Below are 101,327 nucleotides of genomic sequence, written 5' to 3' on the forward strand. Positions count from 1 at the left end.
AACAGTTAGAAGTGGAGCTGTGGCTATGGTAAATAATGCTGCAATAAACATAGTTGTGCTGGTAGCTTGTTTGTGATCATTTGGGTAAATGCCTAAAAGTGGGATTTCTGGGTCATAGGAGAGCTCTATGTGGAGTCTTTTGAGGAACCTCCATACTACTTTCCAAAGTGGTTGAAAAAGTTTACACTCCCACCAATAATGCAGTAGAGTTCCCTTCTATCCTTATCCCCTCCAGCATCTGTTGTTATTAGAGTTCTTAATTATAGCCATTCTGACTGGTGTGGGGTAGTATCTCAATGTTGTTTTGATTTGCATTTCTGTTATGGCTAGAGAGGTTGAGCATTTCTTCATGTGTCTATTGGCCATTCTTATTTCCTCTTGAGAGAAGTTTCTCTTTAAGTCTTTAGCCCACTTATTTATTGGGCAGTTGTTTCTTTGAGTATTTGTTGTTGGGGGATTTAATTTTTTGAGCTCCAGGTATATTTTAGATATGAGACCCTTGTCCGTTGTATGGTGAGTGAAGATCTTCTCCCAATCCGTGAGCTTTCTATTGATCTTGCTAGCTATGTCCGTTGCCTTGCAGAAGCTCTACAACTTCATGCAATCCCATTTGTCCAATCTTTCTTTGATTTGTTGTGTTTCTGGGTCTCTATTAAGAAAATTTCAGCCTGTGCCAAGGAGACCTAAGGTTTCCCCTATTCTGTCCTGTAATGTTTTCAGGGTGTCTGCTTTGTCTCCAAGGCCTTATGGAACCGATCCAGATGCCCCTCAGTAGATGAATGGATCAAGAAAATGTGGTATATATACATAATGGAATTCCATGCCTCCATCAGAAAGAATGACATTTCCCCATTTGTTAGGAAATGGAAAGACTTGGAAAAAAATGATATGAAGTGAAGTAAGCCAGGCCCAAAGAAACATAGGTCCTATGGTTTCCCTTATTTGCAATAACTAGTATATGTCTGAGACAAGCAGAAACAATCAGATAAGTTGATGTTAAATGACATGAACCCCAAGATAAGGACTCAAATGTTTTTTTCTTTCTTGCTATTGTTTCTAACATATTTATAAGATGATTTTTCTTTGTTGCTTTGTATGTCCCTCCCCCATAGTATAACCCCTGTTTTCACTGTATTTGATGTTGGTATAATGTTTGGAGGGGAAGGGAAAAAAACAAGTTGTTTAAACAGGGATAAAGATTAACCCATTGCAACAATGAGCTGTACAAGACACTATGTTGAAAAATGAACTTTACAATTTAGGATAGTTGTGGAGATGAGAGGGAAGGAATGGTAGGGGATAAACAAAGGAGGAGGCAACAATGCTTGATAAGAAATGTACTCATTATCTTGTTCATGTAATTGTAACCCCTCTGTACAGTATTTTCACGATAAAAAATTATTTAAAAATAAAAATAAAAATCTCCAATTAAAAAGAAAAGAAGTGGAGCTGTGGCTCAAGTGGTACCAGCTTTGAGCAAAAATGCTCAGGGACAGCACCTAGGCCCTCAGTTCAACCCCTAGTGCCAACGCACATACACACACACACACACACACACATTACTGCATATGGAAATAAAAAATGCTCTAAGCCATCAAAACACAACCAGAGAACCTCTAGGATATCTCATCAGAAGATCCATAAGCTAAATAAAAATAGCCATATTAATTTCACAATATTACTAAAACATTATTTGGAGAGCCTGCTCCTCCAACATACATGTTAATGTTTCTATTGACATCTCAAAGCCATTGCGGGTAAAACTACTGATATATAAGCATATACAAGAGAATGTGGCACCAAAATGTGTGAGTGCTCATTACATTTGTTAACAAAATGCACTTACGGTGAGGGAAATTTTCACTAATGCCCTTAATGCAGCACTAAATGCTTTCCATCTTGTTAAATCTGAACTGTTGAGTACATGTCTTTCCTGGAAAATTAGATGAAAAGAGCAGAACACATAACACAATTCTACTGCATATAAAATAAACAGCTATGTCTAAGAAGTGCATTTATGTATCCAGTCAATTTGGGAGCTGGGCTTCGCTGTTTTTCATTTAACATCATCATATTTGCGAGAAGAACTCCAGGTACGCTGTGTTTATTCTGACTGGATATTTGGCTGACATTTCACTGAAAATACCAGCCTTGACTGTCAAGGAGAGCCACTAACAACATTATTGTCCATCTGATAAAATGCAAGCTTTCAAGAGAAAATTAGGAATCTCATGTCCAACACTGTGAGTATAACAGTTTGTGAAATTAAACACGTGCTTGAAGAAATTAATAGTCATGTAAATACATATATATATATGGTTTTTTCATGGATAATAAAATCTGTCAATATTTGGGTGATCTGATAACTCAGTGAAGTACTAGTTTCCAAATGGCCAATGTATGACATTACAAAATTACAAACATGTTAAAAAAAAATTCAAAAGGCAAGATAGTCTAGTGGGTTTTAATTTAAAGTATGAAAAGATCATTGGGATGGTATTCAAATGCATTCTAGATTCTAACTTCTAAGAAACTACCACTTGTCAGTTTTATTGTAGTTTCAATGAAATCTACAATTGCCTGATGAGGCTTTGAAAATATTCCTCTATCATTTCGCTTTATATCTCAGTGAGATCAAATTTTCTTCATAATTCAACTAAACCACACATTACAATGCTTTGAATGTAGAAGAGAAATGAGAATGTCTCCTATTAAATCACATGCCAAAAGATTCAAGAAAATAAGCCAGTTGCCAGTGGCTCATGCTTGTCATCCTAGCTACTAAGGAGACAGATCTGAGGACCATAGTTTGAGGCCATCTGGGGTGAAAGTCCATTAAGACTTGAGCTGTAGTTCAAGTTCAATGCCCCAGGATTGGCACAAAACAACAACAATAGCAAAAAAAACAGTTATATTTCATTAAAGTGTACTATTTATATTATGTAATGGGCTTGTTGTTGCTATTTTAATTGAGTTAATTTTAAAAAGATTTAAATTTAGTTTGAATTTTAACACAATTAAATAAAGATATATGTTACCCATATAAACAAAAGTTCTTTAGGATCTGCAATCACTTTTTTTCGGGGAGGGGGGCGTTGTGGGGCTTTGAACTCTGGGCCTGGGTGCTGTCCCTGAGCTCTTTAGCTCAAGGCAAACACTCTACCACTTGAGCCACAGCACCACTTTTGGTTTTCTGGTGGCTAATTAGAGATAAGAGTCTCACAGACTGGCTGGCTTTGAAGCGTGACCCTCAGATCTCAGCCTCCTGAGTAGCTAGGATTACAGGCTTGCAATCACTTTTAAGGGCATAAAGAAGAGACAGGTGTGGTGATTCCTGTTATCTCAGTGTTTGGGAGGTTGATGCAAGAGGATTGTGAGTTACAGGCCAGCCGAGCTGCATAGTGAGACCCTGTCTCAAACAACCCAGGAGGCCTGGAACCCACTTTTTGTTTTGTTTTGTTTTGTTTTCCAGTGCTAATGATGGATCCCAGGGCCTCACAGCTGCTAGCGAAGGCTCTCTAAGTTACACACACATCCTTACTAACAGAAAGACAAGTTCTATATAATGTCACCTGCCTGAGGACTATAAAACAGTGGATCTTAGAAAACAGTAAATCAAGAGTAGAATGGTAGGGGCGGGGGGGGGGGGGGGGGAAGGATGGGAAGGGATGGGAAGGGGAAACAAAGGAGGAGGCAACAATGCTTGATAAGAAATGTACTCATTATCTTGCCCATGTAATTGTAACCCCTCTGTACAGTATTTTCACAATAAAAAAATCTACAAGTGAACATACTGAAAAATTAAAAATAATATACACACACATACATGCACTGGGGGACATGATGAATTATATAGATTCCTAGATTCACACATGAAGGCCAAAGGAGTATCTGCATAGGAGCAGATTACAAAGATTCAATAACTATGTGCATATGATCATATAAAAGCATATTTTATGAAATGAACTCTGAGAAAAGCAAACATGAGACTTTTTTTGGCAGGGGTGGGGGGGTCTGGTCGTGGGGCCTGAACTCTGGGCCTAGGCACTGTCCCTCAGTTCTTCAGCTTAAGGCTAGCATTCTACCACTTGAGCCACAGCGCCACTTTTGGCTTTTTTCTTTTTGCTTCTGTGGTGCTGAGGAATCGAACCCAGGGCCTCAGGCATGCAAGGCAAGCCCTCTACCACTGAGCCATCTTCCCAGCCCCGTGAGACTTTTTTAGTTACAAAAAAAAAAAAGGGTAGAATGGTGGTTTTCAAGGGAAGGGGGGATAGGGAAAGGTTAGTCAAATGTACCAAGTTAGTTAGACAGGAGTCAAAACTTCCTGTTATGCTGTTATAGCAGGATGACTCTAGCCAACAATGAAATACTGTATACAAAAAAAATGAAAAAAGAGGTTCTGAATGTGTGAAAAGATAGAAATATTTAATCTTTTTTTCATGATATGTAAGCACTCCACCACTGAGACACCTCTATAGGCCTGTTTAAACTTGATTTAGACATTACATAATGGGCATCTGTATTGAAACATCACAGAGTACCCCACAAATATATACAAATTGTTTATTTTTTTACTTCTCTGTTTAAAATTTTATTATTATTATATTTAAGAAGTTGTATAAAGGAGTTGTCATTCAAGAAAGCAGTTTATGAATACAGTGTGTCTTGATCAATGTCACCCCTCTCGAGATTCTCACAAACCCCTCCCAACCTATACCTTCCCTTACTTTTCTTAGTTTTTTAGGCTACCTATGGAAATCTTTCTGCCATTAAACAAAGCAGTATATGTATACAATAGATCTTGATTTGTGTTATCCCTTCAATAGTCTTCACCCCCTCACCCTGCAACCCCCCCCCTTTCTCTCGTTTAATTTTGTGGTTGTGGGGCTTGAACTCAGGGCCTGGGCAGTGTCCAGGCCTTTCCTCCTCCCCACCCCACCCCTACCCCATAAGTGCCAACTTCTTGGCACTTATTTTGTTGAGCTTTGACTTAGCCTTAGTCTTTCTGGAAAAAAAATCATACTATTTGAGCTCTCCATAAGTCTACTATACTATGCTTGCAATGTGTTTACTTACAGATGTATAGGCATATTCTAGCTACCACAAATGAGAGAAAACATGCATCCTGTGTTTCTCTGGGTCTGGCTTACCTCACTGGACTTAGTTTTTTTTCCAAGTCTTTCCATTTCCTTATGAATGATATAATATTCTTTCTGATGGGTGAGTAGAATTCCATTATATATATATATATATATATATATATATATATGTATGTATATATATGTACCACATTTCTTCATTCATTTGTCCAGTTATGGTAAATAATTCTGCAATGAACACAGTCATGCTGGTGGCTTTAGAGTAGCCTTGTCTGTGCTCTATTTGATAAATGTCCAGGAGTGGAATTTCTAGGTTATAGGGTATTGTATGTTCCATTTTTTGAGAAACTTCCATACTACTTTCCAGAGCGACTGAACAAGCTGAAATTCCCAGTAACAGTGTATTGGGGTTCCCTTTAGGCTAAATCCTATTAATCCTAGTAATCTTCATTTTTTTCTTTGTTTCTTTTGGTTGGTTGTGGGGCCTGAACTCTGGGCCTGGCGCTGTCCCTTAGCTCTTAAGCTCAAGGCTAGCACTCTACCACTTGAGCCACAGCGTCACTGCTGGCTCTTTTTTTTCTGTTTATGTGGTGCTGAAAAATCTAACCCAGGGCCTCATGCACGCAAGGTAAGCACTCTACCTCTGAGAATCTTTGTTATTGTTAGTTTTCTTGATAATAGGCATTCTAATTGGGGTGATATAGAACCACAATGTTGTTTTGATTTGCATTTCCTTTATAGCCAGAGATGTTTACCATTTCTTCATGTGTCTACTGGCCATTTTTACATCTTCTTCTAATTCTCTTTAAGTCATTAGCCCATTTATTAATTAGGCTGTTGTTTAAGGGTTTACTTTTCAGGGGTTTAATTTTTGAGCTTTAAGTATATTTTTGGATATTAGGTCCTTGTCTGATGTATAGCTGGTAAAATATTTCTCCCATTCTGTGGGATTTACAAATTCAATGCAATACACATAAAATCCCAATAACATTCTTCAGTAAGAAAGAAAACAATTCAAAAGATTACAAACAGCAAAAGTAATCTTTATCAGGAAGAACAGTGTTGGAGGAATAACAATATTAAACTTCAAACTCTATTCCAAAGCCATAATAATGAAAACAGCTTGGTACTAGCACAAAAATAGCCCCGAGGATCAGTGGATCAGAATAAAAGCCCCAATAATGAACTGAAAGATCGATATTCAGCTAATATTCAATAAGGGAGCCCAAAACATAGGCCTGGAAGAAAGATAGCCTCTTCAACAAATGATGCCGGCAAAATTAGCTATCCACATAGAGAAAACTAGATCCTTGTATATCTCCTTGCACTAGAATCAATTCAAAATAGGTCAAAGACTTCAATGTAAAACCAGAAACCATGAAACTATTACAGGAAGGAGTCGGGGGAACACTAGGGCTCCTAGGCACAGGTGGAAACCTTCTAGGTAGATCCAATACCGTAACAAATCAAAGAAAGACTTTATAAATAGGAATGCATCAAACTTAAAAGTTTCTGCATGGCAAAGGACGTAGATAACAAGCTAAATACAATTTTAATTTAATCATTTTTCAAAAAATATGCCTCATAGAAACTTCTTGACAAGAGACCCAGGGGCATAACAGATAGGGGAGAGTTGACAAGGGAGACTACATCAAATTAAATTTTTCTTCACAGCTAAGGTCACAGTTACTAAACTAGAAAGACAGTCAACGAACTGGCACTAGATCAGAAAAAAAGCCTAATATCTAATGTATACAAGGAGCTCAAGAAACTAACTCCTTTCAAACCTAATAAACCAATTACTAAATGGGTAAGGGATTTAAGAAAAGACTTCTCAGAAGAAGAGGTAAGAATGGGCAAACATATGAGGAAATTCTTATCATCCCTAGCCATAATGGAAATGCAAATCAAAGTAACTCTGAGATTCCATCTTACTCCAGTAAGATTGGTCAACATTGTGAATTCAATTCAACAAGAAATGTTGGCATGGAATGTGGAAAAAGGAACCCTACTGCACTATTAGTGAGAATATAAACTAGTACAACCACTCTGGACAGCAGTCTGGAGATTCCTATAAGAACAAAAGATAGTCTTTCCGGCCATCTCACTCCTGGGCATCTACCCTGAACACCATGAGCCAGGAAATGATATTGACACCTGCACATCTATGTTCATTGCCACACTATTCACAATAGCCAAGACATGGAAACAGCCCAGATGCCCTACAATAGATGAGTGGATCCAAAAAATGTAGTGCTTATGCACAATGGAATTTTATGCAGCCATTAGAATAAAATATCATTTGTAGGGAAATGGATGGAACTAGAAAAAAAAAAACATGTTAAGTGAGGTAAGCCAAGCTCAGAGAGACAAATGGCACCTGTTCTGTCTGATATGCAGAAATTAGCTCTAAAAGACACTGGGCTATTATGATAAATTATACAGGATTCTAGATACTTAAACACAGTGAGACCAAAAGAGGACACTCTTAGGCTAGAAACACAAAGGCACAATGACTACGTGCCTCTTCATATTGATATAAAATATACATACTGAAACAAACTCCAAGACATGGAAACAATAGGCCTCCTTTTTAATTTTTATCTTCCTTTCTTTGTTTTCTAGTTTTTACTTTATTATGATTCTGTCTACTTTACGTAGGTTGTATTCACATGTATATCTTTGGAAGAGTTGGGAGGAGGATACAGAACTCAAGGGAAAAAGGGTGAAAAGTAATCAGTGGAGCTCACTGGACACTGATGAAAGAAAACTATACAACTGATGGTTGGAGATGGGAGGGAGGGTCTGGGAGAGAGTGAGGGAACAGAATTACCTGACTCATGTAATTGTAATCCCTCTGTGCATCACTTTATAATAACAATGAAGTAAATTAATTTAAAAATTATACCCAACATCCATCACTGGTAAATGAATAAACAAAATGTGGTACATCCATAAATGGAATATTAAGGTCATAAAAATGGAAGGCAGATCTAGTCTGTGCTATCTTGTGGATGAATCGTGGACACACGAGGGCTGGGAATGTGGCTTAACAATAGAGTGCTTGGGTATCATGCATGAAGCCCTGGGTTCGATTCCTCAGGGCCACATAAACAGAAAAATCCAGAAGTGATGCTGTGGCTTAAATGGTAGAGCATTAGCCTTGAGCACAGAGAGGCTCAAGGACAGTGGCTAGGCCCTGAGTTCAAGCTCCAGGACCAGCAAAAAAGAAAAAAGAAAGAAAAAAAAGTATCTGAAAGGTACAGAGCAGGCAAAGACACAAAGTGGTAGCTGTGAAAGTAAGTAAGAGAGAATGAGAGTGACTGCTAAGGGATATGAAGCTTCTTTGGGGAAAAGCGAGAATGTTCTGAAATTAGCAGAAATGGTTGCACAACGAGACTTCACTAAAAATCACAATAATTATATGCTTTAGTAGAATAATTTATCTCGGTGGCTGCTGTAACACAAAAACCATAAATGTGGACTTCAAACAAAACTTATTCTCTCACAGTTCTGCAGGTCAAGGTCAAACCTTCAGGTCAAGGTGTCAGCAGGGCTCCACCACAAGCAAGGTGTCTGGGAGCTCGGCCTTCCAACCTGGAAAGTAACAGGCTGGCTGTGGTCTCAGCACTGCTTCCTCCGCCTCTGTCTACACCTCCCTTTCTCTCTTGTCTCTTTCTCTCTGTCTCTCTATATTCTCTCTGTGTCTCCTATGTGTTTCTCTCTGTCTCCATTTCTCTTCTACACCCCCCACTTCCTGCTCTCTCGCTGTCTCTGTCTCTGTCTGTCTCTCTGTCTCTGTCTCTGTCTCTGTCTGTCTCTGTCTGTCTCTCTCTCTGTCTGTCTCTGTCTCTCTCTCCGTCTCTGTTTCTGTTTCTGTCTCTGTCTCTGTCTCTGTCTCTCTCTCTTTCTCTCTCTCTCTCTCTCTCTCTCTCTCTCTCTCTCTCTCTCTCTCTCTCTCTCTCTCTCTCTCTCTCTCTCTCTCTCTCTCTCTCTCTCTCTCTCTCTCTCTCTCTCGGACACCATGGAGGCATTTAGATAATCTCATCTTGCTTTCCTTAATTTAATCATATCTGAAAAAGACCCATTTTCTGGAGAACTCACAGATTGTAGAAATTCACAGGTGGTCATATCCTTGAGGGTACACAATTACCACAGCCAGGGTTACATGCAAGTAACCGACATGGTACAACAGCTGTATCTGTGTGTGCTCAACCTTCCCTTCAGGAAAGAAAATACCAGTCAGCATGAAGATGTGAGATTAGCTGACAGCTTAAGCTACAATACCTTCAGAATATGCTACATCACTGGAGATGAAGCCACAGAACCACTCTACAAGCTCCCCAGTGGAGAGCTGAGATTTAGCTCCTCCCCTTTCTCCTCCCTTTTTCTCTCTGCCCAGTTCTCTTTTTTTCTCCTTCTACACAGAGTGAGTCCTATAACATCTGTTTTCCGGAGGATCCAAACTCAATCTATTGATATTGAGAGAGGTTGATGGCAGTCAGTATCAAATAGACTTTGCAAGTTAGGTTACTCACTTACCAGTAAGAAATGACCCTGGGCCCAAGTGACAAAGAGTCTCTCTGGCCCAAGGTAGAAGCCTACCTTCTCAACTTTTGCCAGTGGTGAGTTAGGAGAGTAGCTACTAGAGAAAGCTTCTCTGGACAGGGTAGAAGTTGTATGAGGGTGAACAATGTGTATAGGGGCAATGGAACTGGCTGAATATTATTAAACTGTATTGCTACCATACAAAGGAAAATGAAAGCAGTTGGCAAATATTTCAAAACTAAACATGAGAGCCAAAGTTAGCCTCTCTGGAAGCATCATATGCCTTTATCTCTTCCAGTGAGAAAACAGATGCTGGGTGCTGACAGCTCATGCCTATCATCTTAGATACACAGGAGGCTCAGATCTGAGGATCATGGCTCAAAGCCAGCCCAGACAGCAAAGTCATGAGACTCTTATCTCCAATTAAGCACCAAAAAAGCTGAAAGTGGAGCTGTGGCTCAAGTGGTAAAATGCTAGCCTTGAGTAAAACAAAAGCTCAGGGATAGAGCATAGGCCCTGAGTTCAAGCCTCAAGACCAGCACAAAAACCAAGAGAAGAGATAGAGCTCTGGAACAAATTCTGGGTTGTCAAACTTCAGAAACTATTGGATAGATAGCAAAGGCAAGTCTGGTACATAAAGAGCAAGGCGCTAGTTAAAAACATAACAAAAATGGTGGGACAAAAGTGAACAAATGCAGCAGTGGTACTCACTAGATACTATGTTATAAATGAACTATACAACTAGTGGGTAAAGATGGGAGGGAAAAACTGGGAGAGAGCAAGGGGAAAGGTCACATTGTCCAAAAAGAAATGTACTAATGGGCTGGGAAGGTGGCTCAGTGGTAGAGCGCTTGCCTTGCATGCATGAGGCCCTGGGTTCGATTCCTCAGCACCACATAAGCAGAAAAAGCCAGAAGTGGCACTGTGGCTTAAGTGGTAGAGTGTAGCCTTGAGCTGAAGAGCTGAGGGACAGCGCCCAGGTCCAGAGTTCAGGCCCCAGGACTGGCAAAAAATAAATAAAAAGAAAGAAAGAAAGAAATGTACTCATGGGGCTGGGAAAATGGCTCAGTGGTAGAGCGCTTGCCTTGCATGCCTGAGGCCCTGGGTTCAATTCCTCAGCACCACATAAGCAAAATGAAAAAAGCCGGAAGTGGCGCTGTGGCTTAAGTAGTAGAGCGCTAGCCTTGGGCTGAAGAGCTGAGGGATAGTGCCCAGGCCCAGAGTTCAAGCCCAATAACCGGACCCCCCCTCCCCCTAAAAAAAAGAAAGAAAAGAAATGTACTCATTACCTGGCTTATGTAACTGTAACTTCTTTGTATATCACCTTTATAATAACAATAAAAAAATAAAAATACAGTAGCCTAAAACATGGGTTTGGGATGGACTGTCAAAGACCCAAGATCTCAAAGGCAGAGAGGGACCTTTGGTGACCTACCCCTTTCAATTAATGGCCTGTCAAGGCCTATTATGAATTTGTACTCCCCCTAAGTAAAAGAATGGGACAGAGATCTCTCCCCCACAAACAACTGCTTCCTCCCTCAGAAGCTACTCCTGCTTCTCAAGTGGCTGCCAGATCACCAACTAGGGTTAAATCCCAGCCCAGCACAACTGTGAATACATGAGGAAGAGAGGGAGATTCTATCTAAATAGTGGTAGGGATCAACTAGGATGTACTGGCAGAGGGCGCATAGGATCAGATTTCAAGTATGCTTGATCTACTGTGCAGGCATGAGTTAATGACTTAGAAACACTCTCTTAGAACATAGGATTTAACACCCTGTCAAAGATTCATATAGATAGGATAAACTCTGTGGTAGGGTGGCTTGAGAACCTTGGGGGAATTGATAGCCTAAGCGAATTGGAAACGTGTATGTGTTGCCATAGGAAGCAATGGGGAAAATAATTAAGGACCAGGACCTGGGAATGTGGCTTAGTGGTAGAGTGCTTGCCTAACATGCATGGAGCCCTGGGCGTGATTCCTCAGTACCACATACTACACAGAAAAAGCCAGAAGTGGTGCTGTGGCTCAATTGGTAGAGTGCTAGCCTTGAGCAAATGAAGCTCAGGGACGATGCCCAGGCCCACAGTTCAAGCCCCAGGACTGGCAAGAATAAATAAATAATTAAGGACCAGTGGGAATTGGGCATGTAGGATGAGGATGTATTATATGAGTCAGAAAGACTAGAGAATTTATCCTCCACAAGAGAACTTAAAGGACATTTTACTCGTGAAGACTGTCAGAAGTAAAATGGTAAGAGGGGCCCCAGCATCCCCAAAGGAATTCAGTGGTGGGCCTCATCTGCAGACCAGGTTTATACTAGGAGAGTCAGTTACCAAGAATGACTCATGAATAGCAATACGGATAATGTCATGAAGTCACAGATCTCAGGTAGTGGTACTTAAGTACCCAGCAGAAGTCCCTCATATGATGAAGAGACCACATCTGGACTCAAGCCTATGTAGGGGCAGAGAGCATCTGTAATCTTCATGAGGAGATCACCCAAAGTCTTATTTCAGCACCTCCCTCTTCGTTTCCTACCTCATATTTGTACATCATCTTACATGACCAACTGAAACAAGAGGAGAAAACCAGGACTTCCTTTACAAATTAGTTGGCTCTGTATTTGGACAGATTTAAAAGCTGGAAAAAAATGGAGATTGCACTGTAGTCCCATTTGGAGATGACTTTGAAAGTCAAAGGTGAGAGAAAATAATTACAATGGTAGGAACTTCAACTGGTACCCTTGATGATTGCCTTTGTGTGCAAGTAGTGGTGCAAGGCGAGGTATTCTAATCATTACAATATAGTTACATTAGTATGGCCAGTAATAAATAAGCCTGTAAGCTGGGCAAGGGCCTAAAAGGAAAATTGGGGGAGACTGGCACAAAGAATTCTATAGTAGAAGCAAGTAGATGAATGCATGAGAATGGAAACAGAGTGTAAATACTTATGTCACATGGTAATGTCCACCAGAAAGCAGCCACTGTAGAATATACCATAAACAACTAAACAGATAAAAAAAAAATTCTGCCAGTCTGGCTGGGAAGGTGGCTCAGTGGTAGAGCATTTGCCTTGCATGCCTGAGGTCCTGGGTTAGATTCCTCAGCACCACATAAGCAAAAGGAAAAAAGCCGGAAGTGGTGCTGTGGCTCAAGTGGTAGAGCGCTAGCCTTGAGCTGAAGAGCTGAGGGACAGCGTCCAGGCCCATAGTTCAGGCCCCACGACCGGACCAAAAAAAAAAAAATTCTGCCAGTAGAAATTAGAAGAGGCTTCATAACCAATCACTTCAGGACCAGGAAGAGAAACACAGAAGTGGAGAACTTAGCATGTCAACACGGAGGCAATATGTGGCCCCCACAGCATGAATTTTTCTCCCCCTCCACTTATTTTTTTAATACATTTTATTGACATTAAGGGATTATATAAATTTCACACATTTCACAGTATTGTGAGATAGTGATAGTTAGTTAAAGTCATAAACACATTTTAACCTTCACAAGGCAAACTGTCATTGTCATGGTCTGTAAGATTTGTGCACTATGGATTTTTATTTAACCTGCCAACAATAGAGGTCAATTTGAACCCATGATATGACACTGCTCACTAACCACTCAGTGGTTAGTGGTCACTGAAGGGCCTATTATCCCAATAATTAATATTTATTCCAAGGAAGGGTCTGTTTTTCTTGCTTCTATCTTTCCTACCAGCACTACTATTGAAGGCTTAAAATGGCATGAAAGCACATACAACATAACCTCCAATCCATTTCCCAGTGAAGGGAGTATAATAGCGGGGCAAAGACCACCAGATTCTCAATAGCATCCAAAAAGCAACTAGCCTGCTATCACTAGCTGGTTGACTAGTGAAATGGACTGCCAAGCTTCGAGCTTCCAAGAAAAAACTCTGCAATGTGCTCTTCAGATGTAGACGGAGAAGTGAATGAATTGGCATGGCACAAGAAGACTGTGGTAACTACAAAGATGCATCTTTGGATCTACCTTCATGAATTCTATGTTCAGCACCCAGGAGTGTGGTTAAGCTGACAGTCACCAACTATAGCAACTTCAGGACAAAGCTGACAAAGCTGAGCTCATGATGCTCCTGGGAAGCCCCCGTGCAAGGACGGAGCCATCACTGCCTATGTGGAACTCTTCTATGGCACTATCGTTTGTGACTCTTCCTTCCCTTCTCCTGAGGTGTCAAGCTTGTACTTGAAGCTCTTCTCTGCCTATTCTCATACTCCTTTTCTCTTTGGAGTTCACAGGCAGTTTTGAGATATCTTTTGCAATACATCTCTTGCATATCTAACTCTGTCCCCTAAGATAACACAATACTTATATTTTTTCTTACCAATTCACATAACAAAATTAACTTATATTTCCTACCAAACCTCCATCCTTGCTATAGATCTTTACTTATATTATGCAACTAAAGTGCTTTATAAGCATCTCAATAGGGCTGGGAAGATGGCTCAGTGGTAGAGGGCTTGCCTTGCATGCATGAGGCCCTGGGTTCGATTCCTCAGCACCACATAAGCAAAAAGAAAAAAGCCGGAAGTGGCGCTGTGGCTCAAGTGGTAGAGCGCTAGCCTGGAGCTGAAGAGCTGAGGGACAGCGCCCAGGCCCAGAGTTCAGGCCCCATGACCGGACCCAAAAAAAAAAAAAAAGCATCTCAATAGGTAGCAACTAGCAATGAGCAATGAGGAAATGCAAGGGAAACTTAAAATACAGGATGAGAGTACAGGTCTTAGAGAAAACGTCCTTCCCAACTCACAAGTAACATCAGCTTTGTAAGACTGGACATAGGGATAGGAGTTTCTCATAGGCTATCTCAATTTAAGAACTTAAACTCGGAAAAAAAAAAAAAAAAAGAACTTAAACTCGGGGCTGAGAAGGTGATTCAATGGCAGAGTGCTTGCCTTGCATGCATGAGGCCCTGGGTTCAATTCTTCAGCACCACATAGGCAGAAAAAGCTGGAAGTGGCACTGTGACTCAAGTGGTAGAATGTTAGCCTTGAGCTGAAGAGCTGAGGGACAGCGCCCAGGCCTGGAGTTCAGACCATTGTGGGAACTGTTAAAAAAAAAAAGAAGAAGAAGAAGAAGAAGAAGAAGAAAAGGAGGAGGAAGAAGAGGAGGAGGAGGAGGAGGAGGAGGAGGAGGAGGAGGAGGAGGAGGAGGAGGAGGAGGAGGAGGAGGAGGAGGAGGAGGAGGAGGAGGAGGAGGAGGAGGAGGAGGAGAAGGAGGAGGAGAAGGAGGAGGAAGGAGAAGAAGAAGAAGAAGAAGAAGAAGAAGAAGAAGAAGAAGAAGAAGAAGAAGAAGAAGAAGAAGAAGAAGAAGAAGAAGAAGAAGAAGAAGAAGAAGAAGAAGAAAGAGGAGGAGGAGGAAGAGGAAGAGGAAGAGGAAGAAGAAGAAGAGGAAGAAGAAAAGGAAGAAGAAGAAAGAAGAAGGAGAAGAAGAAGAAGAAGAAGAAGAAGAAGAAGAAGAAGAAGAAGAAGAAGAAGAAGAAGAAGAAGAAGAGGAAGAACAAGAACTTCAACTCCAGTAATATTATTGTTCTCACCAGAGAGACAACCTATTTTCAGTATATCGAAAGCGTATTGTAACAGGCATTTAAAATTTTTTTAATTAAGTTTTTTATTGTGAAAATACTGTACAAAGGGGTTACAGTTACATGAGCAAGGTAATGAGTACATTTCTTATCCAGCATTGTTGCCTCCTCCTTTGTTTCCCCCCTACCATCTCTTCCCTCCCACCTCCTCAAGTATAACCTCCCCCCACTCCCCCCTCTCCCTGGCTAAATTGTAAAGTTTGTTTTTCGACATAGCGTCTTGTACATCTCATTGTTGCAATGGGTCAAGCTGTATCCCTATTTAAACAATTTGTTTTTTCCCTTTCCATCCCCAAATTATACCAACATCAAATACAGTGAAAACAGAGGTTATACTGTGGGGAAGGGACATATAAAGCAACAAAAAAAAATCACATGGTACCTTATAAATACATTAGAAACAATATCAAGGAAGAAAAAAACCGCTTGTGTAGTATGGAGGTTCCTCAAAAGATTCCACATAGAGCTCCCCTATTACCCAGAAATCCCACTTTTGGGCATTTACCCAAATGATCACAAATAAGAGCATACTAAAGCTACCAGCACAACTATGTTTATTGCAGCATTATTCACCAGAGCTAAGATATGGAACCAACCCAGATGCCCCTCAGTAGATGAATGGATCAAGAAAATATGTGGTATGTATGTATGTATGTATGTATAATTGAATTCTATGCCTCCATCAGAAAGAATGACATTTCCCCATTTGTTAGGAAATGGAAAAACTTGGAAAAAATTATAAAGTGAAGTAAGCCAGGCCCAAAGAAACATAGGTCCCATGGTTTCCCTTATTTGCAATAACTAGTATATGTCTGGGACAAGCAGAAAAGGTCAGATAAGATGATGTTAAGCATGCAAAGTTTTTACTGCCATGAATTACCTGAGAGCCAGAGAAAGCCTATCCTCGGTGCCTTCATTTTGTGTTTGTCATTGCTCTCAGCTGTTCTCTCAACAGTCATTTTATAATCTCCTTGGGGTCCAGGAAGACAGGGCTGATTGATAGCATCTTCTTGACAAGAAACTAAAACTACCCCTAAGGAACAGCAGAGCCTTGCAGAACAGAATTCCCCACCCCCATCCCCCAAAGGAGGATAATTACCTGCTTCCTGAAGCTGGAGAAATCATCTCATGGGAACCAGGCTCCTCCCCTCCAGTGTAGACAGGAATAACAACTTCTCCAGACCTGGAAGAACTAAAACTGAGATAATGACTACACCTGCCACACCTGCAACTAATAACAGGCCTTCTAAACTATATATATCTTTCTCACCTACTCCTAATTCTTCCTCTACTTAAACCTAATGTCCTGTCTATATCCTGAAGATGGCTGAAGATGAACTGAAGTGCCTATGTCTTCCCATGACATCATGTCACATAATTTCCTTTCTCTTCCATATGTCTTTCTCACTGTAGGATCAAGGCTCTGCACACAGGGCTGACTGACGTGTTTGATCAGGAAAGACACACAACCCTGTTGAGAAATATAGACAAAGGGCTTCACTACTAAGTTCCAACACCCTGATTTCTTGACTCACACAACCCAAAGGATAACTCAAAGCAAAAAGGGACTCATTGGTTGCAACATGACACATGGGACATCTCATTGCTGAAAAGTAAATTTTGTATTGTATTGTATTGTATTGTATATGCCAGACCTGGGACATTAACTCATGGCCTGAGTGCTCTCCTTTAGCTTTTTCTCTCGAAGCTGGCACTCTACCACTCTACCACTTCCAGATTTTTACTGGGTTTTATAATTAAACAGTCTCAAGAATGTGTCTGCCTGTCCTGGCTTTGGACCTCTGTTTTCAGGTCTCTGCCTCCTGAATAGCAAAGATTATAGGCATGAGCCTCCATGCCTGACTGTATGTTTACTTTCAAAGGGTAGAACAGCATTTATTCCACTAACCATACACAGTAAGGGCAACTAGAGAAGTCAAGAATTCATGGCCTTACAGTATGTTCACAAATAAAATTAAATTAAAAAAAAAAGAATTCATGGCCTACATCAGCTGCACTGGACATAAAAGGAACTAAGCAACCCAAAGACAGTGATGGGAAGGGAGAAATGAGAGGGAAAGTGGGAACAGCTTACACTAAGCAAAAGGAAAGAAATGTAATGATCACCTGATGTGGAAGAAATAACTTATATTGTCAAGGTTCATAGAATTCACAAACTTTATAGACCATGACAATGACAATTTGCCTTGTGAAGGTTAAAATGTGTTTGTGACTCTAAGTATCACTATTCCACAATACTCTGAAGCATGTGAAATTTATGTAATCATCTAATCTCAATTTTTTAGAAAAAAGCGAAAGAAGGGATGGTTTAGGAGGGATGGGTGACAATGTTGTCAGACACTTTGTATTCATATACTGTTTTGTAGAATGGGAACTTCTTTGTACAACTACTTAAAGATAATAATAAAAGAATTAATGGCCTGGATTTTGTCAACCCACAAATAATATGCTAGCCACACAAATGTAATAGTTTTTTCCTATCTCCAAAATAAAAAATTAATGTACAGATTATAGGAATAATGATAGCTAGTAATATCCTAGAATGGAAAAAACCTCCCCTGCTTTAAGGGGGCATGGTTGAGAAAAAAAGGAATGAATGGAATGCAAAAAACAATGAGTCAGGTACACAAAATGGACCAGGTGGAATGTGGACATAAAAATTGAACTCAAGCTGGGCATGGTGGCTCACTCAGAAGTCGGAAATTCTGAGGATCACAGCTCAATGCCAGCCTGGGTCTTATCTCAAAATAACCACTAGAAAACTGGAAGTGGAGCTGTGGCTCAATGTGGTAGAGCCTTGAGCAAAAGAGCTCAGGGACAGTGCCTGAGTTCAAGTTCCATGGCCAACAAAACAAAAAAAGCCCTAAGCTCATGAAATGTTCCCATGTGAACAAAATTCACACTATGATACAAGGAGATAAGATCAAACCAATTACTAAGGTTCTCAAAAAGGGAGACATTATTAGGCACTGGTGGCTCACACCTGTAATCCTTTCTACTGAGAGTCTTAGATAGGATCATGCTTTGTGAGGCAAAAAGGTTCATGAGACCTCTCCTTCTCATTGCTGGATGCAGTGGTGTGTACCTGTCACCTCAGCTTCATAGGAATGTAAATAGGTGGATTTCTGGGCAGAAAATGAGACCCTATCTCAGAAATAATCAATACAAAAAAGGGCTGGAGCCATGGCAGAGAACTTACCTAGCAAGCATGAGGCCCTGGATTCAGACCCCAGGACCACTAAAAAAGACAAAAGATGGGGAGAGAGCAGCCCAACCCATAGTGTAATACCTACTCACAACCCTGTTCATGTTGCATGCTACTTTGACTAGCAGACCACAGTGTCTCTCTTATAATGCTGTCCTGATAAATCTTGGCTTTCTCTTACCTTCTTGTCTTGGCAAATTCTTTTACCAACTTGTGTTACCCACAGCCCACAGGCCCCCAAAATCCACAACATAAGGAGATTAGAAGGAATGTCATTTTCATATCAGGACCTTTTGTAGGACTGCACATAACTTGGGAAGAACTGCAGGTCTCTAGCCAGGACAACACTCAGGGTGAGAACAAAAGGGCCCCTCCTTTTGCGTGTATGGAACCCATTTCCCTTAGGAATAAAAGATCCAAACCTGAGACTTACACAGACTCTTCAGTGGAATGACATACTTCCCCTAAAATTTATGGGTCTCTGGTAAGGACAATTCTCTGATGAAAGCAAAACTAGATCGAGGACAAAAAGAACTCTTTGCCTGCAGTCCATACGTGTGAAGAGCCTGCCTGTCGGCTCTATGTCAAATCCCTGTTTTTCATGCATTTTGCAACAGTGATGGAAACTCAGCAAAAGATCCATGTGTGCTGTTGTGGCCTCTCCTCTCCTCACACTTCAACTTTCACATCTCCTGTCAACCCCTCAGATGACATCACCTCTGCCCTATGGAAGGATTATTTCTGCCCAGTGGATGTAGTCTTGGTGCTGATGGTTGATTCCCCTTTGTCCCTCCCCTTCTCTGGTTAGGTATGGACAAGACAGTGTACCCCGATTTCACATATGGGACTCCTCCCAACTGGGAGAGTGGCACTGTTGGGATCCTCTCATCCTTGAGAGTTTCAGAGTCCATCTGATTAAAGTGATGCCCCATCAGAGGTAGAACCCCAATTCAGGTCTCCACAGCGTGTGGGTCTCTTTTTACCTGGTGGGAGGCTAAGGAGACATGGGTTCTGGAAATCCCTTCCCCAACATGAATTAGATTGCCTCCATCCCCTCAGATTCAACCCTGGGCTGCATTCTCCAATACTGGGTGAAATGTGATCCTTACATGGGTAAAAAAGAAACCCATAATTTTTCTTTGTGAGGTGGCAATGGCTGCTTACAAATCACCAGATCAAAAGTTGTCTGGCCTTAAAAGATCACGTACCTGTCACACCAGGTAACAACTCAATCTTCTCTGCTATCATTCCTCTATGTGATCTGTGATGGTCTATGTCCAGGCTTTCGTGTGTCCCTCAGGATTGGGATCTCTGAGAGGGATGTCATTATAGTAGACCCTATTTCCAGAAATGGAAGATTCATATGATATTCTAGATGACCTCCAGCTCTCCTATCTGCATGATCCAAACCCATTTCTACCCCTTCTCCTTCCTCCAGTCCCTCAGAACCATTCAGCCATCCATCTCTTCATGCAAATAACTACAGTTTTCATCCCTTTCATATACTATGTTGGCACTTTTTTTAAACCATGAACAGGCCCTCTAAGTCAAGCTAAAAAGAGCCTTTAGCCACTCTGCGAGATAGCAAATGGGAAATTGGGAACCATCTTGGGTGCACATCTCTTACTCATATTTCACCTAGAGCTCAGCCAAGACCTCTCCATCTTTATTAAGGAATTCAAAACCCTGACAGTTTCCTTTGATCTTACCTGACATGACAGTGCAGTTGTCTTAGCATTTGTAGCACCCATGAGGAAAGGTCTAAACTTTGGTTACTAGCTAAGACTTGGGTTGCTGAAGGTTGTATCTCTAGGGCAGGTCCCTAAATGGGATTAGCAAGGAAGGGTCAGGGCAGAAACCTAAAAAAAATACTTAGGATCACTTGTCTCTTGGAGGGTGTGCAAGAGGCTATGATTGAACCTACTAATTTCAATTAACTAAGAGAAATCACTCAAAGACCCACCTAATTTCCAGTCCTCACTCACTCCAGGCAAGAAGAGGTCATGTGCCTGTAGATCCAAGACACAGAAAGGGCTAAGTATTCTCACCATACATTCTATCACTCAATCCTTACTAAACATTAGAGAAAAATTCCAAAAATCTAGAATGGGGCTTTCAAACTATTTTCTGTCCCTACTAGAAATGGCATCATTTAAGATCTTTAATAATTGAGAAGGTAGAGTGGAAGATTGAAAAGAGGTAATAGGCTGAATATATGGCCACTGCAATTGCCAACTCTCATCCCATTCTGGGTGATCTCCAGCTTCGATATTCATTCAGGCTAATTGCAGGCCATCACAGGCTCTCCATAGTCCTCACTGGCCAGCTGTAATTGAGATCGGCTGGGACATTTCAGTGGCAACTGTCAAAACCCACATTTCCCCCGCAGGACCATTTCCATACGACAGGTAGAAAGGCTACTGGTAACAAGAGTGCCCTTCCCTTGTCTACAAGGAGAAGCTAACCCAAGTCCAAGACTCCCATGGATAGCCTATTCTTAATGGCCAGGAGATGACTTTGACTTGGTTTTTGGACTAGGAGGAACCAACAGATGGAAAAGATCTCTGCATCTTGACTGATATAGCCCAGGGACTACACTGGTTCCTGTATCCTCCATTTAAGAGCTCCAGCTGACCCCAAATCACTTTTTTGATAGATGCCAGGACTTCATGTTCTTCCCTAATTACCTTCTCTGGCACCACACTTCAGTCCCCTATTCTCTTCACAGGAATATATGGACAAACTCGATTGGGTTAGTTTATTCCCCAACTCATCTCCTCACTAGTGAACAGTGTCTTTACCCATTCTTTCCAGGCACTGTTACTCCTAGGCTGTGATATCCAAACTAGGACCAACCTTAGTGGCCAGAGTGCAGATAGTAGTGGGTTCATCCTTTCATTGGTCTTAAAGGTCCTTCTAAGGACTGGGACATAACATTCCCGAATATTCACTATCTGTAACTCTGGAAAAAACATTTTTTTTAATTTTTTTATTTTATTTTATGGAAAAAACATTTCTAAAAGACCTCAACTTTCCCCCCAGGGATCCCTAAGAGTCTCTGAAGCCAGAAGCCAAAAGAAGATTCCAAAGTGTCATTAATAAAGTTTATCAGCTGGCCTAAAATGCTCTTGCAATTCTGCCTCACCCCCTCCCCCCCCCATTCTGGCAGGAAACAAAGATGGTCCTTATAGGATGCTCTGGGGCTTTAATGAGTTAGAAATTCCTATTTGCCCAATTGCCCTTAACCTATATACACTGTTTAGTCAAATCTTCACAGGGGTAAAGATAAAGCCTCCACCCCTCCCTCTCTCCCTGTAAGGCCTAGATTTCTCTACAAAAATTCTAGTTGCTAGGACAGATCCTAACTCCTGGGATCACATCTAACTGGGAAGTGCAGGGACTTTATTTTAAACATGGGACTCATTTTCCAACAAGCAACGCACCAACTTAGGAGAATGGTGGGGTATTATTCATGTGGATCCCCCAGTTTGGGCTGACAGCCAAACCCTTCATTGGGGCTTTGGAATGTCCTAAATAGGAGCCTCTAGCACGTACCCCTAAAGTGAGCCTAAACCCTACAGGCCTTACAGAAACTTCTAACTGCCTTTGCTCTTGCCCTCCTTATCCTGAGAAAACTCTTTTCTCTATGTATTCATGAGAGAAGCGGGGCTGCGTTGTAGTCTTTACTGAACTATCAGGATCCACAAATTGACAGTAGCATATGTATCTAAGACTAGACCCCAGCAGCTGAGTGATGGCCCCTATACCTCAGGGTGTTGGATTCAGTAGTTCTGGCATGAGTTTTCCAAATTGACACAGAGGGCAGGATTGATGGTATTCACTCCCTACCAAATGACAGCTATTCACAATTTAGAGCCTTCATCTTCAAATTTGATCTTGTCAAACCCTAAACCCTGCTACATTATTGCAGGATCCAAATTCTGACCCCCACGCTTTAAACACTTTTCTGGTAGTTACTAATCTGATCTGCAATGCCCAATCACTGTACTCCACGACATCCCCTATCTTGACCCTGATGGCACCTGGCTCACAGATGACAACAGGAGTATGACTTTGCTGCTGTTGGAACTCTCAGAAGTCACTGAGGCTGGCTCCCTCCCCAGTAGCTCTACTTCAGCTCAAAAGGCTGAGCTTATTACACTCACTCAAGCTCTTTAGTGAGGGCCAAATAAAAGTCAGCATATATATTGACTGTCTCTTTCATGTGGTATGTGCACACCAGGCCATTTAGAAGGCTAAGGGATAGCCCCAATCACCTGCCTCTTTTTAAAGACCATCAAGCTCCCAGGAAGGAGGGCATTGCAGATCCCACCAAAGGGCTATAGACCAGGCATCATTGGCTAAATCAAGCTGACAAGCCAAGGAGGCAACCCAACAACCCTGCAGGCAGCCCTACTCCTCACCCCTCCCTACTTTATCCCCAATATACTCTAAGGAAATTAAGGAGGCCATGGCTAAGTTTTTCACACCTGAGGGTGAGTTACAGGGACCAAACTACTGTGTCCTTCCTTCTGCCTTCTCTTTATCAGTCTACTCCATATTGGAGTTTTAACTGTGGACCATCTGTCAAGCCTGTCCCATCTGTTGATATACCAACCCTGAAAGGACACAGAGCCCCCACCCTTCCTCCCACTTATTCAGAGGTGAGCACCCTTTCTAGGGCAGGACTTAGAACTTGACGTCTTTAGTGGATACGTTTATAGGATGAAGCTTTTCCTACCCACATAGAAAAGGGTTTGTTGATTCTTGCTCTCATTAAATATATAACACCTTATTTTGAACTCCATGTATCTCTAAATCTCTTATTAGCAAACAGTAATCATATGAGGGGGTTTCATTATGGTAATTCCATGTATAAATAGTGTACTTTGAACAAGTTCACCCCTTCCATTATATTCCTGTATTTTCATCCCATCTTAAATATTCTTTATGGTGAGAATATTTAAGTCTTAGCTGGTGTGTGTGTGTGTGTGTGTGTGTGTGTGTGTGTGTGTGTTCACACACATATGCATTCTGGTATTAGGGCTTCAACTCAGGGTCTTGTCTCCTTGACTTTTTCCACTCAAAGCTTTTTCCACTCTGCCACTTGAGCCACAGCTCCACCTCCAGCTTTTTGCTGGTTAGAGAGAAGTCTCACAGACCTTTCTGTCTGGTTTTGCTTCTAACTTTGATCCTTAGCTCTCAGCTTCCCAAGTATCTAGGATCCTGGTGGCTTATCAGCTTATCCAGGCTTAGCTATTTTTACACATATGCTAACTACATGACCTTGTTGTAGGATAGAAAAGAATTTACTCTTCCCAATTGCACCCTTGTATTTGTTGGCCAGTGCCCACCCCTTTCCAGTCCTCCCAACCAGGCCCTGGTAACCAATTCTACCCTCTACTTTGATGAACTGAAGACTTCCCCTACAAGTACTTTTCTTTCACTTACTATAGTGTTCTCTAAGTTGACCCATGTGGTCACAATGATAGTTTGCTATTTCGAGGGTAAGTATTCCATTGTGTAGATAATGCCATGCATTTACAATTCCATCCATCTGATGGATACATTTCAACATGAGAGAATTTTAAAGTAAATATTCAGTATAATCTTTATGTTTAGTTTGGAGGCTAGGGCAGAAGGGACTCAATTAAGGGACTTAGTAGTCTCCCTTAACTAAGGAGTTATGTCTCTACTTGCCAACATACACTGACATCTCAAGCAAGTGCTTCCTCAGTAATTTCCATACAGATTTACTGTGGTTCAGGAGAAAAAGCAATTACTTTGACATGAAATATTAGCCTTTAAATATTAGAGCCAATTTCAGAGAAAGGCTTCATTATTTAAGACTAAATCTGAGTTTTTCCACTGGACAGGAGGTGGTCATTCCAGAATGACCTCACAGAATCTGTCATAAAAATACTAAAGGCATTTAGGCTGCTGCCACTACTACATACCTACATTTATGTTTTTATTATTTTGTTTAAATACCTATATTTATATATGAAGGAATATATATATATATATATATATATATATATATATATCCAGAAGATTATATGCCACCATAGAGCCAGGAATGTAGTTATGGATTTGTTAAGTATGAGCATATGATTATTACAGCTTTTTGTTATCATTACTTGTGTTATTTGTGTGTGTGTGTGCTTTTTTGTTTTGTTTTTTGCTAGTCCTGGGACTGGACATTGTCCCTGAGCTTCTTTTGTTCAAGACTAGCATTCTACCACTTGAGCCACAGTGCCACTTCTGGCTATTTCTGTGTAAGTGGTACTGAGGAATCGAACTCAAGGCTTCATGCAGGCTAGGCAAGCACTCTACCACTAAGCCACATTCCCAGCCTGTTTTGTCTTTTTGGAGATAGGATCTCACTAAGTAGCCCAGGCTGGCCTTGAACTTGTGATCTTGTTTCTGCTCAAGAATGCTGGGATTATAGGTACAAGTATGTGTCACCATTTTCAGTTAAAACTACTACAAGTCAGTTGTTAAAAAAAAAAAGTGTAAACTACCTGTTGGTGACTTAACTTCTATGACAGCCCCCGTTTCTGAGAGCTGCAAAAAATGCTCATCCCCTCAAATAAGGACCAACACTAAATATTTGCTATCACCACATTTATTCAAACTGACATCACATGGCTTCTGTTAATATACACTGAGAAAAACACAGAATTCCCAAAAATGCATAGATTACAAAGAAACATCAGACAAACTCAAACTGAGAATATTTCACAAAGAAACCAGTTCATCTTCAAAATGCCATGCTATTAAACACAGAAAGAAGCTGAAGAACTGCTGCTGCTCCACACTGAAGGAAATGAACAAAACCATCATGAAGTCTATTATCTTCAATCAAATCCAGGACCCATAGACAGCTTTCTGGGACTATCTGCAAAATCTGAGTTATGGTCTGCAAATAGTTATCACTGCTGGTTTCCTAATTTTGAGGGTACATATTATGGGTATATAAAGGGGACTTTAAAAAAAAAAGAGAGAAAGACAGAGTGCTCATCAAAACCAGAATAGCATCAACACTTCCTGGTTCTGTGGGACTTGTGGATTCAAATGGGCAACTTAATCATGATTCCGTTACCTGTATGTAATCCTTCATGAAAGGATTGAGGACATGGGATAATGTCTTGTGCTAAAATGAAATTCTCTGAGCAAAAAAAAAAAAAAGAACAAGGTGAGTGGTAAATGGATTAAAAAAAATCAAAGATATAGGGAATATAGAGTATTCAACAAAAAGCACTCAAAAAAGAACAATTATCCTGCTGGTATTGGTTTGGGGCAGTAACCAAGGATAACATAAATGAGGGACATAAAAGAAAGTGCTAGCCCAGGTCTTTTTATTTCATTTGCTACTTGTTTCACTAAAAACAAACTGTAGGGCTGTGAGGATAGCATTGTGGAAGAGTGCTTGCCTAGCTCTAACATGAGCCGGGCGCTATTGGTTCATGCCTATAATCCCAGCTACTCAGGAGGCTGAGATCTGAGAATTACGGTTCAAAGCCATCCTGAGCAGGAAAATCCATGAGACTCTTTATCTCCCATAAATCACCAGAAAAACTGAAATGGTGCTGTGGCTCTTTGAGCTGAAGAGCTGAGGGACAGTGCTCAGGCCCAGAGTTCAAGCTCCACAACCAACCAAAAAAACAAAAACAAAAACAAAAAACTCTAACATGAGAAAAAGTAAAAAATTTAAAAATGTAACTCTAAATGCTATCCAGTAACAAAAAAGGAACAAAATACTCATATATGCTACAATACAGGTGACCCTCAAAAAAATATCGTGGTAAAGAAAGCAAGGCAGACACAGAAGACTTCATACTTTATGGTTCTATAAAGATGAAACCATAAATATAAATGTCCAGGGACCTAAACTATAAAGACAGAATTAGGGCTGGGAAGGTGGCTCAGTGTAGATCGCATGCCTTGCATGCATGAGGCCCGAGGTTCAATTCCTCAGCACCACATAAGCAAAAAGAAAAAAGCCGGAAGTGGCGCTGTGGCTCAAGTGGTAGAGCGCTAGCCTTGAGCTGAAGAGCTGAGGGACAGCGCCCAGGCCCAGAGCTCAGGCCCCACAACCAGATTCCAAAAAGAAAAAAAGACAGAATTAGAATAGTGATGGCCTATTACTGAGGGGTAAGAAGGGGGTTTAACTCTTAACTGTTCTATACCTCAATTTTCTCATCTGACAGTGATAAGTGTCTATTTTATAAGGCTTCTTTTAAAGATCAAATGAGATAATACAGATAAGAGTGATGTACTCTCTACAGAAAGGACTGGGGCTTTGTAATTTAGTACATGTGTGTTACAACACATTTCTTTCTAGTTTCACTCAGCCTAAAAATCGGGGAAATAAATTTCTTCCTAAGCTAATACAAAGGTTTTTTTAAATAAATAAAACTAGAATGTTACTGTAATATGAATGTACTAACTTACAAACAGAGGAATACATATGCATATAGTTAAAAGTTTTTGCAACAAACTATTTCACCCTAGACCTGTTTCTTAATCAACGCAGACAGCTTAAAATACTTGGGGAAGGGCTGGGAAGGTGGCTCAGTGGTAGAGCGCTTGCCTTGCATGCATAAGGCCCTGTGTTCGATTCCTCAGCACCACATAAGCAAAAAGAAAAAAAAGCCGGAAGTGGCGCTGTGGCTCAAGTGGTAGCTTTGAGCTAGCCTTGAGCTGAAGAGCTGAGGGACAGTGCCCAGGCCCAGAGTTCAGGCCCCACGACCGGACCCAAAAAAAAAAAAAAAAAAATACTTGGGGAAAAAATTCAAGATACACACATGAAGTGTAAGCCCCAAAGAAAATAAACTAAGTTAACCTTATTTCTCTAACATCTGGAGTCATAGGGACATGAAGAGATTCTTCTCTAGTCTCCTTACCTTGTTTCCATTTCTTTACAGAAAAGGAACTTCAATTGTCTAATTTTTTACTACATTATTTTTTATTATTATAAAGAGTAAGATGGTATTCTTGACAATATCCAAGACCAACGAATTCTCCAGGTAATTAGTACTGGGGACAAAAGCACCTATCTCACTGACAGCCTACATTTTCCCATATCCTTCTGTCTTTTGTAACATATGCTATGGTATTGGAGGATGTAGAGGGATGGGAATTTATTCTTCCCAGTAGGTGTCAAATAATGATAAAGACATTATCTCCTGAACTCAATCCTTTCGATACAGGTATACAGAGTGAAAAGTTGCTAATCCACCACTCTATCAGACAAATAATTTTTTTAATTTTTTGAAATAACTACTTCTTTGAATATAACCTGTATATCTTTGGTCAAACTTATTTTCTCACCAGCATCAGCATTTATATTCTCTTACGTATTTTCTCTCAGACCATTTATAAAAAGTACTTCTGTTTTCGTCATTCTCTGATTAAGTATTTCCAGAAAAAGTTTTCACATGAGGAGAGAGTAAACACAAATTCCAATACTTAATAAATTTTATCTTGGTTAACATCAAAACAAGTTTACACTTTAAATTGCATTATAAAAAATACATCAGTCTTCACATTAGTTTTACATGGAAATATATAATTATTTGAATATTTAAATATAGCTTTTCTTTAAGCAAAAAAAAAGTGTTACTCAGAGCCCTAGTTACATAAATAATTTAAATGCACAATGCAAAACACACACACACATTTTACACAATATTGTCCACATCAACTGTATATAACTCAGGACAAATACAGTAAAAATCTATGCAAAATACTCAAAAGGATAAGGTCAACAAAGTATTCATTATGGTTGTAATTTGACTTTTCACTATTGAAAGAATGCACTCTTGACTACACAAAATCACCAATTGTTTATCTAATCTGCAAATTAAGTCAACATTTATTTAGACAAAGGGGCACATTTTGTATCCTACCAAAGTCTGAATGTCATTCCAATTTAGTTTAAAATTATGTTTTTACAATTTCAAGTTTTCAAGCTTGCCTAAAATAACAATGGGCTAAGAATGTATAAGACAATCCAAAATGTTAATTTGGTAATGTAAATTGTAAATTGAACTTTTTTCTCTGTCCTCTCTTAAGATAGTACTTAGAAGAGCTTTCTAATGTGTAAAAGGTAATAACACTTTAAATCTGATCACTTGAATTTTAAGTCCTATCCTCTATATATGATGTAATCATGGGAGGTATGGTTCCTCACATTTATGTTGTATGTTACTTTTTCCATGAACTGAAAGAACATAGAATGTACCTTAGAATTATGTGTCTGTGCCTGACATCAATACCTATAAATAGAATGTATATACTAGCTGCTTGGTTGATTCCTAATCAGTAGGACAGAGCTTTCTTCCTAAATTAAAATTGGAAGATTGCTTGAAACTAGTGGCCCACAATGATATTTTTTAAGGAAAGAAACTGAAATAGGTTGGCATATAAATGAGGCAAGGTTGAAGGAATGCTATACATGTCACCTTTGTAACTAAGAACTACACATCTGCCCACTTTTTTCAATATAATCACTGTTCAATTTAGAAGAAATTACAACATTATCACCATCATAACGTACCCACAAGTTAAATAATGGCCCCTGAAACAAAACCACATTTAAATTTCATTAATTCTAAGATAACACATTTTTATCTCTGAAAACAAGACACACCTTAACACTGACTCTAATTTCAATAAAATATAGTACTTACGCAATATAGAGGAAATTCATGTTTCCCCTTAACATCAATGACAAAAAGATCAGGGATCTTGGCTGAACAGGATGCACCTGTACCAGCTCAACTGATGTCCCTAAATAAAGAGTTTGAATATGCTCAAGTTCTGTAGGCTTACACTGAATATCTTGCCACTTTTTAATCTGAACTGTAGAAATCAATTAGTTTAAGGTAAATTTTCATATTCATTTACTTTAAACTAACTAGTCTAGGATGATCAATTAGATAAAGGTAAATGAACATACAGGTACTGTTTTTCACTTGTAAGCTGGGCCTCCACTTAGGTTGGCTTTGTTCAATTGAGTGAAATGTTATGCCATTTAGTAATGACCATAACTTAATGGCCTGTCCAAATGACACACTACCAAGCCAATAATTTCAGTTTAAGCTATAATGTATAAGGTATTATTGAGATAAGGCCATAAAACTACCTGGATTCTTATAGTAAACTACTAAACCCTTTAGGTAAAAGGTAAAGATGTTTGTTTAAAAAAAAAAGCCTAATCAAATCAGTGAAATTGTTTTCCTCTTAAGATCTACTAATGCTAAAGAAGGGGTTTATGTATGCCTATATCCAAATAAGAAAAATTTTCAGACTTGCAGATCCAATTTCAATGAAGTAGAAAGAATTTGGTATGTCTATAAAATCACCAGGCACTTTTACAAAACTAAAGACTGTGGTTTCTCATTCTCTGAAATAATTTTAAAAGAAAAAAATTACATTTTGTTTGTGATCATCTAAGTCAATTATGCTAAAAAGTCAAGATTATTTAAGTTCATTTTTCTAGTTATCCAGTTCAAATACTATATTGACAATTCCGATTGAAACATGTAGACTCTTAAGTATATGTGTATTTGTCCCAATTCTTAAAGAGATGGCATCAGTAAGTTTGCTATGATCATTCTCGCAATGGTATAGCTTGCTGGCATAAAAGATTACCACTAAAAAAAAAAAAATAAGGACATGATTTAAGGGACAAAATTCTACATATTGTGCTAAATTATAAGACAACAAATTAAGATAAAGATCTACAGAAAATGGACAAAATTTGCTTTTTGAATCTTAAAAAAAAGGACTCTAAACACTAATTTTAAATGAATATAAAATTTCTGAAAAATAATATCTATAGCAAAATAGTTTAAGGTCAGTTTTCCCACTCAACTTAGGAAAACTATGAGCACTAAAGTTCAAAATGTGTTTCAATTTGAAGTGTTCAATTCTCAACTAGCTGTGACACACAGAAAAAATCCTATTTCACCTCATTACTTCTCAATTTGCTTGTGAGCCGGGTAACCATTCTAACCACATTTGGTACAGATCCTGAACTTCTCAAATCATATTCTCTAATCGGAGCAGACTTCTTTCTTCGGTGGTATTTTTTCTTATACTTCTTTCTTGCTGAAACAGTGGAAGGATGCCGCATGGATTTCTTTGGAGAAAGACCTGAAATAGCTCGTAAGCGCTTTCCAACAGCAATGGGCAGGAGTGAGGAGCTCAAAAACATTTCAGTTGCTCTCTTCACATCCTTTACCCTACTAGCAACAGTCAGTTTCTTTTTAAGATAGGTTCCAAGAGCATTGCCTCTGCGTTGAAAACGACGTCGGATAAACACGGAGTATTTCAAAAGATACTTTCGAATAACATAGTTGGCTTTCATCTGAACTCGAATGGACAGTTTTGCCGAAGCTAGCCTGAATTTTTGTCGGAGAATAACTGCTTCAGAAGCACTCTTGCCAAAGTGTGACTTATCATCAGTTATCATCTTCCCTTTTGGAACCTTCTTTTTACTTTTGCTGTCACAAAATTCATTTCTCACTGGTTTAGAAGCCATTTGGGGAACATCAGGACTTAAAGGAGTTGGCTGGCAATTACTGTCATTTAGAACACCACTAGCACTTGCATCTTCTGGATTTCCTTGAAGTGTTGCAGATTTAGTGGTGCGATAGCGTGACCTTAATTCATATCTTGCTGGTACTGTCGTTGAAGCAAGGTTTCGAGTCTTACCCCTCTTTCTTGTACTGGTGCTTACATCACGCTTCTTAAGTCCAGCATTAGCCCTCTTAGGCCTGCCAGAGTTTGGTACTGTTGTCTTCCGTGCAGTTTTCTTAAGTAACGGGTCATTCTGTTTATACGCAGTGTCATAACTGTACTGATTCGTTTTAGTTGAGTTGAAGGATTCATCTTCCATCCGCTTAGTATTTGCAGAAGAAACACAGATCAGGGAATTAGGCTCTACAACTTTAAATTCTAGTGTAGGAAACACAAAAGCTCTGCTTTTGGGTTTTTTTTCTTCGACATTGTCACTCTGTAAATGCATCCTTTTTGGTGATTCTTCCTCTGGTCTGTTTATTTTTCTTTTCTTCAATGGATAGTTTTTGTAATTGATTTCCATTCCATGGCTGACTTTCTCCGTTTGGCTCTGAGAAGCCACATTCTCACTTTGTTTATGAGGCTTCTCTGCTAGAGAACTATGATGGTGTGATTTATCTAAAGCCTCTGAAACACCATCATTCTCTGCAATTCTACCTTCAACATTTTCATGATCCAACTGAGCCTGAACTGGTACAGTGTCTTGATTAAACCCAGGCCAGGTATTTCTTTCCTCTTCATTTAAAAAAACTTCATTGGTCTCAGAGTTATCATCAAAATAGCAGCGGAAACGACCTTCCTTAAATTCCTTCACAAGTGTATTGATTTTTATGTCATCTTCTTTCATTATCTGAGACCATGTTTTCCCCACAAATGAAGGTGGGACGTGAGGCAAGGCTTCAAGAACTGGTTCATTTGGATTTTCTTCTACAACATCCCTTCCTACGTCCCTTACAGAATCAACCCCAGAAGAAGAGCAAGATGGGGAATCAGTTTCTCTCAGTTTAAAAGTTATTTTCTTCTGCCTTTTTCTAGGAGGAACACGGCTTGACTGGCAATCAATAGGAGCAGAGCCTGGATGGAAATAACGAGTTTTTTCTCTCAGGTCAAAAGTTACTTTCTTCCGGCTCTTTCCAGAACCAACCTTCGGAGCATAGCTTGGTTGGCAATCAATAGGCGTAGAGCCTGGATAGAAGTAATGAGTGTTTTCTCTCAGGTCAAGACTTACTGTCTTCTGGCTCTTTCTAGACTCAACCTGAGGAACACAGCTTGACTGGGAACCACAGCTATTTTCTCTCAGGTGAAAAGTTATTTTCTTCCGGCCCTTTCCAGAACCAACCTGAGGAACATAGCTTGATTGGTAATCAACAGAGGCAGATCTCGACTGAGACTCATGGGTATTTTCTCTCTGGTTAAAAGCTACCTTTTTACGGTTCTTTACAGGAAGCTTGGGAACACAGCTTGATTGGGAATCATTATCTGCTCTCCGGTCAAAAGCTGCTCTCTTACGACGGCGTGTTTTCTTGACAGATTCTTGATGCTTGCCGGGATTAGGCTGAAGAGAGAGATCACCTCGAAAATCCTTCTCAGAACCACTCACACTTTTTAGGTCAGAACGTTCTGACATTGAAGGGTCGTCGTTACTAACAGCATGTTGAACAACTGCCACAGTAGAGAGAGCATCGTCTGCTGCAGAATCACTATCTTTCATGCCAGCATTTATTTCATCCCCCCAAACATTGTCTTCCGTGTCAGTTTTCTGCAGTTGATTATTTACTGCCTGAGAACTATCTCCCAAATTAAAATCTCTTTTAGGATCATTAGATTCACGGCTCTTGTCTTCTGAGTCAACACGACTTTGATCAGGTCCTTGTGGCTGGAAAGTCACAGACTTGGAAGCAACATTAAAATTTAGTTCACAACCACAAGACTGACATGTGGAGTCCCCAAGAATAATATAGTCATTGTTCCGGTTAATTATTCTGAAACTCTTTTTGGACTGGTTTGTCGCTGATTGAAAAAAGGTAGCAGGATCATATTTTACTTCAAAACCACAAAAGTCACACTTCAGACTTCCTACAACAGGAGAATCTGTACTGCTAGTCTGACTGCTAGTCATCTGAGGTGGTTCATTCACTACCTCAAGAGGGGTATTAGCATCTGAAATTACTTCACGATCACAATCGCTGTCATTAGCTGCCACATCTACAATCACCACTTGTGGAGAATCTGTTTCACCATCTGACGTTTGACCTTGATTCACCACTATTTGAAAAGAGACATCAGAATCATACATCATTTCAGAGTCACTAGCTTCACTGGACTTTTCTTCCATGCCAAGCTCTTTCTTCTGAAGGCCTGTTTCTTGGCAAACCACTTGAGGTGGGTCAAGTTCTGTCTGCTGGTGAAGATCAGAATCATATCTTATTTCAGAAGAGTTCTCATTTTCTAGATCATTATGATCCTTCTTTTCCAAGTTTATTTCTTTGACAGACATATCCTCCACAGACTGATCCACCACAATCTGAACAGGTATATCAGAATCACAACTTGCTTCAACATCCACTAGTCTATAGCTCTTATCTTCCAGGTAAATATGGTCTTCCTTCAGATTTATTTCTTTGACAGCATTGTGAAGCTGCCCAACTTCTGAATGACAAGGATCACTGGAATCAAAACTTATTATAGGACAACAAGGATCACTGCTCTTATCTTCCAAACTGGAATGCTCCACTTGCAAACTCTGTGATGGTTGAATTGCTGAGTGAAGAGGGTTATTTGAAACATGAAATACTTCAGAACCTTCTGGTTCATAGCCCATATTATCACTCAGGATATTTACTTCCTCAATTGGCTCTTGAATTTCATTAGTCAGAGACAGAAGTTCATCAGAATCAGCACTCATTCCGGAGTCACTAGGTTGGACAGTCTTATCTTCCAAGTCAACATGTTCTTCCCAATGACTGGTCTCTTGAAATACTTCAATTTGTTCAGTCACTGAATGACAAGGATCAGTGGAATCAGAACTTACTTCAGGACCACAAGGATCATTGCTCCCAAGTTCCAAACTGGAATGCCCCTCTGGCAATATTTGTGATGGCTCAATTACTGAATGAATGGGGGTATCTGAAGCATAAATTGCTCCAGAAGCACATGGTTCACAGCCATTATCATCCAGATGACTATGTCCCTTTCTCAGGAGATTTAAGTCTTTAATAGGTGCTTGAATCTCATTAGTCACAGACTGAAGAAGTTCATCAGAATCAGAGTTACTAGGTTGGACAGTCTTATCTTCTTGGCTGGTTTTCTGAGCTAGTTCAGTTTGTTCAGCCAATGAGTAACAAGGATCACTGGAATCAGAACTTTCTTCTGGACCACAAGGATCATCACTTCCAATTTCCAAACTGGAATGCTCTTCTTGCAAAATTTGTGGTGGTTGAATAACTGAGCAAAAAGGGATATGTGAAACATGAATTATTCCAGAAGTACCTGGCTCACAGTCTTTATCATCCAGGGAAGCATATCCCTCCTTCAGATGATCTACTTCTGTAATAGGTTCTTGAATTTTATCAGTCGCAGGTTGAAGAGGCTTCTCAGAATCACTATTTATTTTTGAGCCACCTGGTTCAATAACATTATCTTTCAAGTCAGTACGTTCTTTCCAATGGTTGGCCTCAGGAACTGCTTCAGTTTGGCCAATCACTGAATGAAAAGCATGACTGGATTCAAAACTTATTTCAGGACCGCAAGGATCACTACTCTTAACTTCCAAACTGGAATTCTCCTCTTGCAAAATTTGTGGTGGTTGAATCACTAAGCAAGAAGGGGTATTCGAAAAATGAATTATCCCAGAACCACCTGGTTCAGAGCTATTATCATCCAGATAAACATGTCTCTCCTTCAGATGATTTCTTTCTTGAAGAGGCTCTTGCAGTTCATTAGTCACAGACTGAAGGTTATCAGAGTCAGTATTTATTTTTGAACCACCTGGTTCAATAATCTGATCTTCCAAGTCAACACATTCTTTCCAATGACTGTTGTCCTGAACTATTTCGGTTTGGCCTCCCACTGAATGACAAGGGTCACTGGAATCAGAACTTACTTCAGGACCACAAGAATCACTGCTCCCAACTTCCAAACTGGAATGGTCCCCTTGCAAAATTTGTGGTGGCTGAATCACTGAACAAAAAGGGATGTTTGAAATAAAAGTTATTCTAGAACCATGTTGTTCATAGCCCTTATCATCCAGACAAATAGATCTCTCCTTTATATTTCTTTCTTGAATAGGCTCTTGAATTGTATTAGTTACAGACTGAAGAGGTTCATCAGAATCAAGATTTGCTTCGGAGTCACTAGGTCGGACAGTCTTATCTTCCAAGTCACCATGTTCTTTCCAATTGCTGGTCTCCTGAAGCACTTCAGCTTGGCCAGCCATTGAATGACAAGGATCACTGGAATCAGGACCACAAGGATCACTGCTCTTAACTTCCAAACTGGAATGCTCCTTTTGCAAAATCTGTAGTGGTTGAATCACTGAGCAATAAAGGATTTTTGAAGCATAAATTGCTCCAGAACCGTGTGGTTCATAGCCCTTATCATCCAGATGAGCAGCAGGACCCTTCCTCAGGTGTACTTCTTTAATAGGCTCTTGGATTTTATTAGTCACAGACTGAAGAAGTTCATCAGAATCAGAATTTATTTTGGAGTCACTAGGTTGGACAGTCTTATCTTCCAAGTCAACATGTTCTTTACAATGGCTGTTTTCCTGAACGACTTCAGCTTGGCAAGTCACTGAACAACAAGGATCACTGGCATCAGAGCATATTTCAGGATCACGAGGATCACTGCTCCTAACTTCCAAACTGGAATGTTCCTCCTGCAAAATTTGTGGTGGTCGAATCACTGACCAAAAAGGGATGTGTGAAAGATTAATTGCTCCAGAACTACCTGGATCAAAGCTCTGATCACCCAGACGAATGTGTGTCTCCCTCAGAAGATTTGCTTCTTTAATAGTCTCTTCAATTTTATCAGTTACAGACTGAAGAATTCCATTAGGATCAAAATTTATTTTGGAGTCATTAGGTTGTACAACCTTATCTTCCAAGTCAACACGTTCTTGACGACAGTTGGTCTCCTGAACTACATCAGTTTGAGAAGCCACTGAACGAAGGACAAGAGAATCATATATAATTTTGAAACCCTTCGCTTCATCCCTCTTACTTTCCAAGTCAACATCTTCATCCATCCAAAAATCTGAATCTCTACTACCTTCACTAAGCTGGACAGCCATTGACTGAAGAGAGTCATCTGACTCAAAACTTGCTTCCGAACCAAAAGACTGACTGTCCTCACCTTGTAGCTCAATGTGCTTTGGCTCCAAAATAGTTACTTTAGGTTGATCCATCACTGACTGGCTTGGGATGTCAGAAGCCAAACTATATTGTCTGTTCTTAGTTTCTAAGTACACTTGATCTTTATTCTCAAGGTTTATTTGTTTAATAGTTATGTCAGGTTGACTAGATATAGACGGAAAAGAAACATCAGAAACATGTATTTCTTTCGAACCTTTAGGTTCATCAGTCTCATTTTCCAGGCCAGTGTCCTCCTGCCACAGTTTTATCTGGGTAGCCATTTTGCGATGTTCGCTGTTTGTGCTATGCTTTTTAACTTCTTCTTTTTCCTTTGAAAAGGTCTGCTGAGTTTGGTCTAGAACTGAATGGAGACAAGTATCAATATTTGAATTAATTTCAAAACCTCTAATATCAGTACTTTCATCTTCTGGGTCAACATGGCTCTCCTTCAAAACAGCTAGTTGAGGTTTTTCAGTCACTAACTGAGGAAGGACATTAGAATTCAAAGTTATTTCAGAAGCACCAAGTTTATCACTTTCTAGAATATGCTTCGTCTTTCTCTTAGCTTTTTTTCCAGCACCTTGAGATTCTGTCCGTGGATAATGAGGGACATCAGAATCTAAATTTATTTCAGAATGATATAAATCAGCACTATTATGTTGTAATTCAGCATGTTTTTCTTTTTGAAGCCAAGGATTTTCAACAAGTACTTGAGGTTTGCAAATAACTGTTGGATAAAGGGTATCAGAACCCAATCTTGTTTCAGAAACACATTCATTACTCTTAGTTCCTAAGTATATGTTTCTATTCTTCTGGAAGTTTATGTCTTTGATAGGATCTTCAGAATGTCCAGGCATTAAGTTAAAAAAATCATAATTCAAATTTAATGCAGAGTCAGCAGGCTCATTTTTCTTATTTTCTACATGGACCTGCTCTTCTTTATGAGAATTTAGTTTTTTAACATATAATTCGGGAGGATTAGTCACTGAATGAAGAGGGGCATGAGAATCCAAATTTATTTCACAATCAATGGGTGTATCATTCTTCCTCGCTAAGTGTACGTATTCTTCGTTCTGAATGATTACTCCAACAGCTACTTCAGGTAGATCATTTCCTGAATGAAGAGGAATACCAGAATCAAAAGTTATTTCAGAAATACAAGATTCATTACTCTTATTTTCCAGATCAACAGGTTCCTCCTCATCAAGTTGGTCAATTACTGAGCAATTAGGAATATCTGAATCAAAAGTTACGTCAGAACTACTTGACTCACAGCTCTCATCTTCCAGGTTAATGCCATCTTCTTTTAGTCTTTCAAAATCCAGCTGAGACCGCTCAGTAACTGACAGAAGAGGGGAATCGGAATCAAATGTCAACTCAGAACTGGAGCACCCATTGCTCTTAACTTCCATGTCGACATTTAACTCTTTAAGATTTACTTCACCCAAAGCCCCTTCAGGTTGATCATTAGCTGACTGATAGTTATTATCATGAGACTCAATACTTAGGTTAGCAATTCTATATTGAATACGCTTAATCTCTAGGCCAATATCTACTTTCTGAGGGTTTACTTCTTTAACTGCTACTTGAGATTGATCAGCCACTAATTGAGCATCAGCATGAAAACCCATTCCAGGACCATGAGACTCACAGTTCATATCCACAAGGCCAGCATTCTTCTTTTTCAGAAGATTTATCTCTTCAACATCTCTCTGGGGTTCATCATCCACTGTCTCAAGATGTGCGTTAGCACTAGTGGGTTTGCGTTTCTTATTTTTTAGGACGACAGGTTTGGCTTTCAGGTTTCTTCCTTTGACAGTCATTTCGAGATGGTCCTGAGAAGTATCACTATCAGAACTTTCAGAATTACTGGATCCATAGCTCTCATCAACCAAACTAATTCGAGCCTTCTTCCTACGTTTCACTTCTGTGGCAACCACTGGGGGTTTTTCAAGTGAGAGATCATTGCTTTCGTCAGAGCTAGTAGATCCATAGCTCAGATCAACCAATTGAATGCGTGCCTTGTTCGGAAGCCTTACTTCTGGTACAGAATTTTGGGAGTACTCATTAATTGTCTGAAGTGAGTTGCCACCACAATCAAAATTCATTTCGGAGCCACTAGAATCATAGCATTCGTCAACTAAGCTAACTCGCTTTTTATTCTGAGGACTTACTTCTTCAGCAGTCACTTGAGACTGGCTGGTAACTACCTGAACAGAATCAGCACGATCATCATCTGAAGCTGTTTCAGAAATGACAGATTTATTATTCTCATCCTGTAAATTAGCAGGTATTTTCTCTGAAAGGTTTACTTCTCTAGCAGTCACTTCAGATAGAGCAGTCAGTGAATGACAAGAGGAACCACAATCAAAACTCATCTGAGAACCTCTAGATTCTGAGTTCTCATCTTCTTGACCACTTTCTTCTTCCTTGGAAAGCTCCAAGCCTTTTTCAGCATCTTGGGATTGGTCAGAGATTGGCTGAAGAGAGCCGAGATCCACTTGGTCTTCAGAACTCACTGAGCACTCCTCTTTCAAAGCTTCTGGCTTGTTAAAAACCAACTTCCTTTCTTCCTGGTTGTAATTCATACTTGAAAGAGATTCCTCAAAATGCTCTGGAATGGCATCTTCAGAGATTTCTTCATCAGAAGGCATGTTAGGTTTATTCAGCCCTACTACTGAGCTGGCTGCAAATTCAGCTTCTGGTGAACTCTCATTATCAGTAAGTTCACGGAATTCATAAACAGGTGTGGAAGTTTCCCCCCTAGCTCTTACATTTCTCTGAGAAAGCAATTTATCTATATCTATACACACGGTTTGCTTATTTGTTTCTTTAGGGTTCTCCTGTGTATTTGAAGACATAGGACTGCTAGAGGCCCCATCTAGCTCTCCAAAGTATTGGTCAAATTTATTTGTGTCATCACTTTGGCCAAATGACTCTGAAGAGACTGCTAGCGCTAACCTAGTAGTCTTAGCTGAAAGTGGTCTGTCATAAGAACTTTTAGGTAAATAACTAGCAGACACATTACAAATCACTGGGGGACGTATTAACTTTTTTCCATTATTTGTAGGTTGACCAATTTCTACTGGATTAATTTTTCTCATACCACTCTCAATTTTATGAGCAAACGCCAAGGACTGCTGCTGTCCCATCTCCAGTTTTTGAATAACTGATGGACGAGCCGAAAACCCGTGTGCACATTCCTGTGACTGACTAGGTCCACACTGTAGGTCTTCAGCAGGATCAGACTCATCGGAGTACAGCTCTTCACTCTCAGTCTCCTCGTCCCTTTCTTCAGGACGAAACTCATCCACAACCACCACATCAGGCGACCCAGGATTTGCGGGAGCCTCATTTTGTGCTGATCTAAAAAGGAAAGAGGTGGGAGGGGGGAATCATAAAAAAAAACTCTAGAATCTATTAAAAAAATTTTTTATCTACCCTATTAGAAGACAAAGAATCAAAGCAATCACATCAAATTGTATCTTCTGTACTTCAGGAGGGTAATTATCAGTATAGAAGAAACTTAATGAACACAAATGCCTCCTAAACATAACAAAATGCAAATCAAATATTTACCATTTGTCAATATATCATAGTAAATAGCAAAAGTTTGACAAAAGTTATTTAACTTTGGATACCTCAAATTTCATCTCTGAAAACAATACTATTTTCAGTTATGAGACCATTTTGTAGAATAAATTAGCCATTGTACATAAAGAACATTAAAAAGGAAAGCATCACACATAGCATTACAAATGTAATTCTGGCAAGGTTGATAAGGGCATAAGCATTTTATGACATCACTAGTAGGTATACAGACTACTCCAAATTAATCTTTTCCCTTTTCCTTCCTTGCCAGCACCAGGGATTAAACCCAAGACATTGTGTTCTCACTCAGTTTTTTTTTTCACTCTCAGATGGTGCTCTAACCACCACTTATGCCAAATCACCAGCATTTTGCTAGTTAATTGGAGGTGAGAGTCATATCTTTCTTGTGTTGGCTTGAAACTGATCCTTAGGTCTCGGCATCCTAAGTAGTTAGGATTATAAATGTAAGCCACCAACTCCTGGATAGATTATTAATATTTGTGAGATTATTCATCTTTATAAAAACTGGTATCCTCTATGAAGAACAATTTGACAATGTCAATTAAAACTTAAAATATTCACTCCCAGCCGGGTGCTGGTGGCTCATGCCTGTGATCTTAGCTACTCAGGAGGCTGAGATCTGAGCATCTCAGTTCAAAGCCAGCCCGGGCAGGAGTCTGAGAAACTCTTATCTCCAGTAAACCACTCAGAAAACCAGAAGTGGCTCTCTGGCTCAAGTGGTAGAACACTAATCCTGGATCTGAAGAGCTCAGGGACAGCGCCCAGGCCCAGAGTTCAAGACCCAGGATCGACCAAAAAAAAAAAGGAATATATATATATATATATATATATATATATATTCACTCCTGTTTTATTAGTTACAATTCACTACTGGTTAAATAATTAAAGGTACTTAGAACACAAAATAAGTTACAAAATAATACAAGCAGCTCTATATGTACTAATAATGATCAGCCATTATAAACACTGTTAATGAAAAAGTAGAGAATATTAAATATTAAAATACTGCAACTAGAAGAGGATAACAGGCACAGGGATGAAGTTCAGTGACAAAAGCATTTTCCAACCAGGTATGGCATGGCCCATACCTGTAATCCTAGTACTTGAAAGGCAGAAGCAGAAGCAGTCTGGGCTACAAAGTCAGTTCTACATAGTCAGACAAACAGACAGACAGACAGACAGACAGACAAAGGGAAAGAAAAACAGAGGAAGGAGGAAGATAAAAAGGAGAGGAGAGAAAGGGAGGGAGGGAGGGAAGGAAGGATAGAGGGAGGAAGGCAGGTAGCCTGCTCAACCCTTCTGTAGACTATCTGTGGAAGTTCATGTGAGAAAATGTTCACACTTGTCACCAGCAGGAAAGTAAACAGAATGGCTAGAGCAGAAGACAAGAGTGATCTCTCTTTTTTGAGGGGGGAGAACAGGATGTACTGTGCTGCCCAAGTTGACCTTTTAATGATTATGCTCAAGCCATTGTTCTGCTTCTGCCTTTCAAATATTTGGAACTACAGGCATGTACCATTATACCTGCATTAAGACTCACTTTTGAATGGGCCTTCTGAATTATGCCAATATGTATATATTTCCAATTCAAAATTTTAAATGATGTCATTTTTTTAATTACTTGAAAGTTCATATTTAAAAATTAAACAATATCTCTCTTCTATTACAATCAAGAAAACATTTTGTTGTTATTGGTGGTGGTGGTCATGGGGCTTGAGCTCTGGGCCTGGGCACTATCCCTCAGCTCTTCAGCTCAAGACTAGCACTCTATCACTTGAGCCACAGCGCCACTTCCGGTTTTCTGATGGTTTATTGGAGGTAAGAGGCTCACGAACTTTTGTGGCCAGGCTGGCTTTGAACTGCGATCCTCAGATCTCAGTCTCCTGAGTAGCTAGGATTACAGAGGTAAGCCACCAACGCCCGACTAGGAAAACATTCTTGACTATACCTTATATAAGCAGCTGACCTGCAGATACAGACATGAACTACCATGCCTATCTTACTGTTGAAATGGGCTCTCACCTTTTGCTCTACCTGGCCCCAAACCATTATCCTCCTAACCTATACTTCCTGAGTTACTGGAATTACAGGTATGAGCCATCACACCCAGCCCTATGTTCTCAATTCATAGAGAAGCAAATATTCAGCCATACAGAAACTATCTACTAAGAACTTTCAACTATGCAATAGGTCCTATGGTAGGTTCAAAGGGTGATAATCTTCTCAAGAAGTAATCAAGTAGCAGCAGAAGGTAGAAAATAATTACAATTCAATGTGCTAAGTATCCTATCTGAAACTTTAGAAAAAGATTTGAGTATAATAGCAAAGAAGAATCTAAGAAAAGATGGTGTTTATGCAAGGTGTTATCCAGGATAAGATCCTAAAACAGAAAGAGACTCAACTTAGAAGATCAGCAAAGAACCTTCTGAGTTAAATGATACCATGACCCAAATGGACTTAACAGACATCTACAGAGTATTTCACCCAACAACCACACAATTCACATGCTTTTTAACAGCCTATAAAACATTCTCCAGGGCTGGGGTGTAGCTCAGTGGCAAAGTGCTTGCCTAGCAAGTGCAACGTCCTGGGTTTGAGCTCCAGTGCCAAAAAAATTTTTTTTCTCCAAAACTGATCATATCCTAGGACACCCAACAAGCCTAAGCAAACAAGAAAGGATCAAGAGAACTCCATGCACCCATTCTTATCACAATAGGATTAAACTAGATCTCAACAACAAACGATAGTATAGAAAACACTCAAAACACACAGTGACTGAACAACGTGCTGTTGAACAATACGTGGGTCACTGAAGAAATAAAGGAAGAAATCAGAAAGTTTTTACAATTCAATGAAAATGAAAACACATTATACCAGAACCTCTGGTATGATGAGATAAGTTCATAGCTCTAAGCATACACATAAAGAAAACAGAAACAGCTCAAGTAAATAACCTTATGATACAACTAAAGCTGCTAGGAAAATAGGAAGAAACAAAACCCCAAACTACCAGAGAGACAGAAGTTCATAGCTCTAAGCATACACATAAAGAAAACAGAAACAGCTCAAGTAAATAACCTTATGATACAACTAAAGCTGCTAGGAAAATAGGAAGAAACAAAACCCCAAACTACCAGAGAGACAGAAAAGATTAGAGCAGAATCAATGAACTAGACTAAAAATACTACATAAAATCAATGAAACAAAAAGCTGTTCTTTGAAAAAAAAAATGAATCAAATTGATAGAACACTAGATAAACTGACAAAGAAAAGATTCACATCAACAAAATTAGAGATGCCAAGGGAAACATTACAACAAACATCTAAGAAATCCAAAAGATTATTAAGGCCTACTTTCAAAGCCTTTATTACTTAAGTAAGATGGAAAATCTAGTAGATATGGGTGAATTCCTAGAGACAAACTATCTAAGTTGAACCAAGAAGATATAAATCACTTGAACAGGCACATAAAAACTTATGTTAAAACTAAGGAAATCTGAATAAATTAGAGAATTTCATGCATTAATATGCGTTTATTCATTTTATCAAGGTACTATATTAAGAACAAGATATTAACATTATTAAAAATGGAATGATGGCATACTCTAGGAATTCCCTATACAATATCTGAATTTTTCCCTACATCTAAAACTGTTTATAAAAAGGCTGAGAGTGGGGGCTGGGAAGGTGGCTCAGTGGTAGAGTGCTTGCCTTGCATGCATGAGGCCCTGGGTTCGATTCCTCAGCACCACATAAGCAAAAAGAAAAAAAGCTGGAAATGGTGTTGTGGCTCATGTGGTAGAGCGCTAGCCTTGAGCTGAAGAGCCGAGGGACAGTGCTGAAGAGCCGAGGGACAGTGCCCAGGCCCAGAACTCAGGCCCCACCACCGGAACCAAAAAAAAAAAAAAAAAAAAAAAAAAAAAGGCTGAGAGTTCCTGCCTCAAAAATAACCTGAGCATGGTGGTACATATCTATAACCTGAGCATGGTGGTACGTATCTATAATTCCAACTACTTGAGAGGCAAAAATAGGAGGAACACAGTCCAAAAGTGGCCCAAATAAACCCAGGAAGACATTATTTTTTTAAAAATACTATGAGTAAACTAGCAAGAGTTATATTATTTATAATTATTTCTTGAATAATAAATCATTTTGGTAGAAAACCAGTTAATGGTGGTAGTCCTACGAGGGTAATTAGGGGGAAATGAGTTTCATGTTATAGTAAAAGATGATGTATTTGTAATAGATAAATAGTTTAATAAATAATGTAAAGGGTAATATAAATAAGATACATATGACAGATACTTCATTTCATAAGATACATATATAGTATATATTGTATTAAAACATTAAACTTTATTATTTTAGAGTTAAAAAAATACTAAAAGCAAAAAGAATAGGGGCATGGGCCACACATAGGCACCACCTAAGTAGAAAAAGCCAGAAGTGGTGCTGTGGCTCAAGTGGTAGAGCACTAGTCTTGAGCTGAAGAGCTGAGGGACAGTGCCCAGGCCGAGAGTTCAGGCCCCATGACTGACCAAAAAAAACCAAAACAAAACAAAAACCCAACTCTCATCACTAAATAACCACCAAAAAAGCTGGAAGTGGAGTTATGGCTCAAGTAGAAAAGTGCATACCCAAGCCCTGAGTGCAAGACTCAGGGCAGACACCAAAAAATAAAGTACTACTACTGTTACTTCCACTATACTATTAAAATTACTATATAAGCTAGTATTAATTTTGAATTTGGAAAATAAAAGTTAACCTTGACATAAAATATTATGACAGAGCAAAAAAATCACAGGTTTTCATACTTTTGAACCTAACCAATAGAAACTGCAGCACAATAAGCACTTTTCAAGTTTTTCAGAACCGGCCACCTTCATTTGTCGTAGGAACTATTAAAGGATACACAAAACAAAAGTAATCTTGTAATGAGACAGAACAGCAAAGAGAAGGGGAAAAAAAAGAAAAAGTGATGAAAAGGTGGAATCACAAAGTTAAACCAGTTGATAAAACCCCCAAAAGTCAAAAACTATCACTTGCTTTTATTTCAACTATACATGTTTATGTTTTTAACCTAACTTTAAAACAACAAGAAAAACTTTAAAAAATGTAACCATTAAAGGAAGGGGGAAAAAAACACGCCTGTTTTGCTCAAGAAACTAGTGCTCTATAAACTTGAGCCACTGCTCTACTTCCAGCTGTTTTACTTATTAATTGGAGATAAGACTCTTTCTTGCTTGGGCTGGTTTCGAACCATGATCCCCAGATCTCAGGCTCCTGAGTAGCTACGATTATAGGCTTGAGCTTCCTGTACCTGGCTTAAAAAGGGCTTTTTAAAGAAACAGTTGTACATCAAAATCTATGAAATATGGACAAAACCTTCATACCTCTAAATACTTCCATTTAAAAAAAAAGAATTAGGCAAGGTAAGGAGGTACACACTTGTAGTCCAAGCTACTTAAGAAGCTGACATCAAAAAGACTGCAGTTCAAGAACAGTATTGACAAAAAGCCAGCAAGACACTCAATAAACAATCCAGGAATAGTGGTGCAGCCTATAATCTAGCTATGTAGGAGGCATAGATAAAAAGATTGCAGTCCAAGGCTGAAAAAGAACTTGTGTGGCTCAAGTGGTAGAGAACTTGTCTAGCAAGTATGAGGCTCAAAATTCCAACCTGAACTGGCCAAAAAAAAGTTAAAGCAAATTCACTGTTTATCAAATCAAAGATGTAAAAGTAACAACCAAACTGTCCCAGTTAAAAGGTAGTAAGAACTGAGATGTGGCTCAAGTGGCGGTAATATCGGCCTAGTAAGTAGAAGGCCTTGAATTCAAACCCTAGTACTGCCAAAAATGAACAGGTAAATAAAATAGATAAGAAAGAAATAAAAACTAATAAGAAACAAAAAAACAAGGCAAAGCTGATATTTAGAAATGCAAAAATGTAATGTATAGACACGGAGGGGAAAGAAAAAGAAGCTTCTTTTAAAATCACAAAAACTATAAATTTTAAAACTTTTAAATAAAGGTAGCACTGGTATGAAAATTTTTAAAAACTGAGGGAACAAAATGCCAGGTACTGGTGGCTCATGCCTGTAATCCTAGCTACTTAGGAAGCTGAGATCTGATGATCAAGGTTCAAAGCCAGCCCTGGCAGGAAAGTCTGTGAGACTCTTATCTCCAGAGTCTCACAGAAAACTGGAAGTGGCGCTGTGGCTCAAGTGGTAGAGCGCTAGCCTTGAGCTGAAGAGCTGACGGGCAGCGTCCAGGCCCAGAGTTCAAACCCCAGGACTGACACACACAAAAAAAATTTTTAAAAAAAGATATTCAAAATGAAGTTCACAGAAACCTATATAAACAAAAGAACTGGATTATGTAGTACTATTTTACATCAACAAGAGTAAGGAGAGATGTATTCACAAAAAATAAATAGATCACATATAGGCACCAGTGGCTCACACCTGTAATCCTAGCTACTCAAAGCTGAAATCTGAGAATCACAGTTCAAAGCCAGCTCAGGCAAGAAAGTTGGTGAGACTCTTATCTGCAATTAACCACCAGGAAACCAGAAGTGGCACTGTGGCTCAAGTGGTAGAGTGCTTGCCTTGAGCTGAAGAGCTCAGGGACAGCACCCAGCCCCGAAGTTCAAACCCCATGACTGACCAAGGGGGGGGAAAAAAAAAAAGATCACTACCTCAAATTTTGATAAAAACAAATTATAAGATTACTAAAATATTTAAGATTGATAAATCCCCTAATTTGATGAAAAGGGGAGAAGAAACTATAATCAGTAAAATTTAGAGATAGAAAAGGGCATATCACAACAAATATCAAAGAAATCATGAAGGAATACTTTGAAAGCCTATATCCAAAACAGCTAGATAAATCTAGAAATGGAAAATTTTTAGACACAGTCAATGCACTGAAGCTAAACTAATCAGGAACAAGATAAGGCTACTCTCCCCATTCTTATTCAATATAGTACTTGGAATTCCCTGCCAGAACAAAAAGGTAGGAAAAATAAAATAAAAGGGATTCAAATAGAGAAAGAAGAAATTGAATTATCCCTACTTGGTAATGATATAATCCTGTACTTAGCAGACCCTACAGACTCTGTCAAAAAACTTCAAGAACTGATAAATTCCATTGGAAAAATAGCAGAATACAAAATCAACAATCAAAACTCAGTTTTTCTATAAGCCAACAGAGTACAGGCAAAGAAGAAATCAGGAAAACAATTCCACTTAAAATAATCTCAAAACCAATAAAGTAAGTATTAAAAGTAAAAGGTATTTAAAAGTATTTTTAAAAAATGTATTAAAAAAGTAAAAGACCTCTACAATGGAAACTATAAAACCTTAAAGAAATATTGAAAAGACAGATGCCAGTGGTTCATGCTTGTAATCCTAGCTACTCAGGAGGCTGTGATCTGAGGACCAAGTTTGAAGCCAGCCTGGGCAAGAAAATCCAATCAGCTGAGAGTGTTCAAGTGGTAGAACACCAGCCTTGAGGGGGGAAAAGCTAAGGTACAGAATCTCTTTATTGGTAGTGGGGCTTGAACTCAGCCTGGGCGCTGTCCCTCAGCTCTTCAGCTCAAGGTTAGCACTCTCCCACTTAAGCCACAGTGCCACTTCCAGTTTTCTGGTGGTTTATTGGAGATAAGAGTCTCAGAGACGTTCCTTCCCTGGGCTGATTTTTAACTGTGATCCTCAGATCTCAGCCTCCTGAGTAGCTAGGCTTACAGTCATGACCCACCAGCACCCAACACAATTTTTTAAGAAAGAAAAGAAATCTAAGAAGATGCCAGAAGATGGAATGGCTGCCTATGTTCACAGATCAGCAGAGTTAGTATTGTGAAAATAGTCATACTGCCAAAAACCAATCTACAAATTCAATTCAATCCCCCATTAAAATTTCATGTTTCACTTCATAGAAATAAATCAATCCTTATTTCATATGGAAGCATAAAACATCCTGAATAGCAAAAGCAATCTAAATAAAGAGTACAACTGGAGGTATCACTATCCCAAACTTCAATTTTTATACTACAGAGTCATAGTAATACAAACAGCTTGGTACTGGCACAAAAATAGACCTGAAGACCAAGGAAGCAGAACAGAAGAATTAGAAATGTAACTATATGGCTATAGCCAACTAATTTTTTACAAAAGAGTCAAAATATATAATGGAAAATGGTACAAAAGGGCTGGGAAGGTGGAAATTATAGACACAGATATATTTTTTCTGAATATATTTCCAGAAGCCCATTCAATGGGAGTTAAGAATTGACTATGTAAAATTAAGAATTTCTACACAACAAAAGAAACAATCACCAAAACCAAGGAATAACCTAAAGAAAATCTTCACCAGCTATTCAACGTTTGAAAGATTATAAATAGAAGAATGGAGATTAAAAGAATATATAAATAGCTTAAAAAAAAACAAAAGAACAAATTCAATTAATTGAGGAAGTGAACCTAGTAATTCTCAGAAAAATACAAATGGATGATACATGAAGAAATGTTCAACATCTCTAGTCACAAAGAAAATGATAATCAAAACTATTCCATAGCCAGGAGCTAGGGGCTCACACCTTTGATTCTAGCCACTAAGTAGGCTGAAATCTTGAACTTCTTTTCGAAGGCAGCCTAGACAGGAAAATCTGAGACTCTTATCTCCAACTAGAAATGAAGCTCTGGCTCAAGTGATATGTCAGTCTTGAGCAAGGACAGAGGCAAGTCCTGAGTTCAAACTCCAGGACAGGCCCACAAGATAGATAACACACTGTAAGAAAATACAAAGACTTTTTTTTTTTTGCAGTGATAGGCACTCTTATCACTCTGTTGCTTAAGTCATGCCTCTAGCAGATCTACAATATACAAGTACATTAATAGAAAAGTATACGAACACATAATGCATAGGATAAAATATGACCTATAAATTTCCAAAAGAATCTCTTCTTTCCCAAAGAAAGGCTAATGAAAAGAGATGTTGGCTTTTGAGCCTATCATGCTGGAAGAGGAGAAAAGTAGGCTGAGAATCCTAGTTCTGGCAAGAATGACATGAAATGATAATCCTCAAACACTTCTGGTATTGTCAGAAATTGGTAAAACCTACTAAGAGGTCTCTATCAAGGATTTACAAATTTACAAAAATTTGCATAATCAAATAAGTAGAAACTGATTAAAACCCAAATTTTTAAAAATCTAGTCTTCAATGATACAAGTTCTTGACAAAAGAAACAGGAAAACAGTACTATTTTGCTTTATCTTACACTGGCTGAGGCTACAAACTCATAATATGAAATCTGATTTTCTAGCAGTGTTTTTCTTTAACAAAAGATACTAACCCTTACATGGAACCAAACTAGTCTCATAAAAAACAATCAAACAAAAAAAATCTATCTAGACATTCAGATTACAGACATTTGTTTTTGCTTGGTACCTTTTCTACTCAGGATTCATAAGTAAGCAATTAAATTCATAGGAACTGATTTACCTTTTTACTATTGACTGTTCTTACTCTTCTACAATCACCCAGATTTTATGTTATTTATCTTCTAGATACAGTTTTGCTCCCACCATTCTACTCCTTACCCCCACTTAATTCTGACATACTTAAAATAAAACTTCCTAAATATATATGACTAGTTAATGGTCTAAGACTTTTTGTCTGTGGGTGTATGCTGGTCTGAGGATGTGAACTCAGAGCCTGGGAGATGTTCCTGAGCTTTTCTGCACAAGTAGTATTCTATCACTTGAGCCACAGCTCCACTTCCAGCATTTTTGACCGTCAATTGCAGATAACAGCCTCATAGGACTTTCCCAGCCTGGGCTGGCTTTGAAGTGTGATCCTCATACATCAGCCTCCTTGGCAGCTTGGATTATAGGCAGGAATCACTGGCACTGTTGGCCTAAGACTTTTATTTAGGAATAGCAAGCATATAGCCCACATATTTTCTAGTGAAACTTCTTTCTTATGATTTTGGAGATAGAAACCAGACAGTTGCACATATTAGATTAGCATTCTACCATTGAAGTATATTCTTATCCTATAATGAAATGTCTTCTTTAAGCTAGAAAAATTAAAATTGCAAATAGAAATTAGTAGGTTTTAATAGTTCACTTTAGGGCTGGAAGTGCAGCTCAGTGATAAGAGCACTTGCTTAGGGATAAAATAAATTTTCATGTGTGTGTGTGTGGGGGGGGGGGGGGGAGGGGCAGTCCTAAGGCTAGAACTCAAGGTCCTGAGCACTGTCCTTAAGCTGTTTTGCTCAAGGCTAGCACTCTACCACTTGAGCCACAGCTCCACTTCTGGCTTTTTTTGGTGGTTAATTAGATATAAAGTCTCACAGACTTTTCCTGCTCCAGCTGGCTTCAAACTACAATCCTCAGATCTCAGCCTCCTAAGTAGCTAGGATTACAGGCATATAAGCCACTGGCACACCCCCCAATCCCCCCCACTCAACTTTATATTTCTTTCTTTCTTTCTTTCTTTCTTTTCTTCCTTTCTTTCCTTCCTTTCTTTCTTTTTTTAGATCCTAGACTAGAACTTGAACTTGGTATCTGACGCTTTTGCTCATTGGCTAGCACTCTACCAACTGACCCCATCTCCAACCCTACCTTTGCATTTCTTAACACACTTAGAAAGTCTTCAAACATTAATACAAGTCCAATGATAATCAAGAGGCATGTAGTATAATTCCGCTTGGCTCTCTTACCTGGTGTCTTGGTAATTGTATGGGTGGTGTCGCAATACATCCTGCAAGAAACGTTCCATCAAACCACTGGAACATATACGATTTCTACTCTGTCTGGTGGAGCTTCGGTGCTGAGCACTGAACAAATGCTATAAAGAAAAAGGAAAGTGAATATTTTAAAATCAGTAATAGTCACTACTAGTGAGAATTTTACAAAATGGATTAATTTATATACTTGTGGTAGAAGTATAAAGTGATATCCTTCCCAAACAGCAGTTCTAAAAACATATATATTAAAAAATTAAAAGAATCTTCTTTATAATACAGTGATTGTATTTTTCTCAATATAAGAAAATTACTTAAAATATAGATGAGTTGCTAAAGAGATTGCTTACACAAAAAACTTGAAACTCCCTATCCAACAATAAAATCCTTGGATTATACTATGCCCTAAGATGCTTCATATTATATATACTATCTAAGATATACAAAGAAAACTTAATGACTAGGGAGAAATATTACATATTAAAAAAATGAGGGATGCAAAAGAAAAATAACAAAATACACATGTATGGCTTTACCTCAAACTACAGTTTAAATTGTAAATACAAGTAAAAGAAGAAAATACACCAAAATCCTAAAAGCATCTACATGTGTGATATGGTTATGGATACTTTTTCTTATAAAATCTTGTATTTTTCAATGAGCAATTTTTTTTACTAAAAATCTGTGAAAAGAGAGAACAGGGTTGGATCCTTATACTAAAAAGCAAAAATTAATTCACAATAAGCTATTTTCCTTCAAAGAATTCTGCCTTAAGCAGACTATTAGAATACATACAGAAAATACTTCAGTCTTGCCACAGTTAGGGGAAAAAAATCTGCCTTTACTAATCATTTAGTGTCAGGGGGAAAAAATCTGTCTTTACTAATCATTTAGTATCTAGCAAGAGAAAGAAGCCTAGAAGACTGAGACATACAATGTACCAAACAAACACAGGGCAGGCAGTCCATCTTCATCGTGATCTAGTCAAAAATAGAGCCCTTTTTGACAGGAAGCAATTGGGGCACAAAAAAAAAATTAAAGAGTCAATTCCCCAAAGTTATACAGCTAGTAGGCAGCAAAGAAGCCAGGATATGAATCTGAGTTTCATCCTAAAGCTTTACGCTCTTTTCTTTATATTGCATTAGCACTAATTTTACATATATCACAGTAAAGGTGATAAAAGAAAAATCAACTCCTCAACACTATTACAACTCTTGGAAATATTCCATCCATGTTTACTTCAAAGGGTTTCTCTATAATGCTATCTTGGTCTCACTAACAATCTAAATTTGATATTCTCAAAAATCTTCTTGCTACAGAACTCCCCACTGCTCAGTTCCATCACCAGAGCTAGACTACCAGTAGTTGAAGTGATGAGTGCACACAAGGAAATAAAGTCAATGAAAATCCAACCTTGTCCTCTCTCTACCAAGGCCAAAAGAAAAACCAACAATGTGAATGGAAAACTGAAGTTACATAAATTGTGGTAACCACCAGGCTATGTATCCCAGATGGGTCAGTTCCTTTAGAATTTAATTTTTTGGCAGTAATGGGGTTTGAACTCAGGGTCTCACATTTGATAGGCTGGTGCTCTCCCACTGAGCCATGCCCCAGCTAAAATTTTGAATTGACATATAATACAAATAAAAGCACGAATCATATGCATATAGCTCCAATTATCACCAAATAAACACATCCATAACCATCTGTCCATGAAAATTAATAAGAACCAAGAAACCCAATGCCCCATGCCAATCTAATATTCTTTCCCTCTTCACCAAAGTATTATCCTAATGTTTAATATTGTAGGTTTGAAAGGTTCTGAGAGTCATATAAATGGAGTCTTACAACACGTATTCTTTTGTATACACCTTCTCATTCAACATTTTATTAGTGATATTTTTCCATATTAGCTCATTCCATATTAGCTCATTGTCTTCTTGATGGATTTGGTGTTGCTTCCAGTATTTGGTCATTACAATAATGCTCAATGAACCTTTTTAGTATATGTCTTCTGGTGCCAATACATACATATTTTGGGGTATACTACTAAGAAACTTCTGAAGCATAAAATATGTATATGCACAGCTTTAGTACTCATTAGAGACCAGTCTTCCAAATGGTTGCATCAATTTCACCTCTATTATAGTTCATATCATAGTATTGTCCTTTGGAAGTAGAGCAACACGTAGTATTGTCAGTCTTTTATTTTAGCTAATATGGATGTTCAATCGTGTATCCATGTTCCTTAAACTACAATTTTTGTGATAGCTTTTTCATATTTATTAGCTAATGGGATAGGCTCTTTTAGGGTGGGATGGGTCTTTCAAATCTCTTCCTGGTTTTTGTGTTTTGTTGCTGCTGATGATCATTTTAGACAAGGTCTTGCAGTTGTCCAGGTTGTCCTCGAACTTGATATACTTTTGTGATTATAGGCATCCATTATCAAACCCTGGTGCCCCTTCCTGTTTTTCAAATAGGTCTTCTTGTCTATCAGGTTGTAGAAATTCCTTATTTATTTTGGACATAAACTTTATGTTCAGTTCTATACATTTCAGGCCACATCTTCCTCTCTTCAACTTGTCCTTTTACTTTATTTTCTACTTTTTCTTAACTCTGATGCAACCTAGTATTTATTTTTCTTTTCTATACTTTTTTTTTGGCAGTTCTAAGACTGAACTCAGGGCCTTGTAGTTGCTAGACCAGTCATCTTCCACTGAGCTAAATCCCCAACCCCTCTTTCAGTACGTTTTGAAGCCAGATAGTGGTCTTCCTCATGTAAGTCATGGAGAGTTTCACCTATTTGTTTCTTTATTATATCACTTGGGTGATATTGGATGATATTATTGCTGAATCATAGAGTGATTCAGCAATAAAAGTTTCATTTTTCCACAAACCAAGATCCAATAGATCAAGTATCACTCACTGAAGGAAGAACTGACTTCAATGCTTTGCAGCATCACCTTTAAATCTAACCACCATGTCTGTCTTCTGTTTCCATGGTTCTCCTAAGTTTGCCCTGAGACTACTTTGCCTCAGTGACCAAAGGTTAGGAAGTTTGATACTTGGCATCATATACCATCATATACCCTCTCACAATGATTTTGAAGATTATCTTGGTTCCTCTTATCTTTTTAGGATATTCATTGTTTTATTTTTCGCTGTTCCTGGGGCTTGAACTCTAGGTCTGGGCACTGTCTCTGAGCTCCTTTTGCTCAAGGCTCTCTACCACTTGAGCCACAGCACCACTTCTTTTTCTTTAATTAACTGGAGATATGAGTCTCTTGACTTTCCTGCCCAGGCTGGCTTCAAATGGTGATCCTCAGATTTCAGCCTCCTGAGTAGCTAGGATTACAGGTATGAGCCACTGGCATGAGCCCATTGTTTATTTTTAGACTGACTTTTTCATTTAAAAAAAAAAACTTTTCTGAGATTTTCTGAATTTCAGTGGATAGAAATAACAATCTATGGAGATATTTACAATTCTCCTTCTTCCAATGGAAGAACATGAGAACTTCTTTCAATATTTACAGGCCTCCCACTTCCTCGGTGCTGGTGATCGGGTAACCCAGGACCTGGACGATGCTAAGGCAAGAATTCTGCTACAGAGCTAAATTCCCCAACCCAATGCTTATGATTTTTAATAAAAATTGTAGGCATATTCTGTTATAACTATTCCTTAGGATTCGATATTCTGTGATGTAACTGTACAAGATATATCCATTAAATTTTATTCTTTACATGGCGTTTACATATAAAAATCCAATTGCTTTTTCAGTTGGTTCAACAGTTCTGTTAGTCATGTGTGCATATGGTTTGTTGGATGTTTCTCTTTATAAGCCACAGTGCCCCACATGTTGCCCAGGCCGTCTCAAAATTCCATTTCTCATGGAACCAGGAATCCTTCTGTTTCAGTCTCAAAAGTTAAGTAGTACTACCCGCACACATCACCACACCCAGCTTCAAAAGCCTTTTCAATGCCTTTATTAATTTTAATAGTTTATCTACATATCTTTTGGGTTTTCTATGTCCATAATCATATGTAAGTGTATATATATCAGCCTTTTTGCTTATCTGACTTTTATTTTTGTAATGTTAATCTTTTATCTTTCTTTATTTCTGGGTATAGAACTTCTGATAAAATACTGGCTAATATTTTAACTTTTTTTTTTCTGGTGCTACAGATTAAAGCAAAGGCTTTATGCATGTTAGGCAAGCACTCTGCCATTGAGTTACCAGCCCCTCTCTGCCCTCAGCACTGAATATTGTTTTAATTCAAGCATTAAGTCTATTATTACTTAATGCTTGGATATACATGGATTTAAATCTTTTGTCCTTTTAAACCTGTTTTCAATTGCTTTTCCCTACACAATATATAATATATAAGTATATATTATATATTTCTAGAAAATTATTATAGAAGTAACAAAATTACAATAACCAACTCTAAACTAACAAAGTCTAAAGTTAACTTTTATCTTAATGAACAATGTAAGATCCTTAGAAATTAACTCCATTTACTACCCTCCCAACCTATAATGGCATTGCTATTAATCCCAAAAAACATTATTTATTTAGATTGCCTACATATTTACCTTTCCATTGTTCTTCATTACTTCCTGTTATCTCTGAGGTTCCATCTGGAATCATTTTCCTTCTGCCTGAAGAACTCCTTTTAGTTTTTCCTTTAGTGGGGGTCTGCTGGTGACAAATTCCCTTAATTTTTGTTTCCTGAAAATATTTTTATTTTACCTTACTTTTACAAGATATACTTAGTGAGTAGAGAATTCTAGGTTGGCAGTTGTTTTCTTTCTTTTGGCTTCCATTGCTTCTATTGGATATTCCCCTAGATCTAAACCCCACTTCTTCACTGCCTTAATAGTTTTCCAAAGCCGTGAAATATGTGTTTTTCCCAAGCTTTCATAGTTAATATAAATCACTCTATCTGTCATGAACAGAATCTTTTTAAATGTCAATTTAGTGCAAGAGTATCCAAATGTATAAAAATTATTTTAAATGTGAGGCAAAAAATTCACTAAATGCTCATTTACTAGAACCTGAAGTTAAAGAATTAATGTTGTACCACTGTCCGAGGTTCAACAAGTAATCTTCAATTCAGGTAATTAAATAATTTTCCAATCATGAGAGAAATACTAAAGAGAGCCTTGAGATTTATTTTCTGCCAGAATTAAAAAGTGTTTCTTTTAAAAAGGGTAAATGGGGGGAAAATCACAACAATGAAAACTTTTTCTTAATATGAACTTAGGTGATTACTATGAATTAAATAAAACAAATGCCACCACACAGCAGAATTTTTACATATTATATGCTTACTTTAACTATTTAAGATGTAATAGTTTATTATACTAGAACTGGAACATCAATTTACTACTTAACCTGAGACACATTCTGTAGTACGGACCATAAAGAAAAACTCAGTTTCTTCTAAGTTAACACCACCTTGGTCAGAAAACTATAGCTACTATTACCATAAAAATATATGTTAAAATCTCCATGAACAATATTTCATAAACTTTTAACAACAGAAAGAGAACAAAACACTACTCAATTTGTTCTATGAAACCGGTAACACCTAATACCAAAACCACACAAAGACATCACAGGAAAAGAAAGCTACAGACCAACATTCCTTATGATAACATATATAAAATCCTCAACAGAATATTAGCAAACCAAATCCGACAACATATAAAAATTATACATCATGACCAAGTGGGAGCTATCCTAGAAATTCAAGCTTAATTTAACACCCAAAAAACAGACTGACCATGTCCCCCCAAAAGTTCTAACCACTAATGACTACATTTGGAGACAAGGTTTTTATTATAGGGAGTAATTAAGGTTAATGAAATTTTAGGATACAGTACTAATTTAGTAGGATTAGTGGCTTTTTATAAGAGGAAGGGAAAGCATCCTCTCCCTGGACAAGTGAAGATACAATAAGAAGGTTACCATCTGTAAGCTAGAAAATGGGCTTCACCAAAAACCAATCAGCCAGCACTTGCTCTTGGACCTCTTTAGCCCTCAAAAATAAATTTAACTTGATTAAGCCACCAGTCTATCATATTTTATTGTGGTAGCCTAAGCTGACTAATATGGTAATATACTAACTATATAGATAGACTAATGGAAAAACACATACTGTTGAAATGCATCTGACAAAGCATGTATCTTTCATAATAAAATTCTAAAACTAGGACTAGAAAGCTACTCTCTTTTTTTGTGGGTCGTGGGGCCTGAACACTGGGCCTGGGCACTGTCCTCAGCTCTTCAGCTTAAGGCTAGCACTCTACCACTTGGAGCCACAGCACCACTTCCAGCTTTTCCTGCTTATGTGGTACTGAGGAAACAAACCGAGGGCCTCATGAATGCAAGGCAAGCACTCTACCACTGGGCCCTACCTTCCCAGCCCTTAGAAGGCTTCTTTCTCAATCTAATAAACATTGTTCTTAATGGTGAGAGAACAAAAGCTTTCTCTATAAAATTAATGGAGACATGTTTGTATAGTCTCACCACTTCTGTTCAATACTGATTACACTAGAGATCCTAGCAAGGGGAATTAGGCAAGAAAAAGAAATAAAGATATTCAGATTAGAAAAGAAGTAGGAAAATTTGCCGAGGACAAGGAATTAAAATCTCAAGGAATCAGCAAACAAGTATTATGCAAGTTCAGCAAGGTTGCATAATACAAGATCAGTGTTTTAAAAGCTATTGTAGTTCTATATACTAGCAATGGACAAGTAAAAACAAATTTAATAAGTCAACTGTATTTACAATAGAATAAAAAATACAAATAAATTTAATGTATGTACGCAGCTCATACTGTGAAAATTACAACACTGTTCGAAGATTTAAAGGAAGCTCTATCAAAATGAGCTAAGATGGATACTCTCCAAATTCATCTGCAGATTCAACATAATCCTGTCAAAATACAGCTTCCTTCCTGCAGAAATTAATAACATGACCTAAAATGCATATGGAAATACAAGGAACCCAGAATATCCAAAATACTGAAAAATATTAGACAACTCAAATAAAGAGGACTCAAACTTTTAGACTTTCAAAATTAATACAAAGATACAGTGCTCAGCAGTGACAGTGGAAAAAGCACTCTAGACATATTCAACAAGTCTTTCTCCATAAAAAAGGACCAAGACAAAGAATACAAAGCAGCCATTTCACTAGTCTGAGGAAAGAGCTATCAAATTAAGTAGAGAGATGGCAGACACATTGTTGAGCAAAGACATTCCAGTGACCTTATATATAAAAGAAGGTGCATTAGTCAGCTTTCCATTATCTGAGATAATCAACTTAAAAGGGTAAGTAAGGGTTTACTTTGTCTCACAGTTTTGCAAGTTCTAGTTCATACCTGGTTTGCCCAGTGGCTTTTGGGCCTGTGGCAAGAAGCAAATCATAGTAGGAGGAAGCATGCAGCAAAACTGTACACCCAGACAAACAAATAAACACACACACACACGCACACACGCACACACGCACGCACACACGCGCACACACACACACACACACACACACACGGGAATAAAAGGATCTGGGCTTCCATTCTCTCCTTCAACAGTATGCTCCCCATGATCAGATCTCTCCCATTATGTCTTATCTCATAAAGTGTCTTCCACAGCTTCCAAGATCACCAGGGGTGGACTCAAGTCACCAGCACAAATCCCAACTGTAGCAGGAGAGAACTAAGCACAAACTACTGTCCCAATTCCCAACATCAACTGTGAATCAACATGGACTTTCCAGCATGGACTTCTCATTTGTAGAAGGGATCCCACCCACACCAAAAACGTCAACTATCTACTACAAGAGAAGCCTGCAGCTCTTACAGGTCCTGAGCTCAGGTGGGTAGCTATTAAGTTGCCATACCAGTACTACCACATAGAAAAAACTGACCTCACTTTGTACTATTCCTTAGCTAAGCACGTCCTGAAAAATATCATTTAGAGATCTCATTCACCCAAAATAAATGGTAGCCTTGAACTCTCTCTTTCTCGCTACTTTAACCCTGTTATGCTAAAATAAATCTTTGCTGAAAGTTTAAAAAAAAAAAGAACATCACAAGTTCAAATCTAACCTGGACTATAGCAAGACCATGTTTTAGAAAACAAGAAAAAGAAAAAAGAAGTAACAAAGAAAGTCTTAGGAGAGAGGATTATTATTATCAAGGAAAGGCCCATGTGTTGAAGGATGCTCTTCTGCCTGGTGCTATCAGAAGTGGTAGTGTTTTACAAGGGAGGATCTAATGAAAGGCTTTACATCATTGGGAGTTTCTCCTAAAGGACACTGTGAAATTTCCTGTTGCTTTTCTCTTTTTCTCCTATCCTAGCCATGAAGTGAACATCTCTGCTCCATTACATACTCTCTGACATGATGGGCTGCCTCACCACAGGTGCAAAGCAATCATGGAATAAAACCATCAAAACAGAGAACACAATAAACCTTTCTTCTTTGTAAGAAGATTATCTCAGGTATTTTGGTATAACAATGGAAAGATAACATATATTCTGGGCTGTATTATAGTCTAAAAAATTTAAAAAGTGTCTAGAAAAAAGCACCTAGTTACACAGGGAATTTCCATCCAGTAGAACAAGAACTGATTTATCAGCAGAAACCTTTCCATCCAGGAGAGGTATTCAAAGTCCTTAGAGGGGAAGAAACCGTGTCAACCAAAATATCCCACATCTAGGGCTGGGAATGTGGCTCAGTGGTAGAGTGCTTGCCTAGCATGCATGAAGCCTTGGGTTGGATTCCTCGGTACCATATAAACAGAAAAAGCCACAAGTGGTGCTGTGGCTCAAGTGGTAAGAGTGCTAGCTTTGAACAAAAGAAGCTTAGGGACAGTGGCTAGGCCCTGAGTTTAAGCCCCAGGTTGGGGGAACACACACACACACACACACACACACACACACACACACACACACACACGCACACACACGCACACACGCACGCACGCACGCACGCACGCACGCACGCACGCACGCACGCACACGTGCGCACGTGCACATCTATCAAAGTTATCCTTCAGGGGCTGGGAATGTGGCTCAGTGGTAGAGTGCTTGCCTAACAAGCATGAAGCGCTGAGTTTGATTCCTCAGTACCAAATATACAGAAAAAGCCAGAAGTGGCACTGTGGCTCAAGTGGTGGAGTGCTAGCCTTGAGCAAAAGCAGCTCAGGGACAGTACCCAGGCCCTGAGTTCAAGCCCTAGGACTGGCAAAAACAAACAAACAAAAAGCTATACTTCAGAAATTAAAGGGAAATAAAATATTTCTTAAGACAAGCAAAAACTGCTAGAATTCCCCAGCATTATATCAGCCCTAAAGGCTTAATTTGGTCCTGTACTAGCAGCACAAGAATATAGAAAAAGTATATAAAAAACATAAAAAACAGCTGAGGGACAGTACCCAGGCCCAGAGTTCTGGCCCCACAACTGACAAAAAAAAAAAAAAAAAGACATAGAAAACATTTTAAAAATTTAACAAAATTACAAGGATATATATTTACTTATCAGTAATAAGTTAGAATGTAAACAGAATAATTTTCCAAATAAAAGATACAGACCAAATTAATTGATCAAAAAATAAGACTGAAGCCGAGCACCCGTGGCTCTTGCCTGTAATCCTAATCACTCAGGAAGCTGAGATCTGAGGATCCAGGTTCAAAGCCCAGACAGCAAAGTCCGTGAGACTCTTATCTCCAATAAACCACCAAAAAACCGGAAGTGGCATTGTGGCTCAAGTTGTAGAGTGCTCACCTTGAGCTGAAGAGCACAGGGACAGTGCACAAGCCCAGAGTTCAAGCCCCATGACCAACAAAAATAAATAAGTAAGACAGCCGGGCGCAGGTGGCTCACACCTATAATCCTAGCTACTCAGAAGGCTGAGATCTGAGGACTGAAGTTCAAAGTCAGCCCGAGCAGGAAAGTCCAATAGACTCTTATTTCCAATTAACCTCTAGAAAACTGGAAGTGGCACTGTGGCTCAAGTGGTAGAGCACTAGCCTTGAGCTGAAGAGCTGAGGGACAGCGCCCAGGCCCAGAGTTCAGGCCCCATGATCTGACCAAAAAAAAACTCAATGATATGCTGCTACTAGACACTTACCTTAAAATTACCCGCAGACTGAAAGGATAAAGATATACTATATATACATGGAAATTAAACACAAATAGAAGTAACTATGCTTCTATCAGATAAATGGACTTCAGGTTAAAATGTTTTTAAAAAAATGTCACTGTAGGCAGAGCAATGGTGGCTCAGACCTGTAATCTTAGCTACTGAGGTGGCTAAGATCTGAGAATTGTAGTTTGGTGTCAGCCTGAGCAGATAAATCTGAGGTTTTTTATCTCCAATTAGCCAGCAAAAAGCCAGAGGTTAAGGAGTGGCTCAAGTGGTAGAATACCAACCTTGAGCAAAACAGCCTAGTGAGAGCTCAAGACCCTGAGTTCAAGCCCCAGTAACAGTAGAAAAAGTGGAAAGAGAGAAAGAGAAAGATAGACAGAGAGAAGGAAGGGAGAGAGGGAGGAAGGAAGAAAGGAGGGAAGGAGGGAGGGGACAGAAAAGGAGGGAGGGAGAAAGGGGAGGGAGGGAGGAGAGAAAGAGGGAGGGAATAGGGCACTGTGTACTGATAAAGGCATGAATTCAATTAAAGGAAATGAAGTAACAAACAGAAACACTAGTAGACTGCACAAATTGTATCAAGTAAATAGTTCTAAAACAAGAGACATCTAGTGTAATAACAGGAACTCAAAATGCTAATTTCAAGCTAGGCACAAGTGGCTCACACCTGTAATTCTAACTACTCAGGATACTAAGATCTGAGGGCTGAGGTTTGAAGCCAGATCTGGCGGAAAGTTCTTAGAGACTCCTATCTCTAAGCCGTCCATAAGCTGGGAGTGTGGGTGTGGCTCAATGGGCAGAGCCCTAGTCAGGAAGGGGATAAACAGTGCCCAGGCCCTCAGTTGTATGTGGCACGAACAAACAAATCATGTCTCAAAAACAAAAAGAGCCAGACACTGATGGCTTACACCTGTAATCCTAGCTACTCAGGAGGCTGAGATCTGAGGACCACGGTTCAAAGCCAGCGCAGGCAGTAAAGTCCATGAGGCAATTATCTCTAAAACAACCAGAAAACTGGAAGTGGTGCTATGGCTCAAGTGGCAGAGCACTTGCCTTGAGCTGAAGAGCTGAGGGATGAGTTCAAGCCCCAGGACCGACCAAAAACAACAACAACAAAAAAAAAGGTGGGAAGGTGGCTCAGTGGTAGAGCGCTTGCCTTGCATGCATGAGGCCCTAGGTTCACTTCTTCAGCACCACATAAGCAGAAAAAAAAAGCCGGAAGTGGTGCTATGACTCAAGTGGTAGCGCACTAGCCTTGAGCTGAAGAGCTGAGGGACAGCGCCCAGGCCCAGAGTTCAGGCCCCATGACTGAACCCAAAAAAAAAATAAAATAAAATAAATTAAAAAAAAAAAAAAAGAACCAGTGGCTCATGCCTATAAACAGCTACTGAGGAGGCTGAGATCTGAAAGCCAGCCAGGATAGACAAATTGACAAGACTCTTATCTTCAAATGACCAGCAAAAAAAGGTAGGGGTGGAGGCATGGCTCAAGCACCATCCATCAGCAAAACAGCTGAGAGCGAGCACAAGGCCTTAAGTTCAAACCTCAGTATCAGAAAACAAAACTGCTGAGAAAGAAATCTTATTCACAATGCTATGCTTAATCAAGGACATGATTGATCTCTGCAATAATAAAAAATCCGTAACATTTATGTGAAATCACAAAAAACCTTAAATAGCCAAAGTAATCCTGAGAAAAAGAATAAATGTAGAATAATACAATATCAAAATACACTACAAAGCTATAGTAACCAAAACAACATGGTACTTGGTTTAAGACCAGACAATAAAGCAAAGAAAACTAATAGAAACCCAGGAATAATCCACATACTTGCAAGCAACTAGCGGCAGAAAAAAACCTACATGGTACTGGGAAAACTAAATAACTATATGCAAAAGAGACTTCTCTTTTTTTTTGGGGGGGGGTGACTTGGGGCTTTGAACTCAGAGCCTACGTGCCGTCCTTGACCTTTTGTACAAGGCTAGCACTCTACCATTTTAGCCACAACTCCATCTCTGGCTCTGATTGTTGGTATAAGTCTCATGGACTTTCCTGTCTAGGCTGGTTTTGAACCATGATCCTCAGATCTCAGCCTTCCTGAGTAGCTAAGATTACAGGCATGAGCCACCAGTGTTTCACTGACTTCTGTCTCATAAAACATACAAAAATCAACTCAAAAAGAATCAAAGAATTAAGTCTAAGATTTGAAACTATGAAACTACTAGAAGAAAAAATAAGAGAACTGCTTCAGAACATTGGTCTAGATCAAGAATTTTTTTTGGAAAATGACACCAAAATCACAGGGAACAAAAAGCAAAAACTGACAAATGGGATTAAATTAAATTAAAATATTTCTGTTGGGGCTGGGAAGGTGGCTCAGTGGTAGAGCACTTGCCTTGCATGCTCGAGGCCCTGGGTTCGATTCCTCAGCACCACACAAAAAAAAAAAAAGCCGGAAGTGGCGCTGTGGCTCAAGTGGTAGAGTGCTAGCCTTGAGCTGAGGAGCTGAGGGACAGTGCCCAGGCCCAGAGTTCAGGCCCCACGACCGGACCCAAAAAAAAATAAAAAAATAAAAAAAAATATTTCTGTACTTAAAAGTAAATCAAAAGAAAGAATAAACTCCCTCTAGGGCCAGTGACTGCATTGCCTATAATTCTAGGTATTCAAAAGGTAAAGATGAGATGATAGCTGTGCAAAGACAGGCAGCAAACAGTTAGCAAGACCCAATTTCAACAAATAAAACTAGGCATAGCAGTACACAACTGTAATCTAACTACCTGAGAAGCATGAATAAGAGGACTCTGGTTTCAGAAGTGGTGCTGTAGCTCAAGTGGTAGAATGCTAGCCTTGAGCTGAAGAGCTGAGGGACAGCACTCAGGCCCAGAGTTCAAGCCCCACGACTGACAAGAAAGAACTAAAGGAAAAGAAAAAGAGAACTGTGGTCTCAGTGTACCCCAGGCAATATTCTGTCTTAAAAAAAAAAAAATGGCTGGGAAGGTGGCTCAGTGGTAGAGCATTTGCCTTGCATGCTTGAGGCCCTGAGTTCGATTCCTCAGCACCACATAAGCAAGAAGAAAAAAGCCGGAAGTGGCATTGTGGCTCAAGTGGTAGAGCACTAGCCTTGAGCTGAAGAGCTGAGGGACAGCGCCCAGGCCCAGAGTTCAAATCCCACGACTGGACCCAAAAAAACTAAAGCAAGAGCTAGAGGCATGTGGTAGACTTCCTAACAAGTGTGAGGCCCTGGGTTCAATATAACTTAAATAAAAATTTAAATATCTAAAGCAAAAAGGCCTAAAGCTTGACTCAAGTAGCAGGAACAAGTACAAGCCCAACATTCAAATTCTAGCAGAGAGACAGAAACAACCTATAGAACCAGAGAAAAACTGTGACAAACTATTAATCAAAGCATAAATTTCCAGAATCCAATAACTCAACAGTAAAATAATAGTAAGTATTATATTATTATAATCTAAGTTTAAAATAAGCAAATGCCCTAAATAGACATTTCCAAAAGAGGATATAAAAATGCATATGGCTACCTGGAAACCAGTGGCTTACACCTGTTATCCTAGCTACTTAGGAGGCCAAGATCTGAGGACTGCAGTTTGAAGCCAGCCTAGGCAGGAAAGTCTATGATACTCTAACTACTAAAAAGCTGGAAGTGAAGCTGTGCCTCAAGCAGTAGAGCACTAGACTTGAGCACAAAAGCTCAAGGCCAATGCTCAGGCTCTGAGTTCAAGCCCCACGACAAAAAGAAAAAAAAAGCAGATGGCCAAGAAGTACACAAAAAATGCTCAAAATCATCTTAATCATCACTAAACATCACATCATCAGAGAAATGCAAGTCAAAAACACAATGAGATATCTTCTCACTCCAGTCAGATGGTTATCATCAAAAAGATGACCAAAAAATGCTACCAAGGATGTAGATTTAAAAAAAACTCTCACATACTATCAATGGAATATTCGTATAGCCTTAACAGAAAACAACGTGCAAAACAAAAAGCTAGCATCAAAGAATGAGAAATAGAACTACCATATGACCTAGCAATCTCACTACTAGGAACATACCGAAAGGAAATAATGTCATGCTTATCTGTACCATTAATAACAGCCAAGAAACAGAGTAGAATTAACCTAGGGGTCTATAGATGGATAAATGGATAAAGAAAATGTGATATATGTGATACACATATATATCACATATATATACATGACATATTATCATATGTAATCACACATATATCCCACATATATACTATTATATACATGTATATAACCATACATGTATGTTTATATAAACATACATGTATGTGTATGTGTGTGAATATATATATATACACAATTCTTTCCATAAGAAAGAATGAAATCCTGGGGATATAACATAACTTAAATGGTAAGAGTGCTTGGCTAGCAAGCATAAGGCACTAGGTTCAAACCCCAATACTGCCTAAAAAAAAAAAATCAATAAAATCTGTCATTTGCAACAACATACATAGAACATAGCATATTATGTTAAGTGAAAAAAGTCAGGCACAAAAAGACAAATACTATATTCTCTCACTTACATGTAGAAGCTAAAAAGTACATTTTGTCAAAGAAGAGTAGAATAATCATTACTAAGTCTGAAGAGGGCATGGGGTGGAAGGAATAACAAATACAGGAGAATACATGGGTAGGCGGAGTAGCTTCTAACATTCTATCGCACACCGGGTAGCTACAGTTAACAACAATTTATTACATATTTCACAATGGACAGCAGAGAAGATTTTGAATGCTCCCAATACAAAAATGGAAAATGAGGCAATAGATATGCCAAATCCAATGACCTGACCATTAAACACTGAATACAAGTACTTAAAATAGCACACCATATACAATTACTATGTGTCAATTAAATATATTTTTCAAAGACTGTGTGGTACCAGTCTTAGGTTAGATATATAGAGACCAATGGCATAGAATTGAAAATAAACAGTCTGACATTTTATGTAGTCAATTGATTTTCAACAGGTATCAAGACAATTCAATGGACAAAGGACAGTATTTTCAACAAATTGTGTGGCAATAACTGGATACCACAAGCTAAAAAATGAAACTGGACTCCTACCTCTATGTATTCAGAATAATTAACTCCAAATGGATGAAAAACCTAATTGTAGGAGCAATTATAAAACTTCTCAAAGAAGTTTTATAGGCATACTTCTTTATGACCTTATATTGAATAATCCTCAGACATTAAAAACACCACAAAACAAAACAAAATCAATACATTCAGCTGGGTGTGGTGACTCACACCTCTCTTCTCACCAGGAGGCCCAGACAAGAGGATCGAAAATTGGAGACTAGCCTGGACAACATAGTTAAGACCTCAAAAAAAAAAAAAAAAAAGAGCTTAAAAAAATTTTTTGAGGTCTCATTATGTAGCCCAAGCTAACTTGGAAAGATCTTCTTGCTTTCACCGCCCCTAAGAATTGGGATCATAGGCTTATAGGCATGTATCACCATACTCAGAAACACTTTTATACATCAATGCATACTATCAATGAAGTAGAAAGACAACCCACAGAATGAATAGGAGAGAGTATTTGCTAATCCTGCCTCTCCTTAGGGTCCAGTACACAGAATACATAAAAGACTTTCAACTCAACAATTTTTAAAAAAATGTTTTTAATGAGTACCTGATTTGAATAGGCATTCATCCAAAGAAGATACACAAAATTGCCAGTAAGCACATGAAAACATGCTCAATGACATTAAGAAAATACAAATTAATGTCACAGGAGGTATCACTTTACACCCACTGAAATGGTTGTCATTTTTTTTTAATTGCTGGGAAGAATCAGGAGAAATTAGAACCCTCATGCATTGCTGGTGGTAACATAAAATAGTAGAGCTACTTTGGAAAACAGTGAGGCAGTTCCTAAAAAAAGTTAAGTAGTTACCATGTCCCAACAATTCCATTCCTACATATATGCCCAGGAGAACTGAAAACATTAAGTCCACACAAACACTTGTATGCAAATACTCATAGTAATATTCATGGTAGCCAAAAAAAGTAAAAACAACCTAAACACCTATCAATTGAATGAATAAGCAAAATATGGTACTATTATTATAACAGAATATTATCAGCCATAAAATAGAATGAAGTAGTAATATATGCTATGCCACGGACGAACCTTGAAAAATCTTATGCTGATTAAAAAAAAAGCCGTACACAAAAGATCTCACATACATAACTCCATTAATATGAAATATATATAACAGTTAAATCTATTCAAACAGAAAGTTGTTTTGTATTTACCCAGGAATTAAAGATTACAATGAAATATTGAATATTTACTTAATGCATAGAGGGTTTTCTTTTAGGGTGATGAAAATGTTCTGAAATTAGTATACTTTTGTATATTCACTGAACTCATATCTGGATTTCACATTTTAAAAGGGAAAATGTTTACAGAATAAGAATTATATCTTAATAAAAATTTATTTTAAAGAACCATCATACCAATTTTTCTCCCCAATAGTAGTGGCAATGATCCTTTTAAAGCACAAGTTAGCGGATTTAACAACTGGGCTCAGAACACAAACACGTATTCCCTTGGAATAAAGTACAGTCCTTACCTTAACCTTGACAGTTTCAGGTATCTCCTCTTCTGACGTCTTTGCATATTACTTCTCACCCACCTTTCCCTCCCACTGCTGCCACACTGGTCTCACCTGTTGGTTTTCGGTTAGGATGACACTCTTCTGCCTGAGAGTCTCTGTCCTTTTCTTTCATCTACCTAGAAAGTCTGCTCCCATATATGTATATGTATATATATATATATATATATATACATATACATATATATATGTATATATATACATATGCAAACCTGGCACCAAACCTGATTCAAATATTAACTCAAATGTCACGTTCTGGGTTGTTCTTGTTTTTTATAAAGGCCTTACCTGGCCCCCCTAACTTAAAATAGCACCCCTTCATTTTCTTTTCCTCATAAATTTTTTTACAACCTGACACACTGTGTGTTGAGTTCATATGACTCATTTCTGTCCTACTGCACTAGGCTATAAGCACTGAAAAAAAAATCAAACTCCATTTTGTTCCTGGTACAGTGCTAGAATTTAAGCAGTTATCTGCAAATGAGCTGGGTTTCCATCTACTCTATTCCATGAATGAGCAAATGAATTTAACAAAGTATAAAGAAGAGAGGCTCACAACTAAGATCCTCTAAGGTGTCGTCATATTAGTGGAACCTCTCACCTGTTCCAGGTTACTGTACTGCACACGGCAATAGCTGCAATATCCTTGTCTCTTCTGCATCTTGAGTAACCAAAGGCAGGTGGCTACTCTCTTCCAACCCCCAAACTGCAAAAAAAGTGCAACTATTTGAAAGTAGAAAAAAATCAAAATTCCTTACTACTATGAGAAAAATGACTCAAAAGCCCAGTTTTGGGGGTGTTTTTTTGTTTTCTGAGATAAGGTCTTGCTATGTCGCCCAGACTAACCTTAAGCCCAGAGTTCCTCTGTTCTTGGTTTTCTGAATGTGAAGATTAGAGGTGTGCCCCACCACACTCAGCTTCCATCTATTGCTATTTCTTTTTATTGTCCCAGCCTTACTTAGGTCTTGAACTCAGGACTTAATTGCTGACTCTGAGCTCCTTTTGCTCAAGGGTAGCACTCTACCGCTTGAGCCACAGCACCACTTCCAGCTTTCTCTGAGTAGTTTCCTGGACATAAGAATCTCACGAACTTTCCTGCCTGGGCTGGCTTTGAACCGTGATCCTCTGATCTCAGTCTCCTGAGTAGCTAGGATTATAGGCATGAGCCACCAGCACCCAGCCCACTTAGTCCTATTTCTAATAGTAGTCAGAAAAGTATATAAAGCAGATATGAGACACTGAATTAATCAGCATTTGTGCCAATATCTGAAGACTTAAATGACAAAAATTCTTATCAATTTTCTGACAGCTTACTGACATTATTAGGAACTGATATAGTAACAAAAAATAAAGTACTTAATTTCTAAAGACAAACTACTTTTTTTTTTCACCCTCAGTCATGGGTCTTGAACTCTGGGCCTGGGCACTGTCCCTCAGCTCTTCAGCTCAAGATTAGCACTCTACCACATGAGCCACAGTGCCACTTCCAGTTTTCTGGTGCTTAATTGGAGATAAGAGTCTAATGGACTTTCCTGCCTGGGCTGGCTTTGAACTGCCATCCTCAGATCTCAGCCTGCTGAGTAGCTGGAATTATAGGCATGAGCCACTGATGTCTGGCTGACAAATTATTTTTTGTGTGTGTCCGTCATGGGTCTTAAACTCAGGGCCTAGATACTGTCCCTGAGGTTTTGTGCTCAAAGATACTGACATATGAGCTTCATGGACATTCCTGCCAGGCTGGCTTTGAATGGTAATCCTCAGATCTCAATCTCCTACACATAGCTAGCTAGGATTACAAGCATGACCCTGGCTAAATTACTTTTCTTAAAAATTTATTTTTCATAATATTTAAATAGTTGTACAAAGGGATTTCAATTCAACATGTCAGTTTGTGAGTACAATGCATCTTGACCAGTGTCACTAAGGTAATATAACAGTATTATTTACTCTTCTCTTATGGAGTTAATTCTTCCTATGATATTTTTATACAAAACTCAAGATTATTTAAATTTTCCATGTCTAATTCTCTATATGATAGTTCAGATACCTAGGGTAGTTTCTGCTCAGCCAAACAGGCAAATGTTAGGAGAACTTATCTAACCAAGTTAATAAAAATCGCCGCTCAAATGCAAGACCACTCTTTTCTGACAAGTATGTGAATCAAAAATCTATTAGAAAATTTTCCCTGCTAGTATTTTGAGATATCTTGGCAAATAAATCATTTTCTAGTTTCTATCCATCTAAAGTTATAATCCTTTACCACTACATCCTGTAGTACTTCCAAACCACACTAAGTGCCAAAAATCACAATTCTCAGTTAATAGACCTGAAAAAGAGCCTAGGAGTGAGAATTTTAAATTCTCCTAAGATAATCTGGATAAACTGGTACTATATTTACTGACATAATGCATGTATATTTATAGTTTAAGTAAAAACTTCACTGTACTGTTCTTACTGATTTCTTTTCTTCTTTTTTTTCTTTTTTTGTGGTTACAAGGCTTAAACTCAGGGCTTGGGTACTGTCCTTGAGCTCTTTGCTCAAGGCTAGTACTCCATCACTTTGAGCCATAGCTCCACTTCCAGTTTTCTGGTGGTTAACTGGAGATAAGAGTGTCACAGACTTTCCTGCCCAGGCTGGGTTTGAACCATAATCCTCAGATCTCAGCCTCCTTACTAGCTAGGATGACAGGCGAGAGCCACCAGCACCTGCTCTTACTGGTTTCTTAAAACTACAGAGCTATAAATAAATAATTTTTTCAAGATCTTTTCTTCCTCTAGTACTGGGATTTGAATTCAGGTACTCCTGCTAGACAGACACCAAGACATTCTACCACTTGAGCCATGCCCCAGGTCCTTTTTGCGTTAGTTATTTTTTTCTCCCCCAGAAAGGGTCTTGCTTTTTTTTGCCTTGGACTAGCTAAGACTATTCTATGATCCCACTGCCTATATACCTCCTACGTAGCCGAGCTCCCAGACAGGTACCATCACACCCACCTTGTTTGTTGAGATTCGGAAGAGGTCTCTTGGTGACTTTTTGCCCGGGCTAGCTTCAAACCATAATCCTCCTGATCTCTGCCTCCCAGTTCAACTTTAAATTTTAGTTTAAACATTCTTGTCTATTGTAAAATACGTAACAATTTTTCTTTGTGCTTTATTTGTTTGAAACAAAGTCTCCCTATATATCCCAGATTGGCCTCAAAATTTCTGAAGTTCCTACCTCAACCATCCAAGCACTAGTATTACAAGTATATACCGCACATACTTGTACCATACCTGCCTCTGTTACATGAGGTTTTTGTTGTTGTCTTGTGCTGGTACTAGGGCTTCAACTCAGACTGACACTGTCCTTCAGTTTTTTTGCTAAAGGCTGGCGTTGTTCTACCACTTGAACCACGGCTCCATTTCTGCTTCTTTTTGCTGGTTAATGGGAGACAACAGTCTCATAGACTTATCTGCCCCAGCTGGCTTTCAACAGCGATCCTCAGATCTCAGCCTCCTGAGTAGCTAGAATTACAGGCGTGAGCCACCGGTGCCTGGCAATGAGTACTTCTAAATAAGAGTATTCAGCAGTTAAAAAGCTTCCATTTAAGTTAACATCAATGACTGAAAAATGAAATCACAGCCTTAAAATCAGTAAGATGAGAATACAAAAGCTTCATCAAGTCAAAATTCCAACATAACATTCGCTTACCTATTACTTGCAGTTGAGAACCTTGGTTCTTCCGACTTCTCACACTTACAGGGAAAAGAAGTCAATTAAATCAGCATCTGAAATAATATGAAATTACTTTAAACTCGCCTTTTTTCTATTAATTTTACTTCATTTATTAATCTGAGAGACATAAAATGAAACAAAACTTCTATGTTATACAGATAAGGCAATTTTTAGACTAAGAGACTTCTAAAATTTAAACCTAATTTTTAATCATAATTTTTGCATGGCATGTAATTACATGATGACTATTTTAGTGATTTATTAAAAATATAACTATCAATGACTAAAAGGCAAAATAAAAATGAGTCTGCCGTCACGGGCACAAATGAAATACCTATGGCCTTTAAGCATTTTAGCACTATCACCTGTCATATCCATCATCTCTGCTGCTGTGACAATGAGTTATAACAAACCAGCAGCATGTGTTGATATTTTTAAAAATTCACATGCCTAATTTCTACCTGAAACTTAACAAATCAAATCCCCTTCAAGGTTATTAAGGGAGGCCAGGCATGTGCGCGTTATGTACAATGAAAATACTCCTAAGTGTTTCAAAGTTCACCCAATAATACAAGTTATCACTTTTTATGAGTTAATAAAATTCTTACTATAAAGATCATTTCTTTGGGGTTTGGGATTATATTACTTGGCATAATTGAATAGGTCTTTTTATATAAACTATGAATTCTACTAGAACTCAACTTTTTTTTTTAATAAAGTAACAAATGATTTACCTGAAGCAGAAAAGTGCAGGTATTTCATTAGCTGTGTTGAGTCTTGATAAACACCTGTAAATTAAAACAAAAAATTTAATTGTTAAATTCCATTACTGTATGCATATTCAACAGACCAAACAAGTATCCCCAAGTCACACTGAAATTTGAAAAAAAAAAAAAAGTCATGTTTCCAAATAATACAAAAGAACATTAACTTTTGAACACAAAGCACTTTTATGTATTATCACTCACTGAGTGTCAACATGATTTCCTAAGGTATACTGCAATTGGCCTATCACCATCAAACACTTCATACCTCTGGGTCACAGGAACAGTAGCTGTAAAAAAATGTAAGGAGCAACTATGCTCCAAAGTTTAGGTTAAGAGCAAAAGTGCTGTCACACCCAAAAATAAGTTCTATGAGAAACTTTTATAAGAAATACTAAGTAAAATTAAATCTGTATCCCCAACTAATGACTCAACTGTCAGCTACAATATTCATTTTATTGGAAAATACTGTCAATTCCTCATAGCCCATTTATATCAGTGGATGATTAAGCAAAATGACCAATTTTTTTATTCCTCCGCATTGTTGTTGGCAAAGTGTTCATCCTCACTGGTTTAAAAACAATTGCAACACTAAACAAGATGTATTGAACTCATAACTTGACTTAGGGAATTGAATCTCTGTATACCTACTTAAATTTTTTAATCCAATTCAAAAGAGACAGTGACACTTCTGTTTAATCAAATATATCTATTAAGCATCTATGCTGTGCAGAGTTCTCTGTGCTAGAAGCTTTGGTGGATAGACAAATATGAGACAAGTGTTCTTACCATAAAATCTAAAAAGACCTAGAAAATTAATTCAAGAAAATTAATTCAAGGCTGTAATATGCCTAAACAAAAATAAGTGCAGGAGTAAGGATACGGCTTAGTAGTATAGCTATCGCCTAGCATGCAAGAAGTCCTAGGTTGGATCTCCCTACCACTGAAAATAAAAAAGAATAAATATAAATAATAATAAACAAATAATACTAATAATATGATAACAGATTCAATTGAAAAATTTAGCTTCAGCAGGAACGGCCAAGGAGGTCAAAAGTCAGTATGGCTTTTAAAGCAAATTTTGGAAAATGGAAAGAAAAGATATTCAAAGGAACAACATAAGTACAAAATCAAAAAGCATACATACAGTTGGAAATAGTAAATATGCAAGTGTGGCTGAACCTAAGGTTTCATTTGAGAATTTAAGAGGCAAAGTAGAGCTTTGATAGAGCAAAGCAGTCTAAAGAATTTAAATGTAATTTTATTGTGTGAAATTTTTTCTTTCGCAAGAGGTATATTCAGAGTGCTTTAAGAAAATTCTAGAACAATGGCTTCCTCCTGCTCAAAGAAGCTTTTGAAATGATTAAAAATTTGCTAAGACTACTCAGCACCATTTGCTGCATTATTGGAGAATTAGCTACTACTCAAAATCTTCAAATAGTGTTATTTAGGCAAGAATTTTAATTGTTTTCCTTAAAAGCGCCTTTTATTAATTTCTATTACAAGATTAAAATGTGCTTACAGTAGGACAATATGTACTCAGTTGTGTGAAAAATAATACAAAATAAAAATCAGTTGTGTATTCCACCAGTTGCCATCAACAACATGTCATATATTCTTTGTTCTAAACCTATTTTTATAAAAATGTATTGCGCGAATTCTCTTCCCACTCTCATTTAACCATGTGACCAGCACCTTTACACATCATTATATGTAATTCTAAAACAGAATGGTTAATGATCACATTGAATTTCATTTTTTATCAGTGTAAGATGCAATCTCTTATCTAGTAAGAAATAGCAGTTGGTAAACCAGTAAGATAAAGGATTTTTAAAACATGAGTGCGCTCACACGCACACATAAACACAACCTTAATACCTTAAACATATAATTGTACATATGCTTAAGGCTAGGCTGGGTGTTCTTGATACATTAGTCTGAAGAATTTTATTTTAATGAATAAATTAAATTCCAAGTGATTTTTTTCCACAAACCAAATCACAATTCACCCTCAACAAGTTGCCATTTTTACTGCTCTAAAGCAGAGCAAGAACCTAAAGACATCTTCAAATTCAAGAGCAAATCTTTTAAGACATTTTTCCCAATTTCTTGTAGCTGTTATACCCAGTTAAAGTCTTTTCAACCAAAATCTTTATTTTTACCTTTAAGAAAATTAGAATGCTACTTTAAAAATTACAATGTTCACATTCTTATTGGTGTTTGTAACATTTAAAATTTCATAAACCAATTCAGGGCACTGAACAAAGATATTAGCACTACCTCCCTCAGTGCTTTTTTTTTTTTTTTTAAGGACTATTTCTTGTACATCTGTTATCTGTACAGGGTAAAGAGATAAACACAATAAAAATATTATTGAAAAGACTTTGGAGTTGTAGTGTTTGGCACTGTACAAAAGCTAACAAAATCCAGAATTTTCACAGAAAGTATTTTTCAGTCACCAACAAAAAAAAAAAAAAAAAAAAAAAAAAAAAAAAAAAAACAGAAGAAAAATATCATATTAAAAAATTTTAAAAACAATCTGAGCTGAGCACATGCCTATAATACAATCAGGTATTCCTGAGGCAGGAGTATCATGAGGATCATTTTTGTTTTCCTTTCCCCAGGAGGGGAAAAAATTAAATTACCTGTCTGGCAGCAGAAAAACAATTGGGGAGCAATCACAAAAAAAGCAACCAAATGATATGTTTTTAAAACATCGAAATTCAACAACAGTTCATTCACATAATTCACTAATTTTCACTTTTCACCTTTCTTAATTTATTTTTTATTTGTCCATGCTAGGCAGGCTCTTCTCTGGTGACAACCATCCTGGACATCTCCATTCAGTCTAATAAAATAATAATAATAAATAAATAAAATAATAATAGCTAATCTTGAACACTTAAAGCCAGGCACCCCAGATAACAGCTTCACTCAAACTACTTCATTTAAATATCAAACATCCTTAAAGGTAGGAGAAAAGATAATCCTTAATTAACAAATCAGGAAACTGAGGTCTAAGTTGACAAGGTATATTCTTCCTGGCCCAATGTAGCCAGTGTAGCTGGTCAATCTGACCAGATTTAAACTCTCAATTTTCATTAAATGTTGTGTACTTTTAGAAATGTTAATCAATTGTTTAATAATTAAAAACAATCAAAAAACATTTGGTGCGATAAACAATATCACTATTCAAAAAGGAAAAAGTGTAAAACTAACCTTCAGTTTATTTGCATCATTCCCGTTGACTGCTGACAGTATTTTGAATTGGTGACTTCAAAATTTATTTAGCATGACACCACAGGAACAATACATTTTATATTAAAAGGTAGTGCGCGTGGGTGCGCGCGCGCACATACATACATACACACACACACACACACACACACACACACACACACATGCGCAGTTTAAACAAGGCTTTCAAAACAATACCGTCAAAAATATGAATTCTGGCATTTTCCATCTATCTTACTTCACATTTAGGAAGTGCAAGCCGTGAGCCACTAAATTAATTTCACAATTCACTAACTGATTGCAAGTTGCAGCGTTAAAAAAAAAAACACTGCTTCAATTTATTAAGCAGAGTAAACAATATTTTACAGAAACCGGTTGCTACCCTGAATTTAGTTTTCCAGCCAATAGGCTGGCCACTGCAGTGATACGTAATCAAATCTTCAACGAGTTTCTCTCTGCTCTGTTACTGCTTAGATTTCAAACAAAACGGGGGAAAAAAGTCATCAATATATGAGTTTTTTAAAAACGCGGAAAATACTCCACGTACGTGTGAAGCACGTTTGTAAGATGTGACGGGGGTGAATTTGATCCAAGTACTGTATTTGCACGGATAGAGACATCACAATGCAATCGCTCTGTACCATTAACACGCACTAACCAAGAGGGTACGATGCTAAAAATAATAAAAGCACTCACGTAAATTTATGTCTTCGCTTTAAAAAAGGGGTGGGGAGGAGGAAAAAGCAAGAACCACGAGAGGCACAGCCCCCGAAATGGTTACTCAACGGGCCTGGTTCCGCTGAGATTTCTACGGGCTCTTCCATCCCCCGCGCGGGGTACGGTCGCAGCGAACGCAATCAGTAAGTAAGCGATGCTCACGCTTGCATCCGGGGACGAACGCCGAGTTGGCGCCTCGGCAGCCGAGTTTGTTCCTCGGCGCTATCTGGAACCACGAGTCCGAAGAGCTGGAAAAGGGCCTTAAAACCCAAGTCATGACGGCGGCGAGATTCGCCGGGATTCACACAACTGTTGCACGACCATAGTAGAAACGATCACACACGCACTCTCCGAAATTTCCAACCGCCAAGCCGACACGCACGCACGCACACGCGCGCGCACACACTAATTCCGCACATCGAACGTTTCCGAAAATGCACTACGGGCCGCGGCCGGAGAAGGCCTCGACCCGGACCCCGCTCCCGACCTGGGCAAGGGGGTGTGGACGGCGGCCCGCGGGGCTCGGCCCCGCCAGTGTCCCGACCAGACCCACGGGCGGACACGGAGCCTGCCCGGGGCCCCGCGGCCACCCCGCTCCCCCACGCGGACCCCGGGCCCACTCCCGTCTCCTCAGCCCGCCGCCGCCCGTCCCGCCCCAGCCCGGCCCGGGACCGCCCGCCCCGCTCTCTCCAACCCCGGGGCGGCAGGAAGGGACGGGGAGGAGGGGGAAGCGTGAGACCTGCGAGCGGGAGTCCGGCGAGCGGATCGCGGAGCCCCGTGGTTGGGGAGGGGGCCGCCTCGCGCCTCGGGACGCTCGGCGGGACCCAAGCAGGCCCCGCCTGCGGGCGTCGTCCGGGCCCCGGGCCGCGCGCCGCCCCGGCCCGCCCCCGCGGCGCGGCGGCCCTCGGCTCACCTCGGCCGAGGCCAACGGGATGCCTTCCGGGGTCCGGGTCCCCGAAGGGAAGACCGAAGTCTCTCGACCTGGACGCGCGCTCTTCCCCACTGGATCAGGTTCCGCGGCGGGCGACGCCGGGTCCCCGGGAGTCGTGAGCCGTCCCGAGCCGAACGCAGTCAGAGGCTGCAGCCCCCAGCCACGCCTGCCCTGGAGCGGAGAGCGGAGCTCGAGTCTGATAGACGCGGGCTCCGAGTCACGACTGGGCTCGCGCTCGCACCGGCGGGCCACGGCGTCGCAGCCCCGCTGCAGCTCTGACGTCAGCCAAGGTGCGAAAAGCGGGCCCCTTCTGACGCACGGAGCTCGGCGCCGCCCCCCGCCCACCCGCCGCCCGCGCCCGCGCCCGCCCGCCCCGCGGAGCCCCTGCCTCCCCCTCTCTTAAAGCGGACACTTCCTCCCCTGTCGGGGGCCCCACTCTCAGCCCTGGAGAAGCAATCTGGCACCGACCCAAACGACTGGGGCTCTCAAGTAGCGGGACAGAGACCGAGGCTTGGGCGCTGAGACACACAAAACAAAAATGGCCATATGAATTTTAAAGAAGTGGGGGGGGGGGGCTCAAAGCAACACGTGACGAGCGGCCCGAGGGGGGGGACCAGAGCCGAAGGGGTTAAAGTGCTGCCTGACTCCCCTGTGTGTCCACCCTGAGGACCCCAGGCACAAAAGCTGCGTTTTAATTAACGCTCACAAGGTCGCTCTGCGGCCTCGCGTTTGAGCCGAGGGTCTCTGCAAAGCCCAGCCCAGGCCCCGGCCGCCGTGACCGGAGGGGCCGTCCGAGGCCGCTCGGAAGGGCCTGGGGAGTCCAGGACAGGGTTCCTGACACTAACCGACAGACAGACATTTGTCACGCGGTGACACGCGCCGCTGGTCCCGCGCGAAGGCGGCCTGGGCGGTCCAAGACAACCGGGGACAGAACCCCAATCAATCACGCCCCGCGAAGGGCGAGGAGCCGTCGTCTGAGACGCACAGGATCTCTGGGCTGTGTGCGGTGGTGTTTTTTGAGACAGGGGCTCGCTACGCATCCCACACCCGGCCTTGAACTCCCTGTGTAGCCTCGAAACTCTGGATCCTTCTGCCTCTGTCTCCCCCAAACGCTGGGATCCCAGCCAGGGCTCCACGGCTGGTCTCCAGAGTCACATTTTCTGGGAAATGCATGGCTACAGAGTGCTCTTCGGCGTGTTGCTTCCTTCCTCCTCGCAGGCCACACACCCCCAAGGACCAGCACACGCAGCCATCGCACTATCTTGAAACCTCTGGATGGCTTTAAGAAATCAGAAATGTACTGATTTCTTTTAAGGCAAACTCTTTCCAGCCTCAAACTTAGAATTAGCGAAAGAAAACCCAGACACTAGGACATAATGCATTTCACAGTCAATAAGACTCACTGGGATTTGAACTCAGGGCTTGACACTCCCTGGGCTTGCACTCTGCCACTTGAGACACACCTCCACTTGTGCTTTTTGTGATTATTTTGGAGATGGAATCCCAGGGACTTTTCTGCCCCCACTAGTTTCCAGCCACAATCCTCTGATCTCAACCTCCTCAATACTAGGATTATAGGCATGCCCCACTGGCACCCAGTTTAAGACACTTTTTTAGCCCCCATACTTAAACATCACTGAAATCAAGAGGCATCTACACATCCTGGATTCTTGATGTTGTTTGCCTGCCTGATGGCAGCATTGCCACCACGTACAATATACAGATGCTACTGTTCAGATCATTTCAAATGGGTCCGATGAAACCCCCAACTCCTAAAAGGAAAGGAATTGGCAGACATTGGAGTCGCTAAGACTTGGAAAGAGATTTTTCCCGGGAAAAGAGAGATTTCATGGTACTCAGTAGACAATATGTGGAAAATGAACTATGCAATTTGTGGGCAGGGACGGGAGAGAGAAACTGGGGGAAAGAAAAGGAAGGAGTGACATTGTCCAAGAAGAATTGTATTCATTACCAGACTTAGGAAATGGTAACCCTCTGTACAACACCTTAATAACAATAAAATTATATGTTTTTTAAAAAAAAAAAAGGTTAACTCGGAGGAAAGGAATAAAGATTTTCCTAGAGAAAGCAAACTTTCAAGAACCAAAAATATTCTCTCAGAGCTTAAGTGTAAGAGTGATGGGTGGGATTTAGTAAATGCTATTTGTCTTTGTGGGAGCCCCTTGTTACTCAGTAAGTACATTAGTTCTTAGTGTATTTTGGGAATCCATATTTGAACAGTTAAACTACATACCTCATCCTCCCGTTCCAAATTAAAAAAAAAAAAAAAACCGGGGAGTGAGAGACTTCTTGACTATTATTGCTGAATGGCCAAGCTAGTCAACTATATCTCACGCGGGGTTTGGGGTTAAAACACCACTGAAGAAAGAAAATGAATCCTGGATGTTAACCTGAAATTATTGATAATGGGTTAGATTTAGCAGAGTGTGGGTGGCTCACATCTGTAATCCTAGCTACTCAGAAGGCTGAGATCTAAGGATCTTCATTCAAAGCCAGCGGAGACAGGAAAGTCCATGAGACTCCAATCTCCAATACAATACTCAAAAAGCCAGAAGTGAGCTCAAGTGATAGAGCACTAGCCTTGAGGAAAAAAAAAAAAAAACAACACATAGGGGCAGCGCTCAGGCTCTGAGTTCAAGCTCCAGCATCAGAGTGAGCTAACACTCACGCACCCCCTGCCCCCGCTAAGTATCAGAATTAAAACTAACAGAATAGGATCAGCTGCTTAAAAGAAAATCCGGGATTCAACAGGGGAGCAGTCTTACAATCTGATACATCACCCACACTTTTGCTAGCACAGAAGAAAATAATATTGTAAGAAAAATGATACTGAATGGAAAATCGCAGCCATTAACAAGTGATTCAATACAGTAATATAGAAAAGTTGAACTCTAAACCTGAAGATGCCTTTTGGAATACTTTAGCCCATTTCACCTATATTTTCCCTTTATATTCTTACAAGATTGACATAGAAATAATCCAAGTCAAAGTTTTAAAGAGTTCTTTGACAAGTATGAAAATGTTCAATTATTATGCTATGGTTCAGCGGAGAGAATTTTTCTTCCAACACAATCCTATCATAAACATGAAAGGAAACGCCATTCTACATGAGATATCTGCCTAGCAGTAATGAGTACATTTTGTAGAACTTCATTATCTAGGAGGCGTAAGATTAAAAAGTTCTAGTTTCCCCATGTATTTTTAACATGTAAGTCCGAACACATTTATTCAGCAAGTAGTTATCTAACCAACTCTAATGATCAAAGGCAGATTTGTATACACCCCATTTTCTCCCCTCTATGATGGAAAAAAGGATCATATGTAGGAGTTATCTCATATCTTTCTTCCCAAGGGAAAAATGACCTACTCAAAATCATCCCAAATCATTACAATAATGCAGACATCGCTTGCACAGGTAAGACAATTAAGATAACAGTTTGCTAATAATGTCTTAAGGGAACCATTGTAGCAAAAACTTTGATCTCACTGATAAGATGAATTAGATCACATGAAACTTGGGGTGGCAGCATATCTTTTCCCCCAAGTTACATTACTGAGCACTTTCTTTCGTTCTCTTTCTTTCTTTTTTTGTTGGTCATGGGGCTTGAACTCTGGGTGTTGTCCCTGTGCTCTTCAGCTCAAGGCGAGTACTCTACCACTTGAGCTACAGTGCCACTTCCAGTTTTCTGGTGGTTTATTGGAGATAAAAGTCTCATGGACTTTCCTGCTCAGGCTGGCTTTGAACCATGATCCTCAGATCTCAGCCTCCTGAGTAGTTAGGATCATAGGTGTGAGTCACTGGCGCCCGGCTACTTTATTCTTATATGCTTATAGTCAGGTGAAGTTGTTATGACACCTTTTCCAAATAGCCTAGCATCTTACCTCTTAAGAGTAGATGTCAATCTGTGTCGGATACCTCAGTGTTAACCTAACATTAATGCCTTAGGTTTGATCCCAAATACGAAAAAGGAAGGAAGGATGGATGGAAGGAAGAAAGGGAGGGAGGGAGGATATGTTCTCTTTAAGGGTAAATAATTCCCCTATATGTCCCTTAGTTGGCTCCTCTCTATAAACAAACAAAAGTCATTTGCAAAGTAGAGGGCAAGATTGTAAGGTTATTTTCAGGTGATAATGCAAATGAGTTAAATCCTGGTCTATCTTAAGATTTAATATCTAATATCCTCAAAGTCAACAAACCACTAAATATCTTTATATACAAAAAAAATCTTTATATACAAAGATAAACCACCAGACCTAAAAATTTTTAGTATATTACTTTTAGGTCATGTGCCAGTGATTCACACCTATAATCTTAGCTACTCAAGAATCACAGGTACAATGGATCACAGTTCAATAAGAGTCCCTGTGTTAATCAACTGCTGTCCACAGTAACATACCTGTCATAAGGGGACATACATAGGAGAATCACAGCCCAGGCATACACTTGAGACCCTATTTGAAAACTAATGTAGGAAAAAGGGTTAGGGGCATAAGTTAAAAGGTAGAATACCTGCCTAAAAAGTGTAATACACTGAGTTCAATCCCCAGTAACACTGAAAAATAAAAATTTTCTTCAACATACCAGATGTAGGCAAAAGAGAAGGCATGGACAGGAATGGGCTAAACGGTTAAGATCTTAATATCTTTCCCTTCATAGATTTAAAAGTATGAACAATGTAAATGTTGAGCTTTCCTTTCTTTGAATGCTTAGTCTTCCTCAAACTAGTCTTTTCCACATCAACATTTTGTGCATATGCTTTCTTTACACAAAGGTAGTTTGGGCATTTGTTTTCAACACTTCTTCACCAATTTTTAATATATCCTATTCCTTTCCATTTTTGTTCTCATTCTTCCTTTCCCTTACATTCACCCTTTTATGTTGGTTGTTTTTAACAGAAACACTGTAGTCCTTCAAGATAGTACTTTTAACTTCTGGGGATAATCTGGACTGAAAAGTTATTAACCTCAAACTTTGTTCCTTTTTTCAGAAACAACATTTTGTTTTATTATGAAAATATACTGGTTTCTCACTCAAGATAGAGTCGGGGCAGGACAAAGTATGAGACAGGTTGTTCCTTTCTTATATTAAAAACAATTCAAATTTGGACATGTTAAATCTCTAAACCTTAGAGATTAATGAATGGCCATTTTTTTGAATGCTAAATAAGCACCTTTCCTATCTACATCAGTACAAATGAGCACACATACCACATGTTTTTTATGGTGAAGAATTGTTTAAGTTATCACTCTGATAGTAGTAATAAGAGCATCTTGGCTCATTCTAACTACACAGGGAAATGACGCTAGTGGTGAAAGATGGGTGAATTTGTACAAAGTACTGAAATTAATGTTTTGTGTGATAGCATTCGTCAGCTCCTAAATACAGATATATTTTAGAAATACTTCATAGAACAACTAAACATAGTTCCTATAGGTAGCCTTCAGAGATTCTGAATAAGTCTCTGTCCGTGACTAAACAAGGGAGGTCTCAGCTATCCATACAGAATATTGTCATCCAGCAGCAGATCGGTTACTTTTAGCATAATTAGTTGCTCAAAGATTCCATATGTGTTTTAAATAAAAATGTACCTTTTCTCATTTGTTAAAGTCATCCAAAGCTATGTCCTCGAAAGTGATGACTTAAAAAGAGAGAGTCGCTGTGGTCTTTTATACAATGATTCCCCCATACTGAAAACTCTTTTTTAAAAATTATTTTTGACAGTCCTGGGGTTTGAGCCCAGGGCCTCAGTTTTTCACTTTGTCAACCACTTGAACCACATTTCCAGCCCTGCTTTTTGCCACTTATATTGGAGATCTAGCAAACTTCTCTGCCATACTGGTTTCAAACTGATCCTCTGGATCTAAGCCTCCTGAACACAGGTGTGAGGTACTGGTGCTGCCCTGCTTGAAAACAATTTTCTCTCTCTTTAAACTCTGTTCACTGGCTAACTTGCCAAACATACAGACTTATTCTCCCTTTCCTTTGGAGGGCTGTTCGTGGCTACAAACTTTAACATATTCTGCAGCTGCAGCCTTCCTCTTATCTTTTTTTTTTTTTTTTTTTTTTTTTTTGGTACATTGTTTCTTCACAGCAACATCTGGCATTTGTATTGTAAGACACACGAAGTAACAAGAAACCGAATCTTGGGTGCTTTGGTCCTGTGTTTCTTACCTTCTTTGTTTAAGGGCTTTCTGACAACTTACTGGTAAACATCATCTTTGTTGGAGAATTTTTTTAAAAAACCATTGCAGATTCTTCTAGCTCTTTAGGCTCCAAGCAAGGACGCACTACAATAGTAATATATCACTCAGCCCAAGATACCCTGGTCTCTTCTTTATTTTTACAATAATCAGACTGAACATCCAAACCATAGCCTCAAGCAGATTTGCCCTTTCTTCAGTTCCTTTTGATCCGTAAGAAGCAAGCGCAAGCGCAAGCGCATGCCCTCCTCAATAGCAGGCCCACTGAGTCGGGGTTCAAGACCCCGTTTTAGACGGAAGCCTTGTTTGTCCCTCGCACCACGAACTGTGGCCACAGATCCTCCCGTTCCACACAGCATCAGCTGCAACTTCTGCAGCCATACACTGCACATAAAAAGGAGAAGTCGCTTTCTGCCTCGGCTGGCTGCCATGTGTCTCGGAAAAAGCGTTTGGCGAAGGGGGGTCAGGGGAAATCAAAGTGAAAAAAGAAGCAGGCTCTCAAAGTTCACCCCTGACTGCACCCACTCTGGAAAGGACACTGACAATTTTGAGCAAGACAGAATCGAAGGGATCGAGTGATACGGAACCTTGGTGGAGGGACTAACACAGTCTGAGGGAGAGCAAAATCACTGTAACTACATGTTGGATTGAAACCCCTTTGTATACTATTTAAATAAATTTTTAACTTAAAAATCATAAATTGTTTTGAAACTACTGTGACTTCTGATATGCCTTTCCCTCCCCCCCCAAAAAGCAGGTTATTTGACATATCTCACCAAAATAGGAATCTACGGGACTGATTATGTATAGTTGGTAAAAAGCAAAGAGAGTTATGAATTACATTAGTTCCCGATTAACCAGGATGAAGAAGAGGAAGATAAGGATTACATTTTATTTATGTGGAATATTTTGTACGAACACTTTAATAAAATGTGGGGAAAACAAACCTCAAAAAAAAAAGTACAAATTTTGCATTGTCACCTGCTTCAATGAGCTTCTGGCCGTTGTTGGGAAGGAAATGCTCAGCTTTATCTGGAAGCAGCTAATTGCCTCCAAAGCACCTTGAATGACAGCAAATGATTCTATTTGAATATACGCTGCTGCTGTGAGGAAAAACCTCAACAATCATTTGATTTTTTTTTGTAGCCTCTATTTAAAAAAAAATAAGTGGAGTTCATTATTGTGATATGTGAAGAGCATATATCTTGTAATGATAAGGCATTAGGTCTTTTCTTTTCCCCCTTTCTTTCTTTGCAGTGCTAGGATTGAACCTCTCACCTTAAAAATATTAGGCAGGTGCTTCCCTTCAGCACATTGTGTTCTGTTCTTTCCCCCCACCTCCACATATTTATTAGCATCAATTAGTTGTACAATTGAGTTGCGTTTTGACACATCCATTTATGCATACAATATACCCTTTAATCACTCTCCCCATCTGTCATGCTCCCCGTGTCCATTCCCTTCTCCCTCCCACTTTTGCCCAATCCCCCCCCCACCCCTGTAGCATGCAGACGGACGTGCAAGGGCACGCACGCACGCACGCGCACAGACACACACACACACCGAACCTGTTTTACATTCCTGTCCTTTTTTTCCCCTTTATTTTGTTTTTGGTTTTTGTTTTTGCCCTAACCAGGACTTAAACTCACAACTTCACATCCTCATTTGGCTTTTCCTGCCGGAACTCTACCACTTGAGCCACATTCCAGTCCCACCTTCTTACTGGCTAAATGGAGATAATCTCCAGGACTTTTCTTCCCCAGGCCAGACTTCAAACTGTCATCCTCAAATCTCAGCATGAGCCATCAGCGCCTCGATCAAGCATTCATTTTTAATATTGGGCAGGGAGGAGGCATGTGTAAAATTTTTGTGAGGTTTATTTATTTGCCTTTTAGGATTTGATTATATTCTTGGCAAACATTTTTTAAAAAGTATTCTTGATGCAGCTGCAGACATCCAGACCTAAGGAACCACTTCTCCCAGGGTTAACTAATTCCTAGACATAGCTAGGAATTTATTTGTTTAATTAAATTTGTTAATTTAACTGCCAGCACACTTCTGATATGCAAAGCAACCATTCCCAAAACTCTCCTTTAATTAGACCACTATACTCCCTGGACACTATCCTCTTCCCTAATGAATGGAATCAGGTGCCAGACAACTTTGGATCCCTGGAGATAAGTCCCGGCCCCCGGGGCTACTGAAATGATTCTAACTACTCAATCCTAAAGCTACCACGGGTTTACCTCACTTTGCTCATTCATTGCTTAGAATGATAGGGAAGTCTCTTTTTCTCTCTCCGTCTACTAGAGTAGATAGGAGGCCCTTCCCTTCTTGTCCCCCGTGCGGGCACCGAGCCTCCTGGTGAGGAACCTGGCCCTAAACATCCTGTCTTGGGGACCAGGAGAATAATAATAATAATAATAATAATAATAATAATACGCCTCTTCCTTCCTGGTGATCACTTTCATGTTTGTATCTTACTCTACCTGCTTAAAACATGTCCGAGTATACATTAGAATAAATGGTGTAGCGAGCAGAATAATTGGAACCAGAAGGCACTAATGAGTCTGTCAGCTGCTCTGGGCTCAATAACTGGCCCCACAGACCCCGCCGCTGCCAGAGACGACAACACCGGTGTGGGCATGCCTGATGCTTAACTGCTACCATTTGTATTGTTTCTCATCTCCTAAGCTGAAATAGGAATTCGGAAGAACCGAAGATCTTTGCCTGCAGGGTGCAAAGCTACGTGGCTCTTGGATACAGAACAATCCCCCGTGCACCATCACGGCCACGTGGAGTGCTACCTGTGCTGCCGGCTAGGAGAGAGCCAATGCCGGTAGTGCCATCCAACGTTCCAAAATGATAAATATGGGGGGAAATATACCACAAATGGTTCCAAAAAGGCTAAGGGAAAAGCATCGCCCTGAATAATTCCAGACTGTCAATACTAGATCTCAGTCTTCCACCTATTTGTTCTAATCAATACACCTGATCTGACAAGCCCTGGAGGCCCGCCCTGGTTAGATGCTTTTTAGTAAAGCGACTCACAACAATAAATATGAAGAAAGATCTATCATCTCAAAAGCTTCTGAGTGTCACTGATGTAATCACCAAGGCCGAAGACTCTGCCTATCTCCAGGAGCAAGCTTAGGTGTGCAAATCACACAGATAACTGATCTCATAGTGCTACACCTGCCCCCCCAACACACACACACACACACACACACACACACACACACACACACACACACACATTTTTCCCCCTTTTTTCAGCCATGCCTTGAGCCTGGCACTTTGCTGGTTAATTGCAAATAAAGCCTCGCAGACTTTTTCTGCCCTAGCTAGCTTCAAACATCGATCCTCCAAGCCTTGGTCTCCTGAGTGCTAAGATTATTGGTTTGAGCCACGGGCATCTGGTTCCCATTTGGGTATTGATAGCATTCTAGGGCTAAACCTAAATATTAATTTGGGCAGATGGGGCTGGGCAGTCAAAACAGGGCATACACGTCGATCGGGCGTGTATCATATGGCCCGAGGACCAGATGTTTCCCCACCCTGAATTAAAGCAATATTCCTGGAATTAAAATACATTCGAGGACAATACACAAAGCACCGAGTGACCAGCCTGACAGTGCTAAGGCTGTGTATTAATTTGTCAGATTACTTTGACAGTTATTTTGATCTGAAGGAGAATTATCAGATCACTGTCACTAATGTTGGGGAAATTCTCAAGTCTGGTTTTCTAACCAGTTTTTGAAGTTTTAAGTTGGAGTGTGTGTTTTTTAATGTCCTAAGAAACATGGCAAATATTTCCTCTGCAGTGCTAGCTACTGCAACTGCTAGTGTTTTGTCTGGTTTTTCCTCAAAGCCATTAAGGTGGTGTGTAAGTATGTGTAACAGTAATTAAACTCATTCAATGCCCCGAAGAATAGTGTGCTCCCTCCCCTATAAAATTTTTACTGATTACAAACGATTCGTGACAACAGTAGAAAGAACATACGTGGTTACTGTATAAAATTTGTATGCAGAAGACAGTCACTCTTCCTGTAGGCAATGCACTGGAATAAGAAGATTGTTTGTTTGTACTCAGGACTTTACTCTTGTTAGCCTGCCTTTTTGCTAGTTTGTTGGGGATTTTTCTGCCCAGACTGGCTTCAAATCGCAATGCTCTGTAGTCTTAGCATCCGCAGCTAGGATTACCATAGCTAGGATCACCAGCTCCTGGTTTATTCTTGAACTTTGTAGAATATTGTATAATGTGATGTCCTAGTTCTGCAGATATACGAAAATTTTTTTCTAGGGCTCAAATGTAGCTCAATATTAGAACTCTTACCTAGTGTGTGTATTGACCTGGGCTCTAAAAAAAAAAAAAGTCCTAATTCTATTCCAACAACTTGAGAAAATCTCCCATCTACAGCTGGACATTTGTAAACCTCATTTTCAAGTGTTTCAAGTAGCTGTGTGCCTGTTACCATGGCAACTAAAATGGGCCTCTCTGAAAAGGACAGCCAAGAAATCATGCAAAATGAAATTCCTCGCTGGATGTACACAATCAGATCTGAGAGTACCTGAATTAAGTGGTGCCGGCAACATCAGCGCAAGCGGCACCACACTGCCTTAGTTCTCAGATTTCTAACATGATCGTGGATCTTCTTACAGCAATTACAGGACCCTCTAATTCCATGTTCACTGGGAAAATAACTTCTAACATATACAGTATGTCTAAAAGGTTAGAAATAATTTTTCCATAGCTATTCCTGAGAAACCACATAAACGGCATTTGTTTCACATATTTTTCTAAAATACCTGCAACACAGCCAAGCTCAGTTTCCAAACCTGAAAAATGTACTTCTAACTCATTTTATTTAGAAATCATATAATCACCTTTAGTTATTATAAACTGAAGCATTTAAGCAGTCACCATTTTAAAAAAAATCACAGGTGAATTCAGGAAAAAAGTTTTTCGTGACAGTTGCAGATTTACGCTTACTGGTTTATTATAAAGGAAAAAGGTAGGAACGAACAGCCTGACGGAAGCAGTGCCTAGAGTCGGGGATACGGAGGGGAGCTTGGAGCTTTCAAGCCCTCCAGGCATGGCCAGAAGCTCCCTTTGTCCTTTTTCACTTTTCAGACTCTCCACATGCCCTTTACTCCCTTCTCTTTCATACGCCCAAATCAACTCGGCCGAAATCGGAACACAGCCTCGCTGTTTCTCCTACTGTTGGTAGTTACTGAACAAAATCTGTTTCACTGCTTTAACTAATAAACCACTGCAGGGTTTTCTTTTTTCTTTTCAATTTTAATCATTTATCTTTATTGATAAAAATAGGTTCCTACTTACTCTCTAACTGAAATCTAAGGTTCTTTTTTCTTTTTTAAATGGAATGGAAAACTCGCTAAAAAAAAAAAATAACAATAAAGCAAATGTCTGAACACCCAAGACCTTAAAATTATAATGGAGTAAAAAGAGCAAGAATAAATTCACTCAACACATTTGTTTACAAAAATAATTATGAAGTAATGTTTTATAGTAGATCCGCTATATGAATTGCCTCAAGATTTAATCTCAATATGTAGCTTATTCTCTTCACTTAGATAAAAACTAAAATTTAAATGGATGTACCATTAAATGAAAAAAAATACTAAAAACCAATAGAAACATTTAAAAATAAAAAGCTTATTGATTTATAAATCTTCATTAAGGCTTCTGAGTGGAAAAATCTATTTAATGATTAAAATCCATCAGTCCGACACATTACAGTCATCCCAAACGTAAGATAGAAAATTGCTAAAGTAAAAATGAGTTTAAATTTTGCCAATGTAAATTTATACAGAAAAGTCACCATGTTGAAAAATGACTTACTGAACAAATTATAAACCCCAAAGTACTATTTCCTACTTGCACTCAGTTTAATAAACATAATAAATAATGTATAATAAATATAAATGAGTATTTAATAATAAATAAATACAAATTAGTATTTAATCATATTTGATACGCATCATTTTATCCTAATTGCTATGAGATTTAAAAACCAGATTTCAATAGATACTAAAACACATTTCTGTATCTGGTGAGTTCTTTAATGAATAATTCATTTAATATATACATATTTTTAAACACATATTGTAAATCTACAGCTTTCTACATCCCTTTCCAAATGAAAGGTAATAAGAAAAAGCGTACAAATTATGTGGACCAGATGGGTCTTAAAAACAAATCAAGAGATTGTTTTTTTTGAAATTTGAATCTACTTTTTCTTTATCTCAAGAGTAATTACTTTAAAAAGAAAAAAAGGTTCCAGCAGGAGGGAATTGTGCTAACAAGGAGGGTGAAGAAGGTTGAATAAGATGGAAATCGGTTGCTGGCAACTATGAAAACAAAATGATGAAACCTGTTGAACTGTTTTGAGAAGAGGAAGGTGGACAGGGAGAATGATAGCGGATGAGATTGACTGGAATATACTGTAAATATTGAAAAGGTAACAATGACATCCCTTTGTATAACTAATGTAGCTAATTTTTTTTTAAAGTGTTCCATGGCCAGCTGAGTTCTGAATCAATTTGAAGTGATCATACCTAAGTTGTTATATCAAACATATCTATTCTGTTGGCTAAATTAAGCATGTAACATTCTTAAATAGCCACCAGAAAACAGAAAACTGTCATTATTGACTAAGAACCAAAAATTATTCTTCCAAAGGAGTTTGACCTACTAGATGTCTGTTACAAGATATACTTAATATAATTTCTTTTATGTGTGTTTATATAATTCATTATATTTCTTCATTAAAAATAGCATTCCTTCTCTTTACTTCTTGTAATGATGTTTGTATATGTAAAAGAGGTATAGTCTATTGTGAGTTAAATATCACTATGGTAAATTAGTTTTAATTAAATTACCTCTTGTTTGTGGTACATATAAGACATTCCTGCAGTCATTAGCCTGAACTTTTTCCTTGCTTTCTTTTCTTTCTTTTCTTCCTTTCTTTTCTTCCTTCCTTCCTTTCTTTCTTTCCTTCCTTCCTTTCTTTCTTTCTCTTTCTTTCTTTCTCTCTCTCTCTCTCTTTCTTTCATCATTGTGGGGACTGAACTCTGGGCCCCAGTACTGTCCCTCAGCTCTTCAGCTCAAGGCTAGTACTCTACCACTTGAGCCACAGTGCCACTTCTGGCTTTTTCTGCTTATGTGGTGCTGAGGAATCGACCTCAGGACCTCATGCATTCTTCCACTGAATCACCTTCCCAGCCTGAATTTTCTTTAACAAATAATTTTAATTCATGAGGAAATAAACAATCACTAAAGATGAAGTCTCATGATACATAAGCCATTTATTATTTCTGACACAAAATGAGATTCTTTCATTCAAGTGTCATTTTAAAATTGGAATAATTCTATATATTCATGAACAACATGTATTGGGAATATTTAAGTTTATCTACATACCATCCAGTACCACTGCAGAAAAATCTTGTTAAGTTAGCAGTAATGGTGGAAAAACTTTCATTTGTTCATCAACTAAAGCAACCCAATTTTCTACTTTTCAATTATCTTGGAATAAAGTTTATGACTATTAATTATACATATTTTCATTGCTCTCTCTTGGCCAGGGAATTTTACATTATAGACTCTAGTGTGGAAGGCCCTCAAAATTGCTTGGTACATGACTGGATAGACACACATGCTTCTCACCAGCTACTCACTGTCTGTCCATTTCTACTGACAATTTTGTATGGCTTCAAATAATGTTATAAATATCCAAATGGCCCTTGGCAGGAAAAAAAAAAGGTTTTCCACCCTTTATAGAAAGGAAACAAAGATTACTTGAAACTGAGTTTTCTGTTCATCCATTTGTTCCTTCACATATAGGCTGGTCCTAGTGATTATGTGGAGCAATGTACAAAGCTCCAGATTTGGGAATGCTTCAACTTTCCCTCAGACTCGGTCACTCTTGATCCCAAATACTGACCAATTATGAATCATCTGATGATACATCATCCTTCCTAAGGTTCAAAAATGATTCTCCAGTTATCTGAAGAATCTCTCTCAAGCTTTTGTTTTCTTATTCAAATCGAAATATTTGTTCATAAACCTTGCAACCTAGCTGCTTGCCAGTTTTAATGGCTTTCCTCATTACTGCTGCTTTTTCCATTATCTGGTCAACATGTGCTTGCAACTCGTTGGAATGCTGCTCTTTTAACTACATTAGTATACCTGGATCACATTTTTTTTTTATAGCCATTAGCAATCTAAACATTTGTTCTCAATACTTGCTCCAAGGCAGACCAATGCTCTTGAAGAGATGCTGGCAATTTTTTTTCTCTCTCTCTCTTGATGTGATTCTGATTTGTTGGTTTTCTTACTGGATTTCTAGAACTAATGTGGACTATGGCTGATGTCTTGCAACTTCATTAAGTTCTTGATTTTCTTCCTGATACTGCTTCATTGCTTCTGCTAGCTATAGTCTGCTCAATCAGAGAATTTGCTGCACCGGCATGATCTCTCAATCTTTCAACAAGGGCTTTAGGATCAGCAAGTGCCTTCTCAATTATGCAACTCATTTCTAAAGGAGTACTCGGCTCTCAATCACTGGCAGCCATCAGTTGTGATGACTAGGACCCAAAGCCTTTGCCAACCAGGACCCATGTACCCAAGGCAAGAGACTTCATACACCTATTCTGCCTCTTCAGTAAATATGGCAGAGCTGCGTACAGACTGTGGTAGGGTAGGTAGGTAGGGAGCCTGCTGAGATCAGCTCCCACCATCCGATGCTTATCTATCAGTCACTGGTGCTATGACTAAATGATCTAAATTGTCTGAATCTAAACTATCCAAATAACCACAATGATCTAAATCACAACTATTAATGGTGGATGGTTAACTGATTGATTGAGCATGACCAATCAAGCGATGGTTAACGGGACTTGTGTCCTGTGATGCATTCTACTCTCAATCCAATGCTCTCATTGGAAAAGCATCTGGTGAGAATCATTTTGGTTCCTACCATTTTCAGTGTCCTTCCTTTCTCAGGCTAGATTTGAATAACAGGCTTCTCCCCCAAAAATGTTTCCTATGCTGAATTTCTCTTTGAGGTTCTGTGTGTTGAATTGGGTTAATTCCCTGAGTAGAAATTCTCTCCCCTACCCAACTCCTTGTAAGGACTTTCTATGTAATTCGTTTGCACTCACAAGAACTTCTGTCAATTCATACTTTTTCAATTCAAACCCCTGCTAACTATAATCTTCACTACTATGGTCCTAGTAGCTTTCATTTTCTTTTCTTCTTGGCAAAACTTCGAATTATAATGATCCTTCTGGGTCTCCTGAGAACCCCAGAATAAATTCACCAAAAGGGAACAACAAACAAAAATCTGTGATATATTAGGTTTATTTTTATTTTACCTGGTGTGAGAAAATAAGCAGATAAATAATTCAAGCCTCATGTAAATTATTGAGGCTTTCAAACTTCAGAAACATTTTCTCTAATCTAGTAAACCTTATAGTAACTCCGTTTTAACCCTTCTTCCCCCTTATTCCACTTCAATCTTTCCAGCATGGTCCTCTCACATAAGGATTCACGGCCAGGCTCGCGCCTCATACGGAGGAAGCCCCAGTACCACAGATACTCGGATCCACAATAGATAAATAGAAGAAATAACACTTGGACTTCCTCCTGGTTTGAGAGACATTGCATCACCAAAGGAAAGATTGAAATTTTTACCAAGCATTTTAATTGAGTTGTTCTGACAGCAAAAACATTCAATATTGTCTGACCTATATTAAACTTATCTGCCTATGGTGGGACCTAGAGATGCTGTCATTTGGCTTGAAAAGGTCAAATACGCTGCTCTATCTGAGGCCCTCCAAGGGTCCCAAATTATCCCTGATTCCCAAGGAAAATAAGAAAAAAAGACTCCTGAGAGGAATGATTCGTATCTAATCTAACAAAACTTCTTTGTCATGTATGCAAATGAAGTTATAGCTACCTGTCATAATCGATTGAAGCAAACATGGAAAGGGCATTCAGAGTTAGAACTGATTTCTAAAACAACCTTCACAAATGGGCTCAAAACCAGAGAGCATGTCTCACAAAAAAAAAATATTAACTGACAAAATGCAGATGTGTCAGAAGGTCAGTTAATACATCATTTGTATAGTACAGTATTTACAAATTAGTGGACAATACAAAATGTAGGCAACTAAAAGCAACATCTAAAACCTTAAATGGTAATAAAGAGTAAGCTCCAAAATCGCGAGCTTCAACTGATTCAGACACTTGCCGATATAATTTTTTTTAAATTGGACTAGGTCAAAAATTGTGCTCATGAAAAGGGAAAAACCCTGAGATACCTCACCAAGTAGGTAAGTTTCCAGTGCCCACAACTGCTACAATGAAGATAGAATAAGCACAACTGAAGGGTGCTCACCACATCTCTTATAGATAGTCATAACGGAGTGACACCTTTTTTCAGTTTCTCCAACTGATTCCAACATTACCAGTGGGCTTTTGTTTTAATCATTTGCTTCATGATTTGCTACTTTCCAAACCTCTTATCATTTCTAGGGAATCTCTCATAGCTCTACACAACTTTTTTTCTCTGTGCTAGTGTTGCTATAAGTCTGAAGCCGAGTACGAATCTAAATCAGAACCTCCTAGCTCAGCCAAAGAAGTGGTAATCAAATATATCACTCTACCAGGGCTAACTGTCTGATCAAATGATGGTCAGTGGGACCAACCGGTGTAAAACCCATTGAACAATAGCCAACAGGACTTATTTGTGTAGGACCAATCGAATCATAGTTACCAAAACAAATTAGCGTAGGACTGATTGAACGATGGTCAGCAAAACCAATTGGCGTAGGACTGATCAACCAATGGCCAACAGGACCAGTGAGAGGATGCAGTAGAGACTGGAAGGGATCTTTTTGGAAACTTTGACACAGAAATTTGTTTTGTCCCTCACAGCTCTCTTCTGCAGAGCGCCAGAAGATGGAAAGAACGCATCTCCTGAAGCAACTGATTTTAGTCACTGTGGATAAACCTGTCCAGGACAGTTATTCTGTTTAAAGAATATGACTAGATGCACTCCCCTCCTAGCATTTTCAAACTAACTCCCCCATTCTCCGTTTCCACCACCCACCCTCGGAGTTACTCCCTCACTTTTCCTTGCAGACTTGGCGCCCAGCCTCAACAGCAATCTCCCTAATCCAGGCATGGTAGTATACACCAATGATATCAGTACTTGGGAATGGGATACAAAGAGAGACTTTATCTTAAAAACCGAGGTCTGAGTATACCATCCCTAGATATATGCAGAAAGGAAAGTGTACATATGTAACAGATGCTTGTTTACTATAGGGGCACTATTTACAGTAGTCAAGTTATGGCATCTGCCTAGGTGCCTACCAACTAACGAATGGATAATGAAAAGCATGATGTCTACAATATATGCATTGGAATATTGTTCAGTATTATTCAATCATGTCATTTTCAGGAAACCGGTAGAACGAGAGATCATGTCAAACAAAATAAACCATTTCAACAAAGATCACCGTTTTTTTCCCCTTCAAATACTAAATCCAAGCTTTTTAAAATATGAAACCATAGGAGGACTTCTTTGGAAAGAATGAGAGGCCGGGCAGGGAGGGAGCAGGAACAGTAGAAAGTAACCGGAGGGTGACTTTGATCAAGGTGTGTTCTATGCATGTATGAAAACATCACAATTGTGCTCATTTCAGCAGCACATATAAAAAAGAAAGAAAGAAAATGGCACAGTGAGCACCATTATTGTACAATTAATATATACACTAAATAGAATTGTACAGTTAATATATACGCTAAAGTTTCGGGGCAGGGAAGAACAAGGGCTGAGGATATGGCTCAGCCGTAAAGGGTCTGCCTGGCATGTGCATGATTCTGGGTCCAATTCCCAGCACTGCAACAACAAAATAAAACAACGAACCACACAAAATGATCTTGGCACCCACAGGCACATCGTGCCTCCTCCTTACTGTTGGATACCCAAGTCGAAGGTCAATTTAACTGACTGAGTGGTAAAGAACCTTGGGGGAAAAAAAGCCAGCGGGCTCTCAGCTGAATCCACTCCTAGAAAAACAGAAGTGAAGCCAAAAAAGGCAGTAGGAAAGGATAAATCTTTAAACAAGACAAATGCAAGCAAGAGGGGGAAAGGAGCAAGGAAAAACAGGCTAAAGGGGATAACCAAGAAAGGTAAAGTTCACCTGTAGAAAATGGAGAGCCTAAAACTCAGGAGAAAGAGGTCAGCCTCAGAGGCGGCCAGAGCTAAAAGAATCCAAATCGGATTCTCAATTATGTTCCTATTTGAACAGAACTCGTTTCCCCTTCAGCACAACCTCGAAGAGTATTTTCTATCAACACTTTTTACAATTACAAAATAGGTAGTTCTGAAAACATTTTTCAAGTGTAAATACATGAAGTCGTGCTTCTTAGATTTCTTTTCTTTTTGTCCGTTCAGAAAATAATGGGATATTAATTTATTATAGAAGCCTTTGTCTTGGGGTTTGCTTACCATTCCACAGGAGCAGGTAGTGATGGTGGTAGTTTTCATATCCTACAGTCCAAAGCTGTAGTGAATTATTAAATTTCATATTGCTGTGGCATCTATTTTTAATATAATTTGGACTGTCATATACCCAACACAGGGCTTAGTCACCCTTGACACCATTTCCAGTTTTCAATCTCTTATACCCTCGAGGGGAGTTGATCCCCATACCAGCCCTACATAGCTACATCCTGGAGATAACCTGCTTGCCTCGTCCCACGGATGTCCACACCTGTTCTGGACGGCGCAGACATGCTACAACGGTTACTTCTCAGATGTGAGGTGGCTGCACAAAATTCGTTCTCGTTTGCTCTAATCCCACGAACAAATTACAACTCCCTCACCAGAAACCTGCTTGAAGATAACCTGAATCCAATAACCTGGGCGTTCGTCGTGTTTTCTTTCTCACTCCTCATGCACTACCAGCAGCTTCTCTTCCTCTGAGTGCGGCAAAGCTTGCTCCCCTCTTCTCCTGGCTCTGTAATTAACCACAACAGGGCTTGTAGTGTTCACCCTGTCTCCCCTGCCCCAGATGCTTGAACACTCCCCGATCAAGGCTGTCTTACAGAGTGGCTATCTTCGTAGGATTACACTGGACGAAGACAGACGAGGACTGCAGAATTCTGCGAATACTTATGGACTCAAATTTGTGGTGGCTAAACATCACAATTTTTTTATATTTACATTGGTAAATTAACAGTGTGCATTTGACATAAAGCATTTTTTAGAAGGTAGATTTTTTAAAATATTACTATTCATTCCTGTGGAAGTACAGTCATGGTGTTACTTAATGATAGATAAGTCCTGAGAAACACATCTTTAGGTTATTTCATCCTCTTGCAAACATCCATGAACGTACTTAGGCAACTCAGGAACCTTTTTCTTTTATTTTGGATTTAAATCTACAGGCCAGTGATACACAGATCCTCTCTAACAATGCTGGGGAGGGCAGCAAGCAGCAGCTCTCAGTCACAAGACCGCAGAGGAAAACAACTGCGCAGTGTGCTCTGTTGCTAGGTTACGGTGTTCAGGAATAGGTGCATTAAGCACATTTTTTACTTTTTTTTTTCTGTGTATGAGGGGAGGGTTATTAGAATCTATGGTATCCTAAGGCAAGAAAAATCATGTCAACAAGTTTCCTCTGCCAAGGACAGACACCTGGACTCAGTTCAGAGACTTAACCATTAAGCTGATCTAAAGAAGTACTCAGAGAAAGGTCCAGTAACATCTCCTGAAGCCCTGCCAAACAGGGCTAGGACCTGCTCTCTATCTTTCTCAGGACCAAATTAGGGGAGAGGCAGTGCAACAGAGCAGAGTATGTGATTGTGTTTACAAGGGGCACAACTAAGTACCCTTGTCCTGCCCTCAGCCTTCAGTGTGCTCTCCCACAAGTAACTCCCCACGCTCCAAAAAAGACTACCAAGAAGCAGGTCTGAATGGAAGGCCTGTCATTCTCCTGTATGTGCTGCGCAATGCCTGATGCCTGTTGCCTGCCTTTTCTTTACGAAAGTACCGCCATTGCGTGTATCAGCGAAAGTCCTGCCAAAGAGAGCAAAGTGACTCTCACCTCTGCTCTAACCGGAAATCACACCACACAGATGGCCCAGACTGACACGCAGTTAAAAAAGAAAAGAAAAGGAAAAGGAAAAAGAAAAAGAACTAATAGGGAGGGTTCTCCTCCACTCAGCCAGGTGACACTAGTGGCTGAAGATATGCAGGAAATTAATTCACACTGCTAGGGAACCAAGGAGATGACTCTGTCATCATCACTGAGCTGCGAGTCAGAGCACGGCTCGGATCACAGCCTAACCTCGACGAGGAGAATCATCTCATGCTGGGAAGCCAAGGGCATCATGGGGGGCGGGGGGAAGAGCAGAGAAGGAATAAAGCTTAATCTGGGGTCTCTTTGGGGCCTTCTTTTACTTCTCTCACTCTTTGTTCCCGGCACCCTAACAAGACAGAAGAAAGCAGCTTGCAGTGAACTGAGAGGGAAATTATCAAAATGGAGGCTGCTGCTCACAGCAGGGACAAGTTGATATCATCAGAAGAGGGACAAATGTACAAAGAGCCCTGGGAGTGAGGGGATTTTTTTTGCCTTCCCCAGAAATATAAACCATTCTAAAGATTTTGTTATTATTTTAATATTTATATAACCAGTTGCTTAATAGTGTGCCAAGTCCTAAGATTGATCTCTAGTACCAAAAAAAAAAAAAAAAAGAAAAGAAAAGAAAAAAGAAAGAAAGAAAATAGTGGTAGGGGTGGGGGCAGCCTTCAAGAGTTCTAATCACTCCTGCTCTCTCCTTTTCTTCCTACTGAACACACACACAACTGTGTGTCTACTGAGCCTTCGGGACCCCAAAACCATAAAACAAAACGAAAACAGGAAAATAGGATGGTGTTTAGATGACCTCAAGACCAAATTCGTAAGAATTTATGTTTACAAAACAAAACTATACTAAGTGGCACTTCGGAATGGCAATCCTGCCATTAATATGTTTTGTATATTAAATCAATTGAACTGTTAAAGCTAGCCTCTCCTTGCTCTGGGCTCTCTTCGGAGCTGTAACAATCATTTGAACTCCATTTTATCTTTCATGGTTTTAAAGTCCAGTTTTCCTAATAAATTCATTCACTGCAAAGGGTGAACGAATGCACCTATGGTACTCACTGGACAATATATTGAAAATGAACTATACAACTTGTGGTTGGGGATAGGAGAGAAAAACTGGGAGAAAGGGAGCGAAGGGATGACATTGTCCAAAAAGAAATGTACTCTTTGCCTGACTTATGCAACTCTAACCTCTTTGTACATCACCTTTATAATCACAAGATTTTTTTAAAATTCATGTTACTGAACTGACAGCCAGGTAGCTAAAAATGTCATATCAAACATATTAAAATGGGAATAACTGTTTTCTTGACACTTGAAGATATTGATATTTCATATCTTCTTAAGGGAAAAAATTTCAACTTTTCAGCTGCAAGTTACTAGGATAGGATACTCTAGAGCCTTGCGCAGTGGTGCACAACAGTAATCTCAGCACCTGGGGAGGGGAAGGAAGAAGGATCGCGAATTCAAGGCCAGCCTGGTCTACAAAATGAGACTCTGTCTCTGTTACCAAAAAAATTGTTTGAAAAAAGAATCACAACTACAAAGCTGTATACATTTCCAGTGCCCTATCTTGAGAATTGTGAACCAAGTGCACCGCATCTACACTACAGATTCAGCGCCTCCTGTGAAGTCTCAACTGTGCAAGAAAACAAGGACAAAAAGTAGCATGCGATGGTGATGCTGTGGAGAAGCTCAGGCGTGCTGTGTAAAATGGAGCAGCCCGCATGGAAACTGGTGTGGTGCTGCTGCAAAGCAAATCACCTGTCACAGCAGGGACCACGGAGATCTCACTCCCACGAAGAAGGGAAGGAGTCAAAGTCATGAAAATCATAACATGTCCATGACTTAGGAAACCTGGATAGCAAATCCAATTCTACTAGTTATAAAAATCAGATCTTCAAGATGTTAAAAGTTTGGAAGTCGGGGATCACGGGCACTGCGTCTACGCTATTGTATGCCACGCCTAAAAGCGGCAATACGGCAACTCTAATTTACTTCTTACTACAGTTTTGAAAAAAAATCTGGAAAAAAAAGGGGGATCAATCCTAAATTTGAATTCATTCACTCTATACCCCATTCCAGATTGTTATTCACAGCCCTGTCCCATCCATCATTTTCCTGGGTGATCCTGTGCACTCCAAGCCTCTGAATCCAGGGGAGGGTGAGTCTAATAGAAAGCCTCTTCCTTCCTGGTGATCGTGTTTGTGTTTGTATCATACTCTACCTGCTCTAATGAGTGCTGGGGACATAGCGCATTTGGCACAGCGAGCAAGGGAGTTTGAGCCAGACCAAGAAGTCTGGACACCGCCTAGGACCGCATCGCTAGGGGGTGCGCTTGTTGCTTGTTTGCTGCTCTCTAGGCTTGGTTTTGATTTCGGTCAGGTTTTGATTTTGCAAAACATTAAAAAAAAAAAAAAAAAGGTGCTGAAAGAGCTAAGTCATCCTCCTTATGCTACTTCGGAGTCCTCACATGGTCCCAGTTGGAGGAAGGCTCACCCCAGTGCTGTGTGAAGTAGAGTCACAAAGTGTCCACGGACAAAGAATGAGGTGCCTGGTACCTCCAAAGAGTTACGAGAAAGAAAAGCGAGCTGTAAATTATCCCAGAGATTTAGAAATCAAGACATTACTGCACCAGAGCTTCAAGACAAGACGCTGGATCCTAAACTCCCTTGGCAAGTTCCCACAGGAGAAACCGAGGCATCTAATACCTCCAATGGTTTGAAGAGGATAGGACGGTGCTGTGCTCCGCAGTGAGGAGTCCACTTTACACAGGTATGTTTTAGTTTACTATTCTAAAGAATCCAAAGCAGCGACCCATCCTGATAACTTGCTCAATGCATGTCTTCCCACTGTCGGTTCCCGAGTTTGAGCCTTTCAAACAAACTAGCATCCTAGTTTATTTCCAGAGTTTTCTTCCCTCATAGGACAAACTGGTGAATGAGACAAGAGGGCAAAAAGCACTTCTGAGCTCTCTTTACTATACAATTCTGCAGTTTCTGGACACAAAGGGCAATGGCAGTAATTGCACAGTAGTGCTGAGTTTCCTCCTGTCGGAACACTGTGTCCAGCAGGCATGCTGAGCGCACTGCTCTACAGGCGCAATTTGTGTCTCAGGGACCTGCGTGCCGCATCAAGCAGAGTGCAGGAGGGATCCAGCTTACCCTAGGCATCTTGGTTATATCTACCAACTTGCCCAGAAAATAACCCTGACTCACATCACCAGCCTCTGGTAAGACAAACAAAGCAGTAGAACTTTTGTTTTGGGGTTTGTTTTTTTTTTTTGAAACTGAGTCTTACTACATAGTGAAAGCCAGCCTCCAATTCAGTCTTCCGCCTCTGCCTCCCAACAGGTGGAATTAAACACTCGTATCATTGCACTGACCTCAGGATACATTTTAACTGATGTTGAGTTATGACTATATATATATATATATATATATATTTACTATATATATATATATATATATATTTACAATGGCTATGTACATGCTGGTTGACCTCCTTACACTTTTGTCTAGCTTAACAAGTATACTTCTTCCTCCTGTCCGTAGGGTACAAGGATCTTCTTATCTTATGGCAGACTAAAAAAACACTTGCTTTTGTTTGTAAGTCCCAGTAAATTGCACTTTGTGAGACTCAGGGGTCAGTGTGCCTTGTTCTGCCTCTCGGCAACTTTCAGCTCATTCTCAAACACCAGACAGGTGTTCCCGACATGAGCACTCCATGCCGGCCTCTAACAGGGCACTTGATGCTATAGCAAAAAAAAAAAAAAAAAAAAAAAAAGATTCCATTTTTCCAGCTCCTGAGTTGAAGTTTGGAAAGCATAGTCATACCCAGAAATAAAAAAATAAAAATAAAAACCCACAAGTAGTAGCTATCAGCAGCAAATGTGCACACAGCAGCCGTAGCCTCTCAGGTACTGGCTGTTGTCCAGGGACGAGTTA

The 101,327-nt window shown here is 39.3% G+C and overlaps 1 protein-coding gene and 1 pseudogene across 1 annotated transcript; both read right to left on the reverse strand.

The window, feature by feature from the left end:
* Positions 1 to 25,107: 25,107 nt before the first annotated feature.
* Zdbf2 (zinc finger DBF-type containing 2) lies at positions 25,108 to 77,060 on the reverse strand. The gene is given in 9 exon segments (XM_070018619.1): positions 25,108 to 30,144; positions 30,462 to 39,789; positions 50,759 to 50,886; positions 55,378 to 55,404; positions 55,406 to 55,483; positions 68,206 to 68,310; positions 71,296 to 71,372; positions 72,054 to 72,107; positions 76,951 to 77,060. Coding segments are annotated over 6 exon segments (9,627 nt in total). The 5' UTR covers positions 68,266 to 68,310; positions 71,296 to 71,372; positions 72,054 to 72,107; positions 76,951 to 77,060; the 3' UTR covers positions 25,108 to 30,138.
* A 14,103-nt stretch (positions 77,061 to 91,163) lies between these two features.
* On the reverse strand, positions 91,164 to 91,752 carry LOC138817703 (FGFR1 oncogene partner 2 homolog pseudogene; annotated as a pseudogene).
* Positions 91,753 to 101,327: the final 9,575 nt, after the last annotated feature.

This window comes from Dipodomys merriami, unplaced genomic scaffold (assembly GCF_024711535.1).
Source record: "Dipodomys merriami isolate MVZ:Mamm:240054 unplaced genomic scaffold, mDipMer1.0.p SCAF_1, whole genome shotgun sequence".
NCBI classification, from domain to species: Eukaryota; Metazoa; Chordata; class Mammalia; order Rodentia; family Heteromyidae; genus Dipodomys; species Dipodomys merriami.